The 101,488-nt window shown below is 44.7% G+C and overlaps 3 protein-coding genes across 8 annotated transcripts; 2 read left to right on the forward strand and 1 right to left on the reverse strand.

Annotated features, from left to right (window-relative positions):
- The first annotated feature begins 1,389 nt into the window (after positions 1-1,389).
- Positions 1,390-6,312, forward strand: PIM1 (Pim-1 proto-oncogene, serine/threonine kinase). The gene is made up of 6 exons (XM_081011972.1): positions 1,390-1,687; positions 1,932-2,038; positions 2,240-2,290; positions 2,446-2,812; positions 4,296-4,472; positions 4,951-6,312. Exons 1-6 carry the CDS (start codon positions 1,606-1,608, stop codon positions 5,106-5,108), a joined length of 942 nt encoding a protein of 313 aa, XP_080868098.1. The 5' UTR covers positions 1,390-1,605; the 3' UTR covers positions 5,109-6,312.
- Positions 6,313-13,385: 7,073 nt separating this feature from the next.
- TMEM217 (transmembrane protein 217) lies at positions 13,386-18,908 on the reverse strand. Of its 5 annotated transcripts, XM_081009164.1 has the most exons (4): positions 18,567-18,908; positions 18,004-18,105; positions 14,454-14,502; positions 13,386-14,310 (listed from the first exon to the last, which is right to left on the reverse strand). In XM_081009164.1, the coding sequence occupies exon 4, from the start codon at positions 14,287-14,289 to the stop codon at positions 13,717-13,719; it is 573 nt and encodes a 190-aa protein (XP_080865290.1). In that variant the 5' UTR covers positions 14,290-14,310; positions 14,454-14,502; positions 18,004-18,105; positions 18,567-18,908; the 3' UTR covers positions 13,386-13,716. The 5 variants fall into 5 exon arrangements, with proteins under 5 accessions (XP_080865290.1, XP_080865287.1, XP_080865288.1 ...); XM_081009161.1 differs by lacking the exon at positions 14,454-14,502 and having other exon boundaries at positions 18,006-18,105; positions 18,567-18,907; XM_081009162.1 differs by lacking the exon at positions 14,454-14,502 and having other exon boundaries at positions 18,006-18,105; positions 18,223-18,907.
- Positions 18,909-19,065: 157 nt separating this feature from the next.
- On the forward strand, positions 19,066-60,865 carry TBC1D22B (TBC1 domain family member 22B). 2 transcript variants are annotated; one of them, XM_081010476.1, is made up of 13 exons: positions 19,066-19,336; positions 22,741-22,797; positions 25,657-25,958; positions 27,583-27,762; positions 28,494-28,564; positions 29,246-29,374; positions 29,946-30,011; positions 34,316-34,430; positions 55,981-56,087; positions 57,196-57,271; positions 57,755-57,882; positions 58,133-58,228; positions 58,750-60,865. In XM_081010476.1, the coding sequence occupies exons 1-13, from the start codon at positions 19,281-19,283 to the stop codon at positions 58,876-58,878; spliced, it is 1,512 nt and encodes a 503-aa protein (XP_080866602.1). In that variant the 5' UTR covers positions 19,066-19,280; the 3' UTR covers positions 58,879-60,865. The 2 variants fall into 2 exon arrangements, with proteins under 2 accessions (XP_080866602.1, XP_080866601.1); XM_081010475.1 differs by lacking the exon at positions 19,066-19,336 and adding an exon at positions 21,137-21,216.
- The last annotated feature ends 40,623 nt before the right edge of the window (positions 60,866-101,488 follow it).

Here is a 101,488-nt window from a genome sequence, read left to right on the forward strand (position 1 = left end):
GGGTTAAGTACTTAATTCGTTCCGGAGGTCCGTACTTAACCTGAAATTGTTCTTAACCTGAAGCACCACTTTAGGTAATGGGGCCTCCTGCTGCTGCCGCGCTGCCGGAGCAGGATTTCTGTTCTCATCCTAAAGCAAAGTTCTTAACCTGAAGCACTATTTCTGGGTTAGTGGAGTCTGTAACCTGAAGCGTATGTAATCCGAGGTACCACTGTACTTCCTTTTTGTCTGTCCTGAATACCCCACATACAGCTTTTTCGAAGGTCCCTCCAACTGAATTCCATTCTGCATATTTGGTAACTTATGTCGGAAGGGTTTGATCACTGGTAAGGGCCGATATTTGAACTCAAAACCTCCCGTGCCTCATCAGTATCCATGTTCTGTTGGCTGTTGTTGTTTTTAATTAATTGCTGGACCAATTATCTTGCAAATGGCCCTGTAATTGTTGTTCATAATGTATCTATCAGTCTCGTGCTGGAATCTCTCTCTCTGCTACATTCTTGTGCAACCAAGAAATGAACCTGGGAAAGGCTTATGCAAATACAGGACCATTGTTCCATTCATTTCGATGGCAAAAAGTACATGTGTAGCAATGCGGAACATGGAACAATTTTCATTCCTCCCCAGGCCTCGGAGTAACTAGGAGCTGGTTTGGCCACCACGCCACTCTCTCCAAATGCACACCCTAAGCCCATCACATGGCTGCCATTCACTCCTCAGCAGCGGGGGAAGCGGGCGAGGGGGAAATCCTGCACCTGAGCACGCTACTTATTTATTTCGCAGCTCTTTTTGAACAACTTAATCATGAAAAAACTGTAGCGGTGGCAACATGATTGGCAGTCGCCATGCTTCCCGCCCCCGTGAAGAGGCATTTGTGCTTGAACGGGCTGCACGACAGGCAGATATTGAAAAGACTGCCAATGAAAATATTGCAACGATGGGTAAATCAGCACCTGCTGAATTTCTGCCTACCATGCAGCGAATGAATGAATGAATGGCGCAGGTGGCAGTGGGGAATTATTTCCTTGAAGGAGACCAACGCATGGGAGATGGAGGGCATATTATATCTGTGGCGAGCAGCGAGTGCCTAAGAGAGGACTGCCCTTTGCCAGAGCGGAGCAGCCCCCGGGGAGCCTGTCTGGCTCATTGTCTTCTCCCTTTTTCCCGCCACAGGTCCCGAGCAAGCCTCGCGCCCCCCTCCGCCGCCCCCTCCTCCTTCCCCCCTCTCTTTGGCGCCTTTTCCTTCCCGCCACGTCGAGTCTCTTTCCATTCTGACGGAGAGCCGAGGCGCGGGCTGGCGGCTGCGGCGCCGATTGGCCGGCTCGGCGCCGGTGGGCGGAGCTTCGCCGCTGTTGGAGACCTGCCCGCCGGCTCTCCCCGGCTCCGCCCCGGCGCTGCTCCCTCCCACTTTACTACAGGCGGCTGAGGCCGGGGCCGTCGCGCCACACGGGAGGGAGCAGGCTGGCCCGGCACGACCCCGCCCGCAGCTCCCGCCCGTGCCTCGGAGACGCCAACCCAGCAGCAGCAGCAGCAGCAGCAGCTGCCTCAGAGACGCCGCCGCCGCCGCCGGTCCCGGCCTGCTTGGAACACGCGGACGGGGCGGGAATGTTGCTCTCCAAGATCAACTCCCTGGCCCACCTGTGTTCCGCGCCCGGAGGGGACCTGCACCCGGTCAAGCCCCTGCCAGGTCAGCCACACCGGAGGGGCGGAGGATGGATGGGGGGGGGGGGTCGGGCGGCCTGCAGGCGCCCCTCACGGTCGGTCGGGGTCGTGAGGCGAAGGCGGGGCTGGGGTGGCGGCCAGGGGTTTGTTTTGTTTGGGGAGCGGCTGATGCGGAGAGATCGGGCGGGAGGGAGAGCAGCGTTGCTGAGGAGGCGCAGTGGCCTGACCTCCCCCCCTCTCCCCACCCCTCGTTTTCTCTCCCTTCGCAGGAAAAGAAAAGGAACCCCTGGAGAAGTTGTACCAGGTGGGCCCGCTGCTCGGCAGTGGCGGCTTCGGCTCGGTCTACTCGGGGACCCGGCTGGCGGATGGAGCTCCGGTGAGTGCTTGGCCGCGGGTGGATTGTGCTCCCATTTGCTCCCCATCGCTCTCCCTCTACGTTTTCCCCTCACCCCAATTTTCTCCCAAAAAAATACCCCTTCCATTCATTCCAGTCCCCCCTCCCTCCCCGCCACCCATGGCATTTCTTTCTACCGGTCCTGTTCGCTCACTCCATTTTCCCCCTCTTTAATCTTCGTAGGTGGCGATCAAGCATGTGTCCCGCGACCGGGTTTCGGAATGGGGGGAATTGGTAAGTGTTTGATCGGAGGAATGCCCCCGTGTTGCTCGAGAGAATCTCTTTCAGCTTTCAGTGATCTGCCACAATGCAGGTCGATTGATTCTCCTATTCATGAATCCTGTTTTCTCTCTCTCTCCCCCCCCCCCCCCAAAAAAATCACATTGCAGCCTGGTGGAACGAGGGTACCGATGGAGATCTTGCTCTTGAAGAAGGTTGGCTCTGGCTTTCGGGGCGTAATCCGGCTCCTGGATTGGTTTGAGAGGCCAGACAGTTTTATTTTGGTTTTGGAACGGCCTGATCCCGTGCAGGATCTCTTTGATTTCATCACGGAGCGGGGTGCTCTGCCCGAAGACTTGGCTCGCAGCTTTTTCTATCAGGTTTTGGAGGCGGTTCGACATTGTCACAGCTGTGGGGTTCTGCACCGGGATATCAAGGACGAGAATATCCTGATTGACCTGAGCAGTGGAGAGCTCAAACTTATAGACTTTGGATCTGGAGCGCTGCTCAAGGACACAGTGTACACTGACTTTGATGGTGAGTCTTGTCAATTTCCATTCACTGCTTTGAGCCAGGGAATTTCCTCTTTGAAACACTGTGTTCCCGGGGTTTGAGTGCTTTGCAGCAATGGAACATGTTCTTCCTCTGAGCTGTAGGACTTGTTCTTCTTATGAAATACATTTTATCCTGATTGCCTATTGCCTACACAGTTTCTGTTGATAGGCGATTTAACTCCAATCAACTGCTAGACTTTGCTAGTGGTTTTTTATGAGCCTGAACCTACTGTCTTATTTGTGGTGTGAAAATAGAAAGTGAGGGAACTAGGCAGTAAATATGTTGTAAATCTGAGTGGCTACTAATTTACTTGTGAGGGAGTGCAGAAGTGCAAGGCTGAATGTAAACATGTTTGCAGGCATACTGTTCAAAACCTTGAATGCTAATCAAAATCTGTAACTAAAGGGAAAATCTTAAAGTATGTGGATTTCTATCTTTCTAAAACTGATAGATGACTGAAAGGGTTTTGTAGTTTGTCCCTACGAAGAGCAGAGTACAAAAAAGCGGAGGAGGTAGTTACTAAGATCTGCTGCCTCTGCCACCTCACTAAATTAATCATTTTAAATGGAAAGTTGCTTTTCGTCATGGCATGAATGTTGTGAAATCTAATCTGGAAGAGATCTGTTTACATTCATCTCACTTTACCTTCCCTGCTAAGAAGCACAAATCAATAATTTGTTTAACAAAATGTGCATGTGGGGGAAAGGAGATGCAAGTACTGAAGATTTGAATAGAAATGGGAGCTGCTCACAGACATTAATTGTTTCCAGAAAACAAACCAAGCTTCTAGCCGTTGCTAACGACTCTTTTCATGAGCTGTTGACTTTCAAAAAATCACGGCTGGCTTTCAGTTTGGTTTGTTTGTGTGTTTTTTTGCCTCTGGGTTCCTGAGTGGCATGAGCTGCCTTGCATTTTTTGTTTTGTTTTTAATTTAACGGTTAATGACCAGGGGTGGGTTTGCTCCTCCCTCCGTTGCCCTCTTTCTTGCACAAATACTCAAGCTTCTGGTGCCCCCTGGTGGCTCATGCGGATTTTTTTTACAACCCAAAGTTTGTAAACAAGAGTCACGTGGCTGGAAACCAGACTAGCAGCTCTGACCTCAGTATCCTTGCTTCCTGCCAGCAAGGAGGTGGGTGGGGGAGAGAGATCAGATACTACAACAAAGGGTGCCAAGAGCTACTGCAGTGGTGCAAGTAAGCTGCATCTCAGCATCACCACATGCAGAACTAAAAGATAAAGCCACCCCATCATACTGTACATTCAATCTTTGTCAACATCTTAAGCAGCTTGTCTTCAGAAGTCCATACCTGGTGTTTACTAACTGCATTGTCATAGTTGAAAACTAGTTCACTTGATGTTCCTGGTCCTTTGATCAGTGTGTCCAAGCGCTGAAAAAAATCACCACTGAGGTGATTTGTAGAATTTTAAACCTCATGATGAGACCTTCCTCTTCTTTCTCTTCTAGGGACTCGTGTATATAGTCCTCCAGAATGGATTCGCTACCACAGGTACCATGGTAGATCTGCTGCTGTCTGGTCGCTTGGAGTACTGCTCTATGACATGGTCTGTGGTGATATCCCCTTTGAACATGATGAGGAGATCGTAAGAGGTCAAGTTTATTTTCGGCAAAGGATTTCTCCTGGTAAGTGTCTGCTGCTCTTATGAGATAGGGGATAACTTAGCGGACAGGGCTCATCCACTCTCTGCTTTGAGGGATAGTACTTGGAAGTATTTCTGATGATCCCCAACATCTTTTATATTAGATGATACTGCTATATGCTAAAGCATGCAAGTAGCACTTCAGCTGCTGAGGCGGGGGGGGGGGGGACCTAGAATTTGAAATTAAGTGGTGTGTTACCATCTAAATTGCAGAAGCAAGTGTTCCCAAAACACTGTTATTGGGCTTCCAGTCAGATTTTGAATCATTCCCTTGATGTCAAACTTGAAGCCAACACACCCTGGTATGAATAGCAAAGCAAACATTAGTTAACCATTGTTTCAGCCATGTAAAACAGTCTTGTTTTATAAGCAGGTTGAGATTTTGTTGCATCATCAGTGTCCTGTTTTGTAGATTCTCCTCAGCAATGCACCTATTTCAACTTTGTCCTTTCTTTTTGCAGAATGCCAGCATCTTATTAAGTGGTGTTTAGCTCTGAGGCCTTCTGACCGACCATCCTTTGAAGACATTCTGAACCATTCTTGGATGCAAGAAGTTCTCCTGTCTCAGGAAACAGCTGAGATCCACCTGCACAGTCTACTGCACGAGTCTAGAAAATAGCAGTGTGTCTCATCCTTTTGGGGTGCAAAACAGAATTCTGCCCTACTGATTCTGGCTGAGTGGGGATTTTTACAGGAATACCATCATCTCATTGCAGACACAGGCTGCCTGGAGACATTTCCAAGCCTGAAAAAACCATCTCTCCTGGTCGAGTGGATTTAAACTCTTTGGGTCCCGCTTTGCAAACCTCCTTGCCACTAGATGACTTGAGCAACTCCATGCGTGTTCATAACCTGCTGAATCCTAGAATATGAAACAAGTGGAGCAGACAACTAGAGCAGACTCTCAATTGGGGGAATCTGGGATGGGGAAACACCGATTTGGACTGGCCCCTGTCTTCACTGTGTCACCATGTTCTGAGTGCCTTCAGTTGCAACTGAGCTGTGCTGGGGGAAAGAAAATACTTGAGCGTTCCTTCCTTGCTGCTGCCTCAAGATTTACCTGGGTTTTGGTTTGTTCCACCTTCTAAAAGAACTGCTTGAAAAGAGGCTGCGGGTGATCCACTAGCAAACCCTAGCTCTGTGCTGTCCAATATGAACTCTGAGTTGGCTCTTGCCGCCTCTCACGTGAAGGCATCCTCAAGTGCACAAACAATGCAACCCAATTAACTGTAAATTTGTACAGATCAATACAGGAACAAAGCTTGGTGTACAGAAGATTGCAGTTTATAATGTTTTTACTCCTGTTTTTTTTAATTTATTTCTAGGGTTTTTTAATGGAATATCCTAACTTTAGGATCTTATTTATTTTATTTATGAATCATGTGGGTTCTTAGCCTACACTTCACCGCTACAGCTGCTGACCTGATATCCTGTCACATTGCCCCTCTCCTCCCCTTTCCCAACTTCCTTCCTCCATTGGGTTATTTTCTGCCTATTCTGGTCTGTTTGATGTCTTGCCACTGTATGGAGTAGCTGACCTGCCACTCAGCCATCTGTAAATAGTTCCAGCTGTGGCTGTTCAGCCTCCCCGAATGTTTGAGACATGTTTTCACAGGTATTGGTGGGGGGAGGGCATATGTACATAGTACTCTTCTTACTTAAAGTGGAGCGAGATACCCTGGACTTCAACATTGTCAAGCTTCTATAAGTAATTTGGTGTGTAGTCTGCTGGTTTTGTTAATAGCTAATACTGTACAGGGAATTCAGAATTGCTATTTTTTTTATACATGCAGTTTTAAATAAAAATGAAAACTTGATTTTAATCGGATGTCTGGCTCTTCAATGGGCAGTACTAGACTTTGGATGCGCAGTTTGTTTCATATTCACACTGTTACTGCAAAATGTTTAACTCAAATTTTTTGTAGCCCTATTTCCGGCTAGAAAATGTCAGCAGAAAAAAGCCACAGAAGGTTGCATTAACCTGCAAATGCTGGGTTAATGGTACCAATAAACTACTTTGGGTATGGATGTTTCAGTTATATTGCAACATAAATTCTCCAACCTAGAATGTGGATTCTAGTTTTGGGAGAAGGTAGGGGCTAGTTAATGAGTCAGAAGAGAAAGTTGGGGAATGCCTTGCCTTTTTAACCCTATATTTTCCTCACTTGCCCATATCTGACGATTTCTGCTCTGCCACTACAATGGCCAAACCCATTGGACTGCCCCATTTTTGTTATTGCATGCATGTGTGACTGGAGTTTTTCACATGGGTTATGTGTTTGTTACACCAGCAATTGGTGTACTATTTAAGTTGCAACCTTAACTCCCTTTTGGCTTAGTGAAGTCCCCTGATTTCCAGGGGCCTTACTCCAAGGCAAATATGCACAGGCTTATATCCTGAAGGGTGTTTCTGTACCACAGTTACCATTTGTTTTGTGAAGAGGCAAAGCTCATTAAAAAAAAGAGCACACAATCTTTTGCTCTCCAAAATAGTTTTAGCTGCAATTCTTTTTAATACATTGCCTGCAGGAGGTGCAGATACAGGTTCAAATACAGATACTGAGCTTCCAGTGCTTCCTAATTCTCTTGTGAACACCAAATTGGTTTTCACCAAATCTTACAGCAGGATAAATGGCCTTTATATACCATTTTTCTTCAGAGGCAAACTTTGCAAAATACAAAGTTATTTGTGGGCTTTTAAAAAATTCAATTAAATACTTACTGAGCAGTTGCCTTCTGAATAAGAGGGGGTTTTAACCCTCTCCTGGTGCCATTTTTCCAAAAGGATGAGCTTGCAGTTTCAGTGGGACAATTTTGGGAAAATGGCACAGGGGAAAAGGGCTACTTACACATAATACCATGGCTCTGAAATAAGCAGCAATCCACTGCAATTATGCAGTATTCCACTTCTTAAAATGTCAGAAGATCTGATCATGGAAATCTCACATACCATGTAGGGTGGCCCTTAAATTAGTTCAGCTATCAACACCAGCCTGCTTGCCTTCAAACATTGGCCTCCTAAATGCAATTCGTGGAAGCAGGTCCTATGAATTTCAATTAAATTTGCGCTTATGTGTGTTAGTGAGACTGCCGTAGGCCCACCCTTATTCCCGTAAGTGTTGGTTGACTGTTACTTATTCTGAGAAAAACTTCCCACAACGGAGACAAAGTGACCAGAAAGTCAAGCTGCACAGAGGCTGATCCAATGATAGAAACAAGCCACAGTAGGAAGTTACTATCTTCCCCCACCCTTTGCTATGTCAGTAACGGAAATGACATGAGTCTCCTCACTCAGCAAGGATCCCATGGAAAATGAAATATGAAAATTACAGCACATTGGGCCTTGCACTGCATATGTAAGTAAGTACATGCACATTATTTTCAAAAGCTGAGGCCCATAGAAGAGCATGGAAAGAAAGCAGGAGGTTTGAAGCAGATTTAACTTTGTGGGTGGTAAACTATGAAATCTTATTTGACAAGTCAATATACGCTTGTGGGAGCAGCACAAAACATGACATTTGGCTCAAAACCTTGCCACAGGTTTTAGGGGGAAAACAAGATTTGGGAGTTTGTAGTTAATTGAGCTTGTTCAAAAAATGGTTGTGGCAGACTTTTGTTGCCAGTTCACTGAAACGCAGGGTCAAATGTCACATTATAGGAAATGACCACCAAACACTTAATTTTCCATCTTTCCTAAGGTCTGGGATCTTTGGTGCTGTGACCTGACAGCATTCAGCACATCCTGTCTCCCAGCCACAGACAGCAATGTGGTTGCAGAGTGTGTGAGTGTATTTAGATGTCAGGGAAACACAGGACCATGACACAACCTGAATGTTAAAGTCGGGGAAAGTAGACATGCAGCATCTGCTATCAGCCACCATCACGCAGTTAAGGTGCCGCCATCTTTGGCTCAGTGAAGATAACAATCCAACACACCACCAGCCACCTCCCATGCACCCAACCCTCTCTCTGGGTTGCAGAATGCTCATTGTTTTTTAGTGAATTAACCCCGGGGCAGTTGGCCTAAAGTACGAAAGGTTTCCACAACACAAACACTTGACTGACTTACTCATCTTGTGGGCATTCACAGAAACTTCCCAAAATTGTAGTCTTTGTGCTCCAGACTGCAGTGCCTCTATTGCTGTTTACTACCTTCAAATATCTTAAGGGCTGTCACATGGAAGAGGGAACATGCTTGTTTTCTCCTGCTCTGGAGGGTAGGACTCGAACCAATGGCTTTAAGTTACAAGATAGGAGATTCCGACTAAACATTTGGAAAAACTTTCTGACAGTAGGAGCTGTTCGGCAGTGGAACAGACTCCCACAAGAGGCGATGGACTCTCCTTCCTTGTTGGTTTTAAAGCAGAGGTTGGATGGTCATCTACCATGGATGCTTTAGCTGAGATTCCTGCATTGCAGGGGGTTGGACTAGATGACCCTTGGGTCCCTTCCAACTCTAAGCTTCGAAGTTTCTATTCTGCCTTCTGTGTTGGAGAGAAAAGCTTTGAATAATCATTTGAAGGAGTCTTTAACAGGCAGTTATAAGCAGGGCTAAGGAGGGGAATTGTCCTCTCATGCTTTCTCCATGTATGGCAATCAAGGACCAATGACCGTTGTGTTTGCGTAGGATGACACAATGAACTTGGTTTCTAATTACTTATATGTAGTTCACATCCATATTCAATTCAGATTCAGATTATTTTTGTATCTCTGAATTGAATGAACAAGTTTGAACCAACCATCACCCTTTAACATGGCATATAGAACCTTAGCAGTGCTTGCATTTTCACCCTGGGCATCATTGCATGTGTGTATTAGTTCTAACAACACATTTTGATGTGGCAGAAGCAACACTTCCTAAACTGCCCCACTGTCAAATCTAAAAATATGGCGGCTTGCTAGTGTGTGACTTTTAATCATTTTTTTTGGGGGGGGGAATTATGTCCATCCAAAGGCTGGGGCATCTCATCACTGGTCCAGATAGGTGATTCAACTTGTAGCAGTGGGGTGGCTAAGGCAGATGTTGATGGGATGGGATGCTAAAGCCCCTCTCCAACTCTTGAGTGTTCCTGCCACTCTTATAAGACTCATGGAGAAATAGCCCCTCTCAGCAAGCATACTGCCAAACACCACCAGATGCAATTGCTATCGCTATGAGATGAATGCACTTTGTGTTGACAAGCATGTACAGGAAATAGAAGCACCAACATTAGCACCATGCAAGGTGTTTGCTTACTGTTACATAGCAACTGGTGTTTGGAGTCCTGACATTCCCAAGGTGTTTTGTGAGACATACTCCCATATGTATCATTTTGCTAAGGGCGGGTACCTCATGAAAGGATGTTTGATCTCACAGAGTAATGGAGGGCCTATGTTCAAAGAAATGCAGTATCTCCTGCTTTGCTTGGGATATTTTTTCAGCAGGGAAGGAAGAAATGCATGAGCCCAACACCGACTCATACTCCTCCCCAGATCTGTGTCGTTTGAACACTGTTATGTATCATTTGAACAGGCAAAGAGTTATCTGCAATTCTATAAAAGAACTAACTTATTTTCTCAATGAATTGGGAATGGAGAGTGTTAACCTTTCCCATCTTTGCTTAGTAATCAATCTAGGATGACCAGTGCTGGCTTTATAGAACAGTGGCAGCTGTATATCCATTAAACGAGCAAAATTTAAAGAGGACAGGTTCTTAAAATGCCTTTCAAACAAGCAAAATAAGTGCTGGATGAGTACTGGGGTCCCACAAGGACATGAAACAATATATGAAAATTAATTGCAGCTAATGTTTCCGAAACTACATTTCTCATCAGTCAGCACGGCAATGAACCTACTATTCTCAAAGCAGCTTCCCAAATAGGCAGTGTGTCAAATTATATGTGAGAGTTTCATGATTGGACCACCTAATTCTTTTTTATTTTATTTTATGTAAATGCAGCTGTGGGTTGCTTGTCAGCTTGAAATAAGCAACAGCACTGTGGGAGGTGATGTCTAACCCTGTGTCATTTTCCTGATCAAAATTACCTCCTCTGTTGCTATTTCCACTTTCCATAGCTGCTTTTAAAACAAAACAAAACAAAACAAAACAAAACAAAACAAAACAAAACAAAACAAAACAAAACAAAAACTAGACCCATCTTAACTTTTTACATGGAAACAGCACCATCTGCTGGCTTGTTATGGGAGCATAATGTAACCAACTTTGGTGCTGTGTGGTGTTTCGCATTATATAGGAAACTTCATAGACAACCTTTATAGAGTTACCTTGTGAAGAGAGCGCTAGAGACTTGTGTTTTTATATATCTGTTTGTTACAAATCTGTAGGCTGAGCTGGAGTGGGTGGGTGGGAGCAGGCTAGTACCCAGACAGACACAGTTTTAAAATCATCACCCCACAATGCAAACAGCATGCATGCATTTGAATTCCTTCATGTTTCTTCTTGCCAGCCAGCTGCAGTGTTTCAAACTGCAAGATCAGTTTCAGTTGTTGCAGCCTGTTCACATAGACAGAACACTCCAGTGAGGCCAGCTACCTGTTCTCTCCAACTCTATCCATCATGGCTGAAAATTTTTGTAGGGGCAGGGATTGATTGGATGAATCCAGGTATTGGTTAATGTTTCATTATGAGAGGGAGTTATGCCCACCACCCAAGGAAAGGTGGTGGTAAGGCTTGTACTTGAAGAGACAAGGGTTTTAAGAAAACTACTATTCAGTCTCTAATATTCCCTTCTTGAGCAAGGTGGCTGACAGGGTGGCCACTGGCAGGTGCAGTTATGCTTGGACGAAGCAATTATCTAGATTCATTTCAAACTGGCTTCAGCCTCCTTTTACCACTAAAACACCCGGTTCCCCCAACTAATGACAGAATATCAGGAGACAATTGGGACCATAGCCTTGTTGGTTCTCCCCAGTCTCTCAAGACTTTTGACACCATTGACCATGGTCTCCTTCTGAACCCAGGGGGATGGAAGTTGCAGGCATTGTATTACAGTGGTTCAACCCCTACCTGCAGAGTCATGACCAGAAAGTAGTACTAGGGGGTCCTACAAGGGTCCATTTTATGTCCTATGCTATCAGACACTTATCTGAAACATCACCATCATCATTTTATTTGTATGCCGCCTTTCCATAGTTGAAACTATGCTCAAGGCGACTTACAACATGACAAGATTTACACAATTAGAAACATAACAGAAGTCATAAACAATAAATAAAATACATCAAAAAGTACACAACCAAATGAAACAATTTCCACGTAAATCATAAGATCTAAAACTAAAGATACAACAATAGTATCCATAACAGCAACAGCTCTCTCAACCCCCCCTAAACAATACTCCAGCCTGTTCAACAGCTTCAGCTTTTGTAGCTGGAGTCAGTCAGTGCTCCACTCTCCCAGGACAGATGAGAAAGGGCCAGCAAGGCAGAGTGCAGGTGTTCCAGTGGAGAGCTGTGTTGTCTAGGCATTTGTAGTACGGTGCCATCAGTGTGCAAATGACACACAGTTGTACCTCTCTGTCTTGTTTTGATGTAAAGGAACCTTCCACAACCTGATCATTGGCTGTGCTTGATGGGGCTAAGGCGAGTTGTAGTGCCTCTGGCCTTTGTATAGTAGGTAACATTCAAGTCATCCGCAATTCAGAGGTTTCTATACCCACTTCTCTCCATTCGGGTAAGTAAGAAGCATTACTGCAGTTCGAGGACACATTCCAGCCAGGTGAAGAACACACAAGGAGTGAATGGAGTAGGGCCAGTGAGGAGTGGGGCCTGGGAAGGGATATGGTCTGGTGACAATCCTGGAGAACTGCATTTGGCCCCTCAGGCCTGAGATTTCCTAGCCATACACTAGAGAGTAGTAACTAATAGAGAAACATGTCCCTTGTGGTTATATTTTTGTTTTTTGAATTACGCTCTAATTTCCACAACTATTAAGATGAATTATTTGGGTATGAAACCAAGTTGAACTGTCACCTTCCTATTTTTCAGTGCCAATTACAATATTGTTTTTTTAAACACTGTTGCTAAAATGTTGCCAAATAAAACGGCAGTTGTGAAGGTGTGAAGAGGCAAGTGGACCTGACTGCCCAAAAACATCATTTTATAACAAAACCATGTCTATGAAAAAGATGGGAAAAATCTATACCTCCAGAGATTGCACCACTGTTCCATGCCTCCCCCCCCCCCACAGAAAAATGCGCTTTGGTTAAGGAAAGAAGCTCAAGAAAAACAACTACTTGACTTACACCAACCTTTGCCAAAGTGTGTTTGCTGAAAAACGTGAGTGTGGGATTGTGAGGTAGGCATTGTCAGGGAAGGAGTGTGTGTGTGTGTGTGTGTGTGTGTGTGAGAGAGAGAGAGAGAGAGAGAGAGAGAGAGAGAGAGAGAGAGAAAGAGAATGCTCTATCCTTCCGCTTCCTGCCACTTTCTCCCTGAACTCTCCCTAGGCTGACTTTTCTGCCTCACCAGGTTTCTTTTCAATCTTGGGACCAGCTGAAATCAAGTCAGCTACTGGGGAAGAGTTGTGAGTGGTTAAGCACTACCAACTGCTTTCCCCCTGCAAAGTCCCCACCTATGCATTTGTATTATTTAGTAACCTTGAGGCAGTGTGTCATTCTGGCCAAAGAAAGGGAACAAACACTACTTAAAAAATAATAATGTAGCAATAAATAATCTTCACTGTGACATTTCACATCCAAGCACATATGTTGTTAGAGACATCAGCTTTTTCCACGGAATTTCATGATCCCAGTTTTCCACAGGCATATCATTGTGATTATAGGGGTTAGAAAGGAAACTATTGCCTTGCCCAAATAGTCTGATGATACAGTTCACATATCTTCGTAACTCAATCAGGCAAAACAAGATTGTGGTGGGGGGGAATAATCCAAAATATAATGGAGAGGAAATATATGTTTATTAAGGACATCAGGTCAATCCAATAAGGTAATAAGAATTTAAAAAAACAAAACAAAACAAAAGTCAAACCACATGCAGCACTACTTAGAATGCATGAATTTATACACCAGATTTGCAACTCTGGCAAGACAAACCCATGTTTTGCGGCCCTGCTGAGTGTTTGACAATCCCTCTGTTCTTGCAGTTCCAGGCAGGCAACAATAACCAGAGGCTTTTAAAGCTCCCAGTGGCCAGCAATACAAGGTTGATGAACTGTACTCATCTTGCTATGTCCCAAGCCTGCTAGTTTGAACAAATTACCTGACAACTCTTATTGAACTCTCCTAGCATTGATACCCAGCCTAAACTTGGGAGGCTCTGACACACGTCTTGATATCCGCCTTGTCTTCAGTGACATCCTCCCTGTGCTTCTGCCTTCAATAATCATCAGAAGATATGTTATGATAAAGAGAAGCCAAAAGCAGTCTGTGGGGATTCTGGTGGCCAATCCAAACCATTCCAAGTCACTTATTGAATAAAGAGCTGCCCTTGCTGTTAGAACTATGAGGACAATGTTGGCTAGATCATAGAAGATGATCCAAACAATGTAGATAAACAATCCTACAGTGTCTCGCCTCTGGATGGATAAGAGGAAGTAGAAACATATAGGATAAGTTATAACAGCCAAGGCGATTGCAGTGTAATAGTAATATGGGATGACCCACATCGGTCCAATTGAATAATTTTCTTCCTGATGCAGTTGTATCAGAGTTAGGGAGCGATTTAGGTGACCAGCCTCAAAGATCAGGTACATATTGGTTGTCAGAATCATGTAGACACCAGCTAGAAGAGATCCTGCTTTTGGAGCTACACCACAGATACCACCTGCAAACAGGATGATCATCTTCTCACTTCCAAAAATCCCCTGAAAGGCAATTAAACTGAATTAGTAGTGCAGGATATGGAAAATGTTTCCAGAACTCTCTGAGAAAGCTTAAAGATATGTTCAAACTAGAGATGAATACAAAACATCAGAGTAGGAGAGAATGCAAATATATTGATGCACACCTAGGTTGCTTCCAGACTGTCCTGTCTTGTGGGTGGGATTCAATTGTTTACCAGAAATACACGTTACACAATTTAAGTACATTATGCACTCTTTGTCAACAAATCCACTTACACACTCACCCCTTTTGATGTAAGGAAAGTGATGGGAATTTGTGGGATAATAGCAGTTGCTTAACACAATATTGTATAACCTTCCAGCAAAGAAATCAGAATGAATGTGCAAGGAACAGTGGATGTTTTATAACTGCCTCACAAAAATTGTGCAAACAAATCAGGATGAAGGCTCAGTAAGCAGGTCACATGAAGGTGACCTTGGATGCACAAGCAACAGCAACATATGAAATTGCATGTTTGCAGCATGACTTCAAGAATCCAAAAGAGTGCATAGATATCTGCAGAGGCAGAACCATCCCACCAAGTGTTGTGTAGCAACTCTAAAAATATCCAGGTATCGCTATGATAGCCTGCAACTCAGAAATAAGTTTGGCCTGGAGAGGTCTTCCTTACAGAAAGTCAGGCTCACATATTCCAAACCAGCCCAGTTGTAACAGCGCCTCTAAAATGTATTGTTTCCTTTCAGTGTAAATCTCTGCCATTCTTTCCTTATCATTTGTAAATCAGAAGTAAGTAAAAGGCCAAATCAAACTAAGGTATTGGCACCCAGCTATCAAACCTCCTACTCTCTCCTCAAATTAGGAAGCAATAAATTTCAATAGTCTGAGGCTTTTGCTTGAAAAGTCCAAAAGATATGTCAAACTCCATCTCACCAGAGCAGAGGAATAAGATGCATTTCTTGAAATCATTTTGCAAACTTTTTAAAAACAAGCTCTTTCTGGCTGACATAATTTCTTTTTTTTAACATCCATCCACAGTGTTAGAAATTGAGATATGAAAGCTAGGAGCTAAATGGTACCTTAAACCTAGATTATGGGCACAACAATGGAATGTCTAGGTGCACTTTTTTATAACAAGAATACAAAGCTGAAAATGAATGAACAGCAGCTAAAATATTATGCTCATTTTTCATGTGGTCTAGTCCTTCCCCTGCCCACCCACCCCCCTAATACTCTTAAGAGCGTCTCTTCTCCAGTCTTCAGAGAATAGCTGGAAGTGGGGAGGCAGAAAAAGGTCGTCCTTTCCTTCTACTCTGCAGTTTTAATCTGAAATCTCAGATGCAGTACTGCACCCAGAACTCAGAAACTGATCACAATAATGAAATTCCCTGTTGCAAAATGGTAAAATGGCCTAGAACAATGGGAGTTTCAAACACTGCCCATTCACTATCAGGAAGAGAGAATTTGTTTCTATGCTAATTTTTGAGACTAACTTAGGCATAACAGGTAATGCTTTTCACTTTACTAGCTAGGAATCCTTTGGGTACTAAAGGGATCTCACCTCATTGTCAAGGAATTTTCTGATGGATTCCCCCCACGCACCCACTTTTTCTTCCCCCTATCCCCTTTGTTGCTGAAGAGGTACTCTTGCCTTCAACACACTGAACCTCAGGCTCACAAAATAATGAAAGGCATTAAACTTTAGAAAGAAAGCCCATCAGCTGTCCAACACCTCCCTCCCCTTCTACCTTACACTTTGAAAAGCAATCAGACTCCTCTTTCTTGGGGATACCAGTCTCTCCTTTTCCCCTTTCTCATGCTAATTTCTTCCTCCCTAATTTTCTCACCCCAAAAGCTCAGATCTCCCTATGCTCAGTAATCTCAGCCACTGTCCCAAAGTCTTCCATTTTTCTTCTGATTTTCACCTAAAACTCCCCCAAAGCCCTTCCCAATCATTCCTCTGACTCCCCCTTTCTCTTCTGCAAATAAACAGCTCAAGCCAGCACCCACCCTCACATTCTAGTACAACTTTAACCTCTTCAGCCAACAACCCCCCACCCCCGACAACTCTCTTTCCCTGACCACATCATAGTTTTCCTATGTGTTCCTGGGAATGCTTCTAAGAATAACTCTTGCATGGTTTTAACTTTCCCAAGCCTCATTCTATTCTTGGTGTGCTGTTTATTGATTTTGTTTAATATGTTTAGTAAATGTGCTGATTCCTTTCTGAGGCAATCAGCTAATTCCCTTTTGATATAATAAAAATGACTTTTTATTTATCTCTGTTGCCTGTATTAACTCCTGGGGTACCAAACTCTGGAGTATATCCAGGTCACAACCTCGAAAGATTCCTAGAAGTGTCAGGTTTAATTTTCCTGTTTCTTCTGTATGATTTTTAATTCTCGTCTCTATTTCTGTAAATCTAGGTTCTAATTGTTTTACTGAATTTGACAGACTTACTGTTTTATTGATAATCTCCTTGTCCCTTTCCTTCAATGAATTTGTTATAAAGTATTCTACAGCAATCCATTTTCCTCTATAGTTATAAAAATAGTTTTGTGCTTTTTAAAATAATCAAATTCAAATTCTTTAGTAAAAAAGTGTTTTGTTCTAGTACTGAGCATGCCACCTTTTCTATCTATTTTAAAATCTGTTTTACCGATTTTGAAAGCCTGCATTTCCCCCAGTCTTAAAATGTGCTTCCATCTCATTTGTACATTTTCTGCTTTCTTTTCCAGCACAATTGATTATAAGATCCAGAAAAGTAACTAATGCAAGCTTGCTGATATCATTTAGTTATCAGCAAAGAATGTTGAACCCAATAAAAGTTAGAAAGGGAGAAGAAAAAAGGTAAAGGGGGCAGGAAAGAAATCACTAAGAAATTCATTAGTCAAACAGGAATTAATTAATGATTTAAGCAATATCATTACTATATTGTTCTTAACAGACTGAAACCTTACTGTTTCTAAGAAGAAGTTCTGGCAGAAAAATTAAAAGGGGATGAGCACAAGGAATACAGCTAAAGAAATGAAAAGGTGCCAGACACTGCGACAGGATTCTATTGACCTCTGGTGGTGACTGATGCTCTCTTTAGTTCAATTCATTGAACCTTATTTTCTAAATGGTTGGTTATGTGTTACTGCCTCAGTGCTATTATTATTATTATTATTATTATTATTATTAGTCCTTAAAAATAGTGTTGCAGTTGCACAGAACAGCTATCAATCACTCTCAGTGGTGCAGCTAGGACTGTGTCTCAAGGCTGAGGTTCAGTGCCCTGCAGTCCGGCCCAGTCCCACTGTGCCCAGTGGCAGATTGCTAGTGTGGTGACAGACAGGCCTTGTATAATCATCCTTTATTTTTCATTTTTAAAAGCACATTTTATGGCCACAGGATGGGCCAGTGGCCATGTACATGTTTTGAGGTTAATGGGATATACAGTTCAAAACATTTGAATGGCTTGTGGTTGCAAAGCACAGAATAGCAGCATTGATGGGGAAGAAGATAAATGCTAAAAATGTGTTTCCTAATTGAAGTAATACACATGACTGAATTGTGGCAATGTGGTCACTACTTCCCTCTCTGACAAGCAGTAGAAGTGCACTGGATGAAGAGCACAAGGGAGCAGGCTTGGTATGTTCTGTACTTGCTCTGTACTTGCACTTGTATTGATGTTAACTGCTGCCAAAGGTAAATCATACTGCACATTTCTTCTCACCATTTTGAGTCTGTTCACTTGATCTCTTGTGACCCCAGTTGTTTATCTCTTCCAAGGATTACTGCTGCATCAGAAAACAATGCCACTTATAGCAAGCTTCCTGTGAAGAAACATTAAAGGAGTAACACACTTGGAATATCTGTATGCCGATACCTTATCTGTCCAAGTGGATAGATAGCTGCCTCCCCCGTCAAGTAAATAAATACAAATACTTAACTAAAAATAAAAATTGTAGAAAGATTTTGACAGATTTTTCGGAGCACTTGGGGGCAAAAGGAAGTAATTTAAAACAACTTGTCGTTGAGAGATTTCATTCCGAATCTGATAGACAGAGCCAGGCAGATGACAGGTGGATGTCCTGCCCCTCGCCAACATAAATCCAGACTGTGCCCACGACATTAAAGGAATGAACATGCCAAAGTTAAATAAGTTCTTGCATTCTCTCTCTCAAGCTGGCTATTGGGTAAGCCGGACTCATTTTGATCCAATGGGTGTTCTGTTCGCACCAATGCCCCACGGGTGCAGTTTAAAATCTATCCTTGTGAAGTACAGCACACCTACATTAAAAGGGAGGGCAATCTGAGGGCTTCTGAGTAGTTTCACGTAGGCGCTGAAGGTGACTTTGCTGAAGAAAGCACATAAAAGTAGCGCCTCTGCAAAAATTGTCCTCTTTTTAATGGAAGATTCGAACCATCAGTCTCCCAATAATTAATGATTTTTTTTTTAAAGTCTGCCTAGATTTGAAAGCGTTGTTTATTATTTTCCTCCCTGAGAGAGGCGGCAGCCCCCCGCCTGCCTTGGTTTCCCTCACTGGCTTTCCGCTCCTGCTTCTCCGCGAGGACGGCCACTTTTGACAGTTAAACCGCCTCCCGCTTCGACCAAACTGCACGTGGCTCCCCCCGCCCCCTCGCCGCAGCCTTCCTCCTCCCCCGCCCCCTCCTCTGTGCATCACTAGGCGAATCGCCCCGCCTCTCGCGCGTTGCGCGCGGCTCCTGGTCCCGCCCCCCCTTCGGCGGCGCCCCCTCCCACCTCGCTTATGCTTCACGTTGCTTTAGGAATCTGACTCAGGATTGGCCAGCTAGGGGGACTCTGGCTCAGGCAACCAATGGCTGGGCCGCGCCAGCCCGACTCCAAGATGTCGGCGCTGAGGCCTGGCAACGGGGCTCCCGGAGGGAGGCGGTGAAGCGGCCTCGGCCGGAGGCTTTGGGCCCCACCGCTCCGGCTCGTCCCCTCCCTCCCGGAGCCGGCGGGGTGCTCGGCCTCTGCCCCCCAGCCATGGCCGCGGAAAGCAGCAAGCAGTTCTGGAAGCGGAGCGCGAAGCTGCCGGGCAGGTGAGCGGCCGCATGAGGCTCGGTCTCCGGGGTGGGCGCCCACCAAGCAGCCGTGCCCTGGGAAGGCGGGAGCCGGCTGGCGGCGCCGGTTCCAGCGGGTGCTTCCCCGCCGCCATTCATCGCAGGGAGGTGCTTCGTGAGGGCTCGCGGCTCTCGTCCTGAAGCCGGTTAGCAGCCTCCCCGCATCTAGAGGGAGCAGGGCAATTGGGGAGAGGACCTCTGTGGGTCCCCCATTGCCCGTGAGGTGAAGCTCGGGATTGCGGTCGCGTCACGATTGCTCTCCGCTGCGGCGCCGGCTGGCCCGGTTAGTCAGCAGCAGCTGCAGTCAGAAGCCCATCGCCAGCCGGAGAGGCGAGGCTGGCGATCGCGGGGCAAATGGGCTTTGCTAAGCTCCCATGCTCCTAAACCCGCCGTGGGGAACGACGAGACTCGCCGGTGCCTCCGTCCTCCCTTGTCCCGGGGCCGTTTGTATTTCGGAGCCAGCCAGGTTGCTCAGCGGACAGGTGCATTGGGTTGCTACTTTGCCCAGGAGCAGAAGTCACTTCCTCATTTGCATAGGTTAATCGGCGTGGGTCCGTATGGGCTTCCTTATCGTGCTGGCGCTTAAACGCTCTGATAGGAGTGAACTTCTAAACCGGGTGGCGAAGAGAATCAACCAGGCTTTAAAAAGCAAACACCAACTAATTACGCCTATTGCAACTCGGCAACTGAGAATCTTTGCTTTGTTATACCAAGAAAACTCTCTGGAGAACTTCAGGACACACAAGGCTGGCTTTCTAAATATGAAAGCAGAAGTCCTAGACTTCATATTCCGGAGACGATTTCTCCTTAATGTGCCCACCCCCAAAGCTGGTGAACAGGGAGTTTGCAGTGCTTAAATTACAAAGGGGTGATGTGGAGCATGGTGGGATGCTTCCCATATTTATTGCTTTTAGCATTGTTTGGGGATGTGTGTGATTTGGCTAAAATGGATGAAGTTAGAGGTAAGGTGTGTGGATTTTATAAAAGCCCCCCCCCCCCATTTCTTCCATAGTTTAAACCATGGTGGTGTGTGCATCCTTTTGAGAAGTCTATCAGTGATGGCTATAACTTATCTCCAGTATCCGAGGGACCATGCGTCATATTCTACTTGTTTTGGAAGACAAATGCTAGAGTATCTTTGCCCTCTTGTCCTGTGAGAGCCAGTGTGGTGTAGTGGTTAAGAGTGATCGACTCGTAATCTGGGGAACCCGGTTCGTGTCTCCGCTCCTCCACATGCAGCTGCTGGGTGACCTTGGGCCATTCACACTTCTTTGAAGTCTCTCAGCCCTACTCACCTCACAGAGTGTTTGTTGTGGGGGAGGAAGGGAAAGGAGAATGTTAGCCTCTTTGAGACTCCTTAGGGTAGTGATAAAGCGGGATATCAAATCCAAACTCCTCCTCTTCTTCCTTGGGCTTCCCATAGGCATCTGATTGGCCACCAGGAACAGAATGCAGGACTAGATAGGTCTGACCCTGAAAGGCTCATATGTTTCTCCTCAGCACCACTCCAAACACTTTATTATTTGGAAACATGGCTGCTGGGGAAACTGTTGTTGGCGGAGGGTTCTGGCTATTGTTGGACAGGGCCAAGCTGGGATGATCTGCTATCAGCCTTGAAGAGAGATTTCACATCCCACCCATGTGCAAACTCTTATACTTTTAACACTAATTATATTGGAATACATTCTTTCTCTATATACTTAGTGTTCAATTCTGATTAGGTTTCCTTCCTCACTCATTAAGAAGGCACTTGAAAGCTTGAGGAAACTCTGAACAATTGTTTGACCACTCTGAATGGGATTGAGCGATAACTCTCCTCTTTTGATGATTCAGGAGCATGTGCCCCTGAAGAAAGTGAGGTAAGACCTAAGAGGTGATCTTGGCCTCAGGTTTGGGATAAAGGCTGTATAATTGATGAGGCTGTTGCATTAGACTTCAAGCTTTCTAGAATACCAAGGTTCACAACCAGAGTTAAGTGCAAAAGTTATACACTTGGGATTAAATAACTCTGAGTTGAGGAATTTGTTTGGAATACCATCCTTCCGCACAAAAGTCCACTTGTGGTTACCCCCCCCCCCACCCCACCCTTCAGCAGTGCAATGCAGAATCATTTTGCTGTTCCCACTGTTAAACAATTGGGAGTCATAAATCCTTGCTGATCTACTTCAGATCTCTCAGTAGATCCTAATTTTTCTTCTGCTCACCCCTGTGTTATATTGTTCACATGCTCTCTAACCTCATATTGACCGTGCTGTCCCAAGCCAGTTCACCACCGCGAGGCCTCTGGAATGCTTAGCTGGCTTTAAATCCTGCCAGGCTAGTTAATTCTCTGTTTCTCCCTCTAATGTCATCCATCTCTCCGCCTGTCAAACTCTACCAACTTTCTGGGGTAGTTTGGATGTGTGGGAAAAGTACAGCTAAAGGTCTTATAATACGTACTTGGGAAGAAAAGAAATAACAAACATTATTTCTGCAAGTGTGCTGGTGCCTCGCTATCTTAGCTTTCTTATCTCATTGCCACATCCTGCTTGCTCACTTGTGTGTTTCTGCCTCTCTAAATCAAGATGTTGTTTCCATCTATAGCTAATTTAAACAGTGAAGTTGACTAAACCAGGTAAACCGGTTTTGGGAAAAGAAATGATCCAACTTGAACTTCAGCCCAACCAATGAACTTAAGCTTTATTCACTGATGTGTACGTTGCCTGCCAGTCAATAGGCTGCTGTGATAGCTCAGGCCAATGGAAGGGGGAGGTGGGTGCACATACTCTTTTATTTAAATAGCCTGTAGCCTATGTCTTGCCCTCTACCTACTTCTGTGTTCTGAAGCACATGTAGCTAGAAGATGAGTGAAATGAGGGCTAAGTCCTAGGCCCCCCTCCACATAGCTTTCCCCCCAGCTCAGTTGTCTGAATTGTTTGTTAGGAGTACAGTTTTCCTAACCTGTGCGAGTAAAGTTGTCCTTGTGACCAATAGCCCTTACGACCCATTCTTCACCCCATGTGCTGTATAATCCATGCTGAGAAGAACAAGCACTAAGCTTGTATGTAGTCATGTGGCTTTGCCTCTGTTAAGTCTGCAAAGAATGATGGAGATATTTTGACTGGGGCCAGAGGGCAGAGGAAACTCTCAAAGAGCTGCTTATCGAAATGGGAAATCTTTCTCATGTGTGTTCTTTGGACTGGCCAAAGGGGATGCCAAGAAAAGAATTAGGAGGGTGGGTTGTCAACATTGTTTTTGCTTTTCTAGGTAGCAGATTGTGTTTGTTCCTGTGATTTTGATACCTGGGAGTTATTGACGTTGCTTGTATGTGGCCCATGATATATTCACTGCTGAGGCTAGAATACTTGCTCACAAATCACTTGAGTCTCTTGTTTCCCCTTCAGCATTCAACCTGTCTATGGAGCTCAGCATCCTCCACTGGATCCCCGGCTTACTAAAAAGTGAGTAGCTTCCCTGGTTCTCAGATCTTTAGCACTCATCACCACATGGTGCTGCTTTGCCCTGGGAAGAAGTCTGTTTTGTCTGTCCAGTTATTTTGCTCTCTCCTGTGGATTACCAGCCTCCAAGGCCTCGGTTTAGTTGGTGATCACAGGAGCTATTGCAAAAAGAGAAAAGTGGGATGGAGAGAAAGGGAGCAGCACCAAAAATGCTGAAAGTGAAATTTAATGGCTTAACATACACTGCTGTGTTGTTGGAATTTTGCTAAGTTTTACTTACAGTAGACCCACTGAAATTAACAGACTTAGTCAGGAGAAGACAAGGCTAAGGAGTAAACCCTATACAAATCTGGAGTGGAGTTCCCAAGACAGTTGGATGGCACCTTGTACAGCTCCTTCCAACCAAGCTGGTGTCAAACGTATTGCTCTGCGGAGTCTTGTTATCTGGGCAGCCCAGGCTCTCCATACACACTGCCCAGGCTTGTACCCCAGGAAGGTCACTTAGGTGCTGAAAATGCAGCAGTTTGACGTCACCCTTGGAAGTGCACTCCATTGTCTCTCGAGACAGACAGATACCAACAAGAAGTCATGTTCACTAATTTCAGTTGGTTTACTCTGAGCAAAACTTAATTAACTACCACCTAATGTGTTTGAGCTAAACACAGGCTTTGGGACCAAGAATTACAAACTACATGATGTCCTTTGTGAACTAAAACTCTAAGGAAGAACTTTTTAGAGTAGGAGAACTTGCAAGTATTGCCTCAATGAGGGATGTTTTGTTTAAATGCCTTGGATGCCATTTGGACCAATAAATTCCCCATCAGGCACCAATTTGAGCTTTACCTGTTTTTTGGCCCTTGAGTACTGGGCATGTAATGAGTTGGTGGCCCCATTATTAAGTCACTATGGGAAGACATTCCTATCACAATTGTTGCTGTTATGTCCCAAGGGATTCATGAGTCATGGAGTCTAACCTCCTTGTCAGTCTCTAGAGGGGATTCTCCAAGGGAAAAAAGGAGGGCAAAGACTTTAATGCTGCTATCCAAGCTATGCAGAGCCACCCTAGTTTATGTGTTGCTTGTCTTTATATATAAGCGATTGTGGCAGTTTACGATTATAAATCTAACATGTGCCTTCCCCTGTGCTGAACATCTCGCTCTTGTCATGCTGTTGTGGAGTTTATAAATACATTGTTCCCTAAATCACAATGTTTGCTAATACTGATGCATTTTGATAGCGGTTTTCAACTGTTGACTATCACAATCCTATATTCATTCGAATCCATGACACTCTAGCCCAGTGTTTGTTTTTGAAGGGGGCCATTGCAAGATGAATATAAAATTATAGAACAACTTTGGAGCCATTTGTCTATCATAGATTCTTCTTAGTTAGTGCCAGTTAAGAGGGAGGGATATCTTGGGAGTGAAGACCACTTCTCTGGATATCTTGACTAAAAACCTTTGATGAGAATATGCTAGATTAATTGAGTCTGATCTTAAATTTCTGTTGTTTTAAAGAGTGTATCCCCTTCCTACCTTGGGAGGTGGAGAAGGGGTTTTTGCAATCTGCCAGTGAAGCCCTGTTCCAGGTGCCATCTCTTTCAGACATTAGATTGTTGTCAGCTAGAAGCAGAGTTTATTTTGTGGTGGCCCCTGAATTCTGGAACACTCTCTCCCTTGAGGCCTTGTTTTTAATTTGACTGCTGTTGATTTTAGTGATCAGCTAGGGTAGGCTTAGTATTGTTGCATCTGAGTTCATTCAAGCCTCTTATGCAAACAGATTATGTCCTGATTTACTACTTCCCTAATGTGACTAAAATCTCCTTCATCAGAAACATTACTTTATGAAAGTTTTACCATTTTCAAAGCATATCTCATGGGTCTGAAGATCTCACTGCTCTTTCTGCATTTGAGTGTATGGCTTATACTCATTAATCTCTTTTCAGTGCCTATTTGGACTGACTATATAAATCTGTAAATTTAAATGAATGAAACATTCTTAATGTCAGTTTCTGCTGATGATATTTTATTATTTTTGACACATTTGCAAATAAAAATTCTAAGAAAAGGTGTAACTTGGATGTAAGTGGTCCCCTTCAACAAAGACATCTTCAAGGAATAGCATTAGTTTTTCTGTATTGCCTTTGTCTGGCTTACCTCTTGAACATGCTGTTCTTGACCAGGCTTTCTGAAGTAGTTTTGAGACATTTCCATTTTCTTTGTTCTCAGCTTCTCTCTTGGTCTCCTTAACCTTGCTGGAGTTCATGTGCTTTCTGAGTTTCTTGTTCGGACGTGAACTTTCTCTTTATAGCACAAGGACTTTGACTCATTTAACTGAGAACAAAGCAAATGCAGCTTATGAAAGAATAGTTGTGCCTGATTATGCCTCTCTTCTATGTATATGTTAACCTGATAGCAAAGCAGTATGTTATTGTGGCTACTTTCAAATTGTACGCCTGCACTTTTACTGTTCTCCAGGATTCCATATGTGCTCCCTGAAGTTGAATCCAGTCTCCTCCTTTGCTTTGCTTGCCAAGCAATACTTCAGACTGGCAACCTTTCTTCATCGAGGCATTTGGCAGAAGCATTTCTCCTCACTGTCCCATGTGCCAAGACTGCAAAGCTCACTGGTTCAGACATTGAACTTTGCACTTGGTGGAGAGCTTATAGGAAGACTTTGCAATCCTTCTCTTTACCCTGACCAGACGAGAAAGGAACTGTACCATGGGATGGAGAAGTGGCAGTGGGGGCTTGACCTGCAGAGGAAATGGAATCAAGTAGGGCAAATTAGGCTATAGGCAGGGGAAGGTGCGATGCAGAGTTTGACCACATTGCATTAATGCCAGCTTCCTTTATTTTGTAGCTTCATCAAGGAACGGTCAAAGATCAGCGCGCTACCCATGAAGAATAAGAAGGCCAGCAGTTTTCACGAGTTTGCCCGCGACACCAGTGACGCCTGGGACATTGGGGATGATGAAGATGAGGACTTCCCATCTTTCCAGACTTTGAACTCTAAGGTGGCCAAGGCCACAGCAGCCCAGGTGCTGGAGAACCACAGCAGGCTGCGTGTGAAACCCGAGTGGCCCCAGGTGGCTCTGAATGAAGCACCAACCAATTGTAAGGTCATCAAGTCCAATAGTGAGGCCCAGCTGTCCAGAGCGCCTGGTAAGGGCCCCCTGGCCTTTTTACCCTATGTGATCTTGTCAAAGGTGTGTGGGTTCTACAGGTCTGCACAAGGGTCACTTTGGGAGTCAAGTGCAGAACTTAGCATTCTGAGGATCTTGAATTCTAGCCAAGGAATGTGGATGATCTCTCTCTTATGGCTGAAAAAATAGATTTGAATATGCGTGGTCAATTCCTGTTGACACCTTGAAAGCTGGTGAGGGGTTGAGTTAGTGCTTTATGGAGCTCTCTGTTTGCCTCATTTTAGCAGGAGCAGAATAAATTAATACTGATAATATGTGACTTCTCTTGATTTTCATAACTCTCGTTAGTGGACACTGTTGTTGGTTGGTTGCTCGGATAGGTGAATCCTTCGTCTGATCCAGTAGCATCCTTCTTATTCAGCTAGTAGAAATTTGCTTTCGTTGGCACAGACTATATAGGTTACCTTGGTGTAGTTTTACAGCACATATACTTTTGCAGAGTATGCACAGATCTGGTATAAAAGCCTAGTGTCCTGTCAAATCAGGCCCACTATTGGGCACAGTTCTTGTGTTACTCCTTTTGCAAGTGATTGGGGCAAGCTTTCTATGAGTAAGCCTTCTTAGTTAACAATGAACCAATCTGAATAGGGTTTACTGGATGGGGGTGGGTGGGACCTAGAGCTTTGCACTAAGGACTTTGGAACAGGCATGCAAGACATACTCAAAATAGTTTAGATAATATGGACCAGACCTTTTTGTGATGGTGCTAGTGGAGTAAGCAAAGCATACTCTACTTTTTAGCTCTGAGAATGAGCCTTCCTATCACAGAACCACCACCAGATGGCTCCAGAGTCCATGTCTCACCTCCAGTTATCTGCTGGAAACTGACTGGCCACTTGGCATAGAGGTGTCAGTGGAATTTGGGATAGTAAACTGCCTTTGTGTTTTTCTGCTTCCTCCCATATGTGTTGAGTTGTCTGTCCAGCATGTTAGAAGAGGAAGGAAGGAAGGAGAGCATGAAAATTGGAGCAAAAGGATTGACCTTGAGGAGATGATGGATGGAGAGCAGTGAGAGCCTAGCTGTGTTTATTGTTGGAGGACAGGTCAGATGAATCTTTGCCTCAGTAATTATGCAACAAAAATGGTCTGAGAGCCATCCATGCAAACCACTGAGTGATGCCTATTCTGGATAATGTGGTATTTTCTTTCACCACTGCTTATTAGCCCAGAAAAAGTGAGCAGGACTCCTGGATCACTACTGTCCTGTGCTGCTAAAGCATTGTTCCAGTTGAACTGAAAGTCCAAATATTACATTAAAGGGATTCCTTCTGTTCCACAGAACGTGCAGTTGAAGCAGAGTAGCTGCCCAGCAGGAGTGCATGAGTTTATATTTCCTGCTCGTTGAGGTTGCATTTGTATCTTTTTAATAATAGCGTGGCAGGAAAAAATTCAGTTGGTGGAGCTTCTATCCCCATTCAGTGATGGGGGAGAAACTTCACAGGTGTGGAGCCTTTCTTTGTTGTGCATGTTTGTGAAGGTGTGCAGACCTTATTGGGAATGGTAGTGGATTCTGGAAGCTCCAGACAGTGCTTGCCGCTGCCCAGTATGCTCATGGCCTGATGGACCTCTTTAAACTCTTTTAGAGGATGCCTGTGTGTGCAACCCCCTCCACAAACAGCAATCCCTCCCACTCCGACCCATCATTCCGCTTGTTGCTCGCATCTCTGACCAAAACGCTTCAGGGGCTCCTCCCATGACGGTGCGTGAGAAAACTCGCTTGGAGAAATTCCGGCAGCTTCTGTCTAGCCACAACACAGATCTAGGTGAGTCCAGGCAATAAACTCAGAGGGTCCTGTTAGTTTCAGGGATACCACCAGAGGGGGACGGCAGTGTGCTCCCTGTTTGGTTCCTTTCTCTTGTTTAGTAGTTTTCCGTTGAAACTGTACTCAGTAACTAGGATAAGTGTGACACTCATGTCTTGTTTTGTTGAGCGGCTAATAAGCACTGCCTAAATTGGGAAGTCATCCCAGGCATTGCGGAATACAACTCCCATAATCTTTATTCAGTATGGCTAGTTGTCAAGGATTATGGAAGTTAGGTATCATGGCATCTGCAGGGCACCATATTGGCTGCCCCTGGTTTAAAGAGCGGTGTGCGACTCTGAATCAATGGAATATATTTATTTTTTAAAAAACCTTTTCCAGTGCTCCAGGCTGCTTATGCCATGTATTTGGACCACAATTCTACACCCCTTTATCTGGGAGAAAGCTGTATTGCAATCAATGAGATTTACTTCTGGGTAGACACATATGGAATTGCAGTGCAAGTTACATAAATGTTTGATAAAAATACAATTAAAAACCTATAATTACAAAAAAAGAAAGAAAAAAGGAATCATAGACACCATCACCATAGAAACCTACATATCTAGCAAAAAAGTCTTTCTTGTGGTTCTGGAACCTGCCAAGCTGACAGGAGTTGCTTTTCCTCCCTAGTGTAGAAATGCCAGCCAAGATACTGCGTGTGAATAAACTTAACTGCTCTCCATTTGCAGATGAATTGAGGAAATGCAGCTGGCCTGGGGTCCCCAGAGAGGTCCGGCCTGTGACGTGGCGACTACTATCAGTGAGTGCTGCTTCCCTAAGCTGGGGTGACTTGTGTACATTTGCAATCTATAGAATACATATAAACGACAGAGCTGGACTCTAGGGAAACATGTCAGCTATACTAGGCCCCGGTTGAGTTCTTCAGGTCTTTTTCAGCCTAGGCACCTGGGATCCTTTAACTGGAGAGGAATGTCTCTCTCCCATAAACATGAGAGAATAATACCTTTTAAAAACTAGGCATAAAAGCAATGGAGACTTAGAAATAAGAGTTGCCTGTATGTTGTGCTGGTTATACCTGGAAAAAACAAACATGCTGCTGGATTCCAGAAAGCCGCTTCTGCAAAAAGTGAGATATGATGCTTGGCTTCAGAAACATTTTTTTTTTTGGTAGCAGCAAGTGTTAAAACGAAGGTTGTTGGATTCCATGCAAGGTAGCCTTGAATGTCCCTAAGAGTGATGGGGGGATTCTGGCAGGTGCCACTTCTCCCACCACACTTGGATGGAAGGACTTGCCTTTGCTTAACCTTCTATGAGATTCTTACAGGGCTCCAACTTTTCTTTTACTGAATCCTGCACTCCTGGTTAGAGCATTTCTCCTGCAAACTACTTTCAAGCATGCCTGTGTGTAGGGCAGTTGAGGACTTTGAGCACAGCAGAGGAAAAGGAGACTTGCCTTGACAGGCTTTTCTTTCTCCTACAGGGTTACCTCCCTGCCAGCATGGAGCGGAGGAAGCTGACTTTGCAGCGCAAACGAGAAGAGTATTTTGGTTTCATTGAGCAGTATTACGACTCCAGAAATGAGGAGCACCATCAAGATACATACCGGCAGGTACCCAGCCCCCTACTTCCTGCTGCCTGCCCTTTCTTTCGCTTAGCATCTGGGGTACATTAGGATTCCATGGCACAGGGCTTAGTCATTCCACTAACAGTGGCAACAGTGTGCTTTTTACCTGTAACCTCGTCTCTTACCCTGGCAGACCCATCCTACACAAAACAGCGTTTGTGGGTGTTAGCGGTCAGAAGTGAGCAGATGTTAACTCTTGATCTGCCAAGAGATCCTAGAGAAGAAATACTTTTAAAATTTACCCAGGTATTTGAAGTGGCCTTTAAAAGGTGTTCTGCTTTCAAGCATTCCAGATACTCTGCTTTGTGTTCTAAATGCAGCCTCTGTTGAAAGGTTTTTGGATGATAAGCTAGCATGTTCTTTTTTATTAAAGAAGGAGGAGCAAAACAGTTCTTCGGGATTTCTGAATGAGTCAATATCACCTCTTCCATCTTAAGTCATAGTTCTGCTTTGGCTTGAGGCAGAGAAATATTGCCTCTAGTGCTGCAATTGTGCTAATCAGCTTGGCAACCATTAATGTTCTCTGATACATATATATTTTACAATTGTCTTTCAGATCCATATAGACATTCCACGGACGAACCCCCTCATCCCTCTGTTCCAGCAGCCACTAGTACAGGAGGTAAAAGGGGCCTTTTCTTTTTAGCTTTCCTGCAGTGTGAGTTGCCAGCCTGTGTTGATGGGCAGGAAGTTTCTCCTGCCCCCCCAAAAATATCTAGCATTTTTTCCCAGTCAGCTGCTTTCTGCTGTATGCATGGGCTTTTCTAAAAAAGAAAGTCATAGCTGATTTCAACCTCAGCCGTGAAATTTTGTACATTTCATTCCAAAAGCAAAGTTGCCACCCATTTCTTAATTTGGTATCTTGTGCAAATTCTGTGCTCAAGCTGAACTCTCAGCTGAAATGCAAGTTTTTTTTGCAGGAGCAAGCTCAGTTTGCATGCTTTACTTACAGTTCCCTAGGGGTAGCAGGAACTGCCCTTTCCTTCAAGATCCACATGTATCTGGAAACGATAGAACTAGACGTTAGATGATGCGTGGCTGTCCATGAGATTCAGCCTTGAATCTCATTTTCCCTCTCTTTGGTAATATCTGGTAATAAAAAATATGTGACAAGACTTCACCCCATTATTTTTCCTTATCCCCCTACACATCATTGGATGCTGGTTGCAGGGATGTAGAAACGCATAACATGGTGACAGCATGTCCTATATTTTGTGTTACTAGATGATGCAGGGAACAGAGGCGGGAAAAATGTGGGACTGCTGTTTCCATCTGCAGGTATGCAGTACCCATAATGTGTAATTCTGGGCTCAATTTCATAAGACTCCACAATTTGAGTTGATGTCTCCTAGGAACAGAGACTGCCAGCTTGTTACGCCAAGTGTGCTTATGGCAAGATATCATCTCAGTCCCAAAGGCACACTATCAGTGTGTGTGTTGCAGAGTTGTGCATGAAGTTTCGCAGCAACAATGTGACTTGCCAGAGGCTAAATAGTTTGTTAGTGGCAGAGCCAGGAATGAGCTACAGCTTCTGTCTGAACCAGACAGAATTGCAGGAATTAATAATGAAAACTGACTTTTGCAGTATAGCTCAAAATCCTTTGACCGACCTAATCCTGTTGAATATTTACTGATGCTTGCAGAGCATGCCAGTTCAGTCAAGTCTGAGTGGACTTAATCCAAGTCCCTTCTGCATAGCGGAGAGGCAGGGTTTGCAAAGAACCAGTAATTGACTGATGTTGGAGTTTATGAAAATTGATGTCTAAAGCCACAGGCCCTGCTATCATGCAAGCTTGATTCACATTTTCTGGTTTTTGGAGCACAGAAGCCCACAGTGTGTCCCATTAGGGGGGAAAACTCAACAAAGTCCTGTGCTGTTGTCTTGAAATTAATAGGTTCATGACTGTTCTGAGCTACATTGTCATTGCTACTGTAATATGGCTTGTTTGCTGGTGTATGCCTCCTTTCTCCTTTTAGCGGACAATGGCTCATAGATTGGGGGTTAAAGCATTGTTCAGCCTGTGGCTTAAAGCATTGTTCAGCCTGAAACCTAGAATACTTCATTGTTAACGTAGGTGGTAGTGCTGTAAAGCAAACTGTCATGCTCAGAGTATGATTAACGAGAGCTGTCTATTGTAATTGTGCTGAACGCCATTGCAGACCAATCTGCTAAACTGTAAAATGAATATATGCAGGCTCCTTAAAGGAATTTCCCCCCAAGAAATGTATGTCCAAGGTAATGAGGATGGCACCCGTCTTTATAACAGTTTTGCAAGGTTTTTTTGCAAATAGCGGCAAATGCCCTCCAGATCTGTTCTCTTGTGTTTTGTTAGAGGACAAGTCTTTAAATCTGACATTTTGCTTGCCTGCAAATTTTGATCCTAGGGGATGCAAATGGAATGAGGTGCTCCAGCCAGCAGCCCACCAGTGTTCCGAAGGCAGGGCTCCTCATCTTTTGGAAGTGCACATGTAGGAATTGTATGAAACTTCAACCATAGCTTAGGTTCTTGTGGATTTCAGCTTTCTTAAGTGAAGAACAGCATGTTCCTTGCCCATGGTTGTGGACATAACATTTCAAAAACATGCAAGCCAAGGCAACTAAAACAAGAAGAAAACAAAATCCCCACCCCATTCCATTGTTCAGAATGCACACCTTGAATGGCTGCTAGTTCCCCATTGCCCGTTCCCCATTGTACCTTCTTACGTTCCATTATCCATAACACTTACTGCTCCTTAGCCATGCCTGATTCCTGCCGTTACAGCCCTTTGCATTCAGGTAGCCAGCTCAGAATAAAACATACAAAAATAACATCTTCAGGTGTAATTTTTGTAACTTTGCTGTGATTTGTTCTCACTCAAATGATCTGTTTTCTTTGAAGAACTTGGACTTGTGTTTCTTGACATGTGTGGTAGCAGATGACTAAGGGTTGTATTCATCATAGTGCCAATGAGATAACTCCACCAGTACAACAAATTACTGCTTACCCAACAAAACAATCTCCCCTCTCCTCTCCCTCTGCACTGTCTTGGGGGTTCTCCTGAAGTCCCATTGTGGTGGCTTCTGCTAACAAAGCAAATTAGCTAAATACAGTATGGCCCTAAATATATTGGCAGTGATTCGGTAAGGCTGACTTGCATGCTAGAGGAGGGTGTAGTGTGTTGAACTGGGAACACTGGGCTATTACCAGGGCAGACTTTTTATTCATTGGGCATTATTTCTCTGACAGCAGCTCTCCAGGGTTTCAGGCAGAGGTATTTCCCACTACTTGCTTACCTGATCCTTTTTTAAACTGGAGGTGCCAGTGACTGACTCAGTGGCAGATCACAGCGGCATGTAGTCATTTCTCTAGTTTAACCATCTCTCAAGATATTTTCTGCAACAGAGTGGTTTGAATTATAGAAAAATGTGGCATGTTATGTTTAGCAAAATCAGAGGGAGGAAGCCTAGGTAGTGGGTGGATTCAGCTCTTGAATCTCGTAAGTGGAAACCGGAATGAGGGCTCCCACTAGCGCAACAGGGCTTTCCCCCCCTCCTCCTGTGTCCCCAGCAGCCCCTGAGATTGGCTCTGTGGGTGTCAGGAGAACCCCAGAGCAACATGCAGGGGGAAAGAGGAGGGGACCATTCCATCTGGCAAGCTGTTGCACTGATGGAACACTTGCCGTGATGCTTTCCTTCCAGTTCCACCTACTAGAAGCACCCTTTAACTAGTTTTGGCAAAGCATATTTAGCAAGCTAATCCATCCAAAAGCTGTAAGGTCTGGCAGCTAAAAGCTGCTCCAGTTGCTGGGCTACGAATAAAACTGCACTTTGAAATCCTGTTTATCCATGGCATTTTTCCTTATGCAAACGAGGATGAACCTGTTGCAAGCACTTCCAGCTGGAGCATGAGGTCTCAAATAGCCCGTAATTTGGGCAACATCTCACTTGTTCCCTTCAAGCAAGACCACAGATATGAAGGAGATCTTGAAGAAAATCAAATAAATGAAAGCTGGCAAAAAAACTGGGTGGCATTGTGTCAGGGCAACACTGGAGAAATTTTTATTCTACATATGCTTGTCATCCTGGGATCCTATGGGATAAAGGGTAGCGTATGAATATAAATAAATAGAAGCTCCCCTTTTACTCTGTGCTTGGATGAACTGCTGTCTGTATGTTTCTCTTTCTTTTTTGTTTAAGAGATGGAAACTTACAATGCTTTCTTTATGCAGAACTGAAAGTTTAAATCTTTGGGAGGGGCACAGGGCTTCCCTTTCCTCCCTGTGGCTACGGTTATGTTGGGGAGAAAGGGAAGGAAAAAAACTTCTGGCCTACCATCTGCCACTATGTGTACATGGTGAAAGCAAAGTTAGATAATCCTCAGACTTCATCTCGTTCCCCTCTGTTTTGATGGCAGAGCAATAAACGGAAACATCTTTCTGCAGTTGTTTTCAGGGCAGAGAGCTCTCATGTAAAGGATGGTAATTCTGACTTCCCACTGGCCTACATGCAGCATCTTACGCTGGTTCATGTATATCCTGGCTGGCAAACCCCCAACATGAAGGTGTTACCTAGCTACCCAAGCAATCTTTCTGCCCCCCCCCTCCAAAGATCCCAGCAGTTTGAGTGGCAGTGGCAAAAAAAGAAGCAACAACCCTGTGTCCTCTGTGTGTGCACGCATGTGGGAGTTTAAGGTGGTCATACCCAACACTGGTATGTGGTTTTTGGAGAGTTCACCCAAGAGTACATGTGGTTCTTGGGCCCCCAAAAGTGTAGCCACTCTGGTTGTAGTCTATACTTCATACTGGGTCTCTCTGCACCTTAGGCTGTGTGCATTTCTAACTCTTTATCGCACACTCTTCCCCCCCCGTGCTTGTCAGCCTTTCCACTTCTGTCTTTCCCCTGGGCATGGCTAACTCGAGCACCTGGCTTTCCTTCTCCCTCTCTAGATCTTTGAACGAATCCTGTTTATCTGGGCCATCCGACACCCAGCCAGCGGCTACGTGCAAGGGATTAATGACCTGGTCACTCCATTTTTTGTCGTGTTCCTCTCTGAATATGTTGGTAAGCGATGCTGGATGGCTGCAATGTGCTCTTAGTGCTTGCTGATGAATACTCAAATTGTCATCATTGGGTAAGCTCTGTCATGCCAGAACTGCTTTGCTGTTGGCTGCTGTAGAAGCTAGTAGTGCATATTAATCTGTTCTCACTTCTGCCCTGGATTGGCTTTCATCAGTTGCATACTGTGCTTAACAGTGAAAACAGGTATGGTTTTGAATGCATCTCTAACTGGGATTTCTAGAAGGGCAAAACAAGCCATTAGTGTCCGAAATGCCACTAAGAGTAATAGCTAAGCTGTGTCAAAAATATTTAAATACTTTGCCAAGGATGCCAGCATCTTTCAATCAGGATGCATTATGCATTGAAACGCCTGCATTTCTGTGGTCCAAGGCAAGCCGTTCTCATTCTCCTGTAATTTTTAGAAAGCTGACAAAATGACATAATGGCCAAGATTATTTTTCATACTTATGCACCTCTCATACTTTCATCCCAGGCATTTTTATATTGTGACACCTGTAGATGTTAACTCATTTTGTCTTGTACAACCACCTCATATGGTAAGCCAGTTACCATGATCTGTCTTAGGAGCAGAATGTGTTGTCTGCCCCCTCCCCCAAAAAACCCAATTAAAGCCATGTTTTCCAAAAGTTTTTTTTTTTTAAAAAATAATATTTATTAAAAGTTTAAAGATTACAAAAAAAGAAAGAAAAAAAGAAAAAATAAACAATACAAATCAATACATTGCTATACATAAAAAAAGAAAAAACAAAAGACACAATACATCAAAACAAAAGCAAAAGCAAAAACAATTAAAAACACATCCAATATTTCCATATCTTTGTCTTTCATTAACTTGTTTCATCGACCTCCTCACACCTCCCTTTTTTGTGTTCTAGTTATTATTTCAGCAAATCCTTTCCATCTTTCATTATTTTCTGTCATATAATTGTCATAATTTATTTTAACCTTATCTTACCATTAATACCCTAAAACTTATTTGTACTTAACTCCTTATAACATTTCTACTAAAGCCGTGTAATTTCATTCCAACATTTTTCTAACACTCATTAATTTTACAATGTTTCTATAAATAAATTTTAAACTTTTTTCCAATCTTCTTCCACCGTCTCTTCTCCTTGGTCTCGGATTCTGCCAGTCCTTTCTATCAATTCCATATGGTCCATCAACCTGGTGATCTTCTGTCCAAAGCTCTTAACTCTTTTCCATGTCCCTTCTGCAGATATTCTTCATGTTTATACATGCACTTTAGTTTATCTTCTGCTGATCTTATTCTTAATTTCCTTCCTTTGACACTGAGGAGTAGATCTTGGGGAAGCTCCAACCTAACAATGTCTTTATTCCTTCTCGACAGATCAGCCCATTCTCCATAATCAAAACTAGAGTCCAAAAGATATTTCAGGACGTGTTTCAACTGGCTTTCTCTAAATTCAGTCGTAGAAAGCAACAGCTTATATCCATCAAATTGTCTCTGTAAGACTGGGGCTCTTTCCACTTGTATTACTTGAGGTTCTACAACAACTTTCTCCCTCGTCTTCTCCACAACTTGCCATGTCGAAGTAGATTCCTGAATCGATTCCTGAGTAGTTTCCGTAGAGATATTCACCTCTTGTCCCAAATCAGTCATTTTTTGTCCCAAATTATCAATTTTAATAGTCATCACATCCATCTTCTCATGAAGCTGTTCCAATAAAGCACTTATCTTGCAAAATGCAATCACTAAGGCTTCTTCTGTCGACATTCTTGTCCAAGGTCAATCTCTGATTCTCACGGTCTTTTATCTCTGCAGCTGGAAAATTCCCCAGCTCCACTCCTGCAACAGTTTCACAAGCTCCCTCTAGAGGAAACAATTTCTATTTGTATCCGTCCTTTTAAACGCAGATCCAGCAACAAAGTTAGTTTCAATCTTTCAGTTACTTTTGCTCCTTTTTGAGTGCAAAAGGAAACAATGGAAACAATATATTTCTCTTATTTAACTATCTGTCAACGTACGTTTTATTCACAGTCAATGAACTTTCCCAAAACTTCGATCTTACTGGCAGCCCGTTCCCAGGTTCAAAACGGTGGTAATTTGTCTTTCTTCACTCTCTCTCCTGCAGGCTTAGGCGATCTAAAATTTCCCCCCTCTTCTCCTGCTTCCAAGGGGGGTTTAATAATTTTAACCGATGGAAATTTAATCCTTTACAAAAGGCTCTCCAAGACTTTAGCTTGCAGCGTCTTTGCTCAATCTATTTACAAAAGAGGAAGGCGGACTTCCTGTTTGAAACCTTCCCGTTTCGGTGCCGAATTAAGATGTTTAACGATCCAATTTTCCGTTTTACTCACGGGTAGTTGTTTAAAATCCAATTGTCCACAGGAAAAGTCAGCGCTCTCCAGCAACGGCAATGCTGCTTCACTCCGTGAAAGAAGCAGTCGATTTGAAGCACCGCGCCGCTCACCCCACGTCGCTCCGGATCCCCAAAACCGGGTTTCCCCGCGAGTAGGGGAGGAGCAAAAGGTGCCAGCCGAATCCCACGTCCACAGGCTTCTCCCGCCTGTGGTTTTTAGTGGGTCTCCGCCTTCGCCGTGGCGGCCAGACACTGATTTCCACGGAGCAGATTCCTCCCGATCAGAGGAATTCCTCCATTGCCGGAGGCGCTAACCCGGACATGTTTTCCAAAAGTTTTGAAGGGGGGCCTTCCTGTACACTTAACCTTCAGCAACCACTTGTGTACTACTAATGCCACCTTTGAACCTTGCCTTCACATTCTGTTGCAGAAGCAACAAAAGAACATCATAATGTTCATAGTTAACATCCATTTTCAATGCTAAAATAATTTTTAATGTTAAAACTAGAAATGCAGGTATTTGAATAAAATTTATACATTTCAAGCACCAACAGGATCCTAATACATAAGTGTGTGCATTAATAAATATTTGGGTTTTGTTGGTGATCGAGTTATTTTGTGGGGACCCTTATTGTGTTAAGAATTGTATCCTAAAATTTAAGCATGACATGAAGGAAAGGAGTGAATGAGCCTGTCTAGTAACATGTCTTGCCCCACACATGCCCATTCGACTGCTTTGATCTGTGAAACCTGGACTTTTACAAGTGCCACGGAATGTTCGTTTAGCATTTATGAGGACTCTTAATTTTTAGCATGGCAGCAGCTGTGCTTTGGGACTTCCTGCCTATTGACATTAGGCAGGCACCCTTGCTGTATTGTCTTGATGCCTACTGAAAACGTCTTTATTTCAGCAAGTCTACCCAATCATATAATTGAATTACCTATATTTGTTTTGAAAGATTTACTGGTTTTACCTCTCTGTAGCAGTGATAATTAGTTTATATCTATTTGCTTTTTAAGGTTTGTGAGTTTTAGCTGGGTTTTATCTAAAATTCTATTATGTACACCATTTAAAGAACTCTTTGATTAGGTGGTGTGTGAAGCTTTCCAAATACAGTTTAGAAATAAGTTAAAGAGGTTGCATAGCAGTAATAATTTTTGGGAGGGGGAAAGCCTCTGAAAATGAAGGAGAACCTCCATGTTGTGTGACCCACCTACAGCCCATCAGAACCTACCTACCTGTGGCTTGGGCTCCTCAGTTTGAGAATTTCTACTTTAAAGGCTTGAGGGTAGGAACGCTAGATTGGGTTTTGCGTCTGAAGCAAGGAGCTGGCTAAGAAATATTGGGACAACAAAGCCATTCTAGACCGGTACTCTTGCCCCTTTTGGGCTCGACTGCATGCCATTCCCTGTACTTTTGTTTGTGGATGCTCCTCCTTGACCTACTAGTCTTGATAGCTGTCATGAACCACCTCCTGCTGCACACGAAAGACTAGCCTTTTATAACCTGGAAACCCAATTTCTGTAGCTTCACGGTGAGAGCAAGAAATTATGTATTTTGCAAATATTGTGCAAACATCTGAGCACAAATGAGGCCATTGAATATTGGTAGAGATGAGGATTTGAGGCCATGTTAGATACTCCACCCTAGTTGTAATCAGAGGAGAATATGAAATGGAACTTCACAAATGGCTGTTTGGTAAGTAAGGGCAGGGAGTTGGTAACTACGGCAAAAACCAAGTTCCATGGTTATTGGTGCAGTTGGCCATACAGTAAATAGGCATCCTTGTTGATTGCTAATGCTATAAATGTGGATACTAAAAACATCTTCAGGTTTTCATCATGTTCTTTCCTCCCTGTTTTTTAAATTGTCATGCTGACTTCACTCATTCCAAATTCAGGGATGAGGAACTCATAACTATCCAGATATTGTTTGACTCCCATCAGCTCCAGCAAACATGACCAATTGTTAGGATTGATGGGAGTTGTAGCCCAGCAACATCTGGAGAGCCACAGGTTCCTCATCCCTGATATACCGTATTTTTTGCACCGTAACACTCACTTTTTTCCTCCTAGAAAGTAAGGGGAAATGTCTGTGCATGTTATGGAGCGAATGCCTATGGGTGGTGGGGGGGATCTGCTGCAGTCGTGAGCAGAGGATCCATGGTTCCCCTTCCTTCCCTCCTCCGTGGCTCACTTTGAAACAGCAAAGCGGGAGAAGAGCCGCTGAGTGGGGAGGAGAGAGGGACAGAGAGCCTGCTTGCTTTAAAGGAGCAAAGCGGGAGAGGAGAGGAGCCGCTTACACGAGTGTAAGCGGCTCCTGTCCGGTTGGCTCCTTTAAAGCAAGCAGGCTCTCTGTCCCTCTCTCCTCCCCACTCAGCTCGCTAAATAGCAGCAAAGTTTTTCAGCTCGCTAAGCCGGGGATGAGCGGGGAGGAGAGAGAAAAGCAGAGCCTGTTTGCTTTAAAGGAGCAAAGTGGGAGAGGAGAGGAGCCTTCTCCCCTTATACCCCTCTTCTTCATTATTAGCAGCATCCTTCTCCACCCACCCCACGCATGCTCCTTGTCCCTTGAGTGCTTTTCCTTCCCTCCCCACTTAAAACGTGGTTACAAAGCACGGATTCACATGGATCCTCAGGATTTTTGCACTGGGTCACCCCAAATTCACCATCAGATCACATAGCATGTCCATGGCTACATCTTGCACCAAAAAAATCACGCACCCACTGTTGCCTGGGGCTGCAGTAGTGCAAAAACATGGTTACAAAGCATGGGTCCACATGGATCCTCAGGATTTTTGCATTGAGCTACTCCAAACTCACTGTCAGATCACATGTCTGTGGCCACAGCATGAACCACAAAAATCATACATCCACTGTATCATTTAGAATATTTTTTTCTTGTTTTCCTCCTCTAAAAACTACGTGCGTGTTATGGTCTGGTGCGTGTTATAGAGCGAAAAATACGGTAGATGTTGAGAAGCATGGGAGACAAGATAGAACAGTATGGAACCCCATAGCATTAATGCTATAGGTCCAAGCAGTATCCCCTCAGCACCACCTTCTGGAATCAGCATTCCATATATAAATGGAACCAGTGGAATACTACACTGTCAGGACCCAACCTGGAGAGCCTGTCTAGAAGGATATCCAGCTGCCAAGAGGCCCAGAAGAATTAGCAGTCACATTCTCTTTGTCTCTCTCCCAATTTGGTCATCATTAAGCAACCCAAGCCTTTCTGTGCCTGATCCGGGCCTGAAACCAGATTGATTCTGTTGATCCATTTTATTCTCATCTAGAATTGCATGCATAGCATCAGAATTCAAATTGGTGCTTCTAAGTTCTAAATACCAGCCGCTTCCCTGGCAGCTCACAGTAGCAACTTTTTCATTTCTTTTTTTCTTTTGGCTACTCTTGCCTGTAACAGGCTTCCTTAAATAGCTGCTTCTTATCTGTGGTTTGAGCTGTTTCTGTACACATTCATTCCCTAATGGCACAGCCTGTAGCATAGATGGCTGAGTCAGCAAGCCAGCAGGATCTCCCCGGGGAAGCATTCTGTGTGGGAAATGACTGCTTTGTTTGGAGGCAGGAGTTCTTAAGCCCTTATCTCCAAATAAACTCTTGCTTATGCATTTGTGCTGACACCTGTGCCTCTTAATATTGGATTTACTGGTCTCTCGTAGCATCTGTCCTCAGCAATGCATTAACCTTGGTCTGCCAGGTCACTGCCACTCATTAACCCCCCACTCCTGGGGGTAAGTGTTGTGTTCCCAGCTGATGTCCTCAGCCAATTTTTGTGATGGATTGAGAAGTGTCTCACGGAAAGGTCTGCTTCTCAATACATGTGTATGACCAACTGTTGCTTTTTGGGAGGGGACAGTCATTCAAGAGCCATACAAGGATTTTGAAGCACACACATCTGGGCAACATGGTTCAGTTGACAGAAGATGGCATTTTGGAAAGCACCCAAAGATATTGGTTGTTGTGGAGCTTTTATCAATGAGATATTCTGCATTGAGAACTGGGCACATCTGGATGCCCTCTTCCAAAAAGGACCGGAAAAGATCCGGAACAAGGCAATGGAGCCATTGTCCTTAGACACAACACACAGAAAGGATTCTAGGAAGTTCTGCCCTACAATATAGACAAGTGGTCATGGCTGCTTTCATCTTTCTGAAATTGCCTTTCCATGATTCCTAGTGAGTCGCCTGACCACTGACCTGCAGCAAACTCTGTCCCCTGCGCATTTCCTCTTTCTCTTGTATGCTGCCTCTTCCAAAGGTGAACACCATTTGCTTGCTGCACAAGCCCAGCTGTCTTTGTGAGATGGCAGAGCACTTCTGGGCCTCTGCCAGGGACAGATCTATATATGGAGTGTCTGATGCTCCCATCAGATCAATGGTTTTAGCCGAAGATTGCTGAGCACTGCTTGTTTTAGCTAGTGCTGTCTGACAGGATGGCTTATGGGAGTTGTCAGGGCTGCAGCTGCAGAGGATATTTAGCATCCTACAGGTTGAGCTAGTGCAGGCTGCCAAAGGTCCTAAACCAGCAGGATAGTGGTCTTTTGGAAGAGATTTTAGGGTTGCCTTAAAGATGCATATACAAGTGATGTCCAGCACGGACAGCATCTTGCCCAGCAAAAGCAAGGTAGGCCTGCTGGGATATGTGTGTGTTGGTGGGAATCAAGGACTTGAGTTAATGGGCATTAAAATGGCAAATGGTAATTCACTATAAGCAAGTGTAAAGTAATCCACGTGGGGGGGGGGGCACCACCCTTATTTTGCATATATGCTAATGGAGTCTGAAGTGGCAGTGACTAACCAAGAAGAAGACCTTGGGTTTGCAGTAGATAGCTCAGTTAAGATGTCAACCCATTGTGAAACCCATTATGAAAAAGGCAAATTCCATATTAGGGATTGTTTAAAAAGGGATTTAAAACAAAAGCAGCAATGTCACTATGCAAACCTATGTTGAGGCCACACTTTAAATGCTGTGTGCAGTTCTGATTTCCTTATCTCAAAAAGGATCATGCAGCGTAGGAAATGGGGCACAGAAGGACAACCAAAATGAGCAAGGGGTTGGAGCAATTCCCTTTTGATGAAAGGTTACAGCATTTGGGGCTTCTTAATTTAGAGAAAAGGTGACTAAGAGTCAACATGATAGAGGTGCATAAGATTAGGCATGGTGTGGAGAAAATGGATAAGGGAGATGTTTTGCTCCCTCTCTCTTAATACTGGATGCCAGGGTCATTCAGTAAAGCCAAATCTTGGAGGATTCAGGACCAAAATATAGGAAGTGCATAGTTAAACTATGACATTCGTTCCCACAAGATGCAGTGACGGCCACCAACTTTTATGGCTTTGAAATGGATACCAGCCATAACTGTTTTGCCTCTATTGTTGGAGGCAGAATGCATCTGAATAACAAGTGTGGAGAGTGCTATTGCACTCGGCTCCTGCTTGTGGGCTTCCCATAGGCATCTTGTTGACCGTTGTGAGAACTGAACTATAAATGACTCTTGGGCCTGATCCAGCAGGGCTCTTTGTATGTCTTAAAATGTGCCTAAATGTAACACTCAATTCAGCTCTCTGATCCTTGGGGAAAAGTACAAAATGTCCAGGTTTTCTTCCCCCAAAGCAACAGTTCAAAGAATCAGGACTCTCTTAATGCCCTTTTAAATTACAATAATTAAATGCCAGTGCAGTTGAGAATTAATGGCTTTTTGTGTGTGGTCCATGTTCCCCTGACTCCAGATCTCATAAATTCTCCAGTGTCTCTATAAAAAAAAAGGAATATTTGTGACCGCGCAAGATGCGAGAATGTAAAAGAGAAGGCGAAATAAAATAAAGAAATTTCCCCAGTCAAAGTACTATAAAGAAGAGAATGTTGCATTGATTCAATCTTTTGTTTTTGGGTGGGGTGGGGGGAAGCTGAGGGACACTAGTGTATGGAAATTACTTCCTATTATGCATTTCTGCCCTCATTGTTACTTCCAGTTTGCTCTAACCACCTAATTGTGTCTATAATTAGAAACTGAGCACTCTTAAATTACATTTGAAAAGTCAAATTCTACTGTCCTTTCCCTCTTTCTGGTGCCTTGGTTGGCACAACTATCTGCTGCTGGTGTACAGGACAGGTATTAATCCTAGAATGACAGCTTGCCTGCCTGTATTGCTGTCTCGGTTAGTGCCCATCTGGCAGCATCCTGAGCCATCACTTTTGTTTAGCACTTTTGTGCTGAACTGAAAGTAAACAAAGCCAGCTGAGTTGATGCCTTCAAAATGCAAAGATCATTTTAAAAACAACATACGTATCTGTGGCGATGTCATAGTCTAAATGAGCAGTGGATGCGTTCCCAGTAAGGCAGGAAGAAATACAGTACAACCTTTCTTTGGCAATGCCCTGTGTGTTTTAGAAAGCACCGGCAGGCAGAACCATGAGCTGGGCTCTGGTTCTGGTGTCAGTTAACTCCACTTGCTAGTTCCCAGCATGATCTTTGGGTTTGTTGGTTGAATCTGAGTCCAAAGAGCTTTCCTCTCCCTGGCAGCCACGTACATTGTGAGCCAGAGATGCGGATACTAATTTACTCCTAACCTGGCTGCAGCGTGCCCTGTGATGTGGTGTCAATCATAGCCCCATTAGACACTTCTTCGTGCCAGCCTTGAGTGACTGCTGCAAAGCTGTTGGCTGCCTTTCAGCTCCTGTCAGAGCCATATGTTGGATATCCAGGTTCTTTATGTGGGACCTGTCGAAGGTTCTTACAGAACAGATGTTCGTGTTGAGCAATATGCTTGAGAGAATTTTCCAAAGCTCCTCATTTGCCAGGACTCTTGGCTCAGGTTTTTCAGTGCTGATTGTGCTCTTTGCACTGATGGCCTCTGTTGGGGAGTGGGGAGCTCAGATGGAAGTGAACTTGCAGCATTTGTCTGTCTTCCATAAACATCACTGTCCCTACTTTCAGATTTCACACCAAACCATGGTGGTATATCATGAATAAGGCATCTAAGTGCTGGGTGGAGATTGGAAGGTAAAGACAGTCCCTGCCTGCAGACTTGCAATCTAAAAGACACAGTACAAAAGAGGTAGAAGCAAGCAAATTGAGGCAACCTGTTCTGAAAGTAACAAACGTTAGCCAGTAGCATCCGTTCTGGACAGGTAGACCTCCCTGCCTTTATACTCACATGCACAAACAAGTAGCCCTTGAACCCCTAGCAGATGATAAAGGTCCAAGTTGGCTTCGGCTCTCAAACCAGGGTTTGCAAATGGCTACCAAATTAAGATATCAAGTCATGTTTTGAAGCTGGTTTGCAAATGCTGGTTTGCATGAACTGTGGTTTTCCATTCTATTTGAATTCACAAAGCATTGACAAACCACATTTATGACCCATGGTCTGTCTCGAGAGGCTACTGCATCATGGAGAGAGAGGTGTGAACTGAACAAAGATGCATTCTGAGCAGAGAAAATGAAACCAGACAAGGAGCTCTCCAAGTAATGGTTTGCCTATTGTAAATTTAGAAGCTCAACCCATGAAGTGGGTTTTTAACCACCGTAGGTGTAGTACAGCCATGTACCTCCTTGTTTTGCTGACTACCCCTTTGTACTGATAACTGGTCCATTTATTTATTTTTTGATAGATGATTCCATTGATTAAGATGAAGAAGATGATACTAGCCATGTTTGAATAAGATAGGCACAACATTTTTGCTTACATATGCAGCCCCACCCCTCCTCCCCTTGATACTTGTAGGAATCAAACCAGGAAGTAATTTGAATCAAGAAGCCCTGGTTACTGGATTTGGAACAAACCAGGATATTAAATCTCCAAGGCACAGTTTGACTACAACTCCCTTCATCCCTGACCATTGGTTATGGTGGGTAGAGGTCTGTGGAGTTCAACAACATCTGGAGGGCCACCTCTGATCTAATGGTTCATTTTCACACTACACTTTCCAGTTTCTTTTTTCCTGTTCAACACATTCTTAGATTTAGCTTCTGGGCAGGCATCTTCTAAACTGATACAGAGGATATTTCTTTACCTACTACCATGAGGAATTTTGAATTTAACAGGTGATCCATTAAATTGGGGGTGGCCCTCTAGATGTTGTTGGGAGTTGAAGTCAAACCCCTTTCTTTGAGACGTAATACTTTGTGTTTGATACAGCTCTGACAAACTTGAAAAGTCTGGAAGAAAGGGATTCCACATTCCCTGGGAATTTTAATTCATCGCAGAGCTCTCCTTAACAGTTAAGAAGGTTATATGCATACATACATATCTTTATCTATCTATGTAAATCTGCTTTGTAATTTACTCATTTTCTCCTGTTCACTAGAGCAACATTTGAGAACAATTGTTACCCCTCTTCCTCTGAGATTCTTAAATACTGAACACCCAAGCCACTTTCCTTAACCTTCTTTTGTGTTCTCAGGCTTTCTGCTTAAGTAGTCTGAAAAGACTGTAAAAGGAAAATGGCTTCATTTCTTTTCAGTGTTCTTTCTAGCGCTTTCTCGTAGCTGAAACATTTTCAAGTTCTCAACGCCTTTGTTAAACTGTGATCCATTATGGTGAACATAGCACTCCAAATGAAGCCTTAACATTGACAAATGGAGTGAAGCCGAGTTCTTGAGGTGTGGAAACCATGTTCCTGTTAATGCAGGCTAGCATAGCGTTGGCCTTTTGAGCCAATGCACCATATTGTTGGCTTGTGTCTCTGTGCAAGTTTTTGTTTCCAGGAAAGTATAAAATGCAAAGTAGTAGCAAAGAAATCAGTATGTCTTAACCATTTGCAGCTGGAATGAAAATAAATAAAAATGCTTCTTCTGCTCCTGTTTAAGATGTTATTCCGAGTTCTGAAACCAGTTTCTAAGATACTGAACATTTTTTATTTATAGTCACCTCTATAGCTGTATTCTTTGTGTACAAATTCTTAAATAAGGCAGTTCTCTATTTAGAATTAATAAACTGTTGTGTAAACCATAGTGCAGAATATTATAAAACTTGAACATTATTGGGTTTTAGAAATAGTGATTTAGAATGCTCTTAGTGCTCCCTACAACTGCAGCTCAGTAATATTATCCCCATATTTCATATTGGGGGTGGTAGTGGTTAAAACTAAGCATGGAATTCAAAGTAGCACTAAGGAGATTCACTCACTCCATGCTAGCATTTCTGCTTGTCTCCCTCCTCCCTCCACAACCTGTTCTACCAGTTCCGCAAACACTCCAGAGCTGATCTGGTGGGCAGGGGAATCCCTGCTGCACTAGTGGGACTCGTTGTGCTGGCTCCTGCTAGCACAACAATTTAATTGAATCTGGTCCAAAGAGACTGGTTTACCTGAGATTACCTGGAAAGTTTGTGGCCGGGCTATGATTTGAACCAGGGCATCCTAGTTCATGCTTTGCCACTATTTTACACCGGCATGCAATTTTTGTTCACTTGAAGAAGGCTTCATATGATCCAGGCTTCCACCAGAGCTGGACCCTAAAACGCATGAAGAAGCAAGCGAATGCGCAGAAACCCTTTTCCTTACTAAATGCAGAGCCAATAAATCCGTTAATTAACCACTGCCTCCACTTTCTGAATTAAGGGAAAGAGATTCTGGATGGGGTGGACTCTTGAGATTAAGGGCTGCTCCACTTGTGTGTGCATCTCTATGTATGTAATGTGTGTATAAAGTGTTAAGGAATGTGGCACACATCCCCTGCACACTTGGAGATGCAGTAGACACGCACTAGGGAACCGGGAGCATCTGTGGCTCCCTGTCAAGTATTCATGGAGCGTTTGGAGATGCGCAGCATTGCTTCCCACCTCCTATGTGTTACTTGTTTCCATGACAAATGCTGCTACACTGCAGCAGCCACATAGGGCATGTGAGGCCTATCTGAGCTTTACATTCCTACTGCCACGGGGCTTGTTAATTTAGGATTGTTACCTTCGCTCAGGTTATTGATATGCTGCACCCCAGCTTTGGGGTCCCAGAATAATGTAGAAAGTGTAGGTCCATAGAGCACAGGGGACTTGGAGTCATACCCTGCGATTTATTTGCACTCCTGGGGGTCTTTGTCCCCATAGTCAGGACATTCTTCCATACATCATGCCAGAGGACTAGCTGAGAGATGGGACCCCAGAGCAATGGGTGCATATTGCACAAAGTGCCATGTGGTCCCTGTCTCATGGGTTAGTGGAATAAGCTATGAGTGTGCATCATCTGTTCACCAATGTCATTCCTTGGCCAATGATGCTGCAGGGAGAAAACAGCCTTGATTATTTTGTGGCCTAGTTCTTACAGACAATAAATGTGGCAGTAAAGCTTGCAGTGGACTGAAGTACTTCAGGCTACAGTTGGGCTCACATGATGAAATTCTTGCTCCTTCATTAAAAAAAAAGTTACTACATGTCAACCATACATAGCATGTTGGAGGTAATATTCCTGGGCATGCTAGCTTTCTCTGTGTAAGGTTTTACCATTTTATTTTGCAAGGAGGGAACATTCCATCATTTGATTTCCTTGTCTTCAGTCTGACATAGTTTTCCTCTTTGCCTACGGTTTGCCAGAGCCCACAACTTAACTTTAACCTTGGATTTGCCTGTATAAACAGTTGTGATTGAGTGTATTATTTATTAATTAAATTTATGCACTGCCCTTCCTCCAAGGATTACATAACATAATAACAAACAAAACAATAATGCGCCCCAAACACACACAGTTTAAAAGGCCATAGAAAGGTTTCAGAGAAGAGGAATGTTTTTGCCTGGCTCCTAAAGATATATGAAGAAGGTGCCAGGCAAGCCTTCCTAGGGAGAGTATGCCACAAACCGGCAGCCACTGCAGAAAAGGCCCAGACCTCTTGTGGTCATCAGATGATTGCCATATCTGGGTCGGTTCATATAGGAAGAGATGGTCCTTGAAGTATTGTGGCCCTGACCCTTTTAAATGATGCTGAATGCCTAAAGGATGGTGGTACAACTTTTTCCTCCTCTGAAGCCCCATTTAGAGGTTATACTCAATGCAAAAGAGCAATGCACGAGAGCGAGGTTGCACTGAATAGGCTTGGCTCCTATGTTGCACACCAGCTAGTTCCTACCTTTTGGCATCCATGTACGCAGCACAAATATCTGAAGAAGGGAGCCTCCTGTGCAAAGAGGTGGATGCCAGGGGTGTGTGGATGCCATGTCAGTGTTGGTGTGTATTATGTCAGGCAGTGGGGCTCCTTAGCATAGTCCTACTTACACATTAGTCCCACAAGTGAGTGTAACTGCTGAGCAGTGCTTCGAAAGTTCGTTTTAAAAATAAATTGGTTCCACTTTACCTCCTCTAAAAAGGAATTAGTTCCCATTCCAGTTCCCCTCCTCCAGAAAGGAACTAGCTTCATTCCCACCCATTTCATAGATAGTCCGTTTAGTCCTTTGCATTTTTTTTCAGCCTATGGAATTTTACAAACTGTTCTGCTAAAGTCTAAAATATACTTCAGACAAGTAAAAAAAACACTCCGTAATGCGATCAATTGTTTTATTTATTTCCCCCCAACAATTAGAATTTTTAAGCTTAAACAGTAGCATCACTTTTCATAGAGGTATACAAATGGTAATTGCAATGAAACTCTTACATATCTAGATTTACAGTACATAAAATTATTTACTCTCTAGGCTCATTGCTTTTTTTTCTGGGAGGGGGGCGCATACCTCTAAACATTTTGTGAATCTTTGTACTTTTGTCCATTTACTGTATTTATTTTTCCCAATTTGAACTATAAAATGGTGATTTTCTTGAGTCAGAGTACCCCTAAACATTTTTTAAAGAAAAAAGCACTGTCTAGACTTATTACAGAATTAATCAAATGCATACCTAGTATACCACCTACCACCCTTTAATCCACTCTACAGGGAGGCTTACCAGTAGTAGGCCACAAGGCAACTGAGAATCTACTCCAACCTTAAAGGGCTAGAAACAGCAGTCACATCTGCACCATACACTGAAAGCCACTTATATCACTTTAACAGTCATTGTTTCACCTCAAAGAATCCTGGGAAATGTAGTTCATTAAGGGTGCTAGGAATTGTATTCAGTACCCTTAACAAACATCATTTCCCAGGATTCTTTGAGAGGAAGCTATGACTCTTAAAGTGGTATTAGAGTGCTTTCAGTGTGCTGCTGGCATAGAATGATCATTTGCTTCTTAGCCACTGCACTAACTACTAACCTGAGTCTAGCTTCATTCTGCAGGAACATCTGACCAGCAACAGCCAAAGGTTTTGGTCCCAGACTCAACAAGGTGCCCTTAAACCACTGTGGGTTCCTGCCCATTGAAATAATTGAACCAAATTTTAAGATGTCCGAAGTGCTACTTGATAATTAAGTGTGCAAACTTGAAAATTGCAACCACAGAGATCTGTGTAAATTAAAAGCTTTTGTATGATTTCCATAAGACATTTCAGTCTGAAATAGGGCATCACATCAATTTTCTCTCTCTCATTCACCATGGCAGCTCTCTTTATTTCACAAATAAACAGAGAGGAAACAGTATGAGCTAAGGACAGTAGAGTATAGAGTGCAAACCAAGAATGAAAAACAAAGAAGTTTGTGATTTGCTTGAGATCATCACATAATCATCCAGTGGGGAAGTTCAGCTTTCAATAACATCCTGCCCAGAATCCTTCTCTGTTAGGTTTTACTACTATCTCCAGCCTTTTCTCAAAAGAATAGGACAGTTTTCCTAAATACTGTTGGTCATTTCCTGTTTTACATATTTAAGAGTCTCCAGTCTTTTAGCTGATTAAAATAAACCTTGTAGTGTGAAGTTGCCAAAGTTTGTTCCGCCCTAGAATTTTGATTTAAATGGGAGCTTTTTTTAATTATTCAGAGGGCGTCAATATTAATTGGAGTAGATTTTTAATCCATGGAACTGTAAGCAAAGGGTGCACTTTTTAATTTTGTGAGACCGCTTTGATTCAGGTATGTTACTGTATTAGGTGATGGAAAAGAAAATATTAAAAATGGCCTTCCCTCCTAACAGTGAGTGGTAGGCTTTTTGAATGAAATCATAGTGTATGTTATCTCTCAAGTGCTTCGACTTTCAAAATGGCACCTATAGTGCTGTATTGATAATATTAAAAGGCAGTCAACTGATCAAGTGCATTGCTGAATGGCAGGCAGCCGCAAGTTAAACCATCCCACCTACCTCACAGCAGACATGCATTTAGCCACACTCCTTTCTTGAGCTAGCGCTGCTCCCTTTGACTCTGCAAAAAGGGCTCTCCTCTCCTGCTGGGGTCCAAAATTAACTGGAGCTGAAAAGACTTGGAAGAGCCTGTTTCAATGAGATTCCTTTAATGCCGCTAGGCTGGTTGCGGTGAATGGCGCTTTCCTTTCAGGTTTGATGGGGGAAGCGGAGGGGTCTCTTTATGTGAAGACAGTCCATCATCACTGCCGACACTAATTGCTTAGAGCTAGATTTAACTTTCAGACCTTTGATGGGTAAGAAACTGTTTAAGAGCTGTTACGCTTTTGAGAGTCTGCAGAGTCTTTTCGTGAAGCTGCAATTAGTGTTGATGACAATGTGCGTTTCAAAGACTCAGGGTGGGCTGCCTGGGAGAATCTCCCAACTCTCCTTCCCCGACTGCCATTGCCAGTTAGTCGCCTGCTGCCATCTCCATTACCCTAATGTGACTCATACGCTGTTTGCTGCTGGGCTGCCACAGCATTGGTGCCTTCCTGCTGTTCAGTGATGGCTCCCACCCCCACCCCCACCTTGAAGCTGGAATGGTGGTGTTTGGGAGAGGTATTGGTCTGAGGGTAAAGACAAAAGCTTGTGGCCCTCCATCTACAGCAATTAATACTTTAAGCTCCAAATAGCTGGCAGGGCTATTACACATTATTGCCATAGAGCATCTCTGTGCAGTTTAATCCCAGACATCTTCAGATAGGGCTAGTTAGAGGTCCCTGTCTGAAATCTTGGAGAGCTGCTGCCAGTCAGTGCGAACATTACTGAACTTGATTGACCAATAGTCTGCCTCTATATAAGGCAGCTTCTGACACTCCTATGTTGCTTCTTGAATCAATAATACCATTGCTCCTTCATGCGATACCAAACTTATTCCAGTTTTACTCATTGTTCCAGGACCAGTCCTACCATTAGGCAAGGCAGCCTCCTCAGGTGCTTTCCTCAGCTATTCGCCCCGAACCCCCTCCCCAGCCATATTCTTCTGTAGCCGCACACCCTGTCCTGACCTTCAAGTGCACCATCTTGCCTTTCACAACAGGTAACAAAATACCTTGGCCCAGCCCTGTAAATTAGGTTGTAGGACCTCACCACAGTGGCCTCACTGACAGCTGCAGGAAAGAGTGTTTGGCCCTTTCCTTCATCATTGTTTTCCTGTTTGCCCTACAGCAGGGGGAAACAGAAGTAGTGTACCTATTTTTTCCTAAGAAAAGCAAAAGGTGGCTGGGGCCGGAGCTGATTTAGATAAGCAAAACAGCAGAGGAGGGCAAAATTGAAGTTCCCTTCTTCCTACATCACTGCGTAGATCAAATTTGAAGATCCCTATGTGGTCGCGTCTAAGTAAAAATAAAATGGAAGATCCTATCATGGCTCTCCCATCTAACCGCTTGGAAAGTTTGAAAATTATGGATGTCTAGAAACCTTGCATTTTAGCTACTGAAACGTGCTTTCTAAAAAACATTTTATCCTAATGGACTTTCCAGATTTAAAATGTCGCCTTCTTAGGTTAGAGGGTAACTAAGACTATGGAGGAGGGCAGCTTATTTAAATGAATAAAGGTAAAGGACCCCTGACAGTTAAGTCCAGTCGCGAACAACTCTGGGGTTGCAGCGCTCATCTCGCTCTATAGGCCGTGGGAGCCGACGTTTGTCCGCAGACAGTTTTTCCGGGTCATGTGGCCAGCATGACTAAGCCTCTTCTGGCGAAACCAGAGCAGCGCACGGAAACACCGTTTACCTTCCCGGCGGAGCGTACCTATGTATCTACTTGCACTTCGATGTGCTTTCGAACTGTTGGCAGGAGCTGGGACCAAACAACGGGAACTCACCCCGTTGCAGGGATTTGAACTTGAACTGCTCAGTGGTTTACACTACAACAACACCCGCTTCCCATTTAAAGGAATAGCTCAATGCATTTCCTCCTGCAAGGATTTTATTTTTTGAAATGGAGGCTAATCCATTCCAAAACTAACTCCCATGGGGCTGCGAACTCACAAATCCTGCTCTGAATTTAGATTGCAGAGTTCGGTGCCTGCCTATCTGCATCCCAAAGCAGCTGCCCTTCCTGGGCTCAGAGCCCTCAATTCCTTGAACCAGAGAACTAGGCCAGTTGCTCAGCAGTAGCTCTTAACACTGTAGGAGGTTTGAATGGCTTGTCCTTGGCTTTTCAAAAGAATCATGGGTGAAGCGTAACCTCCTGTTCAACACTGCCAGCCAAAGCATCTCTTGCTAGGGACGTTCTATGATATCCATTAGCAAGGCAGCCACCACTGAGGCAGAGAGTGGCCAGTTTTGTATTCCTCTGCTGCCTTTTAATGGATTTGACAATTGTATCCTGGCATCAGAGAAACCACGGAACGCTTGCACAGATGGATGGAGCAAGAGGGGGGGTGGGGAGCAATAGGTCTTGATTGACAAGGAATGTCAATTTCTGGCTTGAATCCTGCCCTTAAAAAGTAGGAAGAATTTGGAACTCTATTTTAAAAAACAATTCCAATTCTGTAACTACAAAATCAATTGCTATTAAAAATGTACAGTGGTACCTCGGGTTACATACGCTTCAAGTTACATATGCTTCAGGTTACAGACTCCGCTAACCCAGAAATAGTACCTCGGGTTAAGAACTTTGCTTCAGGATGAGAACAGAAATCGTGCCCCAGTGGTGTGGCGGCAGCAGGAGGCCCCATTAGCTAAAGTTGTGCTTCAGGTCAAGAACAGTTTCAGGTTAAGAACGGACCTCCGGAACCAATTAAGTACCGTATTTTTCACCCTATAGGACGCAATTTCCCCCCTCCAAAAATGAAGGGGAAATGTGTGTGCATCCTATGGGGCGAATGCAGGCTTTCGCTGAAGCCTGGAGAGCGAGAAGGGTCGGTGCGCACCGACCCCTCTCGCTCTCCAGGCTTCAGGAAGCTATCCGCTAGCCGTGGGAGACGCAGCTCTCCCACGGCTAGCGGAGAGCTTGCCTGCACCCAGAAGCTTGGGGCGTGCTGAGCTCAGCACGCCCCAAGCTTTGGGCTTGGCACAGCGCTCCGCTAGCCGTGGGAGAGCCGCGCCAAGTGGCGCAGCTCTCCCACGGCTAGCGGATAGCAGCCTGTTCTGGGGGTTGGGGTCGGGGGAAGCTCGGGCTTCCCCCGACCCAGCCCCGCACCTGGGGGGGGGGAATAATTTTTTTTTCTTTATTTCCCCCCCAAAAAAACTAGGTGCGTCCTATGGGCCGGTGCGTCCTATGGGGCGAAAAATACAGTACTTAACCCAAGGTACCACTGTATAAGGATGCAGTATCGTTTCAGTATGGCGTTTCAACATATTGGTTTGTTTGGATATATTTTTTGGGAGAAGGGGGTACTATAGAATTTGGTTTCAACTACCATTGGCCTACATTCCCACCCCACTCCCAGGCATGAAATGGAAAATTGGAACTTAGAATGTGGAAGGGAAAGTGACCAGCCCTGTTGAGAATCAGAACTGGGCAGTGCTGCTGAAGATAATATCTGTTTTTAGAACCATAATGTGAGAAGGGTTTATATAGAAAGAGGAGTGAAAAAAGGAAGATTATACCTGCCTCATTCATCTCTAAAGAAAGACCTATGCACTCCAGAGTTATTTCTGTAAAACTTGATCTATGTACAGCTCTTTGTCTTTTATCAGGTACTTCCAGAAACTTATGTAACTCCAGGAGTTCTCATGAGCCTTAAAAAAAAAATAATCACTTGAGATTAGACTTTATGCCTTTAGCAGGAACTGACCATAGCATTTCAGATTTTGCTTTGTAATCATGACTCATCAAGGCTCAGGCTGGAAACCTGTCATAAATGCCATACTACAATCCTGGAATATGTGAAGTAATAAAAAAGAGAGCCCCTGAACACCTACAGTGTGTTTCCCCAATAACATTGAGCCCAGCCCATTGCAACTGAAATTTAGGAGGGTCAGATGGTGAGAGTTGTAGGTTCTCTGTCTTTTATTGGAAATAAAAGTTCAGATTCTCCGGATTCCATGGCTGTTGTTTGAAAGAGTGAATATACACAGATGCCATCCTGACCCTTGGTCCATATTCCCCCTATCAGCAGCCCAGGCTTGTCTCACTTTTCTTCATTACCAGTGTGGGAGAGATGACAAGCGCAGAATTAGTGTGTTAAAGAGATTTGCAAGTTGGCAGCAGAGCTGTCCCTGTGAACTTGTTGTGCACTCCATTCTGTCCACCTTTTGAGTTGGAGCTTCCATCATGGTGATGATGGAATTGGTTTGACCAGTGCTGGTACAAAATGCTCTAGGAAGCCGTATTGTTGTGTGCCTAAGGGTGACCTTGGTCGCAGGTAGGACCGTGTGAGTTCTGCGTGTCACAGTGAACCTGGACCTGGAGGGTACATGTTTGAGGAGCTGGCATTTCAACATCACAGTGCTCCATATCTGGGGTCCCTGTAAAAAGGGTGAAAAACCGTTTGGGCTCCACAGGCCAGATCCCCATCAGGCTTGGTCTGGTGAGCCCACCTGTCAATCACCTGACATCACAACAACATCAGGTGTAAGATGCTTTGGAGTTAGGGCTTTATAAGGTGTGTCCCCCCAATTTTATAAGGGGATTCCAGTGCAGACCTCTTCTTGATTCAAGAATCCCTTGCTAAAAGAGAGGAAAAACCACCTTCATTTTAGCAGGGGTTTCCCTGCCTGACCTTAGTTAATGGATGCAGAAAGATTGGTGCAGCCCAGCAACTGAACAGAGGTATTCCAATAAACAGGAATGCAGGCACATTTCAGGGGAGACTGAGCCCAGTTAATGTCTTGCACCCTTTGTGTGCCCCACTTTAAGTCCCGCAAGACTTTGAGTTGTCTCCCCCAGGGGCATTAAGTGCCGTTCTTGCTGTCTCCCCTAGTCAGGATGCAGTTGCATGGTCTCTGGCTGCTCAGCTTCCAGCTCTGACCTTGGGATTAGCCAATTGTACCTTCAGCACTCGGATACCACCTGAGTCTCAGCCCTCCCTTTTCAAAATCTCCTCCCTTTTGCTCCTCCCTTTCCCTATATACAGTGACTCCACCCCACTTCCATCTCACACCTAGCTTTTAACCCCCTCTTATCCTCCTTACTGCCTGCGTCCACCACCTTTCCCTTGACTCAGGGTTTTCCTTCAGGATCATGCTGTAACTCTGGATCAAACTTCTGGGTGGCTCTCTCAGCTGGCAGCTCATATATGCTTTTTTAAAAAGCAAAGAAGACAGATATTCCGCATTTGGCATTAAGCATTTCATCAGGCTGTGGCAAAAGCAGAGATGGGAAGCAGGGCACCTCATTGCTCTTCTGAGAGACCAGCTCCTTTTGGCTCCTCTCCCAGAACTGTTTCCATCCCAGCTGGTCAGTTGCAATGATTAACCCCCCCCCCCAAGTTTGTATACTGCCCTTTATCCAAAGATCCCAGGGTGGTTCTATGTAACTTAAAACATAAGCACCCGAGTTTGCTTTCCCCCTGCATATAGTCTTTAAGCCACTCTGCAAGCCTTTGCAGCTGAAAAGAGCCAGTGTGGTGTAGCCTTTCTCAACCTTGCGTCCCCAGGTGTTGTTGGACTACAATTCCCATCATCCCTGACCCATCATCCCTCCAGATGTTTTTGGCCTACAACTCCCATGATCCCTAGCTAGCAGGACCAGTGGTCAGGGATGATGGGAATTGTAGTCTCAAAACATCTGGAGGGCTGAGGTTGAGGAAGCCTGGGTTAGAGTGTCAGACTAGGACCTGGGAGAAACTAGGGTCTGAATCTCCGCTCGGCCATGAAGCTCACTGGGGGCTTTGAGCCAGTTACTCACTCTCAGCCTAACATACCTCACAGGGTTGTTGTGGGAATTAAATGAGGCGGGTGGGGAGACCCATGTAAGACACCTTGAACTCCTTGGAGGAAAAGGTGAGATGTAAATAAATAAGAGTGGGGTAGCTATTAAAAAATAAATAAACCCCTAGGCCTTGCTCTCTCCCCAAAGCCTGCTTCCCTTTGTTTTTCAGAAGAAGACGTGGAAAATTTTGATGTAACAAACCTGTCTCAGGATGTGATGCGGAGCATTGAAGCAGACAGCTTTTGGTGTATGAGCAAACTGCTAGATGGGATACAGGTAAGGAGTTTCCTCTTAGGCAGCACTTATTTTGCCTCCCTGCATCTCTCCGTACTTTGCATTCCCCATCATCTCAGTACTAATCATCCCGATCATGTTTCCTTCTCCCACACTTCAGGAGGAGCATCCAAACATGACTTTTACATTTGTATAGTAACCTAGTTTCTATACACACTCACACAACCCCCCATCCTCCATCCAGGGAAGCAACAAGTATTATTGCTTAGGGATTATTAGGGATGCATCCAGGCCAGACAAAAACACTCAAAGAGGGTCCGCCATAGGGCCAGTGAGGGGTGTGGTCTGGGGAGAACCTCAAGGGCCTCATAGAGGTCTGAAGGGCCATATTTGAGCCCTGGTCCCGAGATCCCCCATCCCTGTTTTAAACCTTCCTTCCTTGGCCTACTTCTCAGTAGTGCCCAAGACACCTCCCTTTATTTCTCCTTTATTTTCACTGAGGATTCCCCCTTCCCAGTAAGCTTCAAGCTAAAGGCTCCTGCTTCCTTTTCCTATTTATACATTCATCCAAATGAAATTTTGCTCTGTGAGCTCTGCGTCGTTTTCCTCAAGCTCTCACAAACGTTGGCATAGATTTCCTCCTTCATATGATTGGGCATGTTTCCACCTCAAAATGGCTTTTTCTGAAGCTGTAGTGGTTCCCTTTCTTTGTAGATCTAGAGGTCGCTTGCCAACAGAAAAGAGCTTCCTCACTTTCTGATGAGGAATGGAGCTTTCCAGGCACACTTGCCCCCAAACCAAATCAGCCTTGCCTCTCTCATTCTCCTTGCTTTTATCTTGCTGTATTACTTCAACAAACTCCTGAGAAAATGGGCTTGTTACTGGAGAGAAAAATGGTTGTCACTGCCCCCCCACTCTTTTATTTTTCCTCCTTCAGGAACCACTGCTACCATCCAAATGGTGATTTATAGCACCTGTGTTTCCTAGCTGAGGAAAAGTTGCAGGTCTAAGGTCCCAGGTTCCACCTCTTGGCATTTCTTGTTGCCCTCAGAAGGCATTTCCACCGTGTACAACACTGGGCTAAGGGAAACAATGGCGCATGTATCTGCTGGACTTGCTCCTCTTAAACTCACCATGTGTTTTGCTGCAGGACAATTACACGTTTGCACAGCCGGGGATCCAAAAGAAAGTCAAAGCACTGGAGGAACTTGTCAGCCGTATCGATGGTAGGTGAAATTCAAGCTACCAGAGGGGAAGTCGAACTTGCCAAGTTCTTAACTGTTCACATCTCCAACTGAGTTGCAACGGTTGTGGGTTCACCTCGGTGTTGAGGGCGGAATGCACGAAGTGGAAAGCAGGCTTCTGGAAGCTTCTTTAACCAGGCGGCAGCGCTAGGTAGTAGTCAGACCAGGGGGTCAAATCTGTTAGCTTGATGCCATTAAGGGGTCTTGGAAATGGGACACTGCTGGGGAAAGGGGGTGGGTGAGAGGCCATGAGCCGAGAGGCACACAAGAGAATATGTGATTCATCAGAAGAAGGGGGCTGAAGCATCTGAACGGTGCCTGCGGGAGGCATTTGGCGTGGGCTTGTTATGTGGGAGGGATTTGGTTGGATGGAACAGAGACTGTGGCTGAAAGTGGAGCTTCCTGAGACGCGGCGTATGAGCCACACTCCATATTCAGCCGTGTAAATGGCATGTGCTGTTTCAGAGCAGGTACACAATCACTTTAGGAAGTATGAAGTGGAATACCTGCAGTTCGCCTTCCGCTGGATGAACAACTTACTGATGCGGGAGCTTCCTCTTCGCTGCACCATCCGCCTTTGGGACACTTACCAGGTACGGGTGGGTTGGCTTGTTTACTGTCCAGCCTTGTGGTTGGAGAATGGTGCTCAGTAGGGATTCTCCCAGAAAAAGTCTTATACGGGAGCAGGCACTACAAACCGGCTTTGGTGTGGCAGCATACTCATGTGAAGACATAAAAGAGTTCTTTCACATCCATACAGCCCCATAAAACTGGGGAGAAGCCGTGATAAAAATAAACCCATGCTAATTCCATTCTTTTTAACCCCAAGTGTCTTTTTTCCAGTCTGAGCCAGAGGGATTCTCTCATTTCCATTTATATGTCTGCGCTGCATTCTTGATTAAGTGGAGGAAAGAGATCTTGGATGAAGAGGACTTCCAGGTAAATCTTCAGAAGGCAGCTACATTTGGGAAAGGATGCCGCATAATTATCCTGCTTGAGGATGTATCTGTCTAGAGTAAGGCAACAGATGGCAGCATGAGCAACGATATCTCTGGCATGTGATTAGGGGCATGAAATTCCCCAATCCAGGCTTTTTTAAAAAAATGCTTTCCCTGACTGGGGATCTAGTAAACTTAGTGCGTCACCTGTTACAGGAAGTCCCAAGTATTCTGTGTTTGGATATTTGAAATATATTACATTCTCCCCTGCCTGTTGTCAAAATCACCACTTTTTCTTTCCCCCCTAAAGTGAAAATCAGTAAATCAGTAGCTGTGATTCATACTTAATTGAAACAAGACTGCACAGATATAGGTTTCTGCCATAGCTGTAGAGATCTCAACACGTGAAACCACAAAAGAACAAAAAGGGCTTTTGCTTTTTAAAACAAACAAACAAACACAAAAAACCAAGAGCCACATCTTGCTTCTCTCTGTGTACCCAAGTTTCTGTCTTAATTTCAGGGCCTTCTAATGTTGCTACAAAACCTTCCCACGATACACTGGGGCAACGAAGAGATTGGACTCCTCCTCGCCGAAGCCTACAGACTCAAGTACATGTTTGCAGATGCGCCCAATCACTACCGCCGATAGGGGCCAGGGATCCGCCTCTGCTCCCCATCATGCTGGCCCGATCCCAATCACTGTGGCATTGCATCACCCGAGTCCTCGGAGCCACTGACCAGGAGCCACTCTGCTGTAAAAAGCTCACATTGGACCTCTGTCTTAACTTTTGCGTGTGCCTGCCTACCACTCTGTGCGTGGATGTGCCACTCAAACTACCATTTGTGTCCTGTGCTGTGACGGTGACCTGAGCCCAGGGTGCAGGGTGGGCGGGCAGGGGCTGTAAGAATAAACTGAGCCTCTGACTGCCTTTCCAAGCTCCAGCGTGGGTCATCTAAGCCTTGCAGCCTCTTGTTAACCCGCCTAAGCACAGACACACTCACACACTCCCAGCTGGGCCTGTGTTCTTCTTCTCCTTCTTCAGATGCTGTTCAATCAAAGTCCCCAATGAAGATGCCTTACAAAGAGTCCTGCCCAGGGGATGGCAGTGCCGTTGGACACAAGAAGCTCTCAGGGCTTAGCTTCACTCCACATGTCTGAAGAAGTGCACCATTTCAAAAGGTTAACAAGAGACACACACACACACACTCGCGTAACACTCCACTCCTGCGCAATCGCGCCTCTCTGCATACGGGGGCTCGTATGTGTTCCAAGGCTGTCTTGTCCACGCACAGTTGGGAATGACACAAGTGATAGGACGCCTCCTGTGATTGACTTGATTGATTGATTGATTGATTGACTGATCTACTGTGTGTGTTGAACCGGAGGGCGTAAGGGTGGGGGAGCTGTGCTTCGAAAAGGAAATCCTTTCTGTGACAATGACATTCCTCCAAGGCATTATGTGTATATTGTGTTCTTGTGTATATGGGTAAAAGATGTACAATATAAGTCTTCTGTTTGTAGCAGATATGATTTTATATTTATAACGTGCGTCCCAAGCGTATAAAGGCTGCCTAGGTTGCAAATAACAGTGGGCCTGCTGCGTCCCCCGGTCACCAGGGTGTCAGAGCTGTCAGCACATCTGCACTAGCTCATTTCCACCCCAACCCCCGATATAAGCATTTTGTTTCTGTCCAGAAAACTTGACTCCAAAGTGAAGCAGCATTGCACGACATCCAGTGCCAAGGAAGTGAAGGGTTTGAAGAGAGAGGCACATTCTGCTGGAACAGGCACCTTGGACCAGGTGGAAGTTGACCTGAAGAGCACCCACCTTACCCCCTCCACACTCCAGCATGCCCTTATAACAAGCATGGCAGCCCTCTGCTCTCAAGTAGTGCAGCAGCAGCAGCAGCAGCAGCAGCAGCAGCAGCAGCAGCAGAGACCAGTCTTGTACATTGCTGTAGCAAGTCTCCCTTGCACATTGCTGTAGCGAGGAAAAGGGTCCTTGCCAGCACCTCCTGGCTTTCCTTCTTCCAGCCCTAGCGAGAATCTAGTCCTTTGCTTGAGCAGCGGGGAAGACAGATGGGCATCTTGCTGCAAGGCTTCCGAACTGTTCAGAGGAGGTAGGAGATGGCTTCTCTCCTAAGCTCCCTTCCTCTATCTCTCCCCCACCACTGTCTCATTGTGATTTTCATTGGGAAAATGGAGAATGTTTTTCATTTTAACTGTTTCTTCCAGCCAGCAGGCGCAGCCTCATTAGTGCCAAGCCTTGACCTCTTGGGGCAGATCTGCTCCCTTAGGCTGAGGTCCTCTCCTTGCGTTGGGCCAACCCTTGCTGTTCTTCTCATCAGGCTTCAGACTGCGCCCACCTCTGTTCGTTTTGTTTTGTTTTTTCCTCCTGGGCCGAGAAAGAGAAGCCGTCCAATGAAGGCACCAGAAGGCATGAGAAGGGTGAGGGCCTTTCCACCATTCAAACACCCAGCAGTGTCTCTCAAGTTGCTTCCCTAACCTGGAATTGTTTTCTCAGGCATTCTGATTTGATTTTTTTTCTTTTGTGTGTGTGCCTTTTGTTGTTTCCTCCGAGACAGCGACCTGGTGGTCATTAGTTTAACATGACTAATTAAAAGAGAAAACCATCCCTTGTTGCTGATCTTTATTCTTGGTGGGTTTGTGGATGAGGAGCGATGAGGCTTTTGAGGACTTCCTCTCATTCCTGAATCAATCTCCCATTGCTTTCCTCTTTCTTTTTGAGAGGTTCCAGTCTAATTCTACCCTTTCTCCTGAAGCAGGAATTCCCCAATTTATGATGCTTAGTTCTGTCACCTTTTAGAACATGGGTAGGCAAACTAAGACCCGGGGGCCGGATCCAGCCCAGTCACCTTCTAAATCCAGCCTGTGGATGGTCCGGGAATCAGCGTGTTTTTACATGAGTCGAATGTGTCCTTTTATTTAAAATGCGTCTCTGGGTTATTTGTGGGGCCTGCCAGGTGTTTTTACATGAGTAGAATGTGTGCTTTTATTTAAAATGCATCTCTGGGTTATTTGTGGGGCATAGGAGTTCATTCATTCCCCCCCTCAAAATATAGACCAGCCCCCCACAACATCTGAGGGACAGTGGACTGGCCCCCTGCTGAAAACGTTTCCTGACCCCTGTTTTAGAATTACTGCTTTGAGCTCAAATTCTGGGCACTCCAAAAGCACAGTCTGGATGTAGGACATAATTAGAGAGAGAATTGCGAGGAGAATAGAAATTCAAACTGCCTTCCCTCACGGGAGTCTTGCCAGGGCGATTTGCATGCGAGGATAGCATCTTTGGGGGCCAGAGGGAAGTCTGGTTTCTCTGTCTTTGCATTAGGTCAGCATAAATTATGCCAATGAGGTGGGTATGTTGCAGAGAAGTACTCAGTATAGCCTGGGGCTTTCCAAGGGTGTGATCTGACACCTCCCTGAGCCAGTCGGCTTGGTCTTCTCAAGTGATCCTGGACCAGAGCCTAGTTTCAATAATGTTGCAGCAGCAAAAGGCCAACTGGCTCCTCAGGCAGGTCTGAGATGTTAATGCAACACGTAAAAGTGTTCTTACTAAAGACAGTTCTGGGACACTGGCGGCCTGGCTGTGGCCTCATTCAATAGGGTCTCCAAAGGGCATCTGATGGGAAGGATGAACCCCCTGATGGGTTGCCTCTTTAGCGTAGCCACTGCAGTTGGTAATGGTTCATTTCACCGTGGATTTCCTTGCTCAGAATAGCAGTTCCCATTGATCTCATTCGTGGCCAGAGATGACACAAAGTATGATTCAGCCAAACAAGAGATCTAAACATCGTTGAACAGATGAACCAGGCAAGTCATTGTTACACTGTGGCAAACCCTTCTGATTTATCACCGTTTAAAAGCCAAAAAGGCATTAGTTTCCTCCTTTGCCCAAGAGGTCTATTCCGATGAGTTCACAGCTAGAATTGGCCATCCTTCCATTTTTCATGTGTGCTGGGGCCGGGCACAGCAGGTCACTCAAACTTTCTCTCCCCCACCCTAAGTTAATTACTATTAAAATAAAAAGTTCAGTGGAGTGGAACAAACATAATTACTTTTTGGGAGCCTAATTATCTGCATTTATTGCCAGTGCTTTGTTGTAATTGATTGCTAATGGTCTGCTTCACTCTGGAATTATCTAATTAATACCCCCACAGAAAAAATCAGGCTCCACTTTGAAATGGCTCTCCCCGCCCCACAGCAGCCCTGATTGCAATTGTTGCTGGTCGGGTGCCTCTGTTGGGATCTTTTTGTGTATACCTGGATGTATCCTTGGAGTGTTCTGAGTTTGCAGGCTTGATTGCCTTGCCAGCCTAATGGTGGTGTGTTCTATTTTCTCCTGCAAAGCAGATCCTTCTCACTTTCAACCCATTTCATTCCATATCTGTGTCATCTGTCTGCTCTTATCTTTGGTCTCACAAATTGCATTGTCTGGCGATGGTTGCCTACTCTTTTAGTCACTGTTTATCACTGTTTTGTTCCATCTTTAAGGTTGGTCTTCCCAAGCATTCAGTTTTGCTGTTCGAAGAGAAAGGAATTACCGTATTTTTCGCTCTATAACACGCACCAGACCATAACACGCACGTAGTTTTTAGAGGAGGAAAACAAGAAAAAAATATTCTAAACAAAACAGTGGATGTATGATTTTTGTGGTTCATGCTGTGGCCACAGACATGTGATCTGACGGTGAGTTTGGGGTAGCCCAATGCAAAAATCCTGAGGATCCATGTGGATCCATGCTAAAGTCGCCCTAAAGTCGCAGGGGCGCTGGGGGAGTGAACAGGAAGCAGGAGGAGGAGAACAATCCCTCTCACACACACAGACACACAGAGTATCAATCCTAAAGTCGCAGGAGAGGCAGGGGCACTGGGAGTGGGAAGCAAGAGAAGGAGAACGATCCCCCGCCCTCTCTCTCACACACACAGTATCAATCCTAAAGTTGCAGGAGAGCGCAGGGGCGCTGGGAGAGTGAACGGGAAGCAAGAGGAGAACGATGCCTCACACACACACACACACACACACACAGACACACACACAGAATATCAATCCTAAAGTCGCAGGGGCGCTGGAAGTAGCAGGGGCGCTGGGAGAGTGAAGGGGAAGCAAGAGGAGAACAATGCCTCACACACACAGAGACACACAGAGTATCACTTCTAAAGTCGCAGGAGAGAGCTGGGGCGCTGTGAGAGTGAACAGGAAGGAGGAGGAGGAGAACGATAGCTCAAGCACACACACACACACAGCCCCTACAGTGGCTGATCCAAAATCGGACAGCAAAAAACTGCAGGCAGGGACATAGAGCACGGGGTTGTTTTAAAGCAACCAACCCCGATCTGCTTCTCTCCCTCCTCCCGGCTAGGCTGGCTGAAAAGCTTTGCTGCTACTTAGCAGCTCACTGGAGAAGAGAGAGGGACATAGAGCACGGGCTGTTTTAAAGCAACCAAGCCCGATCTGCTTCTCTCCCTCCTCCCGGCTAGGCTGGCTGAAAAGCTTTGCTGCTACTTAGCAGCTCACTGGAGAAGAGAGAGGGACATAGAGCACGGGGCTGTTTTAAAGCAACCAACCCCGATCTGCTTCTCTCCCTCCTCCCGGCTAGGCTGGCTGAAAAGCTTTGCTGCTACTTAGCAGCTCACTGGAGAAGAGAGAGGGACATAGAGCACGGGGCTGTTTTAAAGCAACCAAGCCCGATCTGCTTCTCTCCCTCCTCCCGGCTAGGCTGGCTGAAAAGCTTTGCTGCTACTTAGCAGCTCACTGGAGAAGAGAGAGGGACATAGAGCACGGGCTGTTTTAAAGCAACCAAGCCCGATCTGCTTCTCTCCCTCCTCCCGGCTAGGCTGGCTGAAAAGCTTTGCTGCTACTTAGCAGCTCACTGGAGAAGAGAGAGGGACATAGAGCACGGGGCTGTTTTAAAGCAACCAACCCCGATCTGCTTCTCTCCCTCCTCCCGGCTAGGCTGGCTGAAAAGCTTTGCTGCTACTTAGCAGCTCACTGGAGAAGAGAGAGGGACATAGAGCACGGGGCTGTTTTAAAGCAACCAACCCCGATCTGCTTCTCTCCCTCCTCCCGGCTAGGCTGGCTGAAAAGCTTTGCTGCTACTTAGCAGCTCACTGGAGAAGAGAGAGGGACATAGAGCACGGGGCTGTTTTAAAGCAACCAAGCCCGATCTGCTTCTCTCCCTCCTCCCGGCTAGGCTGGCTGAAAAGCTTTGCTGCTACTTAGCAGCTCACTGGAGAAGAGAGAGGGACATAGAGCACGGGCTGTTTTAAAGCAACCAAGCCCGATCTGCTTCTCTCCCTCCTCCCGGCTAGGCTGGCTGAAAAGCTTTGCTGCTACTTAGCAGCTCACTGGAGAAGAGAGAGGGACATAGAGCACGGGGCTGTTTTAAAGCAACCAAGCCCGATCTGCTTCTCTCCCTCCTCCCGGCTAGGCTGGCTGAAAAGCTTTGCTGCTACTTAGCAGCTCACTGGAGAAGAGAGAGGGACATAGAGCACGGGGCTGTTTTAAAGCAACCAAGCCCGATCTGCTTCTCTCCCTCCTCCCGGCTAGGCTGGCTGAAAAGCTTTGCTGCTACTTAGCAGCTCACTGGAGAAGAGAGAGGGACATAGAGCACGGGCTGTTTTAAAGCAACCAAGCCCGATCTGCTTCTCTCCCTCCTCCCGGCTAGGCTGGCTGAAAAGCTTTGCTGCTACTTAGCAGCTCACTGGAGAAGAGAGAGGGACATAGAGCACGGGGTTGTTTTAAAGCAACCAACCCCGATCTGCTTCTCTCCCTCCTCCCCGGCTCGGCTCGCTGACAGGGGCCGCTTACACCCGCTTTGCAGTTTGAAAGAGAGCCACGGACTGCTCACAACTGCAGCGGATTCCCCTGCCATCTGTAGGCATTCGCTCCATAACACGCACAGACATTTCCCCTCACTTTCCAGGAGGAAAAAACTGCGTGTTATAGAGCGAAAAATACGGTAGGTAAGATTGTGCGCTGCTGTTCACCTACTGAATTTCACCTAATGTGTGACCCTCCCCCAGGCACTACCAGGTCTGCCAGCTATGGGTAGTTCACATGTTTATGTATATAACTTGATTCTTCATCACTCAATGTGCACCTGAATCTGTGAGCTGACGCCGTTGTGTTTGAGCAATGACGTGAATCTGGTTGGCAGCATCTGTGCTCATACATCTTTTCAAGTTTCCACTTGATGCTGCAATTGTCAAGTGTTGGTCATGCATGTGGGGAAAAGGGCCCACTGGATGCTGAGAAATCCCTTGCTCCGGAGTAGCAAACCATTTAATCTGAAAAATGTGTGGGTGCTTTCTGTCCCTTTTGTCTTACTACAGAGACAGCTATTCTGGGAAATAACTAAGAGGTTGCTTTCGCTCCAGAATAATCTTTTTCACATTGAGCCTAGAAAGGAACACTCTGTAACTTGGAGGAGAACACTGTGTAACTCAAAAGCTTGCTCACCTCATTGTGAACTCTGGTTGATCCTAAAAAATATATAGAACTTTCATTAGGAGTGTTCCATCTAAACACCCATCACACATTGAGGCAGAGTTGAGTCTCCCCTCACTGCCATCTGCCCCCCATCAGCGGTACATTTGATGAGTGTGAGATGGGACCCTAATAAGGTATGCACATAGAGCTATTCAGTGAGAAAATGGAAGACCAGTTAAATCATGTTCTTTTAATCTCATAACTGATTAGATGTCTGCCACTGCTTTCCTTTGGCATAGCGGAGCTCATTTTATAAAGAAAGGATTATTTGTACAAGGCCAGTGTCAGATAAAGAGGAAGTGAGATGAATGCTTTAGAGAGAACAATGTAATATTAATTGTTTATTTGAGAGAGTCAAAGTAGGAGCAAAGACACAGTGGCAATTTAAATTGAGTCGCTTCAGAGGAAAGAAGCACAAAGTGGGTTAAGTGCTACTAGGAAAGATCATCAGAGCAGATGACATTAGTTGTGGGTTTGACAACTCCGTATAGAGAAGAAAAGGGATTGTACCATGTAGCAGAATCGTGAGCTGAGCTGCATAGACTGGCCAAGAGCATGTGGTCTAGGTCTAACACGTAATTTATCATGTTCCTATGTGGTATGCCCAAAAATGAGTTGGCCATTTCTCAAGGATCACCTCACTTAATGCCTCAGGTAATGTAAGCAGATCTGGGGCTAATTCGTGTGATGTGAGTAATGTATGGCGAATACAAGTTGAGTAGATTTTTTGTAGAGTTCAGCAGTTGGTGTTTGCTTCAGTACAGAGATCTACACCTAGATCAATACTCAGCCCATGTTTGTCTGGAAGCCAGGCCTTATGAGGAACAGTTGATGGAATTGGGTATGTTTAGCCTGGAGAAGAGGAGACTGAGAGGAGATATGATAGCCATCTTCAAATATCTCAAGGGCTGTCACATAGAAGATGGAGCAAGCTTGTTTTCTCCTGCTCCAGAGGGTAGCACCCGAACCAATGATTTCAAGTTATTGGTTCTGGCTAAACATCACAAAGAACTTTCTGGTGGTAATAGCTGTTTGTTTGGTTGTTGTTTTTAAATGATATTTATTGGAAAAAAATTTAGAATTACAAAAGAAAACAAAGTAGAAAAAGAGAAAGAAAAAACAAAGAAAAAACAAACCACTTCAAACAATACAAATTAATCAAAATCAAAATCAAAAAATATACTACAAACATTTAAAAACAAATCCAATATTCTCAAATCCTTAACTGTCATTACCTTCTTTCTTTGACCTCCTCCTCCTCCCTTTTTTTGTATCCTAGTTGTTGTCGCAGCAAATCCTTTCCATATTTCATAATATTCTGTCATTACATTACCTTAATCTATTTTAATCTTATCTTACTATAAAAAAACCTTAAAACTTAAAACGTAAGACTTATTTTTACCAATTTTTCATAACCATAATATTCTTACATAATTCTTTAAATATTTTTGCTAAAGCCAAATAATTTCGTTCCAACATTTTTCTAACATTCATCAATTTTATAAAAGAATCCTAATAAAAAAAAATAAAAAAACAATCCAATCTTCATCCAGCGTCTCTTCCTCCTGGTCCCAGGTTTTGTCAGTCCTCTCTATCCCATCAGTCTAGCGCATTAACCTGGTAATCTTATATCCGAGGCCCTTAAGTCCCTTCCATGTCCCTTCCGCGGCTCTTCTTCATATTTATAGCTGTATTTTCCTTTGTCTCCTGCTCCTTTCACTCGTGGGAACTCCAGCTTAACAATGTTTTTGACCCTTCTCGACAAATCAGCCCCTTTTCCATAGTCCACACTAAACTCCATGTGGTATTTAAGAACATGTTTCAAAGTCCCTCCAAATTTAAGAGCCCCCACAACCCCAAACATCTCACGGCCCAATACCAGACTTGAAAAGTCCAAACATCCCTGCGTAGGGGGGTCTATCCAACCCCCCATTTCCAAACCAAGCCAAACTTTATCTTTCCAAATCTGGCTTTTTCCAAGTTCATTTGTCAAATCCAAGAACTCATGTTTCTGCTGGGCCGCAGCTCCCTCCATCCCTGGCGCCCAAGATTCAACAGCATCCTCTTCCCTCATCTGTTCTGTCAGCACACTCCTGATTTGATTCCTGGGTGGGCTCCATATAATTTCCCACTGCCTGTTCAAAATTTCTGATCGCATCAGTCATCAAGTCCGTCTTCTCATGTAGCTGTTCCAGTAGGGCACTTGTTTTACAGAGAGCACACAGCAGAGCTTCTGAATACATTGTCCTGCAAGGTCAGAAGTCTATTCCCACGATCGTAATCTGTAGCAGCTGCAAGCTCCCCGATTCAGAATTGGTTACAGTTTCACAGGCTCCCTCTAGGGGAAAAACTTCTATTTGTTCTTTTCTTTTAAAGACAGATCTAACAACAAAGTTTCCTTTTTCGGATATTTTGTCAATATTTGTTCCTTTAAAATGCGAAAGGGAGCAATGGAATCCTGGTGGTAATAGCTGTTTGACAGTGGAACAGACGCCCTTGAAAGTTGGTGGATTCTCCTTCCTTGGGGATTTTTAAGAAGAGGTTGGATGGCCATCTGTCATGTATGATCTACTTGGGATCCCCATATTGCAGAGGGTTGGACTGGATGACCCTTGGGGTCCTTTACAACTCTACAATTTTGTGATTCTCTCTAGTTCTATCCCCTTCTCCCAAAAAAGTATTATGGGGGTGCAAAGGAGTAGTCTCCACCTTACAACATGTTCATATTTCTCCTGAAGGACACAGTGAGGTACAAAACACATGGTGATCATTTTGTTTTATATAATACTTATTTGTGAGTTTGTGGGGTCACACAGAAAGTGTTGAGCAATGCACCATGTTGCAAGAAGCGTCCAGGTGATGGTAGCCCCTAGCAGTTCAGACTCTGGGTGACAGTAGCAGCTACCAGTTCTGACAACTTCTGGAGGTACCTGCAGAAAACTTCCTCCAAACCCTTTTCATGCCCCATTCTCACAAAATGTAGAAAAGGTGGTGAACCCCTGCTTGGACTGTAGAATTTCAGATTGCAAATGGGGCAATGCAGCTCCATGGGGGGCGGACGGGACATCATAGAAAGCTAGCATGACAAGGAGAAGGCTCCGCTATATCTATGGCTATAACCCCATGGTGGGTTAAAATGGTTGGAGGGGCAATTTGCAGTGGGGAGTTGGAAAGGGAATAAGGTCCCCTGTCCTTTTACTCCTTCACTCTGAATTCTCCCAAAGCAGCTTCAACCACATTAGGACTCTCCTACACATAACTGCTTGTAATATGCATTTAACCCCTTAGGCTCCTGTTGATGCAGTGGTTAGAATGTTAGGATCTGGGAGACCAGGGTTCAAATCCCCACTTGGGCCAGTCACTGCCTCTCAGCCTAACCTACCTCTCAGGGTTGTTGGGATTAAATGAGGAGCTCATTGGAGTAAAGGGTGGGATCGAAATGCAATCAATAAATGCAATCAATAAATCAGCCCAGGGTTTAACAATCACACAGCCACTTCAGTATATTTTTTGTGAACAACAACAACAGCAACTCAGGCTCTATCAATCTAGTTTTGTGCATTAGCTGCCATTCTGCTTATTGCCAAGAAGAAAAACCTGGGGGGTGCTAAGAGATGGAACAAATTCTCCCCACTAAATTAATTCCCCCTAGTCACTGCTCCCCAAAACAGTTGTCAATGGATGAAACATAGCCAGGATTGGAAAATTTATTGCCATTGCATTGGGTTTGCATAGCCATTGATTGTCATTGAGAAAAACATGATGCAATGCATGGTATAAAACAAAATAAAAATGTAATAAGGCAGTTTAAATCCTGTTGGAATGAACAAAAAAAGGCAGAAAAGAAAGCAAATCTGCATTACCCTTCAGCTTAATGTAGCCCAAGTAGCACTCTCATTCCAGCTAATGAGACTTGATAGGATGTCATATGTATCCAACTTTATTTTTAATCTTCATTGCCCAGGGAGAAAAACTCACTGTCCCCTTTGCTTGTTGTCAGGCAATGGTCCAGGCTTTGAGTGCTCTCTGTCTTTGGCCCACAGGGGACAGACTTAAGAAGACAGGTTGGTCCTGAGTTGAGAAACGAGGGGAAACCTTATATATCCATTCTCCAAATACAGATCCGTATGTAACCAAAAACAGAACTATCAATGCACAAGAGAAAGCTATGGGCAGGGCTGGAGGTTCTCCCAACCTTGCAAAAGAACAGTACTGTAAGTCTTTAGACAATAAAACCTTAAAGGAGAGCAACTCTCCAGAACTGCCCAATAAGGTCAGCATGGTCAGTGACCACTGCTGGTTGCCTGTTAGAGGGGTGGGGGAACGGAAGAATGAGGGAGAGGAGAAATGGAGTTTCCTGGAAGATGCCATGGCTGGTTGGCTGGAACATCTTGTTGCAGCCTGCCTCCAAGCAGCTCAGGGTCATGTGCCTAGTCCTCCCCTCTGCCTTTATTTTCAGTATAACCCTGTGAGGTAGGTTAGGCTGACAGTGAACGGTCCACCCAGTGAGTTTCATGGCTGGTATCACAATCCAGCGCCAACAGGGCATTTCATGCCTTTCCACTCAGCTCCGCCAGCTAAGCCAGACTCCAACGGAGGCCAGAAAAAAGTCCTTGCTGTAAATTCATGGAAGATAAAAGGCTATCAGTGGCTACCAGCCATGACGGCTGTTCTCTGCCTCCACAGTCAGAGGCAGTCTGTTTCTGAGAGCCAGTTGCTGGACACTGCAGGAGGGGACAACACTCTTGTGCTCACATCCTTCTTGCAGGTTCCCCAAAGGTATCTGGTTGGCCATGGTGACAACAGGAAGCTGGACTGGATTGGCCATTGGCCTGACCCAGCAGGCTCTCTTACAAAACCGGGTATTCTGTCGGGGGTGCCAAACCAGCCCAGTATCTGCTGGATCTGGAGCTGGTTTTGTTCCCATCACCTGCTGTTTACCAGCAATCGGGCCAGTCATCCTCTTCCACCCCACCTTCTTCTGCTGCTGCTGCCATAGAAGGTTGGTCTGTGGATGTGGCTTGCTAGCTGGGAGTGGTGCCCTAAGTAGACTTTGAACTCTGGTCTTCCGAGACCATCGCTGTAAACATGTACTGGCTCTGTTGCTTGGCTTTTCTGTGATCTTGTTATAAACTGCATTCTAACAGCGGGTTTTTCTTTTTCCTTTTAACCGTCCTCCAACAAAGGAATTTTATATTCAAAAGCAAGAGGCATCAAAGCGACTTACAGGGGCCAGGAAGGCCATCCACGGACAGATCGATGGGCATTTATCCTGAATGCTTGCTCTGAGATGCTTCTTTGTTCCTCACCAGTTGGTGTCTCATTGGTGTCCTGCTGCTCTGCGTCGCTTGTGCTGCTGAACCTGGCTAAAATGCCTGTTTGTCAGCTTCCAGATGACCTGTTTATTGAACACCCATCCTGATTTGGTTCGCACAAAGCCTGTCCAGAGGTTATGTGACATCTGTTGTTTACTGGGCATGCATCCTGATTTGTTGGTGTGGCGGCTATATGATCCAGAACTTTTTAGAGTATTTGCCTGCCATTTCCCTTACCATGCAAACTCCCTAAAAAATTAGAAGGTCAACTTGTTGTGCCCAAATACTTTAATCTACATGAATTTTCCGGTATGTGATGGCAGATCCACCAAGCCTCTCTATTTTCCAGGGACAGTCCCAGATTTACAGAAGCCATCCTGGTTTCTGATTTGATCCCAAAATGTCCCATTTTCCTTTAGGACACCCCTATTTTCTTCAGAGAAATGTTGGAGGGTATGCTTGACTAGACAGACCTGTGGCCTCATCCACCAGGACTCTTCTTTCGCTCTTACAATCTGCACGTAGGTAGGTTCTGTGCTGTTTTCTACATGGGAGTGTTTTGCGTGCAGGAAATCCATATTGTGAGAGGGAAGGGAATCCCTCAGGGAAACTGGCATTATCCTGAGCCAGCCCTGCCACCTACCCAGGTGTCATCACAGGACAAACGAGCACTTCAGGGCAGAATGAGACATTCGGCAGAAGGTTACTCCGATCAAATCAGAAATAAATAAGCACAAGGGGACCCAGGGTGAGCCTGCTCATACTATATCAAACACTTGTCTTCAGACCGCTGCAGAACACAGGATCAGAGCCTACTTACATGGCACCAGAAGTCATAATAGCCTTGAAATTCCCTGCTGTGTAAGCTAATGCTCATCTTCCGGGCCTGGAGATGGCAGGTGCCCACCCGTTTCATTCTCCATTCCCATAGCATCACTTCTTTTGCCATTTCGGCCTGCGTCTTCCCCGCCTGCACTTAGTCAAGCAGGCTTGATATCTTCTGACATGCTAAAAATGTCAGCCTTGCTCTCTATTAAAGGTCAGATCCTGATGGGTGGGTTTCCAAATGCCATCCCTTCTATCTGGCACCCTCCCAGGATGATGCTGGCATCTACCTGATGTTTCCATGGCGGGGGGGGCGGGCGGCGTAAATGCCTTGGACCCTCACAGGGTCATCAGGGCCTTAGTGGGTTGGCTGAGAGTGCCTGATCTCACTCTTGACAGAGCACAGCAGGGAGGACCATATTCTGTCTGCTCAGCAAACTGCTGGCCATCTTCACGCTCTTCCCTCCCTGAAGGCTCCTGCTACAATTTCAACGGGCTTCAGTGGACAGCTCAGTCTTGGCTTGTAGCCACTGCCAAGGGCTTCACGCCCAACTTATGCCTGCCTCCCATGCTACTTTTTCCAGCAAAAGCATTTACAATTGAATGTGCAAATGGATTGCGTGTGAATGATAATGGCAGCCGCACACGTGTCTCTTTTGCCCCTTGGCTTTCTGGCAATGCATTACCGGCAGGATCCAGTGAAAGTGAAGCATTTTGTCAGATTGTGCCCAGTGAGATTTTCTTCCCCCTTTAATGACATGAGTGCTAATTTTCTTCATTCGAAAATTGAATATATGAAAAGACCAGGAGGGAAAAGCAGTGCTAGCGGAAGAAGGCTATGAAAGATAATACTGATTAAAATAAGCTAATCACTTACCAGGGGAGAAAATGATTGAGATCTCATGATTAGACCTCACAGCAAGCACTGGAGGTCCAGGGATTGCAGGTCTGTGGCTTGAGAGAAGTTACCCAAATGGCCAGATAATTGTTCCTTAAAAACATTTAATGTTTATTTTAAATCATGCGTATATATATATATATATATATATATATATATATAGTGTGTACTGGTGGGGGGAGTGAGTGTCCAGGCTGCAATGCAACAAGCAAGTAAAGTGGTACCTCAGGTTACATATGCTTCAGGTTACAGACTCCGCTAACCCAGAAATATTACCTCGGGTTAAGAACTTTGCTTCAGGGTAAGAACAGAAATTGTGCTCCGGCGGCGCGGCAGCAGCAGGAGGCCCCATTAGCTAAAGTGGTGCTTCAGGTTAAGAACAGTTTCAGGTTAAGTACGGACCTCCAGAACGAATTAAGTACTTAACCTGAGGTACCACTGTAGCTTCGTACTTTTAGTAATAATCAGAAGACCTTACATGTGCATTTCAATGGATAAATGGTTCTGCTTAGACCTGAGACACACCTGACTCCAAAAGCTACCCTCCACAAATGTTGTCATTTTGTGGGCCTGAGACTGGCTGTAGCCTAATGATAAGGGATCTGCTTTTCATGGAGAACCCCTGGCATCTCCAAGCAGGACTAGGAAAGACTCCCTGCCTGAAACCCCAGAGATGCGTTGCCAGTTAGTGCAGACCATTCTGAGCTAGGTGGACCAATGGTCAGACTCAGCACAAGGCAGCTTCCTGCGTTCCTTTGGTCACCATCCCCGAGCCTTATTTTCCTATCTGTGAAATGGGAATGATACTTCACAGGATTCTCATGAAAATAGGGAAGATAGTTAACTTGAAAACCATGGTTAGCTTTCAAACCACTTGCAAGCTAACCATGGTTTTCAAGTTAACCATGTTGTCTAAACAAGGTAACTGGATTTTTAGTAGTAGAATGAAATAAAACATCATTATTTTCTGGCAACTTTGGAGTTGCTTTAGAAACAGGACGGGCCCTCCAGATGTTGCTCCTATCAGTGCCAGCTGGCCTGGCTAGTGCCCAGGGACGATGGGAACTGGGGCAATCTCTGAAGGGGCAGTGGTTGCCCACCGCTGCTTTAAAACAAGAGTTACACCTTTGTTGTGTGTGGAGGTAGCATTATGCACAGGAAGCGATGTTTCCATGGGAACACCACAGCTGTCCAGGTTCTCCCCATTTTGCAGCTGCCTTGCAGGCAAAAAAAGCTCCCGCAATCCTCCTGGGCAGGAAGGTCAGGCTGCTTCATTAGCCCTTGCCCAACTGTGTTAAGTGGTGCCAGAGATGCTATGAAGCAGGGACCATTTTTTGTACGGAGGCGAGTCAAGTCAATTATTCCTGAAAGAGACAAGCTGAGAAAATAACTGTTCACACCTATTAATCCCCTGGTCCGCCCTTCTGCGCAGAGTCCGACCCTGTCAAGCAAAGGATAGAGCTCTAGCCTGGGAGCGGTGCCAACATGTGTTTTACAGCCACTGCATCAGAGTCAGGCTGTGTTAGGCTCACAGCAACACTGCGGATTAAGTGTCTGGTCAGCACAAATTAGTGTAACGCAGCGCAGAGCCGGGTTGCGCTCCTGCCGCAGGGAGCTCCAGCCCTGGAAGCTGCTTGTTTTTGCTAATGAGAGATGGGGCAGGTAGTTGGAGATCTCGTTTGTTTGTTTATTTATTTAGTGTAATCTTTTCTCCTGCTTTGCAGGCAATTGTTGTCTCCCAAAGTGGCTCGGATACATTAGGAGAAAGAGACGGAGAGACAGGCCCTGCCATCCGTCTCACAAAGATGCACAAAGGAAGGAGAATGGAGAGTATAGGTAGAGGAAGGAGATCAGCCCAACTCAGGCCAGAATGCATTGGTGAGCTATAAATGGGCACTTAAATCCATCTTGGGATTCAAGGCAAGGCTAATCTTCCCTTGGCAGTGCTCGTGCCTGAATAGCCTTTGTTGTCCCTGGTTCCTTGGCTGATCAGAGTGCCCCAGCGCAGTTGGAGTCCAGTGTTCTTTATTTATTTATTTATTTATTGTTTATTTATTGCGTTTATATCTCACCTTTTCCTCCAAGGAGCTCCAGGTAGCACATAGTTCTCCCCTATCTCCCTTAATCCCTACAACGACCCTGTCAGGTAGGCTGGGCTGAGAGGCAGTGACTGGCCCAAGATAACCCAAATTCTCACATTTGTCTTTTGTTGGGAGCAAGGATTCTTTAACATGCACTCACATTTGTTGCGCGTAGCATTTGCAGAAGAGAACATCTACTATAGGGAGTAGCTGATCTCAGATGAACCCAACGCAGTTTTGAAAATTACGCTATGGGCACTTCCAGACTGCTGGTGATTTGGGGTGGAATTCCATCACACACCAGCAAATTCAGGCTGTGCAATTCTAGTTCAGGGGAGAACTTGCTCAACAAACTTACTCCCCAATGAAGATCAGACTTTTTGCTGTAAGGAAAGTGACAGGGAAATATGCTGGAAAATGTGGGATGCTGTTGGCTAACCTCCCTGCAAACAAATCAGAATGAAGGCTCAATAAAGAAGTTGTCTGGAAGCACCCCTGGCGAGCCAAATTGGTAAAGAGCTATCTCGTTTCTGTGCTCAACTCGGAACAAAGCAGTTTCTTATGGGAAATGCTGCCTAAATGGGAGTTTGTCATATTCCTCTTTATCTCTGACTCACATTTACAGGGAAACGAGTGATGTGAAGGCCTTTGGCAACCCCGGACCTGAGGAGTGCTATATAAAGCTGACGGCTACACAACAGAATTCAACATGCATTCAATCAACATACTTGACAGGACCCCATTTTTGTTGTTGCATGTATGTACGTGCATGTATGTGTGTTTAGTGGAATACTTTGATTCACTCCCCCTCACTCTTCCTCCCTCAGATATTTCCACTCTCCTTTGGTAGCAATTTTATCTTGTTTTGTTGTCATTTGAAACCATCCTCTGCTTGGGTTGTCATGGAAACTGGCTTGTTTGTTTTCCTGCACTAAGAAGAAAGCTTAACTAACTCTGACACTCCCTAAGACTCAGCGTGTGGCCACCTTGGGGGGTGAGGGGGGTCATTCTGCTTGCAGACCTGGCCCACGGCCTGTCACCGGACATGCAAGAAGCTTCTCATCTCCTTTCACAAGTTATGCCATTTCATCCCCACACCTCGATTTCTCGGAGTCCCAAAGGCTAGAGCTGTGAACTTTTCATCTCTTGATGGGCTCCTGTTGAGTAATACTCGCTCATGGCTTTTGAATCTTACCTCCCTCTTCACAAAGATGTTTTCGGTCATATAATTTCTGTCAGAAGTGCTCCCAAATGGGTCTGTTCCTCATTTACAGGCCCTAAAGTTTAGGATCTAAACAATGTTATACACCCCTGGTCTCTGAGTGATGAGAAGTCACAGAGTAGGAAAGGGATGTGGGATCTATGGCCTTCCAGGTGTTTTTGGACTCCAGTTCCTATCATGCCTCACTATTGGCCCTTTTGACAGGGGTTGGTGATGAGTTGGAGTCCATCAACATCTGTATGGCAACAGGTTCTGCCAGGGCTGGATTTAGGTTTGATGAGGCCCTAAGCTACTGAGGGTAATGGGGCCCTTTATATGTCCAGCTGTCCTTTGTCAACAACAAATTGTCACTGTTTTTTGTGTTGAATATATGCCATATGGTAATTTATGGACCTAACAGGTATCTAAAGCCATTTGCACATAACAAAATATGTATTTTATCAAAGTAATTGTTGAACTTTAAATTTTTTGGGGGGGGGGCCCCCAAGAGAGTGGGGCCCTAAGCTATAGCTTTTTTAGCTTATGCGTAAATCCGGCACTGGATTCTGCACCCCTGTGCTGGTGACATACTGCAGGGTTTGGATTCTTCTGGGTGACTGAGTGCTAGAGAGAGAGAGAGTATATTTTGTTTACTTACAGAGAAATACGACACAGTGGAGGCAAGCAGGCACTCCTTCAGCAGGCAGCAGATCTCCATGGAACAACATAAGCAGCCACATACACAGATGCGCACACATACACCCCCCCTCATTTTCAGCTAATTCTGTCTGGAAACTCTTAGCTCTGTTCCTGTACCATATTCCAAACTGTACTTCCTTACCTGCTCAACTGCAGAGCACTAGTCTCAGGCACCGCTCCTGCAGGTAAACTGCCCATTCCTGGGACTGCCCACAGCCATCAAGAAAATGGACGTTATTTTGTCAAGAAAGTTGACATTATTTTGTCATGTCCTTAATCGAGCTGGCCCAGTTCACCAGCAGTAATACTGACGGTGAAGATATAAAAAGCTGAGATTAAAATCAAACCTCCCTTATCTATTATATAATAACAGCCTTCCATGTCTGCAGGGTGTGATTCTAAAGTACTTGTCAGAGACAGTTCAGGGATCAAACAAGCCGACATACTTCCTCGATATGCACAAAGGTAGCCGTTGGGTCAAATGTGCTCCCCATTGCACAAAAAACCCAAAAGATTTCCTATTAAGGTTCAATCACAACGGGATTAAATGGGTTTGTGTGAACTTGAACGATACCCAATTGAAGGAAACTTGGAAAGTTCCAGGGTATGTTGGAGGAAAAGCAGAATCTGAAATGATGTTTAGAGAGGAGAGAGAGTTTGTGCAAGTGTCATGTGAATATGGAAGCTGAAAAAATACGGGGAGGGCAAACCCTTGAGAAAAGCCTTGCGTTTCCAAGCAATTGTTGGAAGGCTGGAAGCTTTTTGCACCCTTGCTGTAGAAATACACCAAGTGCAGATAGAGTTAAAGGGGTGCAATCAGGGATGTCTCCAGTATTACATGTGATAGTTTCAATAACATACAAAAATGTTAGGTTTGCACAGTTAAGGTGGATTAAAGGGCTCGGTCGCTCTGGCACATAAAATCCACATTTTAAAAAACAGACTGTTTGCAGTTAGGAAAGTGACATCAAAATACATTGAAAAACAAAAAATGAAAATCAGAATACATTCTCAATACAGGTCAGATAGAATCTAACCCCTGTGTAGCTTTGTCCAACCAAATCAAGATGAATGCTCAACAAATGCATTATCTGGAGAAGACTCAGGTTTGTTTCGTTAGTTCTGGGAAGCACAACAATTCTCTGGCAACACAGGAGGTCAACAATGAACTTTAAAATATTTGTGGGCTCCAAATGCTTATAGCAGGGTTTTGTTTTTTTCTGAAGATACTAAGGGTATGTACCGACATACCATGTTATGTGCTGTTGGTGCCGTAAGGGTGCATGCTTGCCCTTCACAATATGGATCTAGCTTTCTTGGAAAGGGTACGACCTGTTATGGACCCCCCTGCCCAAGTCATTTCACCTGAAAGTGATTTAGATGTATCTTCACCATGAAGACATAGATCAGAAAAAGTCACAAGTGGACCTCACACACAATCTCATTGCAGATTTGGCTTTAAAGGGGGATTAGAAAAAAATCATGGATAAGACTGTGAATAATGGCCATGAATCATCAAGGCTATACCTGTAGGATCAGAGACTGTAGACTTCTGAATGCCAGTTGAAGGGAACAACAAGAAGAGAGGGCTATTGCTCTCATGCCCTTTCCAGAGGCATCTGGCTGAGCACTATTGGAAACAGGACGTTGGACTATTCCTGCATTGCAGGGGGTTGGACTAGATGACCCTTGGGGTCCCTTCCAACTCTACAGTTCTATGATGCTGTGACAAGAGAAGACTTTGGTCTGATTCATCAGGGCCCTTTTTATGTGCAGATTCCATGCTAATACCTGCCTGGGATACTTTGTAACATTAGAAGCAGCTTGCGAAAGTTGTGCCGCTGGGTTAATGGGTGCTTTGTTTGTTCCCCAGATGTGCCCTGATCTGTTGACAGGAGGTAATGAAGTTGACCTCCCACTGAACAGATCATTATGTGCTCTGGGGAACAGAATGGAAATACTTCCATGCTGTGGGCACGCTGTCCCTGGCTGGGTTTCAAATCTAAGGCAAATGGTTAATTTGCACTTGGTCAGGTGTCCTGCTTCAATATCTATCAAGGAGATCTTACTCATTCTGCCTGTTCGGTGAAATCACCCCTGCTTTGGTCGCCTTTTCAAGTCATTGAAATGTTAATCTTTGCCTCATATCACAACATCCGCTTCATGATTAACTTACCCATATGATCTTGCAAAGAGCTTTGGCCACTGTTTTGCAGGATCCTTCCAGGACACACACACACAGACACACACACATACACACCAGTTCCAGATGCAGCTCTGTCTGTCTGCACAGTTTGGTTACACTGAAACAGAAGTTGCCAGATCCTTCTATATAGTGAGAAGGTGGGGAGGGGTATTACTCAGAAGGGTGGTGGGAATGGGAGATTGGCAGATAGCTGAGATGAGCCTGCTGACGACTCTTAACGACTGTAATAGGTCTTACAGGAAAAGGCAAGGGGTGAGAAGGTGAGAAATGGCTTAGTCAAGTGTGCTTGCACACGGAAGCTCATACCAAGAACTAACTTAGTTGGTCTTAAAGGTGCTACTGGAAGGATTTTTTTTATTTTGACTATGGCAGACCAACACGGCTACCTATCTGTAACTGCACAGTTTGGGATATTCATGGGGAAGGAGGAATATCTGGCTTGGAGGGACTTCCTTCAATTGGATTGCCCTGCTGCTGTGCCCGCTTTTATTCCCAAAACGGAGCTTTGTCAGCTTAACTTGTGCTAAGGAAGGCAAGGGAGTGTGAAATTGACAAGATCCTCTTCAAATTGGTGGAAATGGATTAGGAAGTGATGGAGTGGGCAGCATGAAAAGAACTTAACTATAACAATGGAAACAATTAACAAAGATCTTGAGCATCAAAGTTTCGTTGCAAGTGGAAACTCAGTGTTGCTAGTGCTTGTCTTTTTCTTTCCTTTTTTTAAAGGGCTGCTTGATATGGCAGAAAAGCTCTCATCACTATTTTGCAGGAGGTATTCAAGTGTATACCAGAACTTTAGGTTTGCTCATTTAAAATGGATGAAAGGACCTTGTCACCATATAGCACAACAAATCCACTTTAACAAAGAGCTGGACATCACTTTCTTAAGTGAGGAGGAAATACCATACATTCAAAAGTGTGGGGTGAATTAATGACTTTCAGGAAGATGTATAAACATGTCACAAGCAAATCAGAATAACTGTTCAATAAAGACCAGGTGTAATCTAGCCCCTGCAAAAGCTTGATCAAGGTGAATGCTGAATAAACTGCCCGTCTGGAGGAGCCATCAGGCTCAAATAGGTGGAGACACATAGAGCATAACTTAGGAAATTGACCTGTTTGAAAACACAATTAGGAAAAAGATTCAATCACTCACCATTGATAATGGCATAGGCACTAGCCAATAGGTGCTCTTCCCATGATACACTAGCTGTCAGGAAGAGAACTGCCTTTTCTCAGGGTCAATTTAATGTGGCTGGGAGAAAGGAAAATGCAGTTTCCCTGTGAGAAATTCCAAAGGAGTTCTTTTTTGGGTGGGGGGACAATGGATTCCTGACAGCTACCAAGTGACAAGAGTGCAATTAATATGCTGTTGAAAATCATCTGGAAATGCCCCTAGGTGGTGAAGCCCTGGGAAGCTAGCCAGGGGAAAATCACATTAGGTGAGTCTATGGAAACTGTTCTTCATGCTGAACAGGTCTTTGCAGTGTTGATTTATTCCTGACAATAACTGATGCTTCACTGAGTGAACGCCTGCAGCATCACTGCTCTCATCCAAGCGTCTCTTACACCATTTGGAAAAGGTCAGCCCTGAAGTAGGAGCCCATCCTCCCAGATTCCCCTGTCATGAAACAAGCACCTGAAAGAATGAGTGTGTGTCTCATGAATGGGCCTACAGGTACGCATGCACACAAAAAAGACTTAGAAAGGGAGAGTTCTTTGGCACAGGCAAATGTCATCTCGTCCTGACAAATAGTGAGGAGACCTGGCAAAGGCTTAAGGAGAGAGGAGTACAATAGTTTAAGGGGAGCAAAGCAGCTCTCAGTGAGGGCAGCTGCAGAAATCGAATGGCTGGCCCCAGGTGAGTAGGAGCAGGAGCAGTGTTGTCTGCAGGGCAGCCACGCAGGAGCATGTCAATCACTTGCTGCGTTATGGGAACAAGCGGAACTGCTTGTTTGATTCAGCACCTTTCAGTACTGAGAAAACAAGATGGAACTTTGAAAATGCATGGCTGCCTCCAGATTGTCCTTATTTTGTGGGAGGCGTTCACATCCATACCAGGTTCGTGGAATTAAAGTGGTTTCCCTACCAGAACAAATCCATTTTTAAAAACAACTTTAAGAAAAATGATGCGAAGTGCACTGAAATGTGTGGGATTAACAAATAATGAATGGGAAGATGTGTAAACACCCCACAAGCAAATCAGAACAAATGCTCATGAGTGTTGTATAACCGCCCCATTAACGAATCGGAATAAATGCTCATAGTCTAACCACCCTGTAAACTTTGTGTAAGCAAATCAGGATGGATGCTGAATAAACATGACGTCTAGAGAAGTCCTGTGACTCAGAGTAATAACAAAAAATGTCCTTAGTGCCCTCCCTCCATTCTGACATTTGAATAGTAAAAAGGTAAAGGTAAAGGTAACCCTGACCATTAGGTCCAGTTGTGACTGACTCTGAGGTTGTGGCGCTCATCTCGCTTTACTGGCCAAGGGAGCCGGCGTACAGCTTCCGGGTCATGTGGCCAGCATGACTAAGCCGCTTCTGGCGAACCAGAGCAGCGCACGGAAACACCGTTTACCCTCCCGCTGGAGCGGTACCTATTTATCTACTTGCACTGGCGTGCTTTCGAACTGCTAGGTTGGCAGGAGCAGGGACCGAGCAACGGGAGCTCACCCCGTTGCAGGGATTCGAACTGCCGACCTTCTGATTGGCAAGTCCTAGGCTCTGTGGTTTAACCCACAGCGCCGCATTTAATCCTTAAAGCCTCATAAGTCTTTAAGGCTGCGATCATACATTCACTTACCTGGGCATAAGCCCCGCTGAACGCAATAGGAATTATTCCTGAGTAGGCATGTAGAGGATTAATCTGTAAGTGTCTATTCTGCCCCCAACATGAAAGATGGGGATAGGTTCATTTAGGATTACTACTTTCCCCAAAGAATGTGACTGAACTAACCAGCCACCGATCACTTGCGCAAGTCATTGTTATGAATGCTGCGCAAATCTGTCAGCTAGGCCTGGTCATACCTTTGTCAGGCAAATTGCTTGGCTACTATCCCAGAATGTCTGAAGGGTATTTTTCCAGGAGCCAGGAAATAGCTGGGTCTTCTTTGAATGCAGTAGGGGCATAACTCTCTCCAGCTAGGATGACGTAAACCAGATCTCTGTATGAGAGGAGCAGGTTGGGGGACAGTGAGAGAAGCCACAATTTTTTTTTTTGGCCCTAGTATTCTGTGACATCGCAACAAAGTAAATCTGAATATTTTAGTGATTTCTCTCTCTCTCTCTCAATGAATAAACAGACACTGGTGCACTATAAATACATACTATCCTACTTTTTCTCTTTGGCATGGGGCATGAGGCATCTTGTTCACTGTTCACAATGCTATAGGTGAACGAGGTTTCATGCTGGCACCTAATTAATTCTGGCAGAGCTGCCGGCACCTCAGGATAACCTCCAGCTAAGTAAAGCCAAACAGGAGCACCTGGGACAAGGTGTCCAGCTGCAAAAGGGGATGGGGCTCCTGCAACCTTAACAATTGTTCAGAAGAGGGAATTCCAGCAGATAAAGCATGTCACGATGAACTTCTCCTGCAGATACTCCTATTTCTATGGAGCTTCCTGTTTAAGGTTCAGGAGCCCTGGTTCCTTTTGCACCTGGATTCTCCTACTGAGACTGGTGAGGGCTATTAAATGCACTTTCAGAAGGAGGTCTTCAGGAGCTGATGGCTCTCTCAAACCAGTGCTGTAGGTGGGTGTATTGTGAACAAGCTAGTGTCTACTGGTAGCAACTGCTACCAATTGAAACATCTGTCTTGTGGTTGCTTTTGCCTGTGTGCAGAAATAGCCTGGTGTCTGTTTCCACCAATTACTGTTTTGGGTGAGAACTATTGGTGTAAGTTGCTGTATGTTGACCTTGGTGGTCAGAGAGTTATACCTGCCAGTCCACAGGTGCTTGGGCAGTCAGTAGCTTCACATGACTCCTCTCATAATGCACAACTGCAACAACAGCCACAAGAATGCTCATGGCCCAGACCAGAGATGGAAAGATGAAAAGGTCCCATCCAAAGAGGAATGGCAAGTTAAACTGATGGACTATGTTAAGATGGTGAAAATGACTGGAAAAATCAGAAACCAAGAAGACCAAGATTTTAATAAAGACTGGAAGAATTATTTATCGTATTTGGAAGACCACTGTAAACAGCTGAGCTCTGTAACAGGACTTAATTAACACTTGTGAGCTAACAGAGACTTAAGATATAAAGGTTAAATGGAATAAATGGAGGGCATAAAAAATGCAGCAGGGAATGTTAAATGTGGAACCCATGGATGGGTAGAGGGAGGTCTAGGGATGCAAGGGAATCTTGTTTTTTCTTTTGTTTATTGTACTTGATTAAGAATGTTAAAAAATAATTGGAAAATCAATAAAATTTTGTTAAAAAACAAAAACAAAATGCGCAACTGTGTCTCTGTTGGGATGAAATGGGTCAGAAAAGAATATTCCCTATGAAGACATTGCCTAATGCTTGGCAAACAGAATATCCCATAAGCATTATTATTTTTTAATTGCTGATGGAACAGCAGACTGCAGTTTGCGCTTTGGAACACTAGGGGAGCTCAGCAGCAGGAAGAAGGGTGGTGGGGGTCTTTAACCTTTGGCTTAAAAGACCAGTGATGATGCCTTGTCCTCTAATTTAGTGAGTTGGGAGTGGCGGGGGGGCATCTACAACTGTCCGAGTCTCTGCTTCACATTCCAGTTTATACAAAGGCTCTGGGGCAAAGGAGTTTCCTCTGCCCCCTCCCCAAATATCTTAAATTTGCAGTAGATTAAAAATATAGGACACAGGCACTGTTTCTGCAAGAGCGACAGGAAGCGTGCCTCCAGACTGTCACAATTTTAAAATGTTCAATTGCATACTGGAAAGTCAGGTTTGCGCAGATACAGCAAATTAAAGTGTTCTGTTGGCCAAAAAGTGTGGGATGAACAAATGATTAGTGGGGAGACATAAACACACCCCGCAAAGCAAATCAGAATGAACGTTCAATATGGATTGGACATCATCAAAGCTTTGCATTACTTTATTGTTTTGTGGAAAGGATAGCAGACTCTCCAAATGTCTCTATTTTCCAGGGACGTCCCTGATTTAGAGAAGACGTTGCTGTTTCTGATTTGATCCTGGAATGTCCTGCTTTTCCTTAGGATGTCCTTATTTTCATTGGAGAAATGTTGAAAGTTATGGAGTTATCCGAACCCTGAGCCAACTGACGGCAATCCTGTATAGGGAAGTTTTTAAAATATTTAATGTTTTATTACGTTTTTATATATGTTGGAGGCTGCCAAGAGTGGCTGGGGCAACCCAGTCAGATGTGTGGGGTATAAATAGTAAAATTATCATCATGGAATGGGAAGTCCCTATTTTCATTGGAGAAATGTTGGAGGGTATGGGATAGCTGCGATGCGTTTTGAGAGGGGAATGTGGGGTTGTAAAATGACATCAAAACCCCCAAACGCTTAGAGATGACAAAACAATGAATTAGATTTCAGTAAGTTTTTAAGAAGACACACAAATTATACGCATTTCAATATATTAATGTTGTTTTGAATGCTGGCCAAGCTGTGGTAGGCATGCAGGACATGCCCTCATTTAGGGAATTGTTAAGCAATTTGCTTGACGAACGGTGTGGCCAGCATGGCTGAATCTCACCAGCTCGGGAAGCAGTGCTGCTGCTGTTGGCATATAACAATATTCTGCTTTGTGATATTTAGCACATTCGCAGTGCCTAACAACCTCATTAAAAATAATTGCCTATAAAATATAAAACATTAACATTATTAATACCTCTCAACAAACAATAACTCTAGAAGAAATTTGAAAAGCACAGAGCAGCCATCAATTGATCATAAACCATTCAAAAATCAGGATCCACTGCTTGGGAGGTCTGTGGACATACCATACGTCTCCAGCACAGCCTCCCCCCCACCTCAATAATCCTGCAAACAGAGCTGCAATTCCCAGCACATACCACAGAGCCCAGGACTCTTTGGGGAGAAGGCTTGTGATTGAAATGTGTGTTGTAGGGGCTTTAAATGCATGGAGTGGATCTGCCATCAGAAAAGTCCTTGTCTCCTGTGTGCAACAGCTACCATGACTCTAATGCCAGGATGGGGAAGGTGTCGCCTTCCAGATGTTACTGGACTCCACCTCCCATTAGCTGCACCCACCCAGCCAACACGGTCAAGAATGTTGAGACCTGTAGTCCAGCAACACCTTCTAGAGCAGGTTTCCTCAAACTCAGCCCTCCAGAGGTTTTGAGACTACAATCCCCATCATCCCTGACCACTGGTCCTGCTAGCTAGGGATCATGGGAGTTGTAGGCCAAAAACATATGGAGGGCCGAGTTTGAGGAAGCCTGTTCTAGAGAGTCCCAGGTTCCCCACATCTGTTTCATAGAATTCGTCTCAGCTTCGCTATGGCTGCCAACACACCTTGCACTTGAAACACATCGCTTCCCCCAAAGAATCCTGGGAACTGTAGTTTATTAAAGGTGCTGAGAACTTTAAACTACAGTGCCCCGGGTTTGTTTGTTTTTTGCACGGAAACCATGTGCTTTAAATGTATGGTGTGTATGCAGCCTCTGCTAGTTCCTTCGGTTTTACAAGGCTAAGCACAACATCCCTTCCACACTCTGTGTGCAGAGAATGGAGAAGCAGCAAGCAAACAGCTGCTGAACTCCCCCTCCTCTCCCCCTCCTACAACCCTATGGAGTGCCAGATTGAATTATGGGCCTGAAATTAGAGAAGGAAATGATAAAAGAATCTCCTAATCGCAACTGGGAACCCACTTCCCAAAGTACTTAACATTTGTTGCATGCCTTTCTCTTTGTACTGTCCTTCACCCTGATGCAGTCTGGCTGGGTTTAAAGATCTGCTACTTAGTGGGAGAGAGAGAGAGAGAGAGAGAGAGAGAGAGAGAGAGAGAGAGAGAGAGAACATATAAATTATCTCCAGAAAGGAATCTGCTTTTATTCATTGCCTCTTCAACAAAACAGAGCACAAAACTATCTTTGATTATTTTCTAATGCAGGCTTGCTGGATTTTATGAGGACTGATTCACCATTATATCAGCAGCACAATGTTTGCAGCACTTAAAGCCCATTCAAAACTTAATTGTTCCAAGAACAAAAGCAAACCCCCCCCCCCACTGTGCAGGGTCCTAAAGGGCCACAGAGAATTTTTAAAAAGTCTTACCTGGGTGTCATAAAGAGTATAGCGTGGTGGTGACATCACAAAGCACGATGGCATTTTGATCCGCTGTTCCCTCCTTCCCCAGAAGCAAAAAGAGCCTAGCTTGCTCCAAAATAAAGCTTTTCTCAGACTTTTCACAGCTCCAAGCATACCATGAGCTGCAGAATCAGAAGGTCACAAAGCAGCACAGAGTGTTCAGAAAAGTCTGAAGAAAAAGAGCAGAACTTTGATCTCTAGAAATCCCACAGATACTTATCTAGCTGGCATCTATCAGTCTCAGAAGACAATGGAGGAGTGCACCTTTGAACTGTTGGATGGTTGCAATGCCTGCTGTGGCTTAGAGACCAATAGAGGAGAGAGATGTTTTGTTGCAGCTGGGGCAGATGAAGGCGTCCAGTTGTGCTGCTGCCGATGCACCATGGAGTTTCTTGTCACTGCCCTCCTCCCAGCAATCATTTCTCCTCTGGTGACTGCTAAGAATACATGACTTGACTGCCTGTCTCCAGGCTCTTCAGTCGTCTGCAAGGGATTCCCACATAGCAGGGTTGATGTTGCCAGCCTTCACGTCTCATTTGCAGAGATCTTTGTAATGCAGAGTTGGTCTGATGCATACACAAGGGAAGCTTGCGATGTTTTGTGGCATGGAGTGAATGACAAAATAGTGCTCCATTCCACGCTGCCCAAGGCAAAGGATGTGACACCACCCCCATTCCACACAGCAGCCAACTAGACTGGCCGCTGAAAGTTACTTCAGCAATGCAATGGGACAGCAGCCATCACAGCACCTGAGGGCAGCAGGCTAGTTTAGGGGGTGCAGGATAAGCTGCGTGGCACAGCTAGATTAGTCTTCCGATAGAGGAGCCTCCTGGCCCCAGCATCAGCCACCTGAGAAGTTAACTCACTCTGGGGTGGAGCTGGCTTTGGAAGGCCAGTTAGACTGTGCACACACCAGTCCCTTCAAAGAACCCGGGGAACTTTAGTTTGTTTAGGGTGTAGGAATTGTAGTTCTGTTAGGGGCATGCTAAAATCCCAGGATTGTTTGGGGTAAACCATGTGCTTTAAATGTATGGTGTGTACACAGCCTAACGTCAGGACTAGAGATGGGCTAGTACAGATGGCAGATGAAATTGATGGACTATATGGAATTGGCGGAAATGACTGGCAGAATCCGTGACCAGGGAGAAGAGTCGGTGTAAGAAGATTGGAAGAAATTCAAAGATTACTTACAGAAATATTGCAAAATTAATGAATGTTAGAGTGATGTTGGATTGCAATTAAGTGGCTTCTAGCTGTACAGGCTTTAAAGTTATAAATAGATCAAGATTAAGGATTAGGATTAAAAAGGTTAAAAGAATGGAAAATTGGTTTTTAATAGGTAAAAATTTAATGTTATATTATATTAAGATTAAGGATTGGGATTAAAAAGGAGGGAAAGGAATTGCTGGACAAACAAACTGAATTGGAATACAAAAGAGGGAGGTATGAGGAGGTCCGGGAAACAAGTAAATGTAAAATTAGTGATGAAAAGATGGAATTGTTTTTAACTGTTTTTTCTTTTTTCTTTCTGTATTCTGTATTGTGTATTTTTCTTTTTATTTTTAATTTTTTTTTTTATTAATGTGATTCTTTTCATGTGAAACTTTAATAAATATCATTTTTTAAAAAATAGAGATGGGCTAGTACAGGCATAGGCAAACTCGGCTCTCCAGATGTTTTGGGACTACAATTCCCATCATCCCTGACCACTGGTCCTGTTAGCTAGGGATCATGGGAGTTGTAGTCCCAAAGCATCTGTAGGGCCGAGTTTGCCTATGCCTGGGCTAGGATCTTCCACTACACCCAAGGCAGCCAGTTGTTTAAGGGGAACAGAACTGAATGGAGGGCAGCATAAGAGGAACAGCCAAGAAGTTTCTACTACTGCCCTCCAATAATCTGTTGTCTAAGGCAACCATCTCACATTTCCAAATGATAGTGCAGCAGAGATCCCAAGAGCTCACACTTCCCCTGCCAGGAACAGGCGTAACCCATCTTTCCAAATATGAGGGATGCTGCCATCAGCCTTTCCTTTTCCCTCCAGCCTTGAGACAAGGACAATTCTCGAGGTGACCTTAGTCAGGGAGATGAGGGAGCATCCAGTCTGACACCTCTCCCTCTCTGGGGAGCAGGGCAGCTTTCTCTTCTCCAGTTCTCCATAGACCTAAATGACTAGTGTGGGTCCCAAGGATCAAGGTGCAGTGGGGAGAAGAAAATCACTTGTCACAAATGCACATCAAACCCCAGCAGCAAATTTTAAGAATTTATTAAGAGTAAGATTTAAGAGAGCAAAAGGGAAAAGCCAAAATGGTGCATGTAAGAAAATAAAGAAGCACTTCAAGTCTGTCTGCTTTATGCAGCTACCTACAGATAAGCTTCTGGTCTCAACATGAGTATCATGGCAATCTGGATGGAGGATGAGGGACAAAGTCATGTAGGCAGCATTCTATTTTTAAGGGCTTTTGACTCAGGTGACCTCTGATTGACAGGTGGCTCTGAGCAGCCAATCACAGCACTTACACCTATCCTGGCTGTAACACTATTTTGTGGGGCTAGAGGATGAAGTGATCCAAGTGTCAATGAGAGAGAGATGGAGGTCATCAGAAAGTTAACTACGGCTGGAGTGGTCCAGAGAAATCTGCATCCTGTGTATTCCAGTCTGGTAGAGGAGAGATCTGACCTCATTTATACATAACAGAGGACCAGAGAAACTGGGTTATCTCAAAGGGACAGGCTAGAACAGGATAGAGGAGGACTGTGCCACAGGTAGGACCAGCACTGTTTATACATGCAGCAAGCTCAAATTAGTGCAACTTCCAAAGGCTGGTCATGTTAGTCTGTAACAGTAAATCTACCAGATATTAGAATGCTCAAAATTTCAAAGCTTAGGATATACCAGCAAAGGTGTTAGATCAGTCACTGACCAAATTGTCCTACTGGTCAAACTAACCTACTTTGAAGATATGCTCCAATATTAGGTTCAAATTAAGTACATATTTCTTTGCCCAGTGATAAGAGGTACCTAAGCTACTTTGAAAATGCATTATTTGACCTCATTTAAAGTTTACCAAATATATATATATCTTTAGAAAAATATAGCAACATCAGGGACATATGTTTTCCTCTTTAACTAAAAGACTAGAGGTACAATTGGAATTTGTATCACTGATATCCATTGTAACCCTATACTTTCCTGAGCTTTTTTATATTCCAATAATTTGTATTCCCCCCCCCCCCCAGTTCTCCAAAAGAAAATTGTACAGCTATCATTTCCTACTTCCTAAATCTGATTATGGCTGTTAATTTACTCATTAGCATCACATTCCACATTCTTTTATCTAAACCTTTCCTCAATCAATGGCCTCTTATTACGCTCCTGGTTTTTATCTCTTAAAATTTTGGCATCTACAAATAAATTGTCAAGCAATCTGCTGTGTTCTTTACTTACCCAATTTCTTAGGTCATTAAATAACATCCCTGCAGACTAAATATAACAACATCACCTGCAATTTCTTGGCTGTTAAGACCGTCTGCTGAAAACATTACATTGCCGTCATATGCTGGCATCTGTATACTGCCAGTGTCAACTATACATTTCCCTTATTCTAGTCAGTTTATAGTACCACACCACTGAAGTAGAATCTTATTGACATTTTCTACAAAACAGTGCTTACAACTCACAAATGTCTTCGCTGTTCCCTACCTAGTTAATAAAGCCTTTTCCCATTGTCTTCAGTATTTGTCATCCCTGAAAACGACCAATATCAAACTGTAATAAATCTTTGAAAAGGCATCCTCTTATGTTTTCATATTCAATAGTAGTTGGTAAAAAGTAGTCAGATTTTCATTTATCCCACATCACCTCTGTATTTCCAGATTTTTATTAGCAAATACTGACACAACCATGATGAATGGTCCTACATATTAATTCATTGTTATGCCAATGTCACCCTCCCCAGTTATTGTGTTTCAGAGGTAACAGATATGGTGATCTCAATAATTTTTTGGATTACAGTGGTACCTTGGTTGTCAAACAGCTTGGTTCCTGAACAAATCTGATCCCAAACACTGCAAACCCGGAAATAAGTGTTCTGATTTGCGAACGTTCTTTGGAACCCAAACGTCTGACAGGGCTTCTGAGGCTTCCGATTGAGTGCAGGAAGCTCTTGCAGCCAATCGGAAGCTGTGCCTTGGTTTTCAAACGGTTCCAGAAGTCAAACAGACTTCCAGAACGGATTAAGTTCAACAACCGAGGTACCACTGTACACTCATTCCTGTCCATTAGGCATGCTAGCTGTCATTGATGGGAGTTGGACTCCAAAAACGTCTGGAGAGCAGCACATTGTCTGCCCCTGCAGAGTTATTAAATACTGGGTAGGTACTGTTAAAGGTTTTGCAGCACAAACCCCTGCCTCTGGCAGTACAGCCACAACCACTCTTACCTGCTTTTTGAGTTCTGAGTTTGTGTTTTCCAATAGTCTTAGAGGTGTCAACATGGTGGAACTGCAGCTGTTGGACTCTTAACTTTTGAAATAATAAATATTAATCCCTAAACGTGCTTCTCCTTAGTGGATATGTTTGGAATTGCTTATGTTTTGAAGGTGTCCTCAGAAGATGAGGCCAAGAGTAATTAACCAGCTTCCTATGATTGTTTGAAGACATGGTTTGTTTAGCTGTTGCACCCGATATTAGTTAATTAAATTTTATTTTCTCTGCTGTTTGATTTACAACAATGCAGCCCGGGAGGAAGATCCGCACTGGAAATATGAAGTATGTTTCTAGCCAAAAGTTGTCTGCCCCAAATGCGGCTGCACATCAGGGCAATTTGAGTCTGCAAAAAGAAATGAGAACATCCATTCACAACTACAGACTTTCTCTCCAAACAAATTCATTTCTGCCTATGATACTATAAAGCATATGCTATGTTACACAAGCCACTCTCTTTATTTTCCAGAATGGTTAGCTATTTGGCTGATGATTCATCACAGGGTTAAGAAATAGCAGGGGAACTGTGGCTGCTGCAGTACTGGATGTTTTTAACTATTGAATAGCTGTGCTTTGTTCACTCACATTTTTTAACAGGGCATCATCATGACATCATGATCAAAACATGCTCCACCCATGTTTTCCCTATTCAGCTTCCATCCTCCCTGCAAACACTTTGATAACTACAATGCAAAATTCAGAGAAGTGCAAGTTTCAAAAGATGCCTGCCTTTTGGTTCATGTATTGCTTTGGAAAGTGTGCATCAAGTAGGTTCATCTCCAAACATGAACTGAATTTCTTCCCTCAAGCCTACCAACAATCCAGGTCACCTTTGGGTCTGCTCCAAACATTGTCTATCCAGTTTAGTAGCTCAGTTGGTAGAGCATGAGACTCTTAAACTTAGGGTCATGGCTTTGAGCCCCACATTGACCAAAATATTCCTTCATTGCATTGTGTTGGGCTGAATGACCCTGGTGGTTGCTTCTACATTTCTATGAGTCTATGATTCTGTGCTACTCTTGGCCAAAGAAGCAGACAGCTGTTCAGGATAACAACAACAACAACAACAACAACAACAACAACAACAACAACAACTATTTATTTGTACCCCACCCATCTGGCTGGGTTTCCCCAGCCACTCTGGGCAGCTTCCACAAAGACCAAAAATACACTAAGATGTCACACATTAAAAACTTTCCTGAACAGGCTGCCTTAAGATGTCTTCTGAATGTCAGATAGTTGTTTATCTCTTTGACATCTGATGGGAGGGCGTTCCACAGGGCGGGCACCACTACCGAGAAGGCCCTCTGCCTGGTTCCCTGTAGCTTTGCTTCTCGCAATGAAAGAACTGCCAGAAGGCCCTCGGCGCTGGACCACAGTGTCTGGGCAGAATGATGGGGGTGGAGACGCTCCTTCAGGTATACTGGAGAAGGGCTCTGACAAGTAGCAATTTCTGAAAATCACTCTGTCATGAGCACATCTTATCCATTTATACTATCCCCTAAAAAGAGGTACAAAATCTCCACAAGTAACAATTTATAACAGCCACTCAGTAAAAGCAAACAGCACACAAACCACTACATGTCAAGCCCTTCATGCCACCAGAGTCTTTGCCATTTTCATATGTTACTGCTGTATGCCAGAAGAGCTGATAGTCATCTGGGTCGAAGGTCCTGACAAACAGCAGCTCCAAACAGCCCTTCCAAGACAATCACTTACCTATGGAAAAAGAAGATAGTGGTTCAGGCAGCAGATCTTGACACACAACAATTTCTGAGAGCCAGTGCATCAAAAATAAAAATACTATTGTCAGAGCTGGCTCCAGGTCCCAGCTCACAGAGGACCAACGCTAGCCGGCAGTAATGTACAAAAGTCTTTATTGAAGTACAGTTTCCATTTTCAAGCCGCAGCGCCCCAGCTCTACGTCTAGGGGTTAGATCGGCGAAGCTCCATCTGAGTCTCCGCCCCCTGTACACCAGTTTAAGATTCTAGCCTTACTCCACCTCTTCCGTCTCTCCTTTCTCCTCTGGGTCCTGCTACCCCCCGGGGTCCCTTCCTTCCTGGATTCTTCTGACGCTGACGTTGACCCCCCTGACTCCTCCCCCTCTTTTCGGCGGGCTTTGGGACCTGGCTCCCTATCCGGGCTGCCAACTGCGCCGCCCTCCTGTACATTTGAACTTGGCGCGCGCGCCCAGCCTTCAACCTTCCTCTCGACCGTTTCCTCGCTCCCCGATGGAGGCGTGGCCAATCCTGACTCATGTCCTCCCACTGGCAGTGCGCCGCCTGATCCCGATGCCTGGGACTCCTCCCCCCTACTGCACTCTGGTGTGGACGCTGGTCCTGATTTCCAACTGCTGCTCTCTGAGTCCCCTCTGGCCCCTTCTTCCTGGGGTGTCCCCCTAGGCACCCCCCTTGCTCTGACCATGGGAGCCCCTTTCTGTGAATCTTCCGATTCGCTGGAAAGACTCAGAGACCTCGGACCGCTGTCATCGCTAACATTTCCTTCGGACTCCTCCCCCTCGCTCTCTATTTCCTCCCTTTCCTGTGCCTCTGCTCCTGAACCCCTGACAACTATCCATTAGATTTTTTTAAAAAGCAGACAGAAGCAGATAGACACCCACATGTGACGCCCAAGAAAGAATCAATTCCTGCCATTCTGCCCACTTAGCCACAGCTTGTCTATTTGGCAACCTCTGAGTTGTGGCTCTCCAGAAGGGCTGTAGCCCAGCAGTAGAGCATCTGCTTTTCCTGCAGAAGGTATTGGGTTCAATCCTCAACATCTCCAGGTCAGGCTGGGAGAGTTTTGCTTGAGATCCTGGAGAGCCGCTACCAGTCAGTATAGCCAAATAACTAGTTAGATGGACCAATGATTTGATTCAGTATATAAGGAAGCTTCCTCTGTTTTTGTATTATTGGAGACTGAAACTCCCATAATTCCAGGCCATTGCCCATGGTACTGATGGGCATTGGCGTCCATCAAATTCTGGAGGGCCCAGGTTTTTTCTAGAGTTTGCAGTTGTGTCATCTGTGTGGTGTTCTTAAGCAATAGTCTGTTGGATTCAATGAGTCCACAAATAGGTGAGCATCTTCCAAGTGGACGCGGGTGGCGGGGTGGGTTAAACCACAGAGCCTAGGTCTTGCCAATCAGAAGGTTGGCGGTTCGAATCCCCGCGACGGGGTGAGCTCCCGTTGCTCGGTCCCTCCTCCTGCCAACCTAGCAGTTCAAAAGCATGTCAAAGTGCAAGTAGATAAATAGGTACCGCTCCGGCAGGAAGGTAAACGGCGTTTCCATGCGCTGCTCTGGTTCGCCAGAAGCGGCTTATTCATGCTGGCCACATGACCCGGAAGCTGCACGCCAGCTCCCTTGGCCAATAAAGCAAGATGAGCTCCACAACCCCAGAGTTGGTCACGACTGGACCTAATGGTCAGGGTACCTTTACCTTTACCTTTATTCCAAGTGGAAACATGCAAAGTGGGCATAGAACCATAGTGTGAGCAAATCATTTGCAGACTCTGCCTGTATTGTGAGAAGGATTTTACTGTGCCATTGTTCCCTGGTTTTCAGATTGGGCATGGATGTCAGGCAAAACTATCCTCATCAGCTGAGATAGATGCTGCAAACGAACAGGGGCACTTCCAGATTGTTGCTATTTTGAAGTGGGATTCAATTACAGTTTTGCAAATTTAGGTTGCACAAGGATAGTTGACAAGGAGGTCTTGCACAGCAAACCCACTTCCTCAGAAGACTTGAATGTTTGTGATAAGGAGGGTGATGACAAAACACACTGGAAAGTGTGGGATAGCATTTGCTTTGATGCAACACCATCTAACATCCCTGCAAACACATTGGGTTGAATGCTCAGTAACCTGGAAGGGCCCTATCTCCCTGCATATCACTTGGTAAATGGGTGCCTGTGTTCATTTATAGTTTCAAGTATTGTTATGAGTTGGGGTGGGTGGGAAGAGTAGGCTGTATGCCAAGACCCTTCTAATACCTGAACCCCCCCTTTTTTTTAATTCTTGGAATAGCCAGACTAGCTTCCCATTGAGGAGATAGGCTAGGCCATTAGGAGAACAAAGAAAGGAACTCTGTGCGAAATGGGAAATGGGTAGGGCTCCCTCCCCCAACTAATAGATAGTTAGAAGGACAAACCCAGAGTTGAGAGCAGAGAGTTTGGATTGCTGGGAGCTAGAAGCAAAGCAGCAAACCGGGAAATGAGAGAGGCACAGTGATGTTTGATTTCTGTTTGATTCCAAGGCTGTGGCTATGGGGGAAGCAAGACCCTCTAGGGATATTATCGCTGTGAAGCCCTCCACCGTGGACTCAGGTTATATACGTGTGTGTAAATAAACCACGTATCATAAAGACACCACGGTCTCTGCTGTGCCTCATTCCGAAGGAAGCACAAAGCCTGGAACCCCTGAAATCTTATACCACTCGGAGATTCTGAATACAACACTATGTTTTGGACTGGATCCCAGTCTCTTTCTGGAAGTTGAGCAGAGTCAGGATTTAAACCTATTTTGCTGCCGTCCTCTTGCTTTCATTTCACCATTGAATACTGAATTACACACACCCCCAACACACAAACACACTTTATAAAATTAAAGACCGTTTAAAACACCCAGCCTCTCCTGCTTGTCTTCAAAAAGCTTTGAAGAGGATTCAGGTTCACTTCAGGGCACCAGCACCCACCACAGGCTTTCCAGCTGGGGCACTTGGCATTTTCAATCTGCCCCTTCAGGTGTTTACATCATTTGCCAGCAGGTTCAGTTCAATAACTCTCATTGAGGGCCCTTCACAACATTTCCCTCCCTCTGCACTCCACAATTATTTTGAATGGCTTCCCGTGCGGCCTTGTAAAAAAAGCACTTTAATGGGAGAAATTCACAGGCATTCACCCTGCTGTTGTTTGCCTCAAGTCCGCTATTTCAAAAATAGCTGAGCTGAAGGTTCTCCAAAGATATTTTTCAGAGAGAGAAAAAAATGGATTTTTCTTTTTCTTCCCCAGTTCCTACTGCTTCCAAAAAGAAGAAGCCATTCTTCAGAATTTTCTCCAAATATTATCCAAGTTTTTTTTTTAAATGACAGCCACTATTTCCCTCCCAAAAATGTCACAGAATGATGTTGAGACTGAATTGTCATGGAGTGTGCAAAATGTTGGCCAGACTGGAGAAAATACTTGTCGCTGATGATTATTGCAGTTGCAATACACACACACTTTGGGAAAGGAAGGAAGGAAGGAAGAAGCTGTGGTATTGTAACTACTACCGCTGAGACCCACAACCACCAGAAACTGTGGAGAATCCCCCGCCCTGAGAAATTTGATGAAATGGTCCCCTAGTGGATAATTCTGAGAGGCCACATCTGCACTGCAAACATCACCTCTGGACAGGTGGATTCATGTGCATACCTAACATTTAGTTTGAGCAGTCAAATAGGTTGTCTGGAGGGGTCCAAAGAACATTTTAGGGCAGAGTAGCTGGGGTCATTTTTGTTTTTGTTTCTGGGATGTTTTGTTCCAGCAACAGTGTCTCCTCCACTCTGCCACTATGCCCATGCAATGATCTCCTGATGGGAGAATAACCTCAGGGAAACAGGTGACTGTTCTACTGGTATCTTATATCTAGGAATTACCCTGCTAAATCAAACCAGAGTCCCACCTAGTCCAGCATCCTGTTTCTATGAGGCTGGTGATAGGACCCCAACTCTACTATCATGTATTGGGTGGATTATTCCCAGAGTTCTCTGGGAAGTGGGATAGATTGTTAAATGATTCTGAGAATTGTCACTTTGTCAGGGGAATAACAACTCTCAGCCCTAATAATAATAATAATAATTTCTTTATACCCCACCCATCTGACTGGGCTGCCTCATCCACTCTGGGTGGCTTTCAGCATATATAAACACATACTAAAACATTAAACCTTAAAAAGCTTCCCTATACAGGGCTGCATTCAGATGTTTCCTAAATGTTATATAATTACTCATCTCCTTTATATCTGATGGGAGGGCAATCGACAGGGTGGGTGCCACTACTGAGAAGGCCCTCTGCCTGGTTCCCTGTAGCTTCACTCCCTGTAGCTTCACAATGAGGGAACCACCAGAAGGTGCTGGACCTCAGTGTCTGGGTTAAAAGATGGGGGTGGAGATGCTCCTTCAGGTATATCGGGCTGAGGCCATTTAGGGCTTTAAAAGTCAGCACCAACACTTTGAATTGTGCTCAGAAATGTACTGGAATAACCCTAACAAACTACAGTTCCCAGGATTCTTTGAGGGAAGCCACAGCTGTTTAAAGTTATGCGATACTGCTTTAAATGTGTGGTTTGGATATGGCCGAACCAATTTCTCCTATAGTGCAAGCTTCTGTGGGTATAACGGATGGAAGTGGACTCTAGTCCACCCATGCCAGAATAAATTCATTTTTATACTTTTTAGTCAAGGGTAGAATGTGGTGTGGGAGGGAGCATAGCTCTAGGCCCCTGCTCTGGGCTTAGGAAAGACTATTTATTGAAGAAATGGCTGCCTTGCTTTTTGGTGATATCCTCCTCAAAGCACCTTAGTAGAAGTTTAAAAACAGATCTACATCCAGCACTTTTACAAATGCAATTAATCACAGTAAAAACCAGCATTACAATAACTTAATGTAAGCCCAATTAAACAGCCACCATTTGCAATTCCCAAAGGGTTATAGCAGTGGCAGGGTTCTACTTTACTTTGAATAGCAGTTAATCCAGTCTTCGAGACGAGTCCCGTGCTAAATGGATGTTAGAATCAACTGAATCCCCCCCCCCCCATGTTTATGCACGTGAACCTAGAGAGCTCAGATGACATTCGGAATGTGCTAAACACTCACAGCTCTGGGAGAGAGGGCATTTTGCACTTTGCAGGATGGATGAGAGTGACTGAAGTAGGAGCTCTCTATCCTCAGCTGCTGCCCACTGCAAAGGCAGAGGCTCTTTCATGCTATTAACAAGAAAGCAGCAGAGATGTTAGAACTTGATGCAGTTCAGAGCCTTGGGGTTAACAGGGATCAATTTAATCCTTCCCCACAGTGCATGACTGTAATTGTTGATCTATTAGAATCTTAATTGTACTGGGAGAGTGCCAGCTTTAAGAAAGCAATTAATGTATTGCCTGGATTTGAAAGGAAGAAAGTGTCTTTGGGCTTCCTGCCCTGCATCAGCACATCCGCCGGTGGAATATGAATGTGGAGCTTCTGAGGATGCGTGGATGCATCTTGGCCCCTTTCCTACGTTGCGTTTAAAGTCTCCGGCAAAGAGGCGTCGCAATGTTTCTACAATCAGAGAGGCCACGACCCAATGTGGTCACAGCAAAGGGCAGCTGGAGATCAAAGGCTGCTTTCAACACACAATCCTCAGTTCTGTCGCTCGGGCACAGCTCTTTGCTTCATCTCGCTTTTCCCGCCTGCAGACAACGAATCAAGACCCCTCCTCTCCAGATAATGCGGAGGTGGCAGCTGTGTTAATTTGGCTCAGCATAGAAACATGGAAGACCTATAGCTACCCATTGCATGTCATTGTTTGCAACTTCCGCCCTCTGTATTCATAGGGGATGAACACAGGAAGCTGCCTTATCCTGAATCAGACCACTGGTCCATCTAGCCTAGTATTGTCTACACCGACGGGTGGCATCTCCCTAGGGTTTTAGGAAGGGGACATTGCCAACTCCACCTGGATTGAACCTGGAGTCTTCTACATGCAAAGTAGGTGCTCTGCCACTGAGCTATGCCCTGTCCTCTTCTTTGTGCATATGTGTACGCACACATGCACCCACATACATATACCGGACAGCTGAAGGTAAGATTTCACACATCTAATCTGGGGGTCCTTTAGTTGTTATTTCTCTTGCGTATTTCTGGTGATTTGTGCTCATGATGCTATTGGTATATGAACCCCTGCTTTAACATTGCTTGCACCTGCAAAGCGTTTGAGGTGGACATACTAGTTTGTTTGCAGTTGGTGCATGTCCCGTAGTTTCCCTGCTGAAATCCTATAACTTTTCCTACCACCAAATGTTCCAGGGTTTGTTTGCTTTTCTAGCCCCGCATTTGTTACACTATAGCACAAGAATGTCCCTCAACGTGGCAATAATGCGGCAGCATTGAAGGAGCATCACAGAACAAGTAATAAAGTGGAATGATGTGCGGACGATCCAGGTAAATCCACCACTAATCCACCATTAGGATACGTGGGTGGTGCTGTGGGTTAAACCACAGAGCCTAGGACTTGCCGATGAGAAGGTTGGCGGTTCGAATCCCCGCGACGGGGTGAGCTCCCGTTGCTCGGTCCCTGCTCCTGCCAACCTAGCAGTTCGAAAGCACATCAAAGTGCAAGTAGATAAATAGGTACCACTCCAGCGGGAAGGTAAACGGCGTTTCCGTGTGCTGCTCTGGTTTGCCAGAAGCGGCTTAGTCATGCCGGCCACATGACCTGGAAGCTGTACGCCGGCTCTCTTGGCCAATAAAGCAAGATGAGCGCCGCAACCCCAGAGTCGGTCATGACTGGACCTAATGGTCAGGGGTTCCTTTACCTTTACTTTTAATCCACCATTATTGTGTCAATGACATGTTGCAGAATGTTCCCATTTAAAAAGCACCATCTGGAGGTCCCCTACTCCACAAGGGTTTACAATACAGTAAATGTGTTAGTCTAAGGCAGGCTTTCTTGACCTTAAGTTCCCAGATGTTGTTGGACCACAACTCCCATCACCCCTGACCACTGGTCTTGCTAGCTATGGAAGATGGGAGTTGTAGTCCTCCAACATCTGGGAACCCAAAGTTGAGAAAGGCTGGTCTAAGGTCTCAAAATATTTCTTTTTGCCTTTGCTGAAGCAGATTAGCACTGTTGCTTCTCCGCTTCCAGTCTGACACTGCATTCACTGAGATCCGGCTGAAGAAGGGAGAGCCCAAAGAATGCGGCTGTGAAGCAAAGAGGCTGGTGGGAGGCTTGAAGGGGAGGAGAATGCTGTTCTTGTACTCTAGCCACGATAATACTGCCCCTAATGTTTGCCAGTTGTGTGTTTCCTTCAAAGTTTGAGGAATATAATTTGACGTCTCCCATACCAGCCTTCACAAACCTGGTGCCCTCCAGGACTAGAAATAAGAGGTGAGACGTGTCGTTTGATTGGGGCAGAAGGAGCCTCTCCTATGACGATCAGCAGTTCTAGTTCTCTGCAGCAGAGGGCAGTAGTGCACATAACCTTACCAGTATTTCTTGCTGATCTTTCTAATACAGGACCATCACTAATACAGTAGTACCATTTCACAAATAAAGAGCTTAGGTTTCCCCCCGACCTCTACAAAAGAGACACAATACCCAGGACTGACACCAGACTTTAGGGGTGCCCTCATCATGCTGCTCCGCCACCCCACCCCCAGTACACACAGACATTTGCTGCAGGTTGTTTTTTCTTTCAACCCCCCCCCCCCCCCCGAATTGCTTAGGTACCACAAAGTGCTTCATATGGTACCCACTTCAGCTTGCTCACTGGGCAGATCCTTGTTTACCTCTGACAAGACGATAAACCATCTCAACTACAGTACCCTGCCTCAGTCCAGAATTTGAGATTGGCTTAAATTTGCCTCACAGCCCTATTGATAACTGCTGAAGTTCATGAGGGTTTAACTTCCTATTGCCTCTTCTCCATTCATTCAGTGAGCCACCCAAAGTGTGTGTGGATATATGTTCCTTTGTTGCTATTGAGTTGTAATACCTTCTCTCAGGTGTACTTTGTGACCAATCATGAGATGAAGTTTGACCCTAGTTGTGCCTGGCTCAGTACCAAATGCTAGGAGACCCAGATCTGTGTGTCTGGGCCATTTGTTAAAAATGATTACAGGTCAAAAGGCAACAGACACAAAACTTCAGAGAGAACTAGAATCTGTGGGAATGTTGTGGATACTAGAGAGGATATATTAATTAAATATATTATCCTTCCTCACTCACGCTAGTGAGTTAGTAGCAGAGTATATTCCCCAGTATATAGCAGGAAGCTAGTTGGTAGATTTGTTTGAATCTCTTTTTTTTATATAAGATATTTATTAAAGTTTCAAAAATAAAAAAGGAGTTACAATAGTAATAATAAGAAAGAATAAAAAAAGAAAGAAGAGAATACAAAATACAAAAAAGTAAAAGCAATTAAAAACAAATCAATCTTTCCATATCTTGTCTTTCACTCACTTGTTTCCCTGACCTCCTCACACCTCCCCTTTTTTGTATTCCAGTTCAGTAAGTTAATTCAGCAAATCCTTTCCCTCTTTGTTTTTATCTTAGACCTTTGTCTTAATATGTAATAATTGTATGTAGCATTGCTACTAAAAACCCCTTAGCTTCATTCCAACATCATTCTAACATTCATTAATTTTACAGTATTTCTGTAGATAGTCTTTAAATTTCTTCCAATCTTCTTCCACCGACTCTTCTCCCTGGTCTCGGATTCTGCCAGTCATTTCCGCCAGTTCCATATAGTCCATCACCTTCATCTGCCATTCTTCCAGGGTGGGTAGATCTTGTGTCTTCCAGTACTTTGCGATAAGAATTCTTGCTGCTGTTGTGGCATACATAAAGAAAGTTCTATCCTTCTTTGGCACCAATTGGCCGACTATGCCCAGGAGAAAGGCCTCTGGTTTCTTCAGGAAGGTATATTTAAATACCTTTTTCATTTCATTATAGATCATCTCCCAGAAAGCCTTAATCCTTGGGCACGTCCACCAAAGGTGAAAGAATGTA

This window comes from Podarcis pityusensis, assembly GCF_964106645.2.
Source record: "Podarcis pityusensis genome assembly, chromosome: 6".
Taxonomy (NCBI): domain Eukaryota; kingdom Metazoa; phylum Chordata; class Lepidosauria; order Squamata; family Lacertidae; genus Podarcis; species Podarcis pityusensis.

Bases quoted from the DNA above. Each gene is read 5' to 3' on its own strand.
- PIM1 (XM_081011972.1), top strand. From the start codon at position 1,606: ATGTTGCTCTCCAAGATCAACTCCCTGGCCCACCTGTGTTCCGCGCCC. The intron at 2,039-2,239 runs GTGAGTGCTTGG...TAATCTTCGTAG, and splicing joins GGCTGGCGGATGGAGCTCCG to GTGGCGATCAAGCATGTGTC. The intron at 2,813-4,295 runs GTGAGTCTTGTC...TTTCTCTTCTAG, and splicing joins AGTGTACACTGACTTTGATG to GGACTCGTGTATATAGTCCT.
- TBC1D22B (XM_081010475.1), top strand. From the start codon at position 21,152: ATGGGATTGAGCGATAACTCTCCTCTTTTGATGATTCAGGAGCATGTG. The intron at 57,272-57,754 runs GTAGGTGAAATT...GTGCTGTTTCAG, and splicing joins ACTTGTCAGCCGTATCGATG to AGCAGGTACACAATCACTTT. The intron at 58,229-58,749 runs GTAAATCTTCAG...TCTTAATTTCAG, and splicing joins TGGATGAAGAGGACTTCCAG to GGCCTTCTAATGTTGCTACA.